Source organism: Panicum virgatum, chromosome 1N (genome assembly GCF_016808335.1).
Source record: "Panicum virgatum strain AP13 chromosome 1N, P.virgatum_v5, whole genome shotgun sequence".
In the NCBI taxonomy this organism is placed as follows: Eukaryota; Viridiplantae; Streptophyta; class Magnoliopsida; order Poales; family Poaceae; genus Panicum; species Panicum virgatum.
This window is the reverse complement of record NC_053145.1, coordinates 37,687,009-37,831,187: the sequence shown is the minus strand read 5'-3', so window position 1 is coordinate 37,831,187 and position 144,179 is coordinate 37,687,009. Positions and strand designations below refer to the sequence as shown.

Below are 144,179 nucleotides of genomic sequence, written 5' to 3'. Positions count from 1 at the left end.
GGGCGACGAAGACCGCCACCTGCGAGATGGAGTTGGGGCCAAAGTTGTACAACTCCACTCTGTAGTAGTTGCACAGCGCCCGCATGAATCTGCCGATGGGGACACTGAATCCCCGCTCGTGGAGCCGCACGAGGCTCACGACGTAGCCGTCGGGGGGATTCGGCTCGGTCTCCTCCGGCCGCGGGGGAATCCACGCCGGCCGCTCAGAGTTGTTGTTCACCAGAAGCAGCCTCTCTGCGACCAGCTGCTCCAAAACCGCCGCGGTGGCGGTGGACTTCCCCCGCGGCAACGGCTCCTGGACATCCGACATCGCTTCGAACCGCCGGGGAATGCGGGGAAGCAAGCTCTACGATGGCTAAGGTGCGCTCTCGCTCTCTCCTTCTTCTTCCTCCTCTCGCTCTCGGCTCTGGGCTCTGGATGCAGGGGAGGTGGAGAAGGCAGGGGAGCCGAAGGCAAGATGGCCAGGTGAGCCCAGACGATCCACCCTTCCCCGCTTTTATCCATCAAGATGGGCGGATTCGCCGCCGCAGCCCGAATCCACTGCATTGAATGCGGTAGATTTTACTGTCGCCGACAGTTGGGCCCCACGACCGCGGAGTCCGCCACGCGCGCACTTGGCAATAATTACAGCGCAGTGACCGACAGGCGCGGCGGGACTGTAGCACCGTCCCATCCGCCAGCCACCGCCCACGCCTCTCCGCCTACCCAAGGCAGCCGCCTGAAAAGGCGCGCCCGCACAACCCGTCCGTACTTGGCCACGTCGCCCATGACTGGCGGGAGACTCGCACGCACAACCGGTGACTCCGCGCCGTTTTAGCGAACCGTTACAGAATATTCCCCCGGGTATTCCTTACCATCTAAGGAAATCAATTTCGAGGCCTTACTGATCAGGGGTTCGAAGCCTGGCCCGTCGAGGGTTCGATAGGCACCCCAAATTGCCAGAGTCAGGGACTGCATGGATGTGCCATACAAGCTACCTTCGAACACGGAGTTCGAGACATCTTACGCAGTGTTCAAGGCCAGTCGAGGGTGCCTAGCAGGGGGATCCCATCGAGGGAGAGCATCGAGCCCTCGGACCCTATCGAATGGGTCCGAGCCCCGCCTAGCGAACCTTTGCGAGTGCTTTATGTGACGTGTCCACGAACCACAAGCCGACCCTTATCGAATGGGGCACGGATGTCCACTTGAACCACCCGATAACAGCTCACTGAAGCAGCCATAGTACGCGGCCCGGGCATGGGTAGCATGGTGCGCTTCACCCCACCTACCTATGGAAGGGCGACGAGGGTCGTAATAAGAGTCGAGGGTCCCCTGAACGCCTTCACGCAGGCCAGGGCTCGGGGGCTCCTCGCACGCCGCGGCTCAGGCCACACCCTCGAATGAATCGGCAACCGTCAACTGTGGAGTGCCACGTGTTTAGTCAAACCCCCCAATCTTAACACGCGCGCCTGCTAGATGATTCAACAGGACCACGAGTCGCTGCGCCAGCACGAAAAATGCCAAGGCCGATTGAAAGGAACGCCGAGGCCGGCTGAAAAAGACGTTGGACAGCTATTCCAGTCAATCAAATGTGTAGGGTAATGCATATAGCCCTTGGACGAGTGCAAGCACTCTTCCAAGGCCTCGGGGGCTACACCCGCGAGTGTGCTGACGCGCCCCCGTGGAGGAGGCTTCACACATTCAAGGATCAAATCATCCACAGACCAGTTCAAATGTCCTCAGCAACACGACAGCGATGTCCCCAGCGGCAGTGCCATGGTGCTCGAGGCGACTATTATCTGCATAGACAACTCGAAGTGGCCTCCCCTATTGCCTCTCCAACGAGAAACCCCTACCCTGGATCAATCTCCTTTGACAATGCTCTCCGAAGCACCGTCGCGCCCCCCGCCGAGCAGACTAAGATACCCACAGTCAGCGCCCGAGTCACGCCCTCGAAGGGCTAAGCCTCCGTAGGGCTGATGCTCATCCCTACAAAGGCTCGGAGGCTACTGTCGGGTACCATGATTAGGGGCACCCTAACTAGGGACTAAATCACCCCTAAAACGTAAAACACATGCCAGGCCATTGGGCCCACGAAGGCCTACAGGCTCCTTCCAATCCGGAAGAAAGGAAAGGACTCAAAGAAGCCCAATCCACGGCCCATGTACACAGTGTGGCCCCTCCGAGCACCCTCGAACCCGCGGGGCAATCTCCGCCTCGCTCGAGGGCCTCCCGCCGAGACCCTCGACAAACGCCTCACGTTTCCGCTTCGCTCGAGGGTAGTGAGCCTACCCTCGAGAGAGCGGACTGACTCCGCTTTGCTCGAGGGTAGGGAGCCAACCCTCAGGGGAGCGGATCGTCTCCGCCTCGCTTGAGGCCACCCCTCGACGGAAAGGACAAGTGGCCCTTCCGTTCACCCGCCAACCGTACAGAGGCATTATATGCCAACCACTCTGCCACAGCTCCTGGATCAGATGGCATCAGGCATCCACTCCGCACAGTGGTTGTGACCAGGGTCTTATCCGCCAACTCTGGTCACTACTCAGGCCATTCCCGGTGCTGTGGTGACACTGTGGGAACCTGTGATGCTGTGCGAGACATGCTCGGCACTGCTCCAGCAACTGTGCTGCCAAATCCCCATACTTCCCTTGTACTTTCCCCTCCGCGGAACCCTCGAACGGCATGGGCACGGCACTCGGAAGCGGCCCCGACCTTGACCAGGGTAGGACCCCCGCCTGCAGGACCCTCGGAGCGCCGCCATGTCGAACGCGAGGGACGGTACTCTCCACAGGGACCGCCACGCCACCCGCTCGAGCTGCCAGGACGCCGGCGCGATCTCCGCGAGGCCAAGGACGATGCCTAGGACGACTGCCACGCCAGGCGCCATACCCCATAGTGTACTTTCTACAGTGCTCGACCACTGCACCCCCGCAATTCGAGGAAAAGACGACGAATTCTGGGATCTCCTCCTGTGCATGTACACCGCCCCTCCTTGTATCTATAAAAGGGAGAGGCGGGCTCTATCTTATCCATCTGGGCTGTTTTACACACTTAGCGCTCTTCTGAGCCCCGATATTGGCACTCGCCTCAATCAACTTCTCCTCTAGCAGAGACTTGGGAGATTCCCTCCCTTTCTCGCCTCGCTTGTACCCCCTACTACAGGAACCCCCGGTGCAAGATAGTACAGTGCACTCGCACACCCCTTTGCTGGACGTACGGCCCCGCGGCTGGAACCAGGATAAATCCGTGCGTTACTGTGTTGCCTTTTGCATCAACCATCTGGGACTAGGGACATGCAGCATCATCACTAGTTGGTGCCGGACCATCGGGTCAGGACACCGACACTTTTCCTTTGAGAAAATCAATTCACTCTTAACTTTGAGTCATAACATGTGTCGAGTGTACTTTGCGAAATTGCGAAGAGGATTATGGTTGCGTGAATCCAATCACGCAATCGCGCGCTGGTTAAGTTCCCAGCAATCGAACCGACAGGTGGGGAGTGTGCATGCTCCTCCTCTTTCATTTTTGCCTAGTCCACTATGACGCGCTAGCTGGGTGATCACCGGCTGGCCCGTTTATGCGCTTGCGCTCCGTTACTGGGGCCCACGTAGTCAGCGCTGCTTTTATTTTGCACCCAGGTTTCGAGGATACTTTCTGTAGTAAATTATTTATATAAGTTAACAACAGAACTTTTATTTTTGGGATGCCCAGAACTCGTGCATCATAAGTAATACACGTTAGCAATAACTTATGTAGCACAACATAAGTTATGCATATAAGGCAGCACACGTGATAAGTTATGCATAAGTTACATGTCATACCAGTTTTTCAATACATTTTATCATACATAATTTTTCAACGCATCATAACTTTTATGCATACAATACAAAATTATGTATACAATTTTTGTTTCTTGTCATGAAAATAAAAATATTGTTATGTAACAATAAATTATGTATACAACAAAGCAATACTTTTTTATGCCACATCTTAAGTTCAATAAGTTATGTATACAAGTTAGCAGCAAAAAAATTTCGAATGCCCACAACTTGTACATCGTAAGTTATACAAGGTAGCAATAACTTATGCAGCACGACATAAGTTATGCACACAAGGCAGCAAGTTTTTCCATACATTTTATCATACATAAGTTTCAGCGCATCAAAACTTTTATGTATACAGTACAAACTCATGTATACAATTTTATTTCTTTGTCACAAAAATGAAAATAAAAACTTATGTATACACTAAAAACTTATGTATAACGTGCATGATATAATTTTTCGTCGAGCCCCTAGCGGCCCACAAAAGAAAGGGAATGATCTTGATGCTCCTAGGCCGCTAGTGGCATTCAGCGCAGTCGACCGAAAAAGAAAGGGAATGATTCCGAAGCCATAAATGGGATCTGCCCAGGTTGTCGGAAATCATTTGCTAGTTGCTGTCCTGGGGCGGGCGCGCGTGTTAGCAAGACCCTTAGGGCAGTCCCAATCCAGACTTTATCACGAAGTCTAAGCCTCCTATTTATTGTATTTTGTTGATGTGACAGTATATTTATGGAAGAGAGAGGAGAGAAATCAAGACTCCAAATCTTATTTAGACTCAAGTCTTCACGGAAATCAAGAATGAATGTGAGAGAGACAATTGGGCCATATAAACTAAAGTAACACACTTTGCATTGTGAAATATAGTTTCTTGTGATGGAGTCTTTGAGGCTTAGACTCTATAAGTGGAGTCTGCATTGAGACTGCCCTTATGGTTGCCGGCCAAGGACCAGTCCAAGAAGTCCAATGGCATATCTTGAGCCTGAAAATTGTTTTCTGAGTACTGCAGATTAGGCAGCTGTTCTGTATTTTTGGACAGTACTTGCTTCTGTCTTCATCATTTAGTCCCTGGGACTTTAGCATCTATAAATTTCCAAATTTGAAATACTCCTTTTTTTCTCTAATTTTGTAACTAAAAGACAGATATACACTGTGCAAAATACGCAGATGAAGACAGCACTCTTGGCTGAACCATTGCTTTCACCTTAGCACAAAGTAATCTACTCATATCAGACAACACCGTTTTGCGTTAGACTATATGGGTAGGGATCTGAATGATCTAGTTTGTTACAGTAGGATAGTGTTACTTTTCTATATCTCTATTTCAAGGGTAGATTCGAGATCACCATGTACTCTACATAAAACAGCCCTGATACTGAATACAGATTATTAATATATATAATCCAAAATTTGCTTTATTTTTATAGATCAAATTTGGAACAACTGTAACTCGTGCAGCTGTGCCACAGCTTAGATCCTCGTGCTACGACATAGTATAGAAACTAGATAAGGGTTCTCTTATATATACCCTTCTCTGTCTAACACATGGAGTAATTTGCCTGCAGATCAATAATTTGTAGCAATCGACAAAGGCCTTTTGCTGGCATGCAAAGGGCCCTCATAGGTCCTCCCCCGTATACATCTGTTATGTCCCTGGCTGGACGGACCTGTGTTGGACGGAGGAACGTGGCGCAGGTTGTAGCTATGGTGGGTGGAAGGGCGAGGTCCAGGACCTCTACGGGTCGGCGCCGTCTGCGACGTCGCCGGATAACTGAGAGAAGGAGACGGGGAAACAGAGAAGAGGCTGGGAAGCTAGATATTTCTTACTAACTGAATACTCCAAAACCGATACAATTCGTCCCTATATAAGTTTATCTCTAGCAAGGCAAATATAACTCAATCTCCTAAATCTACTCTGACCGAAACGGCCATATCTTTCTGTTGGACTTGCAGCCGAAGTTGTAGATCGTCTGAGACTCCTTTAGCCACGATTGTTGCCGGACTCCTGCGGCACGAGCCTCTTGTTGTGGTGCTGATAGGTCTTGCCGGTCATAACATCTCCCCCCTGGAGCAACAGCTCGTCCTCGAGCTGGTAATCAGGGTACAGTCGCTTGAAATCGTCCAATGCCACCCAAGCGGCTGAAGAAGCATCCTGATTGAGGACAGACACGCCAAGCCACTGCACTAACACCTCATAACGACCACAGGCAAGCCTACCTCGGAGAACCTTGGCTGGTTGAGGACAGACACGCCCATGCTGCACTGGTGGCAACGGAGCTGGCGCCACAGGAGGAGTTCCGTGAAAGGGCTTGAGCAATCCAACATGGAAGACATTATGCAAGCGTGCTCCCGCTGGCAAGTCCAAGCGATAAGCCACCTCGCCAATCTTTTCTGCCACTTGATACGGCCCAAAATATCGTGGACCGAGCTTGCCACGACCCTGCACACCGAGAGAGGCCGCCGGCCAATGAAGCAAACGAAGCCAAACCCATTGGCCTACTTCAAAGGATAACTCTCTATGCTTCTTGTCATACTACACTTTAGCATACTGCTGTGCCTGCTCAAGCCGATGACGAATTTCAGCAATGAATTCATCTCGCTCAAGTAACTGCTGCTCGACCGCCGGCAAGCGGGCTTCACCCTGTTCATAAGCATGCAGCGCAGGGGGATCACGGCCATAAACCACCTTAAAGGGCGAAGTCTTTAGTGATGCCTGATAAGAAGAATTATAGCAAAACTCTGCCCAAGGAAGCCAGCGAACCCACTGTCTAGGCCGGTCACCTGTCAAACAGCACAAATACATAGCTATGATTTTGTTAGTAGCCTCTGATTGTCCGTCCGACTGAGGGTGAAAAGCAGATGTGAACTGCAAATGGACACCAGTAAGACTGAATAACTCCTTCCAAAAATCACTTGTGAAAACTGGGTCCCGACCGCTCACAATAGATGCTGGCAGCCCGTGTAGGCGAACAATCTCCTGAAAAAAGCCTTTGCCATTGTTGCAGCCGTATAAGGATGTCCCAAAGGAATAAAATGTGCATACTTGGAAAAACGATCCACCACTGTCAGAATAACTGTCTTGCCATTTACCCGAGGAAGAGCTTCAATGAAATCCATGGCAATGTCAGACCAAACTGTTGATGGGATGTCTAGCGGTTGTAATAACCCACCCGGCCTTAGATGTTCTGTTTTATTTCTCTGACAAGTCTCACAGTTCCGCACATACTCCCGCACCAGACGACGATCCCCCGGAATGTGAAAATCAGAACGGAGGCGGTGGAGAGTTTTCTGGATACCCTCATGCCCCAGACCATGAGCAAATTCCAGCAAGGAAGGAACAACATCATACGAGGCCGGAACAAACACCTTGCCATTCTTGAGCAGCAGCTGATCCACCATTTTCCACCCTTCTATACTTTCCTGGGCTTTAGTCTTGTACTCCCGTAGGGACTGATCTGCCTCGAGCAATTGCCTGAGTGTATCAAAGAAAGAGAAAACTGGGACGGACAGAGCAGTGCATAACGCAGAACTTTCCTCATCGCGACGAGAAAGAGCATCGGCCACAATATTTGAAACCCCAGGTTTAAATTCCACACGGAAATCATATCCCAATAATTTAGTGGCCCAGTGATGCTGTGGAATTGTTGAAAGGCGTTGATCGAGCAAGTATTTCAGACTGTGATGATCTGTACGGACGATGAATTCTTGGCCCCACAAATAAGGTCGCCAGTGCTTGACTGCTTGTACTAACCCAATGAGTTCACGCTCGTACGTGGCCAACTTGGCATGTCGAGGCGTGATGGCGCGACTGAAGAAAGCAATAGCCCCCGTTCCTTGATGGAGCATAGCACCGAAACCCGACCCAGAGGCATCACATTCAACAATGAAAGGTGTACTAAAATCTGGGAGGTGTAGGACAGGAGCACTGGATAGTGCTTTCTGTAGGGCGCTGAAAGCTGCAGCGGCTTCCTCGGTCTAGCGAAATCCCTCTTTCTTCAATAGCTTGGTGAGAGGTGCAGCTATCAGCCCATAGTCCTTGATGATGCGGCGATAATACCCGCCCAAGCCAAGAAATCCCCGAACAGCACGCACTAACTTGGGCTGCGGCCATGACAAGATAGCTTGCACCTTGCTTGCGTCCATAGCCACTCCTTGGGCCGAAATAACATGGCCGAGGTATCCCACTGATGTTTCCCCAAAGGAACACTTAGACTTCTTTAGAAAGAGCTGGTGTTGCTGTAAAGCCTCAAATACCGCCTGAAGATGCAGCAAGTGTTCAGACCACGATTTGCTATATATCAAGATGTCGTCGAAAAATACCAGCACAAACCGTCTGAGGAACGGCTTCAAAACTAAATTCATCAAAGCTTGAAAAGTCGCTGGAGCATTTGTTAGGCCGAACGGCATCACCAAAAATTCAAAGAGGCCCTGATGAGTGCGAAAAGCCGTCTTTTCCACATCGCGAAAGCACATACGCACTTGATAGTACCCTGAGCGGAGATCCAACTTGGTGAAGAACCGTGCACCACGCAGCTCGTCAAGTAATTCTTCCACAACTGGAATGGGGAATTTGTCTTTGATGGTAGCAGCGTTGAGAGCCCAGTAATCAATACAAAGGCGCTAGGAACCATCCGGTTTCTTGACGAGTAGCGCAGGAGAAGAGAAAGCTGATGAGCTGGCTCGAATGATGCCTTGGAGGAGTTCTGCACACTGTCTCTCAAGCTCATCCTTCTGAAGATGAGTGTACCTGTAGGGCCTGACTGCAACTGCTTTTGTACCCAGTTTAAGGCGAATCCGATGCTCAATGGCTCGCTGTGGTGGCATGCCGTGGGGTTCTTTGAAAAGGCTGTCGAAAGACTGAAGCAGTTCCGGCAGTAGAGTGCCTGGTGGCGTCTCCAAGGATCGAAGGACATGGCCGGACGGCCGGTCAATGCCACACCACTGGATTCTCTTGTCTGCTACCCGGAACATAAAGGTCTGCTCCTGGAAGTTCCATTGTATGTCCCCTAATTGACTCATCCAGCTGACTCCTATCACCATATCAAGGGAGCCCATAAGCAGTGCGTGTGAATCAAACCAGAAATAATCACCACCAACCTTGCCACGCACCTCAGCTAGGCGTCCCGGGCTACGGACGTGATCACCGTTCCCCACTGTAACATTAAGAGCTTCACTTGTGTCCAGAGGGATACCCAATTCCTGGACAACTCGGGTATTGATGAAGTTCTTTGACGAGCCAGAGTCAAGAAGAGCCGTGAGCCGGCGGCCTCCAAGGAATACCCAAATCTTCATCGTCGGGGCTTCTCGGGGTTGGATGCCCGTGAACGCGTGCAAGGAGATGCTTGGTGGCTTTTTGCTCTCGGCGCGAGGGGCCGAAGGCGTGTGGAGGAAGTGTAATTCAGGTTCTCCAATGTCCTCTGTGGTCTCGTTGTCATCGGCATCGTCCGGCACGATCTCGATCACTGCTAGTTGTTTACAACGGTGTCCAACGACATACTTCTCGGGGCAATTGTAACATAGCCCCTCTGCGCGGCGCTGGGCCATCTCGGCAACCGTGAGCTGACGGCGAGGGAGCGACGCTGCACGTGGTCCTCCTGCTGGGTGGCCGGCAACTGATTGGGAGGCCGGAGCCGGCCCTGTGTACACCCCGGCCGGCTGGCCGCCGGGAGCAGCGAGTTGCCCGCCCGGTCGGAACGGCGCGCGACCGCTATGCCACTGCGACGCAGGTTCAAGGGCCAGTCATTGCTCAAAGGCACGAGCGTAACGGATGGCATCGTCCAGTGTCGCCGGAGATTGTATGGCCACGTCTGTCCGCAAGGGATTGACGAGGCCCACGATGAAGAGTTGAACTTGCTGGCGTTCCGAGAGTTCCACCTCACAACAGGCGAGCGCTACGAACTGCCTTGCATAATCCTCCACCGTGCCAGTTCTGCGCAAGAGAGAGATCTCGCCTAGAGGTGACTCTGTGATGGCCGGCCCAAATCGGTGATGTACCAGTTGACAAAAGCGACGCCAATCTGGTTCGCCCTGTGTTGTCTCAAGCCGGTAGTACCAAAGCTGTGCTGCATCAGTCATGTGCAGTGAGGCCATCCAGACCTTCCTGTGCTCGAGGTGTTGTGGCCTCTAAAGTACAGGTCACAACGATTGATCCATGGCAGCGGATCACTAGTTCCATCATAAGATGGAAACACCATCTTGGGCTTGAGGAAGGACTGTTCGTCCTCCACGAGATCCACGCGCGGAGCCCCATATTGTGCCTGCACCGGCGGTGGTCGTGGAAACGGTGGCGGCGGCGGCGGCGGGTGCCGCGGCCTCGGGCCAAGTACTCCGTCATCCTCTGCTGATTTCTGAGTGTCGCTCGAGCTGGACGAGCGATCGCCGACTTCCAAGCGCTTAACTGCGACAATGACGGACTTGAGATGATCGCCCGCTTCCTTCATGGTCTGCTGCAGCGACTCCACAGAAGTCGGCAGTGCCACCAAGGAGGCGACGCTAGGGACCAAGGGCTCCAAGGCAGACATCGTGGTGTTCATCTTCTCCATGAGAGTCTTGAGATCCTCAATCGGTTGTTGGAGAGCATCCATGGTGATCGATGGGTCTGAGCAATCTGATACCAGATTGTTATGTCCCTGGCTGGCTGGACGGAGCTGTGTTGGACGGAGGAACATGGCGCAGGTTTTAGCTATGGTGGGTGGAAGGGCGAGGTCCAGGACCTCTGCGGGTCGGCGCCGTCTGCGACATCGCTGGATAACTGAGAGGAGACGGAAATAGAGAAGAGGCTGGGAAGGTAGATATTTCTTACTAACTGAATACTCCAAAACCGATACAATTCGTCCCTATATAAGTTTATCTCTAGCAAGGCAAATATAACTCAATCTCCTAAATCTACTCTGACCGAAACGGCCATATCTTTCTGTTGGACTTGCAGCCAAAGTTGTAGATCCTCTGAGACTCCTTTAGCCACGATTGTTGCCGGACTCCTGCGGCACGACCCTCTTGTTGCGGCGCTGATAGGTCTTGCCGGTCATAACAACATCGTCATGCCCTCTCTTGGTCATTTCATTTATTTACAAAAAAGTTCCATTTCTTTTGTTGAGAGTACTTGTATTGTATGCTAAGCTCGTGCTTGCAATGGGAGGTATCTTGAATGAAATTATCAGTTTTGCTAGTCTGATAGCTACTGGTACAGCTAGAGGGGGAGGCTGCGGATTGATATATCAAACACTACTGTAGGGCAAAAAGAGTAGGGGCCAGCATAAAGTGGCGGCGGATAGATTTGCCTGATGCACCTTGCTCCGAACCTGGCAGGACACTCCACCCATGACCCATCAATGAAACGCTGGAGTCACGCCTTTAGAACCTAATGACCCTCATTCCTTGCATTGTTGTGCCATGCTAACCGCTAAGCATGCGTCAGGTGTTGAACCTAGCACCTTGCACCACGGATCACAGACTACTTGCTGTAGCTCGATGTGCGAAGAATTTTTTTATTTTTAATACGAAATTATACTACTTTAATTACGGAATAATACTCTAATCCTGTGAAATATCAAAACTAGGTCCCTTTCGTGACGAAATCCAAATTTCATCTACCCATAGGATCAAAATACAATATTTCTTCTAATGAGGTGACGAAATACAATATTTACATCCAATCATCGGATGAAATCTAATTTCGTCGGACCAGTGGACGAAAAAGGAAATGTTTGACAATTTTCATAGGACCTGCATGACTAAAACTAGATTTTGTCTACTCATTGGATGGAATTTTATGGGACGGGAAGATGAAATCTAGTTTTCATCTAACCAACGACGAAATTTAGTCTGCTTTGTATCCAGCAGCTTTAAGTTCCGATTTTTAATAGAAATTTAAACACCTTTATGATGTTTTGCGCAAAAACAATTGTCACATTTTTGTAGTACAATGTTCCCTATACTTAGTGGTAAAAAATTTTCCAAAGATTTTACCTTACATTTGGTAAAATCTTTGGAAAAAAATGGCAAAATAGGCACTTTGGTCCTTCAACTTTACTCCAATGGTCAATTTGGTCCCTCAACTTTCAAAAAGACTAATTTGGTCCCTCAACTTTTGTTTTTAGGTCAAATTTGTCCCTATACTGATGTAATGCTCCATAATACCATGTGACTAATGTTAAAAAGTCATCGTTACACTTAGCTATTTCCTCTCCTTCACAATTTGCATGTTTAGCAGTGGTGCAACAAGTTACGTGATGTTCTTATGTAATCTAGACTAAATCAAATACGAAAGGGCATTTCAACAAATACGACAGGTATTAAATCAGCCGACAGAATAATAGATCTATTGTGATCTATTATTGATTAATTACAACTATACAATAATTGAAATTGAGTATGAGAAAGAGCTAAGGGTAAAAATGACTTTTTACATCTATCTCATGGTATTATGGAGCATCACATCACTATAGGGACAAGTTTGGCCTAAAAACAAAAGTTGAGGGACCAAATTGGTCTTTTTGAAAATTGAGGGACCAACTTGACCCTTGGAGTAAAGTTGAAGGATCAAAGTGGCTATTTTGCCGAAAAACATTTGCCACTAATTACAGGGAACCTTGGACTACAAAAATGTTTCATTTGTTTTTATGCAAAGCATTATAAAGATGTTCAAATTTCTACTCAAGAATAGGAAATGGTTGTCCAAGATGAGACGTCGACCTGTGATGATGCTAATAATGACCCAAGTTACGTTGGCCTGTGATGGTTGTGATGTCCTTCAAAAAAAATTGTGCAACAAACTATATGAAAAAGTATATCATTTTCTCTTTTCAAAAGTTCATCTGAATTACAAATAATTAGCTGAGATATTTAACTACAAATTGTGCAGTAGTTCCTGTTTTGACGTGGGCATTCAAATGCATGTGTATTACTTACAAGCTAGAGGAAGTAAGAAAATGATGACAAGTATACTAGTTTTTGGCTTATCTTGTTTAGTCATCTGTGTATTACCTTCGTGCTTTAATAACTTCACCAAATGCCACCTTCATTTCAAGCAAGGTTCTAAATAGCCGGCTATAGCCTGCTATTGCCTTTAGAAGAGAAGAAAACTAGGATATCAATCTCTTAGCTCTAAAAGGCTAAATCCACTAATAGCCGGCTATATTCCGCTATAGCTGCTAAATTATGGGTTATTTAGCCAGCTAAACTATATAATTAGTCTTTATTTATTATTAGTTTAGTATTGAACTTCATCATTTACAAAACTTAGTATTTCATTAACAATCACTATGTTCGCTTGGCTGTGGCTGGTGGCTAGTGTTGATTTGTTATAAGAGAAAAGTACTGTTGTCTGGCTAGTGGCTGGTGCTGATTTGGTGTGAGGTAAAAGCACTACTGATTGATTGGCTAACAAGCCAAGAGAAAATGTAATGAGGGGATGAAGCCCAAGACGTACTTCAGTACATAAAATTTTCTTGATGCATGGTGTTAAAATTGAAATACATAACTGTGAGAAGTTTCTAGAAGATTAGAGAGTATGCATGAACGATGGTTACCATGCTTCATGATGAAATATGGAATTCTCTAGAAATTAGATATTTGTATGGTTACATAAGCATGAGAAAAATTCTAGAGTTACATATCTTATAAAGAATTGTGTAGACGATGGACAAATGACAAAACCATGTGAGCCATGGAGTCCAATAAATAGAGGTGCTCCCCTCCCATCTTACCATACCATGCATAAAAGGTCTCACGTATAAGATGACAATGTTGCCATGTAGTGTAGTAGTGTAGGGTAGCGACATAAAGAGCGAATAAAGAGTTGTGTTGTACTAAGTTATGGTGAATAAAGAGTTGAGTTTCCATATTGATTTGGTCTCTTGTATTAGTGTCTAGGTGGACGCCGGTTTCTCAACACATAGTATTTAGAGAACCACTAAATGAGTTAGCTAGGCTATAGCCCGCTATAGCCTTTCGTAGTCTCTATAAACACCAACCGCTAAATGTTTTAGCCCGTTATTTTAAACACTGATTTCAAGGTACCTCAGCCACCGACCACGCACCATGCTGCCTCGTATCTCCAGTCTCCACCATGCTAGCTAGGATTAATGGTTCTCTACACTTTTTGCTAGGACTAATATTGTACTTTCATATAACTTGTACAACAATATATTTGAATGAAAGTAGAATTTTTTTTCTTTGCAAAAGTTTATTTGAATTCATAAAGGTTAGAAACTATAAATAGTACATGTTGTCGTACCTCCTGTTTTGCTGTATGCATTCAAATCCAAGTGTATTCTAGTGCTAACTGCCGAGCATCAGGCGCTGCACCTTGCACCATGCAAGGATCAGTTTGGTAATATCAGTGCTGTCAAATAAAAATGAGAAATGGCATGAGAAAAGAAGAAATGAATTTCTGAGGTAGTTAAATAGAATGACATTGACCTATATGATGATGTTGATTATCCTGGGGTCAATATGATGATGCTAATTAGCCAACTTAAGTTGAGGACGAATTTCATCATCATACATCAATACCAGAGGAAAGGGTTGTGACATCTTTCAGACCAAATAGTGCAACAAAGATATGAAGTAAAAAAAATTTCTTTGCAAAAGATTATTTTTGAATTATAAACATGAGATCTATAACTACAAATGTGGGACATGGCTCGTAAATGCTGTTTTGCCATGTGCATTCAACTGCATGTGTATTACTTGCAGGCTACTAGAGGAAGTGAGACAATGATGACAACAAGTTTCGTGCCATGTTCAGTCATCTGTAATACATCTTTAACCGCATCAAATGTCACCTTCATTTCCACGTACCGTCCAGCACACCAACCACCGTACAATGTTGCTTCTCGTGTGTGCCTACCCTGAGTTTAACCCCTTTGTTTTTGGTTGCTTTACTTGCAGGCCCCAATATAATCCAATCCTGAAAATGACAGTTGTGATTAACGATTCCATTGAGAAAGAAACTCCTCAACCATCAAAAGATAAATATATTGTAACTACCACCCTTTTTGCTAGTCTCAAGAGGAAATTTTTGTGTGGCTATATGTACATACCTTCCACCCTTCCCCAATCCATACTACTGCCTATTCAACGAAATTTCTTATAGGTTTAGGACCGACTTGGGATTCTTCTAGCAGAGCGAGTGCCTCCCTTCTGATATATTAGAGAATAATCATAGAAATTGGAGGCATCAAGAATACTATTGTTTGACAATGCAGAGTGGATGGAAACACAATAAATGAAGCCACTGTGAATCATAATTCTTTTCCAGGTGGATGGGAGCCATGTAAGACTGTTTATTTGAAGAAAATTTGTACGTAGAAAATTTATTTGAGCATTATGTGTTCTCACATATTTATGTGAAAACGTTCTCTTGAAAACTTAGATTTGACAGAAAGGTTTCTGAAAATATAAGTTTTGGAGGAGAAATGTTGCAGGGAAAAAAGAAATTAAGTCAGAATTTTCATAATCGCACCTAAATACCTAAAAAGGGTTCCAATGTTTTACTTTATCAGTTTTTGTTTACTGGCCATTAGTTACCATAGCTCGCATCTGTGACAGTTCTAATATATGAAGGCTTTCCCGCCCATTCATCCACGTCCTACCTGGACAAATGCTATCACCACCTCTGACAGTGTTTCTCTCCCACCCAACCTGTCTCTCAGTAAGTGCATTCACCTTCCCTATTTGATGAGGTGTTCCAGTTCTTGTCCTGCAATTGTGGAAATAGCATTTAAATTGGTATTTTAACTGAGAATCTTTGGTTCCTTTGCTGGATTGATACATTCACCCAAAGTCCAATAATGATACCGAATGCAGAAGCACAAATTCCAAAACTATATATATATATATATAGACACACACACACACACACGATATGCATGGTTACTAATAAACTGAAAATATGTAATTAGATTATTTATGCTAAAATTTCTAACAGCACCGTGTGATATGTCAACTTAAAAATATCCTACAGAAAGAAAGAGAAAAAAAATCAATCCCAATAACATCACTTTCATATCGCCCTATGTATGCACCCCTTCTTATATCAAGCTTTACTTCAAGATTATAATTAATTAGGTTTTATTTTCCCTTTTATTTTTACATATGTATATTCCCGAATCAAGAGGATATTCTGGTGGGTGTATGTACATGACGTAGATGTCTCCTTGCACTCTCCAAACTGCACTAATACTATATATGTTTCAGTAATGTCAGTTCTCACAACAGGTTAGAGAGCAATTTTAGCATACAGCTAGGGGTGCAAATTGGCGACCCTTATGTACACCTCTAACTCTCATTAGTTCAAAGTTTTGTACTAATTTTCCAAAATGAGATCTGATTTTGGAGAAGTAGCACAAAATTTTGAACTAAAGATGGTTGGAGGTGCACCTAAGGGTCACTAATTAACACCCCAACATACAACATATATAGGTACCTTGGGATCGAATTCGGAGATCAAGAATGCAATTGTATGTTTCACTTGGAATTTTCGGTGGAATTGGACAAAGTGGGGACACACACAAGATAGATGTGAGTGCAGCAGCAGTGTTGGGTATAAGTCACATATATTGGAGGCATTTGGTATATATGACGCAGAGGAGAGGAGATATGCTGGGTATGGATGGCGCAGCTAGCTGGTGCTTAGCGTGACATGAGATGCAAAGGATTATGAAGTTGAGCAAAAGAAAATTTAGAGAGGAGTAGCAGGCGAAGTGAGGAACCTCATGAGTTGTGTGGCTTGTGCGGCCCTCTAGTTGCTGATTAGTTCTGTTGATCGCCCCCCACATGACCAGGTGGAAACCACGGTGATGATTAATATCAACAATCTCTCCAGTGATATCAGTGTAACAAGTATATTGATCAGAACGACAGACCGTGCAGAGATCCATGTCAAAGAAAAATATACTTGTTTCATATATAAGATCAATACAGCAATAACCCAAAAATTACCGTGCAACCAACTGGAGATGATTAGTAATAATGTAGAATTATACATGCACCTATTCAGGTGTCAAACAGTACCCACCATAAATAAAATTGTCTCGAAAGTGAATGTGGGACCTCAAATAATGAAGCATCTACAAATTTACAAGCTCTTCATCTCTCTTAGACAAAACCTGGGTACCCTGTACAGTAACTTCTTTCACCTAGTGACATGACATGCAAATTGGACACTACATGCATATGCATCGGCAAAGCATCAGAATATAAACTGATGTAAGAACTAAGAATAGAGTAAATCTTTTAGAATGTATAACAGGAGTGTTTAATGTAGCTCACCATTTGACGAAAGAAATGCTGAACATGCTCTCAAATATATAGTAGCTTGTTGAGATGAATAGCTGCTCGAATACTAATATTATTACTCCTGAAACTGGCCGATATGGCATGCCATACACGAGTCCCGTTGAGCTATCCTATACATCAGTGAAAACCACAGCATTTCTGAAACATAATAGTGAGCTCTCCATAACAACCTAGAAACCATTAAGATAATAAACTCTTGGTTGACATTGATATAACAATGATATTGAAACAGCGCAGATACAACACCTCAACATATTATCCTCCAGAAGCAGTTAGAACCAGGATAGATGCTCAAAAAATTGAAGACATGTCATAATAATGGCCCGGAGGAAAGTAGGAAACATAACAGGAAATATCTGATTATTTCATTGATATTCAATGATTACACTGATACTTAACAGATATGCAGTTAGCTAATCTGGAAATATATGTAAGTATATTATACTCTGCAAGCTACTGCAATGAACAAAAAGATTACCAGCAACTCTAGAGTTTTTCTGGTTCTACCATTATTTCCACCATGTAATCACTAAATCCTATTTGGTTTGATGCCCATCTCCATTTCCTTAAGCTCCAGCTCCAGCTCCAGGTCCATCTGGTCATTTTCCAGGTCCATAATTTCATTGTCCATCCTCATCTTCTGCAGTTCCCATTCCTGCTCCATGATGGACCTCATCCGCTCCAAACGTCTCTTCTTGATTTTGAGCATATCTATTTTTATCTCCAGTTGTTCTCTCTGGACTTGAGCTGCATCTGCTGGACCACCTGATCCCTGAGCAGCAGCTTGTGGCAGTTTCCTGGTGACATGATCTCCAGCAGTGACATCCAGATCACGATTGAACTCTCCACCCTCATCGTCTTCAGAAATCAATATCTGATTATCCTTATCATGTTCAAACTTGTATTTCTTTGAAGGACGCATACGTGCCATCAGCCGCAGCATCCTTTGAAGGGCTGGATCGTCAAGCAGGCAGGCCCGGTTACGGTTGTGGTAGGAGCACATCTGCTCGAAGTGCAGGTGCTTGGAGCTGAGGAGCTTCTTGGCCTTCTCCTTGACCTTCACAGGTAGATCCGCCTCCTCAAGGAGCGCCGGATTCTCGACGAACTTACACGCCGTTCCCAGGCCAAGGATCTCGGTAACCCTCCTGTACTTCTTGTTGAGGTCATGGAACTTGTCCTCGCACTGCTGCGGCGACGCAGGGAACCCCCTCTTGGTCATGGCCGAGGAGACCAGCCTCCACTTGCCCATCCTCCTCGCCCCGCCCGGGTCCGCGTCCATGTCCTCGTCAACGTAGGACACGGCCGACACGAGCAGCTTGACCATGTCGCTGGTCCACTTGACCCGGTGCCACTGGGGGGAAGGCGTGGCCGCCGCCTTGCCGGTGGCGTCGTCCTCCTTGAGGCCCAGCGGGGGCTCCTCCACATTCCCGAGCTCCAGCATCTGGTCCGCCGCCGCCGCCGGGGCAGCCAACGTGACCTGGTGAGCATGAACCGTCTGGTCCAGCATCTGGGGCTGGGCGGCGAGGTGGAAGTGGAACTGCTGCGCCAGATCGCAGGGGGCTCCGCCCGGGATCAGGGCATGCTGTGGCAGATCCCCCTCCATCTCTGACGAGAAAACACACGCCTCAGCCTGACCACGTGCAATCTGCAGGAACTGATGAGATTAGCATGAAACTGGATCAGCGCACGAGAAATCCTCCATCCTTGAAACCAAGGAAGGAGACGACGAACTAGGAAAGAGGGAGGGGGGGTTGGAAGATGAAGAACCATACTGAAGTGACGGCGAGAGGCTGATCCAAGGTGGAGGTTTTTACGGCGGTCCCAACAGTTGCCGCAAGAGAAAGGATGCAATCTGAGGTGGGGGAGAAAGAGCAAATCAGGTGAGGAATCGCAGCAGCAGCTAATCTTGGGAGGAGAAGATCAAATCGGGTGAAGAACCCTACCGAGGCAGCAGCATTTGATCTGAAGGCGCATCTAGTAGAAAGGGGTCAGCTTTCCAGGATTTCGTTTGCCCATCGTTCCTCCTCTCTTGGCTCGGCTGGTGGCAATTGGCAACTGGCAGTGAGCAGGCACAGGGAGTCAGCAGCAGAAGCAGACGAGACGAGAGGGGCACAGTTAGTGTTGGCCTGTTGGGGGAATGTATGTGGTGATACGAGGATGACGTATAAATAGGGGGAAGCAGGCAAGTTGGGTGCCGGGATGATTACAAGCAACTTGGCCAGATATCCAAGATTCAAAGAATGTGTAAATGTTTTTGTATCTAAGGTCATAGGTACAGCGCACAAGCAAATAAATCAAGATACATCTTTGGTGTTGGGTATAAATGCTTTAATTTTGGACCCATTAGCAAAGATATCAAACATATAAAACTTGAGCTTGATATCCAAGACTAGGAAATTATATAAATGCTCTTGCATCCATTGTTATCATAGGTAAAATATATGCAAAAATTAATGAACATCGATCTTAAGCTAGATATCTAAGACTAGGGATTGTAATTTGTAAATGCTTTAAATCCACTATCAAAGGAATAACCCATGCTATTAAAATTAAGATACGACCCGAGCTATATGAGAACTCGTCAATATATGTATGGGCACTGCACGTGCATTTGAGATCATCGAATAACCCAGCAATGGTGAAATACAAAGGGCTCTATTATTTTAGATAAAGGATAGATATTATCCGGCTTCATCTACACAAGGTAGAATCAGCCCACTTACTACAAACGAGTAAAATAAGGTTCCACACTCTCGCACAAACAAGTCCAAGCAAAGTAAACAAACTGCAGCAAGTTTCTCTCATGATTAATGTAAACCTAATCGATTACCTCTTTCTCACATCCGCCTGCTCCAGTTCCTACTCCCTACACGCTCCTCGACGGCCTCAGCCGACGAGAAGGGCGGTGGCCGGGACGGGACCCCCTAGGAGCCTCGCCGCGCTCTAGCATGCTGCCCCTTGCTGCCAGCGAGGCCACGGCTGCCACTACACGCCGCTTGGGCGCCACCAAATCCGCTACCTGCGATAAACCACTATTCAATTCCTCGCAGCTATGGCTTCCCCTCATACTCCTTGACCGATTTGAGCCCTCACCCCTCCGTTTCGCGGCCTTTGCAGGCCCTCCAAACCGATGAGGTCCGCCCGCCACTATCGTCGTCGGTGGAGCATCCTCGTCGTCGAGCCCCCCTCAGTCCCCACCGGATGAGCCTCACCGCGCGTGCGCCAATGCTGTTCCGCTGCCCCTCACTGCCGGCGAGGCCATGGGCCCATGGGCAAAGATTCTTTTTGCATGTTGCAAGAGATAATTTATGCTGTTGCAATGAGTGATCGGTTTTTATTCGATACTTTCAGTTTGTGATTTCTGATGTTGCAACATAGAATTTTGGAAAAGTTAAGCAACAATGTTGCAAACGCTACATGTTACCATTTTGAGCAGATGTTGAATGAGACATGATGTACATGTTGCGGTGGGAATTTTATATCTCAGAATCAGATGTCATAGTTAATTTTACCTATGATTTCGTATGTTGCAAGAGGTGATGTCCGATGTTACCTTAATGAATTCTCAATGTTGCGACGGGCCTACCGATGGAAAATTTTCCATTGGACGTCCGAGCGCTAGAAGCATTCACTACTACAGATCGGGCCATTTGTCCCGGTTTCAAAGGGCTATTTGTCCCGGTTTTGTAACCGGGATTTGGCCGCCGGGATAAAAATGCTGGAGGCCTTTGTCCCGGGTGGTAGAACCGGGACAAAATGTCCCTCGCGCTAAAAAATATTTGCGCCCTGCGGGATTGGAACCCAAGACCTATTGCCTAGCGCATGACTTCCTTGCCAACTCAACTAAGTAGTACATGTGACTCAGTAAAGAATAACTCCCTTTTGAACTATCACGTGGAGGGGCCTTTTGTCCGGGTTGGTAACACCAACCGGGACAAAAGGGTCCTTTTGTCCGGGTTGGTGTTACCAACCGGGATAAAAGGGGTTGGACCTTTTGTCCTGGGTGGAGCCACCAACCGGGACAAAAGGCCCCTCCACGTGATAGTTCAAAAGAGAGTTATTCACAATTTGATGGGAGAATTTTGTAATCAAAATTTTTCCAAAGCATTTCAGTTAAACATTCAGATACACAAGGTCACAAACTTTTAACTGGCCCCTCCCCCCGGGTTAATCATCAACATCAAGAGGCTGACTGCCATTATTCTTGCGAATGTCTACCTATTTCTAAAGAGCGGACCATTTCTTTCCATCTTTTGTTTTTTTTTTTGTCCTTCATGTGCCATCGATTGGTCAATCCGATACTCAAGGTGCAAGAATCAAAGGTGAGGTCTGAGTGGAATTAGCATTTGGCGAGTAAACCCGGGAAAGACTGAAGTTCTCCACGTGTATTGAGTTATTACTCTTTTAGTTACAACACACATATAGTGTGTAATATATCACATATTTTACAAAATCACTTTTAGCATTATAGTAAGCTAATCAATATATTTGTATGACTTCACCCGTAATAGGGTAAGGGTACATTTGCTAGTGAGCATCAACGTCTAGAACACACGTGTAGGTCACTACTACAAAAAAAAATTTATAGCAACGTCCTGTATTTTTTAATAGCGGGTCCAAAAGTAGCTTGTTCTACAAATAGAGCGGGTCACTGTAGCTTTTGACCCACACCTAAAAATACATTTTAGGGGCGGGTGATGACATCATCCGCCCATACAAATGAGCTCCATTTTCAGAGACGGGTGATAGCGTCACCCGCCTGTAAAAAGGGCATTTTTAGACAGATGAAGTCATGACCTGTCTCTAAAAATAGTGGCATTTGTAGGGGCGGGTCATAACCCGGGAAAGAGCAACGGGGAACTTAGGATCCGGGCTCTCATATGTTTAGCTTTGTGACACGTGCAAGTGGAGCAACTGCAGCGGGCCTCCTATTTTGAGGGCCCCAATCAGTAGTTACCAGTGTTCAACAAGGCGGCATTCCGCGCCTGCCTAGGCGCGCATAGTCGCTGGGCGGAGGGGTTCCGCCTTGCTTAGGGGGTAGGCGGTACCCTAGGCGGAACCCCCACATCGACAGCAAAGGGCGGGCGGGCTTTGGCGTCGGGCAACGGCGGCGTGGACGTCGGCCTATGGCGACGACAAAGGAGGAGGCAGTGATGGCTGCGGGAGAGAGGTAGGACGGGTGGTGGCGGAGGAGGAAGAGGAGGCTGGGGCATCGGCCCACGCCGGCGAGAGCAAGAGCGAGGGTGACGGCATGGAGGCAGCGAAGGAGGCGGGGGTGCGCGGGCGGCGGTAACCTGGGAAGCAAAGGAGGCGCGGGTGGGCGGCCGGGCGGCGGCGATCTGGGCAGAGAAAGCGTCGGGTTGGAGGAGGAAGAGGTGGGGAGTCGAATGGATAAGGTGTAGCGAGGTGGGTGAGAGTTAAGACCTGGGCTGGGCTGGGCTGGTTTGGTGGGCTTTCCATCCAGCTTTAGACCCACTGGTCTCCAGCTTTTCTTCTTTTTATGATATAATTATGAAACATATGCTACCGCCTAGCAAAACGCCTAGCAACGCCTAGGCTCGCCTAAGCTCTAGGCGATGGGTCACCGTCTAGAAACCTCCTAGCGCCTTGCCAAACATTGGTAGTTACTAATTTTTAGTTACGAAGTAGTTAATTAGCTTCTAGTAAATCGAATTAGCTGCTGCACTGGGTCATATTCTTCAAAAGTTTCAAAGACCAAATTAGGCCAACGGTGGACAGGCCACACGCGACACGCCACAGCCCATGCACAGCTGCTGGAATCAAGGAGCACGACTTGCCGCCCTTCGCGGGCCTGTATGTACGGGAGGTTGAAAAGATATAAATAAGAATGATTATTCTTTTTCTCCTTTAACATCTGCCTCCTCCATCCCAAAATACAAGTAATTAAATTTTTTGACAGATTAACAACAAAGTAAAATAACTATATTTGATAAAAATTGATTTTTGAATGCACACATACTTTCTAAGTAAGATAAGATAATTTATTTCTAGGATAAATTTGAATCCTAGAATAACTTTTTTTGGACGGAGTATGCCTATTGTACAATTTAGTATTGTAAAAAACATACTTATTGTAGTTCTTAATATTGTAAAAAAAATATGTTATTTAATAATGGTGTCGGGTACCATAATTAGTGGCACCCTAATCCAGGGACTAAACCGCCCTCAAAAATGCAAAACACGATTAGGCAATCGGGCCCACGATGCTAATCACCTTGTCAAACTCTACAGTCACACCAAACCAAGGCCAACAGTCTTCCCGTCTTCGCCCGATCCGAAGAGAAAGAAGGACTACTCGACGGCGATCCTAGAGAGAGGAAGAAGCCACCAATGATGACAACTCCGTCGTCGCTCTGCACCTGGACACCATAGAGTATCTCCAACTCTCCAACAGCACTCAGATCCTCTCCAGACTCCTGTGAGGCCCAATAAACACTTGGCCCACGGCCCAACTCCACGGTATGGCCCGTCCGGGGCCCCTCGAACCCGCGGAACAACCTCCGCTTCACTCGAGGCCTCCCTGCCGAGGCCCTCGACGGCGCGCCACATCTCTGCCTCGCTCGAGGGTAGCAGACCTACCATTGGAAGGCAGGCCACCTCCGCCTCGCTCGAGGGTAGCAGACCTACCCTCGGGAGGCAGGCCAACTCCGCCTCGCTCGAGGCCACCCCTCGACAGTTGGAACTAACAACCAATCTGCTCACCCGCCCATCTGACAGAGGCATTAAATGCCAACCGCTCCACCGCGGAGTGCAGAATCAGACGGCGTCAGGCCACCATGCCGCACAACATCTATGACCGAAGTCCCATCCGCCAACTCCGATCACTGTTCTGCCAACCCCGGCACTATTGCGACACTGTGGGAATCTGCGACATCCTGTGCAGACGTGCCCGGCACTACTCCTGCCACTGTGCTGCCAACTCCCCGTACCCTCCTCGTACTTCCTCCCCAGCAGAACCCTCGACTGGCATGGGCGCGACCCTCGAACATGGCCCGGGTCTTGACCAGAGCAAAACCCCCTCCCGCAGGACCCTCGACACGCCGCCACGCCAAGCATGGAGGACAGTACCCTCTACAGCGACCACCACGACGCCCACATGAGCCACCAGGATGCCGGCGCGATCCCCGCAGGACCAAGGAGCCGCCCAGGACAACTTCCACGCCCGACGTCTTACTCTCCAGTACCCCACAGTGTACTTCCAATAGTAACCGGCCACTGCACACCCCTTATTCGGGGGGAGACGACGACTACTGCGATCTCCCCGTACATGTACTTCGCCCCTCCTTGTGTCTATAAAAGGAGGAGGCGGGCTCCCTCCCATCTCATCTCCAACACTCAACGCAACTCGCAGAACACACACACGCTCTCCTGAGCCCCGATATTGGCACTTGCCTCAATCATCTCCTCCTCTACCAGAGAATTGGGAGCTTTCCTCCCTTTCTCGCCTCGCTTATACCCCCTACTACAGGCACTCCGGTGCAAGATAATACAGTGCACTTGCACACTCCTGCTGGACGTACGGCCCCACGGCCGGAACCAGGAAAAATCCGTGCATTCCTGTGTTACCTCTTGCATCAACTATCTAGGATTAGAGACAGTAGCATTTTCACTAGTTGGTGCCGGGCCGCCGGGTCAGGACACCGACAAATGGAGTACGTACTCTAAATTTTATTTGGCAATCTATGTTTCCTTTGTTTATATAGGGCCCCATTTAGTATTTCGCACCAGGGCCTCAAAATTCTAGGTACGGCCTGAGAGGGAGGTGGTCGGTACAGCTGCTATTAAAAAACTGGATTGCTGAGGTACAGACGTACAACTACTATTAAAAAACTCAATTGCTGATAGGAACCTAGAGTCGCTGGACGCTGGTACAACAGCCATTTTAGGTTTATGGAGCTACTGCATGCATATTTTGTTTTAATGATTAATTAGGATGCACTTATGCATAAGAAAAGGAGTTAATTTCATGATGATGATTACTTAAAAAAAATTTACAGCGATGCAAATTGTTATTCGAGGGCACAATGACAGATATATTTTGCACACTACAATAAAATCTCAACAATGTTGTTCAAGATGCACATAAATTTGCACATCCACTTAACATGAATATATTTTTGGTATATAACAAAACTACAAAAATATTCGAAAGATGAGATGCACATGTTTTTAAATTCTCAAGATGTACATAAGCAAAATAAAAATATAAATTCACAGTGATGCACATTTTCAAAGAGAACACAAAATACACTTAAAATTGCACGCAACAAAATCCTCAAAAATGTTTATTATTCAAGATGCACATATATTTGCATATCTAATTTGATACCCTATAAATAATTGTTAAATAAAAATTAAAAATAATGATAGATGAGATGCACATATTGTTGTGCAATTAAAAATTATTATAGTCTTGAACACATGACATGCACACATTTTCAAATTCTGAATATGTACATAAGAAAAATAAAAAAATAAATTTAGAGTGATGCACATTTTCTCTGTGAACACAAGATGCACTTACAAATGCACACAACAAAGTCTCAAAATTATTTATTATTCATGATGCACATATATTAGCTCATCTAATTTGATGCCCTATAAATAATAGTTAAATAAAAATTCAAAGTTTTTGTGACGGTTTTTCACTCTCACGAAAATTTTGTTTCCTGGTAGTGTTGTGTGCATAACTTGGAATGGTTCTTGATGGAAAAAAGTGACAGAAGCTGCATGAAGAATGATAGACCAATATTGGAAGAAGTGACATTCAACGCTATTACACCACCACAAATAACCATCAAATTAGTATGTTTGGCTGAACATATAATTCATATTTGGGAAAAGTCCTATTTTCAACCTTAAACTTTCACGATCATCCGATTTTAAACCCAGAACTTCTAAACCAGGCATCCTGCACCCTCAAACTAACAAAACCGTGCAAATTACTCCCGTAAACCGAATCCACCCCGGTTTTCAGCCACGTCACCCATCCATGTGGCGCCAGTGGCCATGTCAGCTTTTCTTCTTTTACCCTCTCATCTCTCTTTCTATCACAGACAGGTGGGCCATCCATCTCTCCTCTCTTTTCTCGCTGTGGGCGTCTTCCTCGTCCGCCATCACTCCGCCGCCACCGCCTGACCTGCCGCTGCCTCGCCGCCGCCGCGTCCTCCCCGGCGCTCTCGCTCACCCTCGTGCTCTGCCTCGGCTTACCCCCATCCCCAGCGTGCCTGCTCCTCCCAGCCCCATCGCCCCCCCCCCACTGCCGCATGCTGGCTCCTTCGTCACCGCCTCCTTTCCTCCAGCTCCGCCTCCCACCAACCCCACCCGCCCGCCCGCCCCGTCCCTTGCCGCGTTCGAGTGGGCCCTGTGAGAGCTGCGCTGGTGGCCTCCCTCCTTGCCCCCTCCACGCGTGGCGAGGTCGCCAAGCCGACGCCGCGGCCAACGGCGCAGTTGGCATGCATAGCCAGCTTGCGCCAGACGCGGAAGACGGCGCAGAGGGGAAGGGCACGGGACGCCTACATCGCAAGCAGGTGGTGGAGCATCCACGCCGCGTCGGTGGGGGAGATGGCCATGATGAAGAGGTCCGTGGCGGTGGGGGTCAGTGAGACGGAGAGCGGGAGCGGGGGACAGAGGTGGAACTCACGCGGGAAGAGGCGCGCGAGCTGCGGCGGTGGAGGAAGATGGAGAAGAGGGCAAGCGGCGGCGGCGGCGAGGCAGCGGAAGGCGCAAGCGGCGGCGGCAGGTGATGGCGGAGGGGGAAGACAGAGTAGGTGATGGCAGCGAGAAGAAAGAGGAGAGGTGGTGGCCCACCTATCTGTGATATAAAGAGAGATGAGAGGGTAAAAGAAGAAAAGCTGATGTGGTGCGCCACGTGGATGGGTGATGTGGCCTAAAAGCCAGGGTGGATTCAGTTTACGAGGGTAGTTTGCACGGCTTTAATTCGAGGGTGTAGGATGTTTGGTTTAGGAGTTCCGGGTTGAAAATCAAACGGTCGTGAAAGTTCAGGATTGAAAATAGGACTTTTCTCTTTATATTTTCATTACTCTTTTGTAAGGATGGATCTAGACATTCGAATTCTTAGAACAAATTTGATATTTTAAAATAGATATGCTTAAAATTTTATGCTAATCTTTTTTTATATTATCAAGCATATTACATAAGAATAAAATTTTGTATAGATTTTTTTATGTATTATTTGCTCCCTACAATTAAAAAGGTGAAAAAAGATTCGAATCCGTATCCGATCCGTATTCGAATTTTTATATCTATTATTTGAGAATATATATGATAAATTTGAGGTTTAGTTTTTATGAATCTTTACAAGATCAATGTTAAATACAAGGCTATGAATTTACATACTAAATTCTATATCTTATTTGTCCATAATCGAAGAAAAATGACCAAAAATCTGACATTCGAATAAACATCCGAATCCATCCTTACTCTTTTGCTTTGCCAAATTGTTGCTTGTTTTTATATTATTGTTTTTCTTTGCATCCTTGTAAAGATAACAAGAGGTATTGAAACTCCAGTATGAAAATCAAGTTATAATTGTTGTATCTCTTGGTAGGTTTCCATATATAGAACATGTAAAACACCTCTTCAATCTTGATTCGTCGAATGCCATGTACTTTAAGTTTATTTCAGATGACGCACTAGTGACATTAATTAACCTGATGAGAAGGGTATGGGTATTTTGAAAACAAATATTAAGTAGGATGGCAAAAATCATTGCAGGGAAGCATCCATATAATGTATTATTGGCATGTGCTCGTCCTGACCCCCCATGTATCTTGATAAAGGATTATTTTCTAAACCATATACCAACTTGGATGTTAAAGAGAATTCTCATAATTCAAATAGCATGAGCTGCCAGCCCAAGACTGACACAGAAGAAACATACACATTCATTTTGCAAACAGGCTTACGATTCCATGACATTATTAATTGAAGCCACCGCAGCTAGGAAAGAAATGAACTTACAACAATTGAGGAATACAATACAAATGGATTGGAGAAATAGGGAAATTTTGAGTTATTTTTGTAAAGGAACAAATAAACATGCATCTAATTAACCACCAGTCGCTTGTTTAGAACTGAGCTTGGATACAGTTAACCGTCTTTTTATCGACCTGGAAGGCCTTGGCAAGGATACCATCTGATATGGATGGTTCCGATCCAAATACTGTGTTGGCAATAGTGATTACCCCAGGGTTTTGGCTGCTCAAGGCTGCAAGAGCCACGGTATTTTCTGTCCCATAGTTGTACTGAAAATGGACAAGACCTTTTGGGAACACAAAAACATCACCCATGTTGAGAACCTTGGAGATCAACGTGTTGCCCGGATTTGATGTAACAAAGCCAACATATAGTGAGCCCTCAAGAACTGCTAGTATTTCAGTGGCACGAGGGTGTGTGTGAGGTGGGTTTTGGCCTTTCGGGGCATAGTCTATGCGGACCATTGAGATTCCCATCGTGTTCAAGCCTGGGATCTGCACAACATTGGCTGCTGTCACGGCCGATCCCTGCTTGTTACTGGTATTGGCAGCCACATGAAGCCCAGAGAAGAAGAAGTCTTCGGCAACAACATCTTTTGCATCTTTGCAGGTAAAACCATTGACATTCACTGCATGTTTTATATACGTTGAGACATATGTACAGTGCTTGATAAATAAGTTAAATTTGCGAGAACAACACAGAAAACAACTTTAGTTTTACCTTGAGACATCTTGTCTGCAACACAGAAGTCTTGGAGAAGGCTCGGATCTGAAGCGATGGCACAACAGCATGTCATAGCCAACAGAGAAAGGAGGAACAATCGGCTAGCCATCTAAGTCTCAGATTCTCCTCGACTAAAACTATATCTAGCGTGAGAAGAACTAAGATTGAATGGATGTCCTTGATTATTGTACTAATCGCTTTCTGTGTGGTTACCAATCAAGGAGGAAGTCGGTATTTATAGGAGTGTCTAAGCGCGTCCAAGCGCTGTCATTGGATCTGTGGACTTGATTTATGGTTGTGTGATGAATAGCAAGGCAGCTAGGAACAAGTCTTCCAATTTACTTGGCGTTTGCGTGCGTTGGATTTAGATGCATAGGCAGACAGCAGCTTCCATAATAATTTCATATATACGACGGCAAGAACCAGTCCGTTATATATCTTGTGCATGAACTAGTCACATGTAGACATGAAGTAGAGACAAATAGAAGCATCATGATCTCTCTCCAGATGGGAATCACTAACAGATAATGTTGTAATAGAATAGATGAAGTTGCATGAGGTAATAATAACAGATGACAGGGCGCTACCGCACTTAGTTCTCTCATTTGTCCCGAGGCATATGTCTGCGTGTGGTAAACTCCTTCCTAAGTACTGCTCGGGGATCTAGCTTAAGATTGCGTTCCCTTCTTTCATTGCTTGTCAGCTAATATTAATGGTTGGCTAATGCAAAAGTTACTGTGAGTTTAAGTTTTAGCCATCATCACACAAGACAACATACTACTAGCTGTTCATTATGTAAACTGACATCAATTGTTGACTGTCAACCATTCTGTGATATTAAATCATTCAGTGCTCAGCAGGCTACACCATTGCCAATTGTGGAATTAGCTTAGGTTTGTAACCCATCAGCTTTCATATTTTCATGTGCCAGCAAGTGACCAGTGCTGCTAGCAAATTTGATCATAGCTATAACTACAAATTGATTTCTGTTGTAGATTGTTTAAGACCAAATTGATGTTCATGAAATACAACCCTGATAACTCCTGTTCTTCAATATTTAGACAGTGTATGGGAAAAAACATGCATGAATTCCCTGAACAAGCATGGCCGCGGGACGCTCTCTGATTGAAATTCAAAAACTTGGAGGGAAGCAAGGTGTCGGTGTTTTGAGCACCGGCTAGTAAATTTGCGTCATGCTTCTCCGTAGCTTGATGTCTAACACTCAAAGGCAAGACATTTAGACTGGTTCAGGCAATCACCCTATGTCCCATATGGGGGTGGTGTGCTTCATATGTTCTTGCGTTCGAGTGCTAGGTGCTTACAACAGAGCGCTTGCAAGCAAATGTGTTTGTGACTGCGTGTTGAGCGTGAGAGCGTGAGCGTGAGAGACAGTCAACACATTATTTTCAAAAATATAAATCATATACATAATCTTGCATACGTATTCTGTATATTTCATTACTCACAACACTACTAAAAAAATGATTTGTAGCAACACCTCGAATTTTTTAGGGGCGGACCAAAATTTGAACCGTTGCTACAAATGGAGCGGAATTACTGTAACAACAGACCCGCCCCTAAAATTGCATTTCTAGGGGCGGGTGAGGGGTGACTCGCCACTACAGATAATTTTTAAATCTATTTTAGAAATCTATTTGATTCAAAAAAATATCAAAACACAAAAAAAGTGAAATTTGTACCATAAGCCTATTGTGATCTATAGAACTAGAAAAATACTAAAAGTATATTTCGCTATACATAGTGATTATGAGTGTGGAAACTATAAAGTTAGTCTTGAGTTGTACGAGAGAGTAGAGTGAGTCATATATTATGGTTTCATACTTTTAACCATTATATACCGTGAAATATAGTTTTGATATTTTTGTTAAATTCTACATGTCATAATAGGCTTATGACAAATTCACAATTTTTGAAGTGTTTTGATATTTTTTAATGAATTAAATGAGTTTTGGAATAATTAGAAAATTATTTATAGGGACGGGTGGGGTCAAATGATTTTTAAGGGCAGATGACGGCGTCCCCTGCCCCTATAAATCATTTCCAGAGTTTATAGAAAAGAATACCATACCCTATGGAAACACAAGTGATTGTATGGTGCGGTGGTAAGGAAGGAGCGCTCGAGCCAGGTGGTTCGAATCTCAAGTGCACTACTACAGGACATGGATTGAGTAACATCAACTTGTGTTACTATAGGTTAATAAATCTGTTACTAGGTCTCCTTGTAACACATCTTGTTAGTGTTCCAATTCTTGATGTTACTATGGTATCACCTACTGGAACACAACACATGTGTTCTTTTATATCTAAAAAAGTGTTACAATGATTTCATTGTGTAACATTTTTTTAACTCTAATAACACTTCTATATTGTGTTAGTGTAAGCATCTAGGCCCTCAAGGTATGTTTCGGTGATTAATGACAACCATTATTGTGACTAATGAGTTTGTGCAGCTTAATAGATCATTATCGCTCATTTGGTCATATGTCAAAAGAGGCCCCTCAATTTCATTAGTCAAAAAGGCGATCTCGGTATTCAACTCAAGATATCTTTCTAGTCCTAAGTGTCGTAAGGTTGAGAAGGACACTTAGGTTAGTATAGGTTTTATAGTTTTGTAGTGATCGCACTATTAAAAGGGGTTAAGGCCAAGTAACTTGAGCATGGACATGGTCAATCAAAAATGGATGCACACTATGGTCACTCAGGTTTCCAGAAGTTCAAATAAGTGGTTTTCAACTTATGTCTCAAGAATATTTGGATTTCATTCAAGACTCAAATCAGAAAAGGCAAAATCAGGAAAAAGTCTATACACCGGTTTAATCGACGCTTATATTTTTCTATACGTCGGTTAAACGAAGTCAGCAGAGTCTGGACAAGTCAATACACCGGTTAAACCGACGTGTTTGAATTTAACGTCGGTGCATTAGTCCAGAGTTGGTTTTTCCAGGGTGTTTCAAGGTTCTATACACCGGTTAAACCGATGCTGTTTGAATTAAGATGTCGGTGCAATTGACCAGTGAGATGATTTTTTCAAGGATTTCAGAAGTTGTACTCACCGGTTAAACCGACGATAGGTTTGAGTTAACATTGGTGCAATTGTCCATAGACTTGGTTTTTCAGTTGATCAATGGACAACTACACTCACCGGTTAAACCGATGATATGTCGGTTAATTTGCCCAAGTTGTAACGGCTAGTTTTCAGAATGGGCAGTTTACACTCATCGGTTAAACCGACGCTGACTATTGGAGGTACGTCGGATTAACCGGCGCTACGCAGTTTTCTGGCAGCTTTTCTCCAACGGCTCTATTCGTGTGAGCTGCCTATATATACCCCTCCAATGGATCATTTTGCACTCTCTTAACACCAGGCAACATTCATACACTTATACATTGTTGAGAGCCACCTTGAGCTTCATCTTCCACATATTTGTTCATTCAATCAATCAAGAAGCAAGACTAAGGACTTGAGTAGAGAGAAGCTTGTGTGCATCCGTTCTTGGTGATCGGTTCTTACTCAAGTGAAGGCCCTAGCTTGTTACTCTTGGTGATTGGCAGCACCTAGGCGATCTTGGTGATTGAAGGTGTTTCTTCCGGAGCTTGCCAAGGATTGTGGGAGTCCGAAGAAGGTTGTACGTGGCTTGAGCTCCACCATGCCGGGATGGTGAACGGAGACTCTTAGTGAGCGCCCAAGTCTCGGTGACATGGGAGGTGACAAGACTCTTAGTGAGTGTCACAATGTGGATTAGGGGTGTGTGCCAACACATCGACACCACGGAAAAAAAAATCCGATTGTCTCTTGCCCACTCTTTCATTTCAAGCACTTACTTTCATGCAATTATTCATGTGCTTGTCTTTAGAGATCATAACTTAGCTCTACCTTGCTCAGTTTCTTATCTTTGTTAGCTTGTGTAGTTTGCTTAGTTAGCCGGTTGGTGAATTGAGCCTTACTAGCATTGCATAGGTTAAGGTTGCTTTAATTGTTTTAGAAATTTGAAAAAGGTCCAATTCACCCCCTTTTGGTCCATCGATCCTAGAGAGAAAATGTATTTATAGCAATGGAGGGTATTTATAGCAATGGAGGGTACATGTTGCTCTGTACTATATTTTTGAAAAAGATGTCTGTACTATTAGACATGCTATGGGTGCCTTTGGCATAGCTCCAATGGGCTCCGGCTCCACCTAACAATGCTATTGTGGCATAGCTAGCTGATCACTGGAGTCGTAGGGGTTGTCCAATGATTGGAAAATGGTGCTTTAAATACTAAATAGCTCTTGGATCCAAACATATGAAATGCTATTTTATTGAAGAACTATTTGCTTGAGGTAAATAGCTCTAGCCCAAATAGCCAAGAGCTAGTTCTCTAAACATGTCCACAAATACGTGTTCCTAAAAAACTGTAAGTACTGACAATAATTGCACAGGGATAACAACAATTATATTGCCAAAAAAATACACTAAAAGGCTGATAGAATCTTCCGTGTCGTAGTAGAATCTGGTGGCTATGGAAAAGGAAACAATTATAGCGAGCATTGAAAATATTGGGGGCGCTGAGACGGATCGAAAGAGAGATACCAGGGCTATGAATGCAACAAGTAGAGATTGTCGGGGCTCGAGCTTGTCCAGGCAGGCGTCAAGCGGCCTCCTCTACGCCATTGCAACAAGCATTGGGATAAATATACAAGAAACAAGCAAAATAAGCACAATTTAAAAAAAGCACTAAACAGAAGAAAAGCATTGCAAGAACGCACTAATGGACAGAACTCGAGGCTACGGTCACAAGAGCTTAAGAAATGCTGAAAACGGAGCTACGATTGAAAAGATACAACTATCGGAAGATTTATATTATAACAGATAATAAACTATAAGCTGGATTTATTTTACTTAAAAACACATGTAAAAGGACATATCTAATTAGCTCAATTTAATTTAAATTTGTAAAAACGAGGTAAACTTAGTCAAGTTTTATTTATCAAGTGTCGATATAAATTAAACATGTTAACTATATTTAACTAGCAAGTAAAAGACAACTGTGAGAGCAACTAGCGTAGAACATTATAATTGAACTGAACAAATTATTTAAAATATATATTTAAGTTGGTAGTTAATCATATTAGCACGAGTTATAAAAACCATTGTAGAACTCTAATTAGCTTTTAATCAGGAAAACTAAATGAGAGAATATTAATCAAATTAATTTTATATTTAATTTTAAAACAGAAAATATGGCACAACGACACTACTAAACGGCAGCTTAGTAGAGAGGAAGAGAGGGCGAGGTGAGGGCATGCGCGATTCAAGGGCCGGGAGGCGGCGCAAGAGGTGAGCTGGATCTGGGCGCTCGGGAGGGTCTAACCCGACTCTGGTTCGGCAGAAGGACGGGGATGATAGGTGGGGCCCGCCTGTAAGAGAGAAGGAGGGGTGGAATTTGGCTCAAGAAGAGAAAAGAGCAGGGGGAAAATGAGAATAATTTTCAGGAAAATCTAGAAAATTCTCGAAATATTTAGAAGATGGATAATTATATTCAAAAATGATATTCACAACCCAAAATTAAAATTTTGGGGTGTGACACCGGATCTGGTGCGCGGGGTGGCGTGCGTGCCAGGGCCTGGGTCGCCGTCGTAGGGGGTTGTCCTGGCGTCACCCGGCCGCCGCTGAGCTGTGCCTCCCGATGCCGAGATGCGCCGTTGCCCATCTCGACGCCTCGATGCCGTTCCCGTGCCCATCCAGCCCAGACAGCCCTACGCTCCGTCATGCTGCTCCTCCGGGCCATCCCGATCCCCGACGCCATCTCTACCTTTCACTATCCCGCGACGTCATCTCTACCTCTCACTATCCCGCCTCGAAGAACCAGCACCAGCAGAGAGGTTCCAATTAATAAATTGTACAACACAAACATATTTTTGATCATAGTTTGCTATGTCTCACCATTATCCACCGGTAAAGTAGTAACCAATATGTAAGTGATAGATTTAACGACATAACATAATATTAATTCCGAGAATATATACTATTTTTTGCTATATTGATTAACTATTCATAATTCCCCTATATATCCATAGGACACTAGGAAACAGAATATAAGATATGGATTTTTATAGTGTAGTAAACTTTCCATTTCATATAGACATCAATCAAGTTTCAAATCCCCATAGCATAATAAAACTCCCCTCCCTCGGCGACTCAGGGCCACCTATGGTTGGTTCCGACACTTCTACAAGGAGGTAGCTAGCTGCCAGTCTAATGATTCTTGATCGGGCTGGGTTACATGCAGCACTACAGTGTGAAGACGTGATCTTGGGGTTTTCTCTATGATTGTCCTTCTTAAATGTAATATCATGTTCCACAAACCGAGTGTTTGTCATGGATGAAGTATATATTCTCATTCAATGATAATAACATATATGTTTCTTTTTAACATTTAATTTAATATTATTTGTTCTATATTACTATGGTACATGTATTTGTGACACATTTTATATGTTACAGTTATGTGTTACAATATAAAACCATTTAGTAACATTTTCACTGTAACACTAAATTTGTGTTGCTAAAATAGTAATCAGTAACACATTTTATATGTGAATGTGCAATGTGTTACAACCTTCATCTGTAACACATAACTTTGTGTTACTATAAAGCATCTTTGTAACACATTGATAGATGTGTTACAAGATTATGTTACAGAATCTTTGTTTTGTAGTAGTGGTGATGCAAGTGTGCATATTTCACCAAATAAATGGTACCTCGACACTACAAGGCTTATGGTGGTGGCTGGTTGCCTGGAATATTATTTTTCTTTTTTCTTTTGTTGTTTTCAATTTTTTGAACTTTTTTATTTTCTGAACATGGATTTGTAGGGGTCGGCCATGGCAGGACCCGCCTATAGAAATCATTTTTAGGGGTGGGTGCCTTACCCGTCTCTAAAAATAGCATTTTTAGCAGCCAAAACTAGAGGCGGGTGCGAAGTTCGCCTCTAAAAATAGTTTTTTGCCCACCCCTACAAATTGTTTTTGTAGTAGTGCAAAATAAACAATAAATGGTACCTCAACGCTACAGGGCTTATGGTGGTGGTTGGTTGCCTGGAAGATTATTTTTATTTTTTATTTTGCTGTTTTCAATTTTTTGAACCTTTTTGTTTTTTGAACATGGATTGTAGGGGTGGGCCATAGCAGGACCCGCCAATAAGAATTATTTTTAGGGGTGGGTGCGTTACCCGCCCTAAAAATAGTATTTTTAGCAGTCAAAATTAGGGAGGGATGCAAAGTCCGCCTCTAAAAATAGATTTTTACCCACCCCTACAAAAGATTTTTGTAGTAGTGCAAAATAAACAATATCTCATGTAACAGTAAAGATGGGATCAGGAGCTATTAGGATTCAAAGAGAGTCTTGATGAGCAAAAGAGTTCACCAAAAGCAAACCAAAATGTGAGGGTCTGCATCAAATTAAAGTGCACATGTTGGAGACAAAATATGTGAGAAGAAGGGCTCATGAGAGTAAGTATCACATCATCTTCACTACCATTTGCTGACCTTATATTACTGAGCTGATGATAATCTTTGATGACGTATGTAAGTAATTTGATCATACCATCATAACAATGTCTAATTTACGGAATTCAAATTGACATTTATGGGCACAGTACGTATTTCTAGTTATTGCACGCAATGTCGATCACCCAATGATATTGACTTATTGATGCCTTGGATAAGTTATGATAGCTTGATGCAAATATTTACACGCGATAGATAATGATTAAACTAGAATACCACAAGAACCATATATACTTACAGCTGAATATGTTGGAATGTGATGATAGAAAAGAAAACCCATTGATTTGAAATAACAACACAAAATGTCACTGTAAATCAACTTATACAATAATGTAAATATTCCAATGTGCTGAAGAAAATAGATAACAATGCAGTGGCTAAACAAATAGTTGTAAATCCGACCGGACTACTTCATTAGAACTGAGCTTGCATTAAGTCCACTGTTTCCTTGTCGACCTGGAAGGCCTTGGCTATTATATTGTCCGCAATGGATGGCTTGGACCCAAACACTGTGTTGGCAATAGTGATGACTCCAGGGTTCTGGCTACTCAATCCAGCAAGAGCTACAGCATTGCCTGTACCGTTGTTGAACTGGAAGTGGACAAGTCCCTTTGGGAACACAAACACGTCTCCCTTGTTCAGAACCTTTGTGATTAGTGTGTTGTTTGGATTTGAGGTAACAAAGCCAACAAAGAGCGAGCCCTCCAACACTGTCAGTATCTCTGTGGCACGAGGGTGAGTATGAGGTGGGTTCATGCCATTGGGAGCATAGTCGATGCGAACCATGGAGATCCCCATCGTGTTCAGGCCAGGGATTTGTGCGACATTGACTGGTGTCACAGCTGAGCTCTGCTTGTTGCTCGTGTTGCCAACCTTGTCAAGGCCGGAGAAGTAGAAGTCTTCTACTGCGACGTCCATTGCGTCTTTGCAAGCGAATCCATTGACTTGCACTGCATGGATATATTCATACATGCATGTAAGATTAACCTCATAATACCAATGCGTAGAAACGAAGTGAGTCCATACAAGTTTGTGTATACCTGGAGATGTCTTGTCGGCAACGCAGACATCTTGGAGAAGGCTTGGATCTGAGGCGATAGCACAAGAGCAGGCCACAGCCAACAGAACAAGGAACAACAGATGATTAGCCATCTGTGCTGCTTGTCTGTTTCTCCTGGATTGTCCAAACTGAATTCGTTAGTACTAGAGATTAAAGGTTTGTATGAAGAATTGTGTGGTCGCTATGCATGGAGGAGGCTGTATTTATAACAGGTAGTCACACCCATGATTTGTTTTCCAGGTGGTTTATTTATTAGTGTACTAGCTGACCGATGATTACTTCATCTTTGTAGGAACAAGTCTTCCAATTGGCATTTGGCAGCATTGCGTGTGCTTGATGTAGACGCATTGGCAGCATCGTTTATGTATATGCGACGACGGCAATGAATCTATTATTTATTGCGATTGAACAAGTCAAAATTTGTTGTAACCCATTGCGTTTGTTCTTTGCTTAAAGTTTACTCCTACAAATTTGTTCTGAGCTGTGTTAGAATACTGCATACAGTTCCTTATTTATGGGTTCACTAGTGGAAACCGAATTTTCCCTATGTGTACCGAGAATTGGTCAGTCCAGTACATTTGGCAAATCCAGACCATATCTCGCCAGCACCACAACAACAATGCAAGAGCAGTAGGCACCACCACCAGAGCATACTCTACTAGATCTGCCATCTCTACTGGCCCCGCTATCACCACCACCACCAGAGGCATCAGCGCAGGTCCTGCTATCAGCGCCGGTTCAAACATCACCACTACCACCACCAGAGCCATCAATGACTGCCGGCTCGAACATCACCACCACCACCAGAGCCATCACCACAGGCCCTGCTATCACCACCACTGGCTCCGGCTGCCCGATCACGAGAGCATACTCCACCAGCTCTGCCACCGGCCCAGGCTCTGAAAGCACCACAACAACAAGAGCTGCCTCGTGCGTTACGACCTTAAGTACTAGGACAGAAGGAAGGGTTAGATATTTTGGACACATGGCATGCCTCAAACAAGAAATATGCTGAAAAGGCTATGTCAAATGATAATCCAAATTCTAGTGCTAGCAAACTGTTGGGCTTTTCCCTGCCTCGCACTGACACGGAGCACAAACTAGACGTTGGGATGATCAAATTCCAGACTTCGATGATTCTCCTATAGAGTTTGTGTATGGTAAAGACATTCTACCGGACTGGGCAATTGAGGGGGTTCCAAGTTAATTACATGCATAGGATGCATATTTGGTACAAGAGGGCATGTAGACTTGAGCTCACAACCATATATGCTCCACACGATCTAGATGTATTAGGACTTAAATGAATGAGATCCATGATATCACATTCGGTTTTTGATATATCCAAAACATCTTCCGCCCTCAAAGAACTGCTGGGCATTGAAATGGTTAGACTCTAGTGCATCTAAGTGCCTCATTGTTACTACTATGTTGTATATTATGGGCTAAAGTATTATATATGTATAAATAGTTAATTGTCATGCATTACATTCTACGGGATGCAAACAAGAGAAGTCATTATTTTAAAGGAAGCGATCTAGTACCTTGATCTAGTAGCGATTTGTGAGTCCTGGCACGCCGGGACAAGATGGATGAAGGATGACGATGACATGTTAAAGCCATTTATAATACGAGTAAGGAAAACCAATAGCAACAAAATGAATTTTGTACAAAGAAACCATGAAGAGGGTTGCGGCCTACATATCGCTTATAATGCGATGATGGCAAAACATGGATTACATATTTGCGCCATACAAACATCTGGCAAGTCTAATTTCAATCATTTGATATAATAAACACTTGCTCAGATCCATGCCTAAAAATCTTATATATATTTTTTGCAAGAATCACTGGATTGCTTTCGTACTACGCCAAAGCGTGGAAGAGTCCTCGTATTGGACTCCTTGGATTGGCTAAAGAGTAGATACAATGAATTCATAGCCATCCTAAGTTTGTGAGTGAATTTTTTTATCTTCCATATGTGCATCATGCTAATTTCTCCACCGAAGCATACATATGTAAACTAACTTCCCATTTCTTTCTTATTAAAATAGGGCTTACCAGTACTACGTTGCCAAAGGAGGAGTTCATCATGCAGCTGATAGAAAAAATGAAATGACTATGTGCACAATCTTCCTGTGCCACAAGCAACCTTCTGATTTCGTGTATTGTGGGTACTACATATGCAAGCATATGAGGGAGAAAGGGAGATATACTACTGATCCCAAGCTTGTAAGCGGCTACTCTTTATTAGGGATAGATGCATATGTGTATATTGTTCGTGCCTCTAACACTTGCTTAATTTTTCTATGGATTCAATAATTGCAGATTCACCTAGAAAATGCACCAGGCGTAACTCCATGTGAAACAACTTCTAAATGTAGTCGACGGTTTGTACCATTTCATTAATTGTATATGCATGCTGTGGTCAACGTAAGGGGCACATATTTTTATGATGTATAGGAATTAGCAACGGATGGTAAATACATTGGCCTTCATCATTGGGAGAATAAAGAGCACCGTGCCACCTCTAGTAGTGTTCATAGGGAATAGGGAAAAACATGTATTCAACGTGCATTTTAATGATGTACTCTAATGATGCTATATAATGATATTTTATTTCCTTATGATTTAATTTTGTATGCATAACTATTTATATTTATCAAACATATTCCATGTCTCGGTCACAAACTACCTTGATCGGTCAAAATTGGTGGGAATCCAAACTAGGAAAACAACAGGAAATAAAATAAAAAAATTCAAATTCAAATCGGTGAATTTTTGGCAGGTTGTGAACACATTTCCAGAGTCGGATCACCTCCTCGCCCGCCCATGAAAATGCATTTACAAGGGCAGGTAACCCCCCCCCCCCCCCACCCGTCCCTACAAATCGATTTGTAGGAGCGGAAGTGGGCTAACCCTCCCCTACAAATTGGTTTCCAGGGGATCCTCCCCTAGCAATGTGTTTTCAGGGGCGTACAGGCGCGTTACCCGCCTCTGAAAAAAAAGTATTTTTAGCTGGAAGAACTAGGTGCGGGTATCACACTCGCTCCTAAAAACTCTATTCGTAGTACCTCTATGATGGCTAAATAGCCTACAGGGTTACTATCAAGGTCTCTACTGTGAGCACTGTATATGTAAAAGGACCAAAGATAAAACTAACCCCACCGAGAAAATACTCCCCACCTCTATGATGCATATCACTGAGCGAACGCTCAAGCAGGGCACAATCGGGAAGAATGATATGGAGTCAACAATCACATACACTCTGGGGCGAAGCTAGAGCGAAACCGAGGGGGTGCGCCACTTTACCACAAAATTCGAAGATCTCTATATTTTAGCAAAGTCAGTCGTCGCGGTGACTAGTAAATGGTCATATAGATATTATGGATTATTTTTTTGCCGGGAATTTTGTCTTAGAGTTTCAAATTTTAGTCAATACTTTAGCCCAATTTTAGAACAATCGATCAAATTTTTTCTTGCTTTATTTGTAATTTCACTAGAATTCCGCTAATGGAAACCATAAGCATTGTGTGGGGGTTGTATGGCATTCTAGGTGTTCTTTACTATTTTTTAATTTAATGATGTAGAAAAAATATAGTAATCTTAAAATCTAGAATGAAAAAACATTAAACATGTACTCCTTACAAATTTGAATGGTTTGTTTGAAACAAATCATACTCCTTCCGTTTCCTTTTGGTAGTCATATTTAAAAATATATAATTTATAATTGGTAGTAGAGTGTATTTCGTATGGGACTATGTTTCGCAGGCTATGTAAATTCCCCAGCACTGTGTTTCATCTATCGAAAAGAATGGGGAGTAACTAGCATTAAATATTATGATAAAGAAGTTGATGCTTTTTTGTCTAGCGTGGTTGACCGAAACAGGCACATATCTCCTACGTCTTGAAATGTAAGGCTTTGAAGGATTTAAAATTTATACTTAAATATAAGGCATTCTAGGGTTCTTTGGACAAAAAGGTATGATAACCTCTTTGAGTTTGGTACCAATTTTGTAAGAAATCATTTGCGGTGGGTGGGGGAGTAAAAAATGGCATGCTAATCTCCTTAGTTTTGGTGCAAAAATTGAATAGCCAGTCCAAAATTAAGCAATTGATTAACTGAATAGTGTATTAATCAGGATACATGTGTCTTTTCTCTACCTCTATAATCTATCTACAATGATTTAGGATGTCTTATATTTTAGGACGGAGGGAGTAAGCTGCGGAGGGTGCCAGGTGACGTTCAACTATGTAGATGCTAGATGAATGGCTGGATGCCTAACCTCGTTGTGTCATGTGTTCAAATTAATATGTGCTGATGAAACACTAGCTGATTTAATGTGCGCCAATGACAAACTAGCGATTGTGATGCTTTAATTGGATTTGCCTTGTAAGTCGTCATGATGTCTTGGTGGCACGTGTGGGTGCAGGGTATTGGCCAGGGGGGTGCATACATGGTAATTTTTTTATTGTTAGCACTGATTTTCAGTTTTGTCGTGGGTGCATCGGCACCCACTGCAGCCTTCGTAGCTTCGCCGATACACTCCATCTTAAGCTCATCTTCCTCTCCCACATCGTTTTTCAAGACATTTCTTGCCCCCAACAACGTAACAGCTATCTATTGATGATTGGTCGTTCCAAGCTTAATTCTCTATTTATATATAATTTTAGTTTTTCTCTATCATTTGTTACCGGTACGGTACGGTGATCACAGCCACCATTGCAGAAAACAAAAGGTACCAGGCATCTCTGCAGCCATAAATAAACAAATGTCCACGTTTATTCTCTCTTTGTTTCGCTTCTCAAAGTTAGTAGCATGGATGACAATATTTTTAACTAGATTAGTTTAAACTCTTAATTAGTGCCATGGCGACCGTGCATGCAGTCTTTTCTTTTCTCTTTTTTTTTATGAAACAGGAGGGGGAGCGCTCTACTGGTTATAAATATATCAAAAAGGAAAGAAAGTTTGACAGTTAGTTACAACAGCAGCCTAGGAAACAAAAAAATCTTAATGATTGCATAAATGCTTCTAGCTATTCTAACATAGCTATTTATGGCTTATTTTTGCTCGGAGAATAACTAGAGCAAATTCCTTCTTAAAAATCTGAAGACACCCAGCTATAGACCGTGGGATTCTTTTGAAGATGAAATCATTCCTCTGCATCCAAAAACTCCAACAAAACAGAATTATGATATCCATGAAGAATGGAAGATGTAGTGTCTTCTTTTCTCTCTTTTTTTCCCATGATATATAATTTGTGTCCAAGGAGTACTTGAAAGGATAAAGTAAATATTTTCTTTCTTTATTTTTGAACGAATAGGCACGAGATTATGCCTATTTTATTGATAAAGGAGAAGTTGATATTTTCTGGAGTGAAAAAATTTGCTCGTGCCTTGTCCGCAAATAACGTGGGACATATTGGGAGCTGAGATGCGGGACGAAGTGTGCTGCAAAATCACTCCAAGCCTGAATTGAATAAACTACGAGATCAAGTAACCTATAATAAGATGCTAACAAACAATTCATATATTGTTATGGACACGTTTGCTGAAAAGATGGGAGAAAATTAACCATCTGGTGTGGCATTTCATTTTCTATTCACGTGAAATGTACAAAAGGAATATATCTAGGATATTTTGCATATTACACGCAACCAACATAAATTTGTATGACATACAACTTAATCAAAGAATAAGAAAACTGTATCACTTAGATAATTATAACGAGTACATATGTTTGCATGTCCCCTAGAATTGCGCCTGGATGCGGTCAACAGTCATCTTATCCACTTGGAAAGCCTTGGCAAGGATATCATCTGGAATAGATGGCTTTGACCCGAATACAGAATTGGCCACAGTAATCACCCCTGGGTTCTGGCTGCTGAGTGCTGCAAGTGCCACTGCATTTTTTGTTCCATAGTTGAACTGGAAATGGATCAACCCTTGAGGAAACACAAATACATCTCCTTTGTTGAGAACCTTTGTGAACAGCTTGTTGTCTGGATTTGAGGTCACAAAGCCAACATAGAGTGAGCCCTCGAGCACGGTCAAGATCTCAGTACCGCGTGGGTGAGTGTGAGGGGGATTTTGACCAAAGGGCGCATAATCGATACGAGCGAGAGAGATGCCCATTGTGTTGAGCGCTGCAATCTGAGCTACGTTGACTGGTGTGACGGCGGAGCCCTGCTTGTTGGTTGTGTTGCCGGCCATGTGAAGACCCGAGAAGAAGAAATCTTCAACCATTGCATCATTTGCATCCTTGCATGGAAACCCATTGACACGCACTTTATGAGCAAAATAACCATCAGTTAGAGACACTCATCAACAGCGGTTAAAAGGTACAGAATGAAATGCTAAATAATGTAAACTGCATAAAACAGTTTAGTGGACGTGTACCTTTGGACATCTTGTCGACTACACAGAAGTCCTGGAGAAGGCTAGGATCGGAGGCAGTGGCATGAAAGCATGACACGGCTACCAGGAGCGCTGCGGCAAGGAGGGAGACACGAACTGCCATACTGGTTTTCTTCTATCCTTGACTGAGATCAAGATGAATGGTTTGATGAGCTGAGAAGTAATTGGTTTAGATGGCTAATTGCGTTGGAGCTTGTGATGCAAAACGTGTAGGGGGGAGACTGGTATTTATAGGGCGATAACCAAGGCCGGCAGCTTTGGTTTGTACGTTGCATGCGAGGTGACGTCTGCTTGAGCAGGAACAAGTCTTCGTCCAGGAATGTGTCATGCCGTGTTTCTTTTGGGCAGGTGAATTTTATTAGCAGCTAGCCGCCGACCTGCAGATATGTGGAACACGTCGCTTTACGCGTCAACAACGACTGGATAAGTAAAGGTTTAATAATCCATCTTTTTGAATAAGCCATGCGTTGACTGAGTGATATCTGAGTCATATAAGGTTGTCCGCTAAGTTATGATTACCCTATTGCATGCAAACATTAACCATTGGCTCAAAAATCTTCCTTGGCGACACAATATTTGAAGTTGTGATCTCGTGTGTCATGGAAACAATATAAAAAATAATTGATCTAGTTCATCCCGCTAGCTGGATATGCAGTTAGTTCTTGATATATATAATATTATATACTTTGGATATAAGGAATTATTCACACATTCCCGTTCATGTTTGCAAGAGAAGATGTCAAGCACTCAAACTAATATCGTATACTGGCTGGAAATGATTCTCTTTACAAGAAAATGAGATAATATTCAATTGAAAAATGCCATACCACTACTAGAAAACATATCAAAAGGTCCACCCCAAAAGTATCGGAGGCAATTATTACCGGGTCATCTTCCTCCCGGTACTTTTGAGGTGGATGGAACAGGTCCTGAACTTTTATATACCACCCGGCTGGTACCAAAGGCTAGGCATAGATACCAGGTGGTGTTACCACCTGATACTAAAGGTTCCACTCACATTAGTATTTGGTGGTAACGATGCCACCCGTTACTTATGTCTACCCTTTGGTATTAGGTGGTGTTATTACCCAATACCTATCCTCCACGGGTCACGTCGAATGGAAAATATCTCTCTTCCCATCACAAGTGTTGTGTAGGCAGTGGCGGAACGTGAACAAAATATAAGGAGGGGCCAGTTGCAAAGGCAAGGAGATATCAACGCCACGAGTAGTGCCAACATGCCCAAATACTATGCGACAGTGAGTGTCGGTTGCTCTTTGCCTCTCGGCAGAAAGTGTAGTAGATATAGAATGGATAATCTTGCCTTTAAAGCCAAGACCGCAGCTTATACAAGTTAACTACCACACTAAATTTCACAGACAAAGCAGGGGCCGGAGCCCAGCTTCGCCTCCACGAGGCTCCGCCCCTGTGTGTAGGTGAGAATGTATGCAAGGAAAAATGTCGCGTGTTCGAATCCCGGCCACCGCACATGCGCGTATTTCGCATGAAAAATCGCATGACTTGGTACCGGATAAAAACTCCACCCGGTACTAAAGAGAGACTTAGGCATGGGTTCTTTTACACGGAGCTGAAGACCGAGACTCAAGTTCGTTGCACCGGTTCTAGAACCGGTGCCTAAGGCCCTTATCACCGGTACCAAAAGAATTTTGTCTAGCAGTCAGCCAGCTAGCATGAATTGAAGAACTCCTGATGAATCATCATGTGAATTAAAGAAAAATCACTACTGGAATCTACAAGTTTCCCTACCGTTCTTTTTCTTTCCCTAGGAAAATAGAAATGCCATAGGGATAGTTTATTTCCCTATGGTTGTGTTTGATAGCCGTAGGGAAATCTAGCTTTCCCCAGGAATCTACCAGTTTCGTAGGGATGAAGCAGGAAAAGGCCTTTGTTCGTGCCATGTAAGCATCCAGATGGGGTATATATCCCTAGGAAATTTATGACACCGTAGGGAAGTGAGTGGTGTGGCCCGAAATTTTTTTTGTTGGTTGGCCGCCAAAACCTTACCGCCATTCATGTTCGAATTTTTCGTGTCTATATTATTTAAAGCAAACTCCATCCCTGCTCTCTCCCATCCTTCTTCCTCTTCTCTCTCGCTGACCCCTGTTCCTTTCTCTCGCAGACCTGTATTCCTCTCTCTCGTCGAGCTGCAGTTGCGACGCCGTCGAGGAGCGGTGGAGCCAGCTCGGGTGGAGCTGCGGCGGCGACATCGCACGGGCCGAGCTGAGGCGGCCACATCGCGCGGGCCGAGCTGCTAGGAACAACAGAGGCGGCGCGAGTCCGACCTGCAGTGGTGGCGTCGAGCGGGTGTCAAGCAACAAGGAGGCTGCCTGCGGCGGCGGCGTCATGCGAGTCGAGCGGCTGCTGCGACGCGTGCACCAAGCTCCGAGGCGCCGTCGGGCAGGCGGAACGGCGGATGCGGTGGCGAGCTCCGTTGCACCGTCAGGCACGCAGAATGGCGGACGCAGTGGCAGCTGTAGCGGAGGAGTAGCGGAGGCGGCGTGCAGTGCCATCGGCTGCTTTGTTTTTTCTTTTTTAAAAAAAAAATGGAAACTGTTCTGTTTTTCTTTTTCTTTTTCTTTTTTGACGGAAACACTCATAATCATTACTGTTTGTATCCGTGTATACATGTAAATAATGGTGTATGATATCAATTCTAAGCAGTTAATATATTATTTAGGATCGTTTTATTGTTCACACAAAATGATGAATCGATTTATCTCATAGTAAAATAAATGTACAAAATACAAATGAGGTATAAAAATAAAACTTTGGTATATCTCTTTCCCTAGGATGCCATATTGTAGGGAATGACGCTTTCCACGTAGATATGCATGCCAGGCAGCCAGGTTTCCCTAGGAACCAAAGTTTCTAGGGAAAGTTTGTTTCCCTATTATTTTTTGTAGTAGTGATGTTTTATTTGTTAACATAGCATCTGCAATGCCATAGATATCAAGAAGCAACAGTTGTAGCGAAAAGGCCTGTAGCCTAGTGGTTACAAAGCCTCGGTAGAAATTCAGGTCCTAAGTTTGACTCCCAGTCGGAGCGAATTTTCTAGAATTTAATGGCATTGTGCTTTAAATGGTAGGCGACATTTCTGTTGACAGCGAGGTGCCTGTATCAGAGATAGGGGGAGTAGAGATAGGGGGAGCAGGGGGTTTGTGGCGTGATTTGGGCTCTTCATGGCTTTTGATATATCAGACATGTCGTTTGGATATTGTGTATGCTCTTGTGTTAACATGTCTCTACATGTGCTTTAGTTTCAGTTATTGCATGCTTGTTTAGTTCCGTGTTTATCTTGTTTCTTGCATGTGTTGTAGCGCTTTCAATTTCATATTTTGCTATCTCTACTTTGTGTTGTCATCAATCACCAAAAAGGGGGAGACTGAAGTGCATCTAGGCCCATAGATGCAATTGGTAAGTTTCGGTGATTAATGATGACCATATGCGACTAACGTGTGTTTTGAAAGAAATATTATTTACAAGTTAAGTCTCATATGAAATGTGAAAGGAGACCCCTCAAAATTCATGATCAAATGTTTTCACGGACTCAATTTTCAAGGATAAGGACCTTTCTAGATTCAAATGTCACAAGGAGACGAAGGACACTTGATTTAGTTTGAGTTTTATAGATTTTAGTTTATGATCGTACTATTAAGAGGGATTCTCGGGTTAGTAGCTTGACTCGAATCGAGTTGGCCTTAGAAACGATGCACACTTGCTGAATCCAGTTCAAGACAACTCAGAAGGACTCAAGAAAACACTTGGAAGAACAAAAGATCGAAAAAAGAATCAATTCCAAATCAACTCAGCTGGAAACAGAAAGAAACAGTTGCACCGGTTACACCGGTGGTGCCGCACCGGTGCATCCGAAGGCAACCTGGTACACAGGTGCCTTGTCTCCGGTATATCTGGATAGTGTTGCAGAGTTCGGGTGAAGAAAAAGACAGTATCACCAGTTGCACCGGTGACCCATGACCGAGCACCGGTCTATTCACCATGTTATCCTTCAGAGAGCATGTAAGTTGGGTAAGAAGCTTCTCTTCAGCACTGGTTACACCGGTGCCTTGAAAAAGAAGCACCGGTGCATTCACCCTTGTATTGATCAGAGACTCTGCCTTGGAAACTGAAGAAACTCTTCTGCACCGGTTACACCGGTGCCTCACAGGAGCCAGGACTGGTGCAATATTGTCAGACTGCCACAGTGTCAGATTGTCAACGGCTACTATTTGGTCTTAGTATGACCGGTTGCACCGGTGCTACCCCTTCGGTCTATCCGGTGCCTACGACTTTCTGGACAGTTTCTTTCCAATGGCTAGGGGTGCTTCTCCACTCTATATAAGTCGACCCCCTGGCTCATTTATGATGCCTTTGACGCATTGAATACTTGAGGCCACCCTAGAGAAGAAGAGAGAAGTGTTTGGAGCCATTGAATGAAGATCTAGTGATCGCAAGTGATCCAACTTGAAGAAATCAACCATTCCTTGAGTAGCAAGTGTGCTAGTGCTTAGGGACATCTCAATGAGGGTCAAGTGAAGGCTTGACAGCTTGTTACTCTTGGTGTTTGACGCCACCTAGACGATCTTGGTGATCGGGTGACTCTTGGTGAGCTCTTGGAGATTGTGGGAGCCCCAAGAGAAGGAGATTGTACATGGTGTGAAGCTCGCCTTTTTGGAGATGGAGAAATAGCATTCTTAGTGAAGACTTGCTTCTTGGTGATGCAAGGGAGAGATACCCTTACTGGGTGCTCCAACGTGGATTAGGGGGGAGCGTCAACTCCTTGATACCACGGGAAAAAAATCCGATTGTCCCGTGTCCCTCTTATTTACTTTACTAGCATTTCATATCTCTTGTGATTGCTTAGACTCTTGCTTGGTTGCTTTTGTCTAGAATTTCATCATGCTAGTTTGTTTCTTTTGACTAGATTGCATATTTGTTAGTGTGATCAACTCTAAGGAAGATGAACATGTTAGTGTGTTATCCTACTTAGAATGATGATGCTAGTGTGTTCTAGTTGATAGGATCAATCTTTGTAGATTGGGCAACACTAGTCTAGGTTAAGGACTCGATAGAAATTTGAAAAAGTCCCAATTCAACCCCCCTTCTTGGGCCTCGATCCTTTCATAGGCAATCCCACACAAAATTTTGCCAATGAATACATATATGGCAACAATACTTGTGGTAATTATGAGTTTTTTGTTACTACTATTTTCGGACTTGCCACGCTTATTGTACCGAGAAATCCAAAAAAAGCAACCGCATTAATGTAACGCTGTATTTTTTGTGTTGGGATACATGCCAACCTCTTTCTATAGAAATCTATAACTCTTATGAAAAAAGCTCCCCACTACAACCCATTAATTGCTATTTCTCTAGCATGTGGTGCAGACACATCAGCTTGGTATTTTTTAACCACCTGATCTTTGATCCAATGGCACAAGGTATTCCAGTTCTCCAAGCACGCCCCCATCATGCCCGCCTATGCCACTCACCTCCATGCTGCCACTGTCGCGCGGCTTTGCCACTCAACCGCTATACCTCAGCCGCGCGCCTCCCGCCACGCCCGCCCGTGCCGCGCGTCTCCTGCCATGTCCAACCAGTCCGCTCACCTCCCGCTGTGCCTCGGTCGTGCGTCTACTTGGGTTGTGCCCCTCCTCCATGTCTTGCCGCGCCTCCGTGCTGCCTCTCCGATTCCCACATGCCCCCTCCAGCCATGCACCTCATGCTACGCCTCCTCGACTACCTCTACCCTCTATTGCCGTTCCACCTGTGGTGGAGCCATTCTAGCCGTGGTGGAGCCATTACTGGCATTCATATCCAGCATTCACGTCAGCTCCCATCCCATTGGCCACTCTATTGTTGCAGAAGAGTGCCTACAGCTGCCTGCATCCCCAAACCTGAATCCGGAAGCTCCAAACGTTTTTTTTGTCTTCTCCTTTTCTCAATTGGTGGTCACTTGATTGTTGTTTTGGCTTAGACCTCCCTGCTGCTTCACCAAATTCATGGAGTCCGTATAGAGGGAGGGGACGGCTTCCTGATCAAATTAAAAAAGTGAGTAAACATGCCCATGGTTTGATGCACATAATCTGTTTGACCTATTGCCTCTTATGAACTCTTGCATATTTCTGTTGCCTCCTTTAATCTATTGCCTCTTTCCAACTCTTGCATAAACTATTCTGGATTTTCTCTCTGTAGGTTCACATAAATTGATTTTGAACATTGGCCTTCTTGATAAATTCAGGTAACAAATTGTGATCCATCTTTATTAGTATTCCTATATCTGCAGTTGTTCTCATTCTGGTAGTTTTGGCAATTCCTTAATTTTGTTACTTCCATTCTCAAATGACCTTCGTGTCCCAAAATTGCAATTGTAAGAATAAGTAGAATGGATCTTGGTGGGAGTCCTTCACGTTCTCCACTTGGTCATGGACATCCACGACATCGTACATCCCATGTTCTCACTCCTCAACTTGATCGTGGTGCTGCTCGTGAGAACTGATGTAGACGCAGAGCATGAATGGATGGCAGCAGTAGCACAGGTTGCTTTGCACATTTTTGTACCCCTCCAAGTCACATTTTTCCAAGTTTTTTACTTCTCTACAAATCATCTATTCCACCATGTTTATTTTCATATATGCATGATCACTTCCTCTAGACTTTGTGCCCATACAATCTGCTCAACCATCAATATCCACACAACCAGTTGCTACCGATTCCTAAACCGTTAAATATTTCATGCTCTCATCCTCCCTGACGAATTTGGAATTTCACCAACCTCATATATTTCCTTCACTTGCAGCTACATCATCCAACCAACAAAACATCAGTCCTCTCTCTCTCTCTCTCTCTCTCTCTCTCTCTCTCTCTCTCTCTCTCTCTCTCTCTCTCTCTCCGTCCTTGGGTTGAAAGCATCTCGGGTCAGTGTGTTTTTTGGGTTGGTCAAATTGATCGGGCCCAAGAAGGATTTATAGAAAAAAGAAAAGGGAAAGGGGTTTGTCGGCTGTGCGTCAGGCCGGTCCCATCGGTGGCCAAAGTCAGCCTGGATCCAACATGGCCGGTCGGATCTGGCATAGCTTGTGTGTGTGGGGGCTGCACGGATGGTCAAACTATTTGGTTCGCGTAGTGGGCGTTCGGTGGAATGCCCCCAAAGGACTTGGATCACGGCATGCGCTGACCATGCTCATGGCACTGCGTGACGCTAGTTTCTTGGTGGACAAGGGTCAACACGCGGCCTTCTAGCATCCTAGAGTCACGTCTTGGCATGCGCGGCGTCATGGCATGGGCACGGCCGTGGCACCAGCTCCTAGGCTCATAGGGTCTGGCTACCCAGGTCCATGGCACCAAGCGGTTGTTGTGGGTTTGGCGGCCTGGCAAGGTTCATTCAAAAGATACAGCTTGCTACATAAGGGTCATCGGCCATGGCCGTGGGCAACATGAGGAAAGGGAGCTGGTGATAGAGTTCGGCTTACTAGCAGCTATAGGAAAGGGGAACATGGCATAGGGAGTTGTCAAGTTCATAGCAAGGTGGTGCCATGCAGGGGGCGTTGAGGTCATCGTGGTCGCGACGGCAGTGATAGCTCGGTTGTGGGTGCTCCCCCTCCTCGGCTTGATGGCAATGATCGTCAGCGGCATCACCTCACTGGATGCCGTCTCCTCCTCAACCCCCCCCCCCCCCTCCTCTCAGCTGGTTACAAAGGGGAAATCCCAAACGTCTAGGACTCGGGTTTGGCGGCGGGTTGAGTTGGTTAGAGGGCTAGGTTAAGTTAGGGTTAGGGCTGGTCAGGGTTAGCGGGCAAGGTTAGGGTTAGAGTCGGGTAGGGTTATGCGTCTGGGTTAGAGTAGTTACTTTTGAATCTAAATTTGAACCAATTCAAATTTAAATTCTCACACAAAGAATCAAATACGGACCTGCTTAGTTGGATATCAAAATTGGACATGCCAATCCTTTTTACCAAAATCATGGCAAGTTTAGGATAACACTTGGTTAGGTTGTCTATTTTTTGGATACCAACCAAACGAGTGCAAAATTATAGGCTTGCTTAAATTTTGGATGGGCAGATTTTGATACCCAATACACCAGGCTCTAAATCCCAAATTAAATCAACGGTTATTCATCCTTATTCCAAATTTAAATCAACGGTTGAACACAATCATAATCCCTAACTAGTTTGCAGTTGCACACAAAAATTTAAAGACATCGTCAAAAATTGCTCGCAACATTCTGTAAAAGTTACATGATATTACATCTTGAGGGCAGAGGTGGCGAGGGAGGTCCAACTGCATATCTGGCAGCGGGCTGGTGACCACAGCTTGCGCTGCCGCTACATCGGAACCCGCACTCCATCAGCGCCCAAGGCAGGGCGACGACCGCTATTGCCGTGGCCGACGTGCAGTCAGCCTGTCTCTGTGATGGACGTACTGATGCACTCTTTTGCACTACTAGCCGACCCAGGCTTAGGGGCGTATGCCGGCTTCCAAACATGCGTGGGCTTATCGTTGGAAGCCTGGCTTCCAAACACATGGGGTCCAATCACAGCTAACATACTGTATGGAAATGGTTGAAATTAAATAATTAGCTGGGTAGCATGAATAAATACTGAAAAACTCCTACAAGATGATGCCAAAACGAACGGTTTCTCCAATGAATTAGTTCAACTGAATAATGCAATTTGGGTTCACGATTAGGTTCTTCCTGGCGTCAGCGTCGTCCGATCCATAAATCAATCTGGAGGGCGTACATGCATGTACAGATGCATGGATGCCACGGGAGAGAAACAATACTGGTCGTGAGCAGTTGGGGACGTAACTAACAATTAATAATCCAGTGACAACACGTCAACATCGAGATTGGTTAGTTTGTAGCCATCACACTGTAGGCTGTCTAACCTTATGGCTCAGGTGGCGAAGGAATTTTTTACCTAGATATGTACATAGCTGGCGGTCTAGTCCACGGATTTTTTTTACCTACAGATTGACAGTAACTAGCAGCTCTGTTCATCGTTTTTCTTTGTCATTTTCTTTATAGGCTGTGTGCATCCTCGTAAAATAGAAGTTAGGAATATTCAAGAATTTTGTATCAACTTGAAGTAAAAACCTGGAATTAAATAAAGTATCCCTTATCGGAAAAAAAAATGTAGGCTGTCTGGCGCTTTATTTTAGACTGGTTCTTAATTAGTCGTGGTCGAAAGACACCATTTCGCTCATTCACAGGTGTCCATCGATGTACCCCCAAGCAAGCGATGACAAAAAAAATCTCTTCCCGTCTTATATCTGGTCTCCGCCAAACTTGTAGGCTGTGGGCACATCAAGAAGCAGATAGAAGGGATAGAACAACAAAGCAACAATATTGTCTCCAACAATGTATATCTGGCCTGTTGTGCTTGTCGCTAATTGTTGCTCCAAAAAACAAAGCGCAAGAATGATGATAGGATATATCATCCTGTCACATCATGTGCTCCAAAGCCACACTGCCGAGCCCATTCAAAGGACGGGCTCGCGTACGTGTATAGTATTCTGCTTACACTTTTATCCTCAATGTATAAAGATCAACCTCAAGATAGTATGGCTGGAGGACAAATTCTCATAAGTTGGCTCCACCTTTACCCAACTAGTACCAAGGTGGTACTAAATAATATGTGCACGTAACACTTATGGACCACTACTAGGTCACATCCAAATTGGACCGAGTGTCAGATTCATTCAATGTATATATCCTTATTGGGATATAAACCATACTGCAGGGCACTCATTGGTGTCTAAATTGTTTGATGATACTGTGGTCTAAGCAAAAGATTTCTTCAAGTGCCAGCCACATGCGAACAGCTAATTTTGATCAGTTCAACGTATCAATAATTATTTGTGCAAGCCGCTACTCTTTCTCACCAAATACGTACTTTGGTGAATACGCAAATCCCTCTTAAGATTGTAATCTCCTAAGAGTAATCTTAGTTAAATGCAATCTGCAGCCAAAAATAATATAAATGGACGCATTACTACAAAAATAGTTTGTAAGAACGGATAAAATGCATTTTCAGGGCGGATAAAAATGCATTTTCAGGGCGAACGTGGTACCCGCCCCGGTTTCCGGCAGCTACAAATGCTGTTTATAAGGCGGGTAACATGCCCGCCACTACAAACCAATTTTTTTAAAAAAATTAAAAAACCACCACATCGGTCACCGCGCTGTGCCCTGCCCCGCCACCGGAGGTGGCGCCTCGCCGGTTGCGGCACCCGCGCCCCACCAGAGGCTGCGCTATGCCATAGGAGGCCGCGCCCTACCGCCCACCGCGCGCTGTCGTGCAAGACGCGCCCTGCCGGATGCACACGGCCGCAGAGGCCAGGTCCGCCACACATCGAGCCCCGCCAAAGGCTACGTGCTATCGTGGAGACCGCACCCCGCAGGACGCGCACCGCCGCGGAGGCCGCTACCCACAGGCGGTGCACCGCCGCGGAGGTTGGGTCCATCTCATGCCGCGCCCCGCCGGAGGCCTTGCGCTGCTGCGGAGGCCACGCCCCGCCGGTCGTCACGCCCCGCCATGGAGGCCGCGCGCTGCCGCGGAGGATGCACCCCGCCGGACGCCGCGTGCTGCCGCGGAAGCCGCGCCCTACTCGTCGCTGTGGACGCTGGGCCCGCCGGGAAGAGGAGAGGGAGAGAGATGATGAGAAAGAGAGGATAAGAAGATAAGGTTTGAGTCAGGGGGAGGGAGGAGTTGAGAAAGATAGAGAAGGAAGAGCGAGGATAAGAAGATAAGGTGTCAGCCGCATGCTCGCCAGCCATGTGAATAACCCGCTCACTGTATTCAAACTTTGCAGGGTGGCTCATGGGTTAACTCGCCCCTAATAATACTATTTTAGCGGTAGGTCACTCCAACACCCGCCTCTAAAAATAGGGTTTATTTGTAAATATGGGTGATGATGTTACTCACCTAAGAGCAACTCCAACAATAGGCCCTAAATCTGACCCTCTAAATGTTAAATAAGGGTTGTCTCTATTTGTTAGAGGCTTCAAAAAAAATTTTCAACTCCAGCAATAGCCTTCAATTTCAACATATAATATAGGGCTCCCTAGAGACCCCCTAAGAATAGAGGGTGGAGGAGGGAATTTGGAGACTTCCTCAAAATAGAGGGTGAAGTAGAGGGTCTGCTAGAGTGTATTTTTTGGCTTAGCTCTCTAAATTTGAAATAGGGGACTATTTAGAGAGTTTGCTGGAGTTGCTCTTAGAAATATATTTTTAGGGATAGATCGCTTGCTACAATAACTTCGCTCTCTTCCCATAAAAATAAAATAGGGTGGTAATGACGTTTAAATACAATCTAGCTTCTGAAATTTAAGATTGAAGCATTCGATGTTCCTTTTATGGCCCGGTGCCATATCTAATTAGCTTATTGTGATGATAATCCTATCAATCATCAAACCTAGTAATATAATTATTCATACTATGAGGGATTGGTTGCTGAATGTGGGTGGTTTGTGACTAAGGGAAAATTTGATGCTGCTTTAGGATACGCTATATTACTATATACTACTACAACCACCTCCGATCCATCACCGCCGGGTCCAAAACCCATTCACTGCCGATTTTGAGTGGCGTTAGATTAGAGTCCGCGATCATAAGATGGGGCCGGTTATCACAGCCGGGTTCACCAACTGATAGTGAAACTTGTTCATCATCACCCGGTTTTAAGGCGCGACCCTGTGGTGATTACTAGGTTTCACGGCCGGATTGAGCTACAACCCGGTCAGCAGTGGTGATTAGGTTTCACGAACTGACGGTGATATACTTTTTAAGAACTTTATAAAAATTTATAATGATCCGGAGCGATGGGAACACCACCAATTGCACCCATAATATGTCAGATGTGTATCACCAATAATTCGAACCCATAACCTTATGCATAGTGATCGGATATTATTCATTTATACTAACTTTTAAATATTTTATATTAAATTTGTAGATGCAAAGACAAGCTCAAATAAAAATATTGTCAACTGCAAAGTTATAGATCTTGTCGAGTACTACAACTTTTATATTGATTTTTTTTCCAATTAAGGTTGCTAGATTTTTCTAATAATTTATATTTAATATTTACTAATATAGATAATTCTAAATGAAAAGATTGACAACGATAAAGTTTTTTTTATCTTATCAAGTTCTATAATTTTGATATATAGTTTATCTTTATCTGACTTCGTTGAAAAAGCTATAAATTTTTCGTGCGGATGGATAGGTTTTCATTTTAAAAAGAGGTAGATGCTTTTCATGTTGCATCCGTAAAAATTCATCCAATTAAATCACTCGCTAAAAATTATTTCAAAATCTTTTCGACGCTGAACTCAAATCATTCCAAATCCTTTTCTGTCTGAGATCCTGATTCCCGGAAATCTTTCCCGGCGATCCGCCGTCCCGACACTAGAATCAATCGCCGTCCCCACCTTGTTTCACATTTCTTCGTTCTGCGTGCGCGTCGCTTCCCGCCGAAGCCGCTCGGGACCATCGCTGACCGGCCAGACGCCGCAGCACACGCGTGGCCGACCACCGCCACGAATCGCCCCAACGCCTCTCTCTTCTCTTTTTCTTTTCGTTCTCCCCTTTCTCTTTTTCTCCTTTTCTTTTTCTCCTCCTTCTTTCTTCCTTCTCCTTCCTTCCTCCCTCTGCTTCCTCACGGCCACGAGCAGCACGCTATGCGCCCAAGCTCGACAACGGCGCCCCTCTCCCTACTAGGGCCCCCACCACCGCGTCCCATCCCCTACACCGCCGTACCCGCTTGCCCGCCTCGACGCCCGAGCTCCCGCGTCCGCTAGCGAGCAGAGCCACACACGCGCGCCACTGTGCGCCCACGCGCTCCACGTGCACCCAGGATGGCCGGCGCGCCGCTCGGCCTCTGCCCGACCCATCCCATCGCCTGTACCGCCGCCGCGAATCGTGTCGCCGCTTCGCGAAGCCACGCCGACTCCAAGCGCCATTAATGGCCACCGAGCTCGCCGGCCGGCCTGCACCACACCCCGCCCTCTCCACCGCCTTTCCTCGCCTATAAATAGGCCCTTCGCTGCGCCCTCGAGCTCCACAATTCGCCTGCCACCTCCAGCCCTCCACTCCTGCGCCCCAGTGCCGCTGCCGCAAACACCACCGCGCCTTCCGCAGGCCCCCGTGGCCAGCACACCTCGCTCCACCCCAGCCCTTGGGGAGTGGGGGAAATGTCGTCGCTCTCCCCCTTTTCCTCCACCTCCCGGCCGCCGCCGTGCCCTGCGCCACCGGCGCCACACCCCCCTGGCGCCCCCCCTTCCCTCTGTTTTCCCTGTGTCGAGAGGAAGAAGAAGGCAATTTTGCCTTAAGCCCCCTGTCCTTTCCCCTTTTCTATTAAGAGCCCCACCCCCCCTCTCTAGCCCTTTTACAAAAGAAACCCCTACAATTTATTTTCAAAACACTCCCTTCACCATATGAAAATAATTATGAATACACCCCTGCCCTTTCCAAAGTAGCCTCAGATATTCCCAAAAATTCCAATCAAGGACTTTTCTTTCCAGAAGTACTTACAAATAGGCCCCTGGACACCGGATTAGCCCCCAAACTTATCTTTAACTTATCATTTCATGCGCCAAAAATCCTCCGTTTGCCCCCGAAACTCGACCACGCCGTCTCTAACATGATTTCGGCGGTTCCATTAGAAAACCACCCAAAAAATTTACTCCTATCTCCATATCTTAATTTTTCCTGATTCGAGCTCAACGGTAAAACCTTTATTTTCTTTTTCCTTATTGTGTGCTTGTTTGTGTGCGATGTAGATCACGGAGTGACCGAGGAAGAACCTGTTGACGAGCAGTACCGCGAGCAAGTGTGCGAGGACCAGTACCACGACCCCAAACCCGAAGGATAGTACCTCGATCAGGACTTCCCGGAAGGCTTTCCGAACTGCAAGTTCAATCTCATCCTTTGATACATATATATTTTTCTCCCAGTTTTATAAACACAACCTATTAGCCTATTTTACAAAACTGCATATGCTTTGATTGCTGAAAACATGGTTGGATAGCCACCCTGATGGAGGTAGATCTATGTACCTCCCTACCGAGTGGGGTCCCCGAACCCGGGAGACTACCCTGCTTGGTGACTCGTCTACAACTGCTCGGTGCGCGGGACTTGGCTGTGCGCGGAAAGGATTCTCAGAGGATCAGGACGAGAGGCTCTAACTAGGGACCCGGATTTCTAGGGATCTTAACCGACCTCCTTTCTTGTAAAACAACTCGAGTATATCATTCCTTGTACCCCTACGCCTCTCGGTCTATATAAGGGAGACGTAGGCTGACCCATAGAATCTCTCCACCTTTTCGCAGCATCCTGCAAACCCTAATATAGCCCCGAACACAGGACGTAGGGTATTACGCTCATCGCGGCCTGAACCTGTCTAAGTCCCTGCGTCTTCGTGTTGCAAGCGTGGCCCCGAGGAAAGATCCCAGTTCCACTCCACCTTCAACCAACCGGACCTGGATCGACTCCTGGATGGTAAGTGTCCTTGGGACAAGGACGCAAACCACACTGCCCGGGAGTGCCAATGTAACACCCGGTTTATAAAAGAACATAAACCGAGCAATCATATACGTGCCAGGATCAAGTCACACGTATATACAACAGAATGAACAGTATATCACAGCACATATCACGAATAAGACATAATAAATCGAAATACGAATGTTATTTATTACAATAATGACAAAATGTCTGATACAGCGGAAGCGAAGTACAAAATACGAATAAAGCTCTCCGAAGCTGCAGCAGGGCGCCACAGGGACGTTGACTGGGAGACGAACACCTAGAAGTCCTCGTAGTCCTGGTAGCGCTGGACGAACTCCCTCGTGCCGGCAGGAACTGAGCAGCAGTAGCGTAGCCAAGAGGAAAAAGTAGAGAAGAGGCAAGAGTGAGTACACAACTTGTACTCAACAAGTATAACACAAACTGTGAGGCTCTAAGGTTGGCTGACTCAACTGCATTAGCTTTTAAGTCTTGGCAAAATTTTATTAAAGCTATTTACTACGTGTTGATGAGTTACCATTATCCCAGTTACATAGTAATTAATCAAATTTAATCATGTATCTACTGAAAAACCAAACCAAAACCAAGCCACCAAGGTAACCCCGAGAAGCACCTCCCTCGTCGGAAGGAGATAACTCCACTAATCAAAAGGAGGATCTGGGCCGCTCGTAACCGTGAGCACGGCTAGTATACCAGTTTTACACTCTGCAGAGGTTGCACATCTTTACCCACAAGCCGTGAGCTACGCTAGTTGTTCATCACACTTCCTTAGGTGAGATGACTAGCGACTCACTACGAGGCCTTTACAAAGAATCTCGTTGGTAGGGAGTAACCGTGAGGGTGGATCGGCGACTATGGAGCAGGTCTAGTGGGCGTCAAGACACGAAGCACAGACGAGGCCACTCAGCACGAGGGCCATAGAAGCTTACCGCCCCTGCCCCGCAGGTAAGTTACTCCAAACCAAAAAGATCTAATTATTACGCCAAGTCTATCCCATTCTAGCCTTGTGGTAGCGCTGTTGTCCCAGGTTGTCGCTCTATGAACCGGTCCTTATGGAGAGTGGCCAACCAAGCACTAAGCACCGTGCTGGCCCCCTAAACCATGTTTCTACAAAAACATCTTTTAACGAGACGTGAGCCACCCAAGCACGAAGCACAGAGGGCCACTCTCAGAATTAAGTTCAAGTAAACCATTAATCAAATTAATTAAAAAGGACCAGAGTGTGTTATAGCGCAGCAACCTAGCACAACTAACCAAAATGCAACCCAAAGGTATATATAAAGGATAAATGTGGCTAGGAAATCCTTATAGGCATACAGTATTAAATGCAGTATGAAATTGTATTTAAAATGATAGGTTGTTCATGTTATACTTGCCTTCCTCGTACTGCTCTGGCTGCTGCTCAAACTGCTCGGAAGACGGCTGCTCCTGGTACTGGTACTGGGGCTCCTCAGAAGGATCAACGTCTACTCACGAACACATGGCCAAAACAATGCACGATAATAAGCATACAAGCAAACACTAGCAAAAACTAAGAAACAGTACATCAATAAATAAAAACAGCACACTAAACTAATCTAAAACTATTCTACGCGTTACAACGATCGTGTGGACATAAAGAACGCTAAAAACGGAGCTTAAACGCATTTTCTAGGCTATAAACAAGTCCTAGGGACTTATTTGTAAGAAAAACAGGGTTCCAGGGACCTTTCTGCGAAAACCGAGGGCTAAAACATAATTAAACGTTAACTCCAGGGTCTAACAAGTGAAAAGGTCAGGTCAAGGATGGCGGGTTAAATTTTAAAGAACTCCAGGGGCTAAAACGCTAAAAACAGGACCTCTACGTAAATATTTTTGAACAGATCAGGACCGCGGGTTGAATACTAGTAAACCGAGGGTCTCTTTAACAATTTTACCAAGCCGAACTGGTATCTTTGGATTACGGCCGTTGGATCGTGATTTGGCGGTCTGGATCTAAAATGGGATGCGATCTAATCCTGGCCGTATACTTCAGATCGGACGGCGGAGGGGGGTTTTGGGCGCACGGGCGGCGGTGGGCTGCCGCCGGCGACCCTGTTTTGCGGTGGCGCGGGCTGCAGCTCGCCGGAGATGGCGATAGGGGTGTCACGGGGCCCTATTTGGGTCGTGATTTGGCCCAGGAGCACCGCTCCGACATGGGTGGTGCACTAGGGTGCCTAGGGAGGCGCTGCAAGGCTGGGAGCATGCCCCCCGACGGTGAGGCGGCTCTGGGCGTGGCGGCACGCCGCCAGCGAGCCCCGTTCTGGCCCCGGAAAGGGTTCACGGGCCTCTAAATCTAGCACATAACAACCGGGAAGGTGCAGGGGTCCTCACCAAGGGTTCAAACCGGCGGGGCGAGGCGTGGCGGTGCCGGAGACGATGGCGAGCGGCGGCGGACGGCGCTGCGCACGGGACCAAGTCGTGGCGGGGCTCCTCCGGGCGCCTGGACTCCGCGGGTCGGCTCGTGGGGCACCTGCGAGGTTGGAAGGTGGGTCAGGGCGGGCCAAGATCCTACAGCGGCGAGCAATTGCTCGGGAGTGGACTCACCGGCGGGGATGGCTTCGGGTCGAGAATCCCAGCGCGGCGTGGCGAAAACCTTGGAGCTGTGGTCCCAAGGAGGGTCGCGGGGCCTTGGCGAAGCTGCGGCGCGGCTAATGGCGGTCTGGGGTGCGGCGGGGTGGCGCGTAGCCACGGCGGCGCCGTGCTCTGCTCTCACGGAGAGAGGGGAGAGGCGGCTAGGGTTTGGAGTGGCGGCGCGGCTGGATGGGAAAGGCGCAGGGGCTCGGGGTGGTTTAAAGGGGAAGGACCGGGGATCTCGGTGTGCAGGCCTACGGGGAAATCCCGGAGATCTCGCCGGACTTCCGTTGCGCGGCGAGGGAAGCGGGATGAAGATGACGGCCCTGGCGCGTGGGGCCGGGCTGGCAGCGGGAAGGGAGCGACGCGGGTGCTGGCGGAGCGGGCGAGCGGGAGTTGCATCGCTGGCGGGTGGGCCTGGCGGAGTGGAGGGCGACGTGGACTACGGCGCGAAGCAGGCCGCGTCGCGGCGCTGGCAGGCGAGCGGGAGGGGGCGGGGTTTTGGGCCGGGAAGTGACCCGGGCTGCCTGGGCCGGTTTGGGCTGCTGGCTTCAGGGTTCGGTTGGGCTGGGTTTTGGGTTTATGTTTTCTTCCTCTTTCTATTTCTTTTCCTTTCTAAATCTAATTCAAACAAAGTTTGAATTCAAATATAAATTTGAATTCAAACCACACCCAATTAAAAGTATGCACCAGCATGAATGCACAATAAATTTTTAAACCTAAACAAGTTTAATTACTTAAGAGACAAAAATTTAGATTAAATGCAAATCTAACACATTAAACCTTAGAAAATTAAATAAAGCCAATTAAATTTATTACTAAATGCTGAAATTTAAATTAGGGTGTTACAGCCAAGCACTCTCCAACGATGTCATCAAGGATGACGACCCCAAGCGACCATGCCGCGACGACCGCGACAGGCCGGGTGGTTCCAGGACCACCTGGGCGCGCCCACGAAGGCGCAACTCGCCCAGCCGAGATGACGACGAGCAGAGGGAAGATTCCCAAGCGAACTTCCAGGAAGAAGACAGGGCCGTCAACTTCATATACGGTGGCCCTAGCAAGCCAGCATGCTAGCGCAAGCTCAAGCTGGATGATCGAGAAGTCAACCTTGTGTTCAAACTCCCGGTTGAACCCCTCCGGTGGTCAGAGACGATGATTACCTTCGACCGCCGCGACCACTGGGTCCACCTGCCCAGGCCGGGTGCCTACCCCCTTGTGGTCAGCCCGGTGGTAAGCCAGGTCCGCCTGGCCAAAGTACTCGTCGACACTGGCAGCACCCTCAATATCATCTTCGCCAGCACACTGCAGAGATTGTATAGGTTGTCGGGGAACTCCACCACCGCACTCTTCGCCCTCCGGGCAGCGACGTCATGGGGGAGCAGCACGTTCGACGCCCTCAAGCCCGCGTACGGGGCCTCGGGGGTGAGGTCGAAGATTGGCAGGTTCCTCTCCGTTAGAGGAATCACCCTCTGCCGATGAAAATTTGCGATGACGGCGGACGCCGTCAGTCCCTTCCTTGCCAGGCGCGGCAGTGCATTGGTTAGCACTTCGAGGTTAGCCTGCTTGCTCTAGGGCGACACCCCCCAGCCCCACTTCTCTGGCCTCTACCGGAGCACCTTGTTGGTGAACGCCGGGAGCCGGTTGCCGTAGTTGCGCAGATAAAACCACCCCCGGGACCACCCGGCGTTGTTCGTCGTCATCTTGTTGGGGATGTATAAATCCGGCCGAGTTGTGCGCAAGTGGAGCATTAGACTGCCGGTGCGGGCGAACCTCTTCGGCTGGCCCCGCACTTTCTCAATGTAGAGCTCGCCGCGGAACAGGTGGATCCACAGATTCCAGTTCACCTCGATCCCCAGGAAACCCTCGCAGGGGGCGACGAAGACCGCCACCTGCGAGATGGAGTTGGGGCCAAAGTTGTACAACTCCACTCTGTAGTAGTTGCACAGCGCCCGCATGAATCTGCCGATGGGGACACTGAATCCCCGCTCGTGGAGCCGCACGAGGCTCACGACGTAGCCGTCGGGGGGATTCGGCTCGGTCTCCTCCGGCCGCGGGGGAATCCACGCCGGCCGCTCAGAGTTGTTGTTCACCAGAAGCAGCCTCTCTGCGACCAGCTGCTCCAAAACCGCCGCGGTGGCGGTGGACTTCCCCCGCGGCAACGGCTCCTGGACATCCGACATCGCTTCGAACCGCCGGGGAATGCGGGGAAGCAAGCTCTACGATGGCTAAGGTGCGCTCTCGCTCTCTCCTTCTTCTTCCTCCTCTCGCTCTCGGCTCTGGGCTCTGGATGCAGGGGAGGTGGAGAAGGCAGGGGAGCCGAAGGCAAGATGGCCAGGTGAGCCCAGACGATCCACCCTTCCCCGCTTTTATCCATCAAGATGGGCGGATTCGCCGCCGCAGCCCGAATCCACTGCATTGAATGCGGTAGATTTTACTGTCGCCGACAGTTGGGCCCCACGACCGCGGAGTCCGCCACGCGCGCACTTGGCAATAATTACAGCGCAGTGACCGACAGGCGCGGCGGGACTGTAGCACCGTCCCATCCGCCAGCCACCGCCCACGCCTCTCCGCCTACCCAAGGCAGCCGCCTGAAAAGGCGCGCCCGCACAACCCGTCCGTACTTGGCCACGTCGCCCATGACTGGCGGGAGACTCGCACGCACAACCGGTGACTCCGCGCCGTTTTAGCGAACCGTTACAGAATATTCCCCCGGGTATTCCTTACCATCTAAGGAAATCAATTTCGAGGCCTTACTGATCAGGGGTTCGAAGCCTGGCCCGTCGAGGGTTCGATAGGCACCCCAAATTGCCAGAGTCAGGGACTGCATGGATGTGCAATACAAGCTACCTTCGAACACGGAGTTCGAGACATCTTACGCAGTGTTCAAGGCCAGTCGAGGGTGCCTAGCAGGGGGATCCCATCGAGGGAGAGCATCGAGCCCTCGGACCCTATCGAATGGGTCCGAGCCCCGCCTAGCGAACCTTTGCGAGTGCTTTATGTGATGTGTCCACGAACCACAAGCCGACCCTTATCGAATGGGGCACGGATGTCCACTTGAACCACCCGATAACAGCTCACTGAAGCAGCCATAGTACGCGGCCCGGGCATGGGTAGCATGGTGCGCTTCACCCCACCTACCTATGGAAGGGCGACGAGGGTCGTAATAAGAGTCGAGGGTCCCCTGAACGCCTTCACGCAGGCCAGGGCTCGGGGGCTCCTCGCACGCCGCGGCTCAGGCCACACCCTCGAATGAATCGGCAACCGTCAACTGTGGAGTGCCACGTGTTTAGTCAAACCCCCCAATCTTAACACGCGCAGCCTGCTAGATGATTCAACAGGACCACGAGTCGCTGCGCCAGCACGAAAAATGCCAAGGCCGATTGAAAGGAACGCCGAGGCCGGCTGAAAAAGACGTTGGACAGCTATTCCAGTCAATCAAATGTGTAGGGTAATGCATATAGCCCTTGGACGAGTGCAAGCACTCTTCCAAGGCCTCGGGGGCTACACCCGCGAGTGTGCTGACGCGCCCCCGTGGAGGAGGCTTCACACATTCAAGGATCAAATCATCCACAGACCAGTTCAAATGTCCTCAGCAGCACGACAGCGATGTCCCCAGCGGCAGTGCCATGGTGCTCGAGGCGACTATTATCTGCATAGACAACTCGAAGTGGCCTCCCCTATTGCCTCTCCAACGAGAAACCCCTACCCTGGATCAATCTCCTTCGACAATGCTCTCCGAAGCACCGTCGCGCCCCCCGCCGAGCAGACTAAGATACCCACAGTCAGCGCCCGAGTCACGCCCTCGAAGGGCTAAGCCTCCGTAGGGCTGATGCTCATCCCTACAAAGGCTCGGAGGCTACTGTCGGGTACCATGATTAGGGGCACCCTAACTAGGGACTAAATCACCCCTAAAACGTAAAACACATGCCAGGCCATTGGGCCCACGAAGGCCTACAGGCTCCTTCCAATCCGGAAGAAAGGAAAGGACTCAAAGAAGCCCAATCCACGGCCCATGTACATAGTGTGGCCCCTCCGAGCACCCTCGAACCCGCGGGGCAATCTCCGCCTCGCTCGAGGGCCTCCCGCCGAGACCCTCGACAAACGCCTCACGTTTCCGCTTCGCTCGAGGGTAGTGAGCCTACCCTCGAGAGAGCGGACTGACTCCGCTTTGCTCGAGGGTAGGGAGCCAACCCTCAGGGGAGCGGATCGTCTCCGCCTCGCTTGAGGCCACCCCTCGACGGAAAGGACAAGTGGCCCTTCCGTTCACCCGCCAACCGTACAGAGGCATTATATGCCAACCACTCTGCCACAGCTCCTGGATCAGATGGCATCAGGCATCCACTCCGCACAGTGGTTGTGACCAGGGTCTTATCCGCCAACTCTGGTCACTACTCAGGCCATTCCCGGTGCTGTGGTGACACTGTGGGAACCTGTGATGCTGTGCGAGACATGCTCAGCACTGCTCCAGCAACTGTGCTGCCAAATCCCCATACTTCCCTTGTACTTTCCCCTCCGCGGAACCCTCGAACGGCATGGGCACGGCACTCGGAAGCGGCCCCGACCTTGACCAGGGTAGGACCCCCCGCCTGCAGGACCCTCGGAGCGCCGCCACGTCGAACGCGAGGGACGGTACTCTCCACAGGGACCGCCACACCACCCGCTCGAGCTGCCAGGACGCCGGCGCGATCTCCGCGAGGCCAAGGACGATGCCTAGGACGACTGCCACGCCAGGCGCCATACCCCATAGTGTACTTTCTACAGTGCTCGACCACTGCACCCCCGCAATTCGAGGAAAAGACGACGAATTCTGGGATCTCCTCCTGTGCATGTACACCGCCCCTCCTTGTATCTATAAAAGGGAGAGGCGGGCTCTATCTTATCCATCTGGGCTGTTTTACACACTTAGCGCTCTTCTGAGCCCCGATATTGGCACTCGCCTCAATCAACTTCTCCTCTAGCAGAGACTTGGGAGATTCCCTCCCTTTCTCGCCTCGCTTGTACCCCCTACTACAGGAACCCCCGGTGCAAGATAGTACAGTGCACTCGCACACCCCTTTGCTGGACGTACGGCCCCGCGGCTGGAACCAGGATAAATCCGTGCGTTACTGTGTTGCCTTTTGCATCAACCATCTGGGACTAGGGACATGCAGCATCATCACTAGTTGGTGCCGGACCATCGGGTCAGGACACCGACACTTTTCCTTTGAGAAAATCAATTCACTCTTAACTTTGAGTCATAACATGTGTCGAGTGTACTTTGCGAAATTGCGAAGAGGATTATGGTTGCGTGAATCCAATCACGCAATCGCGCGCTGGTTAAGTTCCCAGCAATCGAACCGACAGGTGGGGAGTGTGCATGCTCCTCCTCTTTCATTTTTGCCTAGTCCACTATGACGCGCTAGCTGGGTGATCACCGGCTGGCCCGTTTATGCGCTTGCGCTCCGTTACTGGGGCCCACGTAGTCAGCGCTGCTTTTATTTTGCACCCAGGTTTCGAGGATACTTTCTGTAGTAAATTATTTATATAAGTTAACAACAGAACTTTTATTTTTGGGATGCCCAGAACTCGTGCATCATAAGTAATACACGTTAGCAATAACTTATGTAGCACAACATAAGTTATGCATATAAGGCAGCACACGTGATAAGTTATGCATAAGTTACATGTCATACCAGTTTTTCAATACATTTTATCATACATAATTTTTCAACGCATCATAACTTTTATGCATACAATACAAAATTATGTATACAATTTTTGTTTCTTGTCATGAAAATAAAAATATTGTTATGTAACAATAAATTATGTATACAACAAAGCAATACTTTTTTATGCCACATCTTAAGTTCAATAAGTTATGTATACAAGTTAGCAGCAAAAAAATTTCGAATGCCCACAACTTGTACATCGTAAGTTATACAAGGTAGCAATAACTTATGCAGCACGACATAAGTTATGCACACAAGGCAGCAAGTTTTTCCATACATTTTATCATACATAAGTTTCAGCGCATCAAAACTTTTATGTATACAGTACAAACTCATGTATACAATTTTATTTCTTTGTCACAAAAATGAAAATAAAAACTTATGTATACACTAAAAACTTATGTATAACGTGCATGATATAATTTTTCGTCGAGCCCCTAGCGGCCCACAAAAGAAAGGGAATGATCTTGATGCTCCTAGGCCGCTAGTGGCATTCAGCGCAGTCGACCGAAAAAGAAAGGGAATGATTCCGAAGCCATAAATGGGATCTGCCCAGGTTGTCGGAAATCATTTGCTAGTTGCTGTCCTGGGGCGGGCGCGCGTGTTAGCAAGACCCTTAGGGCAGTCCCAATCCAGACTTTATCACGAAGTCTAAGCCTCCTATTTATTGTATTTTGTTGATGTGACAGTATATTTATGGAAGAGAGAGGAGAGAAATCAAGACTCCAAATCTTATTTAGACTCAAGTCTTCACGGAAATCAAGAATGAATGTGAGAGAGACAATTGGGCCATATAAACTAAAGTAACACACTTTGCATTGTGAAATATAGTTTCTTGTGATGGAGTCTTTGAGGCCTTAGACTCTATAAGTGGAGTCTGCATTGAGACTGCTCTTATGGTTGCCGGCCAAGGACCAGTCCAAGAAGTCCAATGGCATATCTTGAGCCTGAAAATTGTTTTCTGAGTACTGCAGATTAGGCAGCTGTTCTGTATTTTTGGACAGTACTTGCTTCTGTCTTCATCATTTAGTCCCTGGGACTTTAGCATCTATAAATTTCCAAATTTGAAATACTCCTTTTTTTCTCTAATTTTGTAACTAAAAGACAGATATACACTGTGCAAAATACGCAGATGAAGACAGCACTCTTGGCTGAACCATTGCTTTCACCTTAGCACAAAGTAATCTACTCATATCAGACAACACCGTTTTGCGTTAGACTATATGGGTAGGGATCTGAATGATCTAGTTTGTTACAGTAGGATAGTGTTACTTTTCTATATCTCTATTTCAAGGGTAGATTCGAGATCACCATGTACTCTACATAAAACAGCCCTGATACTGAATACAGATTATTAATATATATAATCCAAAATTTGCTTTATTTTTATAGATCAAATTTGGAACAACTGTAACTCGTGCAGCTGTGCCACAGCTTAGATCCTCGTGCTACGACATAGTATAGAAACTAGATAAGGGTTCTCTTATATATACCCTTCTCTGTCTAACACATGGAGTAATTTGCCTGCAGATCAATAATTTGTAGCAATCGACAAAGGCCTTTTGCTGGCATACAAAGGGCCCTCATAGGTCCTCCCCCGTATACATCTGTTATGTCCCTGGCTGGACGGACCTGTGTTGGACGGAGGAACGTGGCGCAGGTTGTAGCTATGGTGGGTGGAAGGGCGAGGTCCAGGACCTCTACGGGTCGGCGCCGTCTGCGACGTCGCCGGATAACTGAGAGAAGGAGACGGGGAAACAGAGAAGAGGCTGGGAAGCTAGATATTTCTTACTAACTGAATACTCCAAAACCGATACAATTCGTCCCTATATAAGTTTATCTCTAGCAAGGCAAATATAACTCAATCTCCTAAATCTACTCTGACCGAAACGGCCATATCTTTCTGTTGGACTTGCAGCCGAAGTTGTAGATCGTCTGAGACTCCTTTAGCCACGATTGTTGCCGGACTCCTGCGGCACGAGCCTCTTGTTGTGGTGCTGATAGGTCTTGCCGGTCATAACATCTCCCCCCTGGAGCAACAGCTCGTCCTCGAGCTGGTAATCAGGGTACAGTCGCTTGAAATCGTCCAATGCCACCCAAGCGGCTGAAGAAGCATCCTGATTGAGGACAGACACGCCAAGCCACTGCACTAACACCTCATAACGACCACAGGCAAGCCTACCTCGGAGAACCTTGGCTGGTTGAGGACAGACACGCCCATGCTGCACTGGTGGCAACGGAGCTGGCGCCACAGGAGGAGTTCCGTGAAAGGGCTTGAGCAATCCAACATGGAAGACATTATGCAAGCGTGCTCCCGCTGGCAAGTCCAAGCGATAAGCCACCTCGCCAATCTTTTCTGCCACTTGATACGGCCCAAAATATCGTGGACCGAGCTTGCCACGACCCTGCACACCGAGAGAGGCCGCCGGCCAATGAAGCAAACGAAGCCAAACCCATTGGCCTACTTCAAAGGATAACTCTCTATGCTTCTTGTCATACTACACTTTAGCATACTGCTGTGCCTGCTCAAGCCGATGACGAATTTCAGCAATGAATTCATCTCGCTCAAGTAACTGCTGCTCGACCGCCGGCAAGCGGGCTTCACCCTGTTCATAAGCATGCAGCGCAGGGGGATCACGGCCATAAACCACCTTAAAGGGCGAAGTCTTTAGTGATGCCTGATAAGAAGAATTATAGCAAAACTCTGCCCAAGGAAGCCAGCGAACCCACTGTCTAGGCCGGTCACCTGTCAAACAGCACAAATACATAGCTATGATTTTGTTAGTAGCCTCTGATTGTCCGTCAGACTGAGGGTGAAAAGCAGATGTGAACTGCAAATGGACACCAGTAAGACTGAATAACTCCTTCCAAAAATCACTTGTGAAAACTGGGTCCCGACCGCTCACAATAGATGCTGGCAGCCCGTGTAGGCGAACAATCTCCTGAAAAAAGCCTTTGCCATTGATGCAGCCGTATAAGGATGTCCCAAAGGAATAAAATGTGCATACTTGGAAAAACGATCCACCACTGTCAGAATAACTGTCTTGCCATTTACCCGAGGAAGAGCTTCAATGAAATCCATGGCAATGTCAGACCAAACTGTTGATGGGATGTCTAGCGGTTGTAATAACCCACCCGGCCTTAGATGTTCTGTTTTATTTCTCTGACAAGTCTCACAGTTCCGCACATACTCCCGCACCAGACGACGATCCCCCGGAATGTGAAAATCAGAACGGAGGCGGTGGAGAGTTTTCTGGATACCCTCATGCCCCAGACCATGAGCAAATTCCAGCAAGGAAGGAACAACATCATACGAGGCCGGAACAAACACCTTGCCATTCTTGAGCAGCAGCTGATCCACCATTTTCCACCCTTCTATACTTTCCTGGGCTTTAGTCTTGTACTCCCGTAGGGACTGATCTGCCTCGAGCAATTGCCTGAGTGTATCAAAGAAAGAGAAAACTGGGACGGACAGAGCAGTGCATAACGCAGAACTTTCCTCATCGCGACGAGAAAGAGCATCGGCCACAATATTTGAAACCCCAGGTTTAAATTCCACACGGAAATCATATCCCAATAATTTAGTGGCCCAGTGATGCTGTGGAATTGTTGAAAGGCGTTGATCGAGCAAGTATTTCAGACTGTGATGATCTGTACGGACGATGAATTCTTGGCCCCACAAATAAGGTCGCCAGTGCTTGACTGCTTGTACTAACCCAATGAGTTCACGCTCGTACGTGGCCAACTTGGCATGTCGAGGCGTGATGGCGCGACTGAAGAAAGCAATAGCCCCCGTTCCTTGATGGAGCATAGCACCGAAACCCGACCCAGAGGCATCACATTCAACAATGAAAGGTGTACTAAAATCTGGGAGGTGTAGGACAGGAGCACTGGATAGTGCTTTCTGTAGGGCGCTGAAAGCTGCAGCGGCTTCCTCGGTCTAGCGAAATCCCTCTTTCTTCAATAGCTTGGTGAGAGGTGCAGCTATCAGCCCATAGTCCTTGATGATGCGGCGATAATACCCGCCCAAGCCAAGAAATCCCCGAACAGCACGCACTAACTTGGGCTGCGGCCATGACAAGATAGCTTGCACCTTGCTTGCGTCCATAGCCACTCCTTGGGCCGAAATAACATGGCCGAGGTATCCCACTGATGTTTCCCCAAAGGAACACTTAGACTTCTTTAGAAAGAGCTGGTGTTGCTGTAAAGCCTCAAATACCGCCTGAAGATGCAGCAAGTGTTCAGACCACGATTTGCTATATATCAAGATGTCGTCGAAAAATACCAGCACAAACCGTCTGAGGAACGGCTTCAAAACTAAATTCATCAAAGCTTGAAAAGTCACTGGAGCATTTGTTAGGCCGAACGGCATCACCAAAAATTCAAAGAGGCCCTGATGAGTGCGAAAAGCCGTCTTTTCCACATCGCGAAAGCACATACGCACTTGATAGTACCCTGAGCGGAGATCCAACTTGGTGAAGAACCGTGCACCACGCAGCTCGTCAAGTAATTCTTCCACAACTGGAATGGGGAATTTGTCTTTGATGGTAGCAGCGTTGAGAGCCCAGTAATCAATACAAAGGCGCTAGGAACCATCCGGTTTCTTGACGAGTAGCGCAGGAGAAGAGAAAGCTGATGAGCTGGCTCGAATGATGCCTTGGAGGAGTTCTGCACACTGTCTCTCAAGCTCATCCTTCTGAAGATGAGTGTACCTGTAGGGCCTGACTGCAACTGCTTTTGTACCCAGTTTAAGGCGAATCCGATGCTCAATGGCTCGCTGTGGTGGCATGCCGTGGGGTTCTTTGAAAAGGCTGTCGAAAGACTGAAGCAGTTCCGGCAGTAGAGTGCCTGGTGGCGTCTCCAAGGATCGAAGGACATGGCCGGACGGCCGGTCAATGCCACACCACTGGATTCTCTTGTCTGCTACCCGGAACATAAAGGTCTGCTCCTGGAAGTTCCATTGTATGTCCCCTAATTGACTCATCCAGCTGACTCCTATCACCATATCAAGGGAGCCCATAAGCAGTGCGTGTGAATCAAACCAGAAATAATCACCACCAACCTTGCCACGCACCTCAGCTAGGCGTCCCGGGCTACGGACGTGATCACCGTTCCCCACTGTAACATTAAGAGCTTCACTTGTGTCCAGAGGGATACCCAATTCCTGGACAACTCGGGTATTGATGAAGTTCTTTGACGAGCCAGAGTCAAGAAGAGCCGTGAGCCGGCGGCCTCCAAGGAATACCCAAATCTTCATCGTCGGGGCTTCTCGGGGTTGGATGCCCGTGAACGCGTGCAAGGAGATGCTTGGTGGCTTTTTGCTCTCGGCGCGAGGGGCCGAAGGCGTGTGGAGGAAGTGTAATTCAGGTTCTCCAATGTCCTCTGTGGTCTCGTTGTCATCGGCATCGTCCGGCACGATCTCGATCACTGCTAGTTGTTTACAACGGTGTCCAACGACATACTTCTCGGGGCAATTGTAACATAGCCCCTCTGCGCGGCGCTGGGCCATCTCGGCAACCGTGAGCTGACGGCGAGGGAGCGACGCTGCACGTGGTCCTCCTGCTGGGTGGCCGGCAACTGATTGGGAGGCCGGAGCCGGCCCTGTGTACACCCCGGCCGGCTGGCCGCCGGGAGCAGCGAGTTGCCCGCCCGGTCGGAACGACGCGCGACCGCTATGCCACTGTGACGCAGGTTCAAGGGCCAGTCATTGCTCGAAGGCACGAGCGTAACGGATGGCATCGTCCAGTGTCGCCGGAGATTGTATGGCCACGTCTGTCCGCAAGGGATTGACGAGGCCCACGATGAAGAGTTGAACTTGCTGGCGTTCCGAGAGTTCCACCTCACAACAGGCGAGCGCTACGAACTGCCTTGCATAATCCTCCACCGTGCCAGTTCTGCGCAAGAGAGAGATCTCGCCTAGAGGTGACTCTGTGATGGCCGGCCCAAATCGGTGATGTACCAGTTGACAAAAGCGACGCCAATCTGGTTCGCCCTGTGTTGTCTCAAGCCGGTAGTACCAAAGCTGTGCTGCATCAGTCATGTGCAGTGAGGCCATCCAGACCTTCCTGTGCTCGAGGTGTTGTGGCCTCTAAAGTACAGGTCACAATGATTGATCCATGGCAGCGGATCACTAGTTCCATCATAAGATGGAAACACCATCTTGGGCTTGAGGAAGGACTGTTCGTCCTCCACGAGATCCACGCGCGGAGCCCCATATTGTGCCTGCACCGGCGGTGGTCGTGGAAACGGTGGCGGCGGCGGCGGCGGGTGCCGCGGCCTCGGGCCAAGTACTCCGTCATCCTCTGCTGATTTCTGAGTGTCGCTCGAGCTGGACGAGCGATCGCCGACTTCCAAGCGCTTAACTGCGACAATGACGGACTTGAGATGATCGCCCGCTTCCTTCATGGTCTGCTGCAGCGACTCCACAGAAGTCGGCAGTGCCACCAAGGAGGCGACGCTAGGGACCAAGGGCTCCAAGGCAGACATCGTGGTGTTCATCTTCTCCATGAGAGTCTTGAGATCCTCAATCGGTTGTTGGAGAGCATCCATGGTGATCGATGGGTCTGAGCAATCTGATACCAGATTGTTATGTCCCTGGCTGGCTGGACGGAGCTGTGTTGGACGGAGGAACATGGCGCAGGTTTTAGCTATGGTGGGTGGAAGGGCGAGGTCCAGGACCTCTGCGGGTCGGCGCCGTCTGCGACATCGCTGGATAACTGAGAGGAGACGGAAATAGAGAAGAGGCTGGGAAGGTAGATATTTCTTACTAACTGAATACTCCAAAACCGATACAATTCGTCCCTATATAAGTTTATCTCTAGCAAGGCAAATATAACTCAATCTCCTAAATCTACTCTGACCGAAACGGCCATATCTTTCTGTTGGACTTGCAGCCAAAGTTGTAGATCCTCTGAGACTCCTTTAGCCACGATTGTTGCTGGACTCCTGCGGCACGACCCTCTTGTTGCGGCGCTGATAGGTCTTGCCGGTCATAACAACATCGTCATGCCCTCTCTTGGTCATTTCATTTATTTACAAAAAAGTTCCATTTCTTTTGTTGAGAGTACTTGTATTGTATGCTAAGCTCGTGCTTGCAATGGGAGGTATCTTGAATGAAATTATCAGTTTTGCTAGTCTGATAGCTACTGGTACAGCTAGAGGGGGAGGCTGCGGATTGATATATCAAACACTACTGTAGGGCAAAAAGAGTAGGGGCCAGCATAAAGTGGCGGCGGATAGATTTGCCTGATGCACCTTGCTCCGAACCTGGCAGGACACTCCACCCATGACCCATCAATGAAACGCTGGAGTCACGCCTTTAGAACCTAATGACCCTCATTCCTTGCATTGTTGTGCCATGCTAACCGCTAAGCATGCGTCAGGTGTTGAACCTAGCACCTTGCACCACGGATCACAGACTACTTGCTGTAGCTCGATGTGCGAAGAATTTTTTTATTTTTAATACGAAATTATACTACTTTAATTACGGAATAATACTCTAATCCTGTGAAATATCAAAACTAGGTCCCTTTCGTGACGAAATCCAAATTTCATCTACCCATAGGATCAAAATACAATATTTCTTCTAATGAGGTGACGAAATACAATATTTACATCCAATCATCGGATGAAATCTAATTTCGTCGGACCAGTGGACGAAAAAGGAAATGTTTGACAATTTTCATAGGACCTGCATGACTAAAACTAGATTTTGTCTACTCATTGGATGGAATTTTATGGGACGGGAAGATGAAATCTAGTTTTCATCTAACCAACGACGAAATTTAGTCTGCTTTGTATCCAGCAGCTTTAAGTTCCGATTTTTAATAGAAATTTAAACACCTTTATGATGTTTTGCGCAAAAACAATTGTCACATTTTTGTAGTACAATGTTCCCTATACTTAGTGGTAAAAAATTTTCCAAAGATTTTACCTTACATTTGGTAAAATCTTTGGAAAAAAATGGCAAAATAGGCACTTTGGTCCTTCAACTTTACTCCAATGGTCAATTTGGTCCCTCAACTTTCAAAAAGACTAATTTGGTCCCTCAACTTTTGTTTTTAGGTCAAATTTGTCCCTATACTGATGTAATGCTCCATAATACCATGTGACTAATGTTAAAAAGTCATCGTTACACTTAGCTATTTCCTCTCCTTCACAATTTGCATGTTTAGCAGTGGTGCAACAAGTTACGTGATGTTCTTATGTAATCTAGACTAAATCAAATACGAAAGGGCATTTCAACAAATACGACAGGTATTAAATCAGCCGACAGAATAATAGATCTATTGTGATCTATTATTGATTAATTACAACTATACAATAATTGAAATTGAGTATGAGAAAGAGCTAAGGGTAAAAATGACTTTTTACATCTATCTCATGGTATTATGGAGCATCACATCACTATAGGGACAAGTTTGGCCTAAAAACAAAAGTTGAGGGACCAAATTGGTCTTTTTGAAAATTGAGGGACCAACTTGACCCTTGGAGTAAAGTTGAAGGATCAAAGTGGCTATTTTGCCGAAAAACATTTGCCACTAATTACAGGGAACCTTGGACTACAAAAATGTTTCATTTGTTTTTATGCAAAGCATTATAAAGATGTTCAAATTTCTACTCAAGAATAGGAAATGGTTGTCCAAGATGAGACGTCGACCTGTGATGATGCTAATAATGACCCAAGTTACGTTGGCCTGTGATGGTTGTGATGTCCTTCAAAAAAAATTGTGCAACAAACTATATGAAAAAGTATATCATTTTCTCTTTTCAAAAGTTCATCTGAATTACAAATAATTAGCTGAGATATTTAACTACAAATTGTGCAGTAGTTCCTGTTTTGACGTGGGCATTCAAATGCATGTGTATTACTTACAAGCTAGAGGAAGTAAGAAAATGATGACAAGTATACTAGTTTTTGGCTTATCTTGTTTAGTCATCTGTGTATTACCTTCGTGCTTTAATAACTTCACCAAATGCCACCTTCATTTCAAGCAAGGTTCTAAATAGCCGGCTATAGCCTGCTATTGCCTTTAGAAGAGAAGAAAACTAGGATATCAATCTCTTAGCTCTAAAAGGCTAAATCCACTAATAGCCGGCTATATTCCGCTATAGCTGCTAAATTATGGGTTATTTAGCCAGCTAAACTATATAATTAGTCTTTATTTATTATTAGTTTAGTATTGAACTTCATCATTTACAAAACTTAGTATTTCATTAACAATCACTATGTTCGCTTGGCTGTGGCTGGTGGCTAGTGTTGATTTGTTATAAGAGAAAAGTACTGTTGTCTGGCTAGTGGCTGGTGCTGATTTGGTGTGAGGTAAAAGCACTACTGATTGATTGGCTAACAAGCCAAGAGAAAATGTAATGAGGGGATGAAGCCCAAGACGTACTTCAGTACATAAAATTTTCTTGATGCATGGTGTTAAAATTGAAATACATAACTGTGAGAAGTTTCTAGAAGATTAGAGAGTATGTATGAACGATGGTTACCATGCTTCATGATGAAATATGGAATTCTCTAGAAATTAGATATTTGTATGGTTACATAAGCATGAGAAAAATTCTAGAGTTACATATCTTATAAAGAATTGTGTAGACGATGGACAAATGACAAAACCATGTGAGCCATGGAGTCCAATAAATAGAGGTGCTCCCCTCCCATCTTACCATACCATGCATAAAAGGTCTCACGTATAAGATGACAATGTTGCCATGTAGTGTAGTAGTGTAGGGTAGCGACATAAAGAGCGAATAAAGAGTTGTGTTGTACTAAGTTATGGTGAATAAAGAGTTGAGTTTCCATATTGATTTGGTCTCTTGTATTAGTGTCTAGGTGGACGCCGGTTTCTCAACACATAGTATTTAGAGAACCGCTAAATGAGTTAGCTAGGCTATAGCCCGCTATAGCCTTTCGTAGTCTCTATAAACACCAACCGCTAAATGTTTTAGCCCGTTATTTTAAACACTGATTTCAAGGTACCTCAGCCACCGACCACGCACCATGCTGCCTCGTATCTCCAGTCTCCACCATGCTAGCTAGGATTAATGGTTCTCTACACTTTTTGCTAGGACTAATATTGTACTTTCATATAACTTGTACAACAATATATTTGAATGAAAGTAGAATTTTTTTTCTTTGCAAAAGTTTATTTGAATTCATAAAGGTTAGAAACTATAAATAGTACATGTTGTCGTACCTCCTGTTTTGCTGTATGCATTCAAATCCAAGTGTATTCTAGTGCTAACTGCCGAGCATCAGGCGCTGCACCTTGCACCATGCAAGGATCAGTTTGGTAATATCAGTGCTGTCAAATAAAAATGAGAAATGGCATGAGAAAAGAAGAAATGAATTTCTGAGGTAGTTAAATAGAATGACATTGACCTATATGATGATGTTGATTATCCTGGGGTCAATATGATGATGCTAATTAGCCAACTTAAGTTGAGGACGAATTTCATCATCATACATCAATACCAGAGGAAAGGGTTGTGACATCTTTCAGACCAAATAGTGCAACAAAGATATGAAGTAAAAAAAATTTCTTTGCAAAAGATTATTTTTGAATTATAAACATGAGATCTATAACTACAAATGTGGGACATGGCTCGTAAATGCTGTTTTGCCATGTGCATTCAACTGCATGTGTATTACTTGCAGGCTACTAGAGGAAGTGAGACAATGATGACAACAAGTTTCGTGCCATGTTCAGTCATCTGTAATACATCTTTAACCGCATCAAATGTCACCTTCATTTCCACGTACCGTCCAGCACACCAACCACCGTACAATGTTGCTTCTCGTGTGTGCCTACCCTGAGTTTAACCCCTTTGTTTTTGGTTGCTTTACTTGCAGGCCCCAATATAATCCAATCCTGAAAATGACAGTTGTGATTAACGATTCCATTGAGAAAGAAACTCCTCAACCATCAAAAGATAAATATATTGTAACTACCACCCTTTTTGCTAGTCTCAAGAGGAAATTTTTGTGTGGCTATATGTACATACCTTCCACCCTTCCCCAATCCATACTACTGCCTATTCAACGAAATTTCTTATAGGTTTAGGACCGACTTGGGATTCTTCTAGCAGAGCGAGTGCCTCCCTTCTGATATATTAGAGAATAATCATAGAAATTGGAGGCATCAAGAATACTATTGTTTGACAATGCAGAGTGGATGGAAACACAATAAATGAAGCCACTGTGAATCATAATTCTTTTCCAGGTGGATGGGAGCCATGTAAGACTGTTTATTTGAAGAAAATTTGTACGTAGAAAATTTATTTGAGCATTATGTGTTCTCACATATTTATGTGAAAACGTTCTCTTGAAAACTTAGATTTGACAGAAAGGTTTCTGAAAATATAAGTTTTGGAGGAGAAATGTTGCAGGGAAAAAAGAAATTAAGTCAGAATTTTCATAATCGCACCTAAATACCTAAAAAGGGTTCCAATGTTTTACTTTATCAGTTTTTGTTTACTGGCCATTAGTTACCATAGCTCGCATCTGTGACAGTTCTAATATATGAAGGCTTTCCCGCCCATTCATCCACGTCCTACCTGGACAAATGCTATCACCACCTCTGACAGTGTTTCTCTCCCACCCAACCTGTCTCTCAGTAAGTGCATTCACCTTCCCTATTTGATGAGGTGTTCCAGTTCTTGTCCTGCAATTGTGGAAATAGCATTTAAATTGGTATTTTAACTGAGAATCTTTGGTTCCTTTGCTGGATTGATACATTCACCCAAAGTCCAATAATGATACCGAATGCAGAAGCACAAATTCCAAAACTATATATATATATATAGACACACACACACACACGATATGCATGGTTACTAATAAACTGAAAATATGTAATTAGATTATTTATGCTAAAATTTCTAACAGCACCGTGTGATATGTCAACTTAAAAATATCCTACAGAAAGAAAGAGAAAAAAAATCAATCCCAATAACATCACTTTCATATCGCCCTATGTATGCACCCCTTATATCAAGCTTTACTTCAAGATTATAATTAATTAGGTTTTATTTTCCCTTTTATTTTTACATATGTATATTCCCGAATCAAGAGGATATTCTGGTGGGTGTATGTACATGACGTAGATGTCTCCTTGCACTCTCCAAACTGCACTAATACTATATATGTTTCAGTAATGTCAGTTCTCACAACAGGTTAGAGAGCAATTTTAGCATACAGCTAGGGGTGCAAATTGGCGACCCTTATGTACACCTCTAACTCTCATTAGTTCAAAGTTTTGTACTAATTTTCCAAAATGAGATCTGATTTTGGAGAAGTAGCACAAAATTTTGAACTAAAGATGGTTGGAGGTGCACCTAAGGGTCACTAATTAACACCCCAACATACAACATATATAGGTACCTTGGGATCGAATTCGGAGATCAAGAATGCAATTGTATGTTTCACTTGGAATTTTCGGTGGAATTGGACAAAGTGGGGACACACACAAGATAGATGTGAGTGCAGCAGCAGTGTTGGGTATAAGTCACATATATTGGAGGCATTTGGTATATATGACGCAGAGGAGAGGAGATATGCTGGGTATGGATGGCGCAGCTAGCTGGTGCTTAGCGTGACATGAGATGCAAAGGATTATGAAGTTGAGCAAAAGAAAATTTAGAGAGGAGTAGCAGGCGAAGTGAGGAACCTCATGAGTTGTGTGGCTTGTGCGGCCCTCTAGTTGCTGATTAGTTCTGTTGATCGCCCCCCACATGACCAGGTGGAAACCACGGTGATGATTAATATCAACAATCTCTCCAGTGATATCAGTGTAACAAGTATATTGATCAGAACGACAGACCGTGCAGAGATCCATGTCAAAGAAAAATATACTTGTTTCATATATAAGATCAATACAGCAATAACCCAAAAATTACCGTGCAACCAACTGGAGATGATTAGTAATAATGTAGAATTATACATGCACCTATTCAGGTGTCAAACAGTACCCACCATAAATAAAATTGTCTCGAAAGTGAATGTGGGACCTCAAATAATGAAGCATCTACAAATTTACAAGCTCTTCATCTCTCTTAGACAAAACCTGGGTACCCTGTACAGTAACTTCTTTCACCTAGTGACATGACATGCAAATTGGACACTACATGCATATGCATCGGCAAAGCATCAGAATATAAACTGATGTAAGAACTAAGAATAGAGTAAATCTTTTAGAATGTATAACAGGAGTGTTTAATGTAGCTCACCATTTGACGAAAGAAATGCTGAACATGCTCTCAAATATATAGTAGCTTGTTGAGATGAATAGCTGCTCGAATACTAATATTATTACTCCTGAAACTGGCCGATATGGCATGCCATACACGAGTCCCGTTGAGCTATCCTATACATCAGTGAAAACCACGGCATTTCTGAAACATAATAGTGAGCTCTCCATAACAACCTAGAAACCATTAAGATAATAAACTCTTGGTTGACATTGATATAACAATGATATTGAAACAGCGCAGACACAACACCTCAACATATTATCCTCCAGAAGCAGTTAGAACCAGGATAGATGCTCAAATAATTGAAGACATGTCATAATAATGGCCCGGAGGAAAGTAGGAAACATAACAGGAAATATCTGATTATTTCATTGATATTCAATGATTACACTGATACTTAACAGATATGCAGTTAGCTAAACTGGAAATATATGTAAGTATATTATACTCTGCAAGCTACTGCAATGAACAAAAGGATTACCAGCAACTCTAGAGTTTTTCTGGTTCTACCATTATTTCCACCATGTAATCACTAAATCCTCTTTGGTTTGATGCCCATCTCCATTTCCTTAAGCTCCAGCTCCAGCTCCAGGTCCATCTGGTCATTTTCCAGGTCCATAATTTCATTGTCCATCCTCATCTTCTGCAGTTCCCATTCCTGCTCCATGATGGACCTCATCCGCTCCAAACGTCTCTTCTTGATTTTGAGCATATCTATTTTTATCTCCAGTTGTTCTCTCTGGACTTGAGCTGCATCTGCTGGACCACCTGATCCCTGAGCAGCAGCTTGTGGCAGTTTCCTGGTGACATGATCTCCAGCAGTGACATCTAGATCACGATTGAACTCTCCACCCTCATCGTCATCAGAAATCAATATCTGATTATCCTTATCATGTTCAAACTTGTATTTCTTTGAAGGACGCATACGTGCCATCAGCCGCAGCATCCTTTGAAGGGCTGGATCGTCAAGCAGGCAGGCCCGGTTACGGTTGTGGTAGGAGCACATCTGCTCGAAGTGCAGGTGCTTGGAGCTGAGGAGCTTCTTGGCCTTCTCCTTGAGCTTCACAGGTAGATCCGCCTCCTCAAGGAGCGCCGGATTCTCGACGAACTTACACGCCGTTCCCAGGCCAAGGATCTCGGTAACCCTCCTGTACTTCTTGTTGAGGTCATGGAACTTGTCCTCGCACTGCTGCGGCGACGCAGGGAACCCCCTCTTGGTCATGGCCGAGGAGACCAGCCTCCACTTGCCCATCCTCCTCGCCCCGCCCGGGTCCGCGTCCATGTCCTCGTCAACGTAGGACACGGCCGACACGAGCAGCTTGACCATGTCGCTGGTCCACTTGACCCGGTGCCACTGGGGGGAAGGCGTGGCCGCCGCCTTGCCGGTGGCGTCGTCCTCCTTGAGGCCCAGCGGGGGCTCCTCCACATTCCCGAGCTCCAGCATCTGGTCCGCCGCCGCCGCCGGGGCAGCCAACGTGACCTGGTGAGCATGAACCGTCTGGTCCAGCATCTGGGGCTGGGCGGCGAGGTGGAAGTGGAACTGCTGCGCCAGATCGCAGGGGGCTCCGCCCGGGATCAGGGCATGCTGTGGCAGATCCCCCTCCATCTCTGACGAGAAAACACACGCCTCAGCCTGACCACGTGCAATCTGCAGGAACTGATGAGATTAGCATGAAACTGGATCAGCGCACGAGAAATCCTCCATCCTTGAAACCAAGGAAGGAGACGACGAACTAGGAAAGAGGGAGGGGGGGTTGGAAGATGAAGAACCATACTGAAATGACGGCGAGAGGCTGATCCAAGGTGGAGGTTTTTACGGCGGTCCCAACAGTTGCCGCAAGAGAAAGGATGCAAACTGAGGTGGGGGAGAAAGAGCAAATCAGGTGAGGAATCGCAGCAGCAGCTAATCTTGGGAGGAGAAGATCAAATCGGGTGAAGAACCCTACCGAGGCAGCAGCATTTGATCTGAAGGCGCATCTAGTAGAAAGGGGTCAGCTTTCCAGGATTTCGTTTGCCCATCGTTCCTCCTCTCTTGGCTCGGCTGGTGGCAATTGGCAACTGGCAGTGAGCAGGCACAGGGAGTCAGCAGCAGAAGCAGACGAGACGAGAGGGGCACAGTTAGTGTTGGCCTGTTGGGGGAATGTATGTGGTGATACGAGGATGACGTATAAATAGGGGGAAGCAGGCAAGTTGGGTGCCGGGATGATTACAAGCAACTTGGCCAGATATCCAAGATTCAAAGAATGTGTAAATGTTTTTGTATCTAAGGTCATAGGTACAGCGCACAAGCAAATAAATCAAGATACATCTTTGGTGTTGGGTATAAATGCTTTAATTTTGGACCCATTAGCAAAGATATCAAACATATACAACTTGAGCTTGATATCCAAGACTAGGAAATTATATAAATGCTCTTGCATCCATTGTTATCATAGGTAAAATATATGCAACAATTAATGAACATCGATCTTAAGCTAGATATCTAAGGCTAGGAATTGTAATTTGTAAATGCTTTAAATCCACTATCAAAGGAATAACCCATGCTATTAAAATTAAGATACAACCCGAGCTATACGAGAACTCGTCAATATATGTATGGGCACTGCACGTGCATTTCAGATCATCGAATAACCCAGCACTGGTGAAATACAAAGGGCTCTATTTTTTTAGATAAAGGATATTATCCGGCTTTATCTACACAAGGTAGAATCATTCCACTTATTACAAACGAGTAAAATAAGATTCCACACTCTCGCACAAACAAGTCCAAGCAAGGTAAACAAACTGCAGCAAATTTCTCTCATGATTAATGTAAACCTAATCGACTCGACGATAACCAACCAAAGGACGCAAAGACTCGAAGTGCCGCCTCCTCAAGCTGCTGACAAAGGGCTCTATTAGACTCTTGGTTTGAAAACATGCGCTCAATAATTTACGGTAATGCTAAGGATAGGACATCCGATCAGATGATCCATTTCATCGTTGCCTCCTTCTCGCATCCGCCTGCTCCAGTTCCTACTCCCTACACGCTCCTCGACGGCCTCAGCCGACGAGAAGGGCGGCGGCCGGGACGGGACCCCCTAGGAGCCTCGCCACGCCCTAGCATGCTGCCCCTTGCTGCCAGCGAGGCCACGGCCTCCACTACACGCCGCTTGGGCGCCACCAAATCCGCTACCTGCGATAAACCACTATTCAATTCCTCGCAGCTATTGGCAGCCACATGAAGCCCAGAGAAGAAGAAGTCTTCGGCAACAACATCTTTTGCATCTTTGCAGGTAAAACCATTGACATTCACTGCATGTTTTATATACGTTGAGACATATATACAGTGCTTGATAAATAAGTTAAATTTGCGAGAACAACACAGAAAACAACTTTAGTTTTACCTTGAGACATCTTGTCTGCAACACAGAAGTCTTGGAGAAGGCTCGGATCTGAAGCGATGGCACAACAGCATGTCATAGCCAACAGAGAAAGGAGGAACAATCGGCTAGCCATCTAAGTCTCAGATTCTCCTCGACTAAAACTATATCTAGCGTGAGAAGAACTAAGATTGAATGGATGTCCTTGATTATTGTACTAATCGCTTTCTGTGTGGTTACCAATCAAGGAGGAAGTCGGTATTTATAGGAGTGTCTAAGCGCGTCCAAGCGCTGTCATTGGATCTGTGGACTTGATTTATGGTTGTGTGATGAATAGCAAGGCAGCTAGGAACAAGTCTTCCAATTTACTTGGCGTTTGCGTGTGTTGGATTTAGATGCATAGGCAGACAGCAGCTTCCATAATAATTTCATATATACGACGGCAAGAACCAGTCCGTTATATATCTTGTGCATGAACTAGTCACATGTAGACATGAAGTAGAGACAAATAGAAGCATCATGATCTCTCTCCAGATGGGAATCACTAACAGATAATGTTGTAATAGAATAGATGAAGTTGCATGAGGTAATAATAACAGATGACAGGGCGCTACCGCACTTAGTTCTCTCATTTGTCCCGAGGCATATGTCTGCGTGTGGTAAACTCCTTCCTAAGTACTGCTATAAGATACATATATAATGTTGCTCGGGGATCTAGCTTAAGATTGCGTTCCCTTCTTTCATTGCTTGTCAGCTAATATTAATGGTTGGCTAATGCAAAAGTTACTGTGAGTTTAAGTTTTAGCCATCATCACACAAGACAACATACTACTAGCTGTTCATTATGTAAACTGACATCAATTGTTGACTGTCAACCATTCTGTGATATTAAATCATTCAGTGCTCAGCAGGCTACACCATTGCCAATTGTGGAATTAGCTTAGGTTTGTAACCCATCAGCTTTCATATTTTCATGTGCCAGCAAGTGACCAGGGCTGCTAGCAAATTTGATCATAGCTATAACTACAAATTGATTTCTGCTGTAGATTCTTTAAGACCAAATTGATGTTCATGAAATACGACCCTGATAACTCCTGTTCTTCAATATTTAGACAGTGTATGGGAAAAAAACATGCATGAATTCCCTGAACAAGCATGGCCGCGGGACGCTCTCTGATTGAAATTCAAAAACATGGAGGGAAGCAAGGTGTCGGTGTTTTGAGCACCGGCTAGTAATTTTGCGTCATGCTTCTCCGTAGCTTGATGTCTAACACTCAAAGGCAAGACATTTAGACTGGTTCAGGCAATCACCCTATGTCCCATATGGGGGTGGTGTGCTTCATATGTTCTTGCGTTCGAGTGCTAGGTGCTTACAACAGAGCGCTTGCAATCAAGTGTGTTTGTAACTGCGTGTTGAGCGTGAGAGCCAGTTTTCTCCTACCAAAGAGAGGGCCCGGCTCCACCTTATATATCTCGGTGGGCTAGGCTTCATTGCGAGAAGAAGGGGTGACTCACCCTCGGGTCGGCATCTATCCCAGTGGGGAAGGTTGGGAGTTTTACACGTGTCCTAGGCTAGGATCCACCATTCAGCTGCGCTCCATCGTATCCCGAAGCCAAGTCTCATTTGCCCACTCCACACTGACGCCTGACGTGACCTCGGTCCTATCCGTCATCCCTAGGCAGTGCATGGTGCTGTTGGACTTGCGGCAAGCCTGTCCCAATACGCTGGGGGTTGGCCTCTTGTTTCCTTAGGCTTGCTCCAACAGAGCCCTGTAAAGCGCCCCCCACCCCACGTAGGGGGAGCTTTGGGGGGAAATCCGATCCAACGGTCCCCCCCAAAGCTCCCCCTGTATACGGGGGAGTTGAAACTCCCTCCATGTATAGGGTGAGTTACAACTCCCCCTATATCTCTAATCACACCGTTTCTTCGCGATATTAATTTTGTTTGAGTCCCGTAACATGATGATAATGCGTATTATGACAGTACAAATATTGTATGATTTTTTTAAATTCAAAAACGATAAATAAATAGTTAGTTAATGAGTGATAGTATATAGAGGGAATAGATATGGGGGAATGGTTGGAGAGAAGGAGTTATAGGAGGAGGAATTTTTTGGAGGGAGATAGTAAAATATAGTAAATAGTATGTTTGGGGGGAGTTGGATGGGGGGAATGGTTGGAGACAGCCTTAGCAGGGTTGGCCTCCTTTGCGGAGGTCAGGCTGTCGAGCGCTCCTTGCCGGTCTCATCAGCATGATGCGGGGCCCTCTAGCCTAGCGAGCGCTACTTGCCCTACTCCAAGCGGTGGAGGGCGATCCGGTACTACCTGTCATGTCAGTCTGACGGAGAGGACTGCAGCTGGCGTGAGTGGCGGTCGTGCTGTCATGATGGTCCGGTTGATCGGGCATGCCGTCATGATATAGCCCGGCTGACTGTGCGTGCTCCTATCAGTCCTCCGGTCCGCATGTGGCGCCTCTACCCTACTTGCCGAGTACACTACAAGAAATGTGGTGATCTATGACGAAAATTTTATGACATTTTAATGGAGCATCACAATTGCACACAATCTATGACGAATTTGAAGGTATGGGCCCTAGGCCCAGAACCTTATGACGTTTTATTGAATTCGTCATAATTGAGCCCACAAAATATGATGTTTTATTGAATTCGTCATAACTGAGCCCACAAAACATGACGTTTTAATATTAATGTCATAAAATTTGATAGGATTTTTTTCTGTTTTTTTCTCCCTCAGAATAACTCCAAATTTGATAGGATTTTTTTCTGTTTTTTTCTAAAATTATTATATTTCATTTAGTGGCATTTTTTTAGTTATTTACTATATTCTATCGGATCTTTAAGCTCATATTTGCATCCAAGTTGCTACATAATATTTTTTTGCATGAGAATATTATTATGTGAATTGTTCTCAATTTATTCATGTTTAAATTTATTTTTTCTTAGTTTTCTGAATTCTTATTGCATAGAAAAAAATACTTTTGGGTGCGCTCAACATTTTTTTCCCTATGATTGGCCCACTACGTCCACTCCATATAACATGTGCTGAGATTAAGAAAAAAATGTCGATGCAGAACAACAAAAGTAATAGCGATCAAAAAATAATAAAAAGAAGAAGTCAAGCGCTGAAGGATGGATATCGAACGTAGTCCAGATCAAAAACAACAAAAGATAAATATTCTTACTTGTTACTTCACAATGGTTCAATAAAATGATAAAAGAAAAAGAAAATGTTAAATAAACCAGGCTCAGTTTAGCCCAAGTGACCCAATTATTTTTGACCGTCCATTCCCGATCCAACGGCTGTCATCGCTCCTCCATGCTATAAAATAAGCAGAAACCCTAGCTCCACAGCCCGCACTCCACACTCAGATCCCCTCCTGCCTCCCCTCGCCCCCTCGCGGATCTCGTCGCTCCTCCCCCGGGAGAGGCGCCGCCACCCCTCTCCGTTGAGAGGCGCCCGGGCGGGTGCCCGCGGCTCTCGCCGGGCTCGGTTCCGCGGGATGGCTCCGGTGCGGCGCGGCCTCCGCGGCCCATGCCGTGAGTGAAGGCGCTAGCTTTGCCGCCCAGGGGAGAGATCTTGCCACAGCAGCAGCAGCCGGAGGCCGGTGCTCCGGTGGCCGAGGCCAAGCGGCGCCCGCCGACCGCCATGGCTGGCAGCGACGAGGTCAACCGCAACGAGTGCAAGGTGCGCGCGCGCCACTGCTGGCGACCTCCTCCCCCTCCCTGCCTGCCTCGTTGCTTCCACTGCGCTACCGGTTACGCGTCCTTGCGTCTGCCGGCCGGTCTGATGGCCGAGCCTGCTTTTGGGAGGCACTTCTGCCCGCTGCCGCCCCATACCGCTGTACAGGTCTTTGCATCTGTCTTTTCCTCTCATCTCTTTCTCTATCTCCCATTTGTTTTCTGATTCTTTCCCCAAATTGATTTAGATCCCGATCTGTATTGACCATGTGTATGACTACTCCATCGCACAGGTTGGATGGTAGTATGACCAGTACTTGTTTCCCTTTGTATACTAGGATGTGTGATACTCCTATGATGATTGTTTTCAGTTCCGTTAGGAGTCTTTCTATTCAGGTTTAGGCTGAAACTTTAAGCTACTCGAATATAAATTTAGAGTTCAATCTAAGGATCAGACACACGGTTAATTAGAGTGAAACTGTGAACTGTTTGCTTCAAGGCAACCAATGATATGTTTATGGAAGATATTATTTGGTTTCTATCTTTGGCATGTGTGCCACTTCACAAATCACGACTTTACAGAATACTCTAAAACAACAATCTAGGAAGGATTCCACTAAACAAACAAGAGAAGACATTACATGCCTACCTCCAGTATTATGAGAGATAGCTTACTATTGTGTTGTTTTGGTGAAAAATAACTTGACTTTAGTTTTTGTTAGTCAAACCATGTTCTATAATGTCATCTTGAAGTTTAGCTTACTTCTTTCTGAAATTTACATGGTGGTAGTTTAACACAATGAGCTATAATTGCTAATTTTCAGGTCTGCTTCCAACTGTAAGGAAAAGGATGAGGGTCCATGGGTGTTGTCTGCTGCTGGGCGTGTGATCTGATCTTGTTGCCACAGCACGATGCAAAGGTGGGTTTAATTTCTCTGCTTGGCACCAGCATTCTAACAGCTAGAGAGCAAGTTATAGCATGGCTGATGGGTTCATCTATGATATTTTTATTATAATTTTTACTCTCAGATTTCAGTGTACTTCTCTGATAGCTATGAGTATCAATTTAATAAGCGGAGTGTTATTTGTGGCCTTGTTTTGCTGATACACTCACCTGGGGTTTTCTATTTTTTAGATTCCTTTGATTATTTTCTTTTTCCACAACATTGCAACGCCCGCCTAATGTTCTAGTGCAAGTTTATAGCTAATGCTTTTCTTTTGAGCTGCTATCAGTCCCTTGGTTAATTCAGTCACACTACAATAAGCTTACTTTCTTTGACTTTGTTAATGTTTCATTTTTAGACACTTTTTATATGTGAGAAATGGCTTGCTTCAAGATATTGTTAAGCACTATCTAAGTTTGCTTCAGAAATACTTTTATATTAATTCAGATTGATTCTTGGTTGAGAAAAGTAATGCATGCATCAGTTGTACTCACCATATGTGCTATATCATGTGCAGATATGCAATTAAAAGCTGAGAAGGATGCAAAACTTGAGCTCGTGCTTGAAACATGGGTTTGCTTGAAGCTACATTTTTTGCAGTATTGTGAGATTTTGTGCTAGATTAACTAGAGTAAACTTATTTCCTGCTGTATCCAAAAACTTCGATGTTGTATATATGTGGTGAGATGTTGGACCAGAGTTTATCTATATATGAGCTGGTTTATATCTTGATTTGGGTTGAAATATAATTGATTGATTAAAAAATTGATCTGTATTTTAATGGGCTGGCTATATGCAAATGGGCCCAATGCAAACTGACCCACTAGCTTGTTGCCACATAATTGTCCACGTCAGCATCCATATGGTAGCAATGTCATCACCACTTTCCACATCATTGCCATGTCAGCAAAAACATCAATTTACATGTCATCATTGCTATTCACGTCATTGCCAAGTCAACAGCCACATCATCCTACATGTCATCAATATATGATGTGGCAATTGAATTTGTGACGAAATTTATACTATTTGTGACGTTTATTTTCGTCATAAGAGAACGGGCTTGGGTTGGGCTTCGGGGGCCCGGGGAAATTCCATGACGGTTTCAAAACGTCATGGATCAAGCAATCTATGACGAAAATTTAAGAAACGTCATGAGGTGTGATCTATGACGCTCAATACATGATGTTATTTGAGATCGTCATAGATACTGTTTTATGACGGTTTTTCAGTGATCTGTGACGAAATTCAATAGTCATGGATCAACAGATTTTTTTGTAGTGGTAGGGGGGCGCACGGGGCATGCCTTGTCGGGCCAGAGCATTTAATGCCTCCTAGGGTGTCCTGATAGGGTTAGACCCCGCTTGGGGTTGGCGTGGGGCTTCCCCAACTCATCGGCTTGGCACGGTTCAGGAATGTGCCACGTGCCCGGTGCTTGCTCACTTGGGCCCTCGCGTCGTCTGCCCTGCTAGCAGGCTGACATTGGTTGCGCTTCCATCCGATGCGCCTGCCAGTGCCCGGCTAATTCCTTACTTAGGCCCATGAGGGCCTCGCTTTGGGGGTTCATGTGGTATTTGGCGCCGTCACAAGGCGGAGTACGGGAGATATGCATTGGTGGAGGTACAGGTTTGGAACCCCATCTCATGAAACCTTGATGTATATATACATATACTTAAACAATCTCGAGGGAGCAAGTTGCACAAATGCAGCGCTGAGGGTCTAAGAGTATACACGACTCTCAGTCTAGCTAACTAGGTCCTTGGCCCTGCCGGGTTAATTTTTTTTTACAACTATCTAGATTCAATTTCACCATTTGCTGCTGCAAACTGTTGTATACTTCTTAAGGTGTGCACCGTAGTACATCTGGTGCTAGCTTCGCCTTTGCCCGCAAGGATGGTTCAGTAGGCAGCCTACGATCGATGTGGTGAACGTGCCACCGGGAGGAGACCTCATAGACAGTCAACACATTATTTTCAAAAATATAAATCATATACATAATCTTGCATACGTATTCTGTATATTTCATTACTCACAAGACTACTAAAAAAATGATTTGTAGCAACACCTCAAATTTTTTAGGGGCGGACCAAAATTTGAACTGTTGCTACAAATGGAGCGGAATTACTGTAACAACAGATCCGCCCCTAAAATTGCATTTCTAGGGGCGGGTGAGGGGTGACTCGCCACTACAGATAATTTTTAAATTTATTTTAGAAATCTATTTGATTAAAAAAATAGCAGAACACATAAAAAAAAGTGAAATTTGTACCATAACCCTATTGTGATATATAGAACTAGAAAAATACTAAAAGTATATTTCGCTATACATAGTGATTATGAGTGTGGAAACCATAAAGTTAGTCTTGAGTTGTACGAGAGAGTAGAGTGAGTCATATATTATGGTTTCATACTTTTAACCATTATATACCGTGAAATATAGTTTTGATATTTTTGTTAAATTCTACATGTCATAATAGGCTTATGACAAATTCTCAAGTGCACTACTACAGGACATGGATGTAGTAACATCAACTTGTGTTACTATAGGTTAATAAATCTGTTACTAGGTCTCCTTGTAACACATCTTGTTAGTGTTCCAATTCTTGATGTTACTATGGTATACCTACTGGAACACAACACATGTGTTCTTTTATATCTAAAAAAGTGTTACAATGATTTCATTGTGTAACATTTTTTTTAACTCTAGTAACACTTCTATATTGTGTTAGTAACACTTCATGAGAACATGTTTGGAATATTAAGAACACTTGGTTTGTAACACATATTTTATCTATTGTAACACATTCATGTTTTTCAAAAAAAATATTTTATTCCTGCATATGGTATATAATGTTGATATGATTTTTTGGGGAACATGACACACAAAATCACACAAACCCCAAATTTGAATAATCATTGGAAGTTGTATTGATAGTGGGAGGAAACAATAACATTACTCATCACATGATGTGTACATAATGACACGATTCTAGAGAGAAAATGTATTTATAGCAATGGAGGGTACATGTTGCTCTGTACTATATTTTTGAAAAAGATGTCTGTACTATTAGACATGCTATGGGTGCCTTTGGCATAGCTCCAATGGGCTCCGGCTCCACCTAACAAAGCTATTGTGGCATAGCTAGCTGATCACTGGAGTCGTAGGGGGTTGTCCAATGATTGGAAAATGGTGCTTTAAATACTAAATAGCTCTTGGATCCAAACATATGAAAGGCTATTTCATTGAAGAACTATTTGCTTGAGGTAAATAGCTCTAGCCCAAATAACCAAGAGCTAGTTCTCTAAACATGTCCACAAATATGTGTTCCTAAAAAACTGTAAGTACTGACAATAATTGCACAGGGATAACAACAATTATATTGCCAAAAAATACACTAAAAGGCTGATAGAATCTTCCGTGTCGTAGTAGAATCTGGTGGCTATGGAAAAGGAAACAATTATAGCGAGCATTGAAAATATTGGGGGCGCTAAGACGGATCGAAAGAGAGATACCAGGGCTATGAATGCAACAAGTAGAGATTGTTGGGGCTTGAGCTTGTCCAGGGCAGGCGTCAAGCGGCCTCCTCTACGCCATTGCAACAAGCATCGGGGTAAATATACAAGAAACAAGCAAAACAAGCATAATTTAAAAAAACACTAAACAGAAGAAAAGCATTGCAAGAACGCACTAACGGACAGAACTCGAGGCTACGGTCATGAGAGCTTAGGAAACGCTGAAAACGGAGCTACGGTTGAAAAGATACAACTATCGGAAGATTTATATTATAACAGAAAAGAAACTATAAGCTGGATTTATTTTACTTAAAAAACACATGTAAAAGGACATATCTAATTAGCTCAATTTAATTTAAATTTGTAAAAACGAGGTAAACTTAGTCAAGTTTTATTTATCAAGTGTCAATATAAATTAAACATGTTAACTATATTTAACTAGCAAGTAAAAGACAACTGTGAGAGCAACTAGCGTAGAACATTATAATTGAACTGAACAAATTATTTAAAAGATATATTTAAGTTGGTAGTTAATCATATTAGCACGAGTTATAAAAACCATTGTAGAACTCTAATTAGCTTTTAATCAGGAAAACTAAATGAGAGAATATTAATCAAATTAATTTTATATTTAATTTTAAAACAGAAAATATGGCACAACGACACTACTAAACGGCAGCTTAGTAGAGAGGAAGAGAGGGCGAGGTGAGGGCATGCGCGATTTAAGGGCCGGGAGGCGGCGCAAGAGGTGAACTGGATCTAGGCGCTCGGGAGGGTCTAACCCGACTCTGGTTCGGCAGGAGGACGGGGATGACAGGTGGGGCCCTCCTGTAAAAGAGGAGGGGTGGAATTTGGCTCAAGAAGAGAAAAGAGCAGGCGGAAATGAGAATAATTTTCAGAAAATTCTAGAAAATTCTCGAAATATTTACAAGATGGATAATTATATTCAAAAATGATATTCACAACCCAAAATTAAAATTTTGGGGTGTGACACCGGATCTGGTGCGCGGGGTGGCGTGCGTGCGAGGGCCTGGGTCGCCGTCGTAGGGGGTTGTCCTGGCGTCACCCGGCCGCCGCTGAGCTGTGCCTCCCGACGCCGAGATGTGCCGTTGCCCATCTCGACACCTCGATGCCGTCCCCGTGCCCATCCAGCCCAGATAGCCCTACGCTCCGTCGTGCTGCTCCTCCCGGCCATCCCGATCCCCGACGCCATCTCTACCTATCACTATCCCGCCTCGAAGAACCGGCACCAGCAGAGAGGTTCCAATTAATAAATTGTACAACACAAACATATTTTTTATCATAGTTTGCTATGTCTCACCATTATCCACCGGTAAAGTAGTAACCAATATGTAAGTGATAGATTTAACGACATAACATAATATTAATTCCGAGAATATATACTATTTTTTGCTATATTGATTAACTATTCATAATTCCCCTATATATCCATAGGACACTAGGAAACAGAATATAAGATATGGATTTTTATAGTGTAGTAAACTTTCCATTTCATATAGACATCAATCAAGTTTCAAATCCCCATAGCATAATAAAACTCCCCTCCCTCGGCGACTCAGGGCCACCTATGGTTGGTTCCGACACTTCTACAAGGAGGTAGCTAGCTGGCAGTCTAATGATTCTTGATCGGGCTGGGTTACATGCAGCACTACAGTGTGAAGACGTGATCTTGGGGTTTTCTCTATGATTGTCCTTCTTAAATGTAATATCGTGTCCACAAACCGAGTGTTTGTCATGGATGAAGTATATATTCTCATTCAATGATAATAACATATGTGTTTCTTTGTAACATTTAATTTAATATTATTTGTTCTATATTACTATGGTGTTACATTTTATATGTTACAGTTAAGTGTTACAATATACTACCATTTAGTAACATTTTCACTGTAACACTAAATTTGTGTTGCTAAAATAGTAATCAGTAACACATTTTATATCCGAATGTGCAATGTGTTACAACCTTCATCTGTAACACATAACTTTGTGTTACTATAAAGCATCTTTGTAACACATTGATAGATGTGTTACAAGATTATGTTACAGAATCTATGTTTTGTAGTAGTGGTGATGCAAGTGTGCATATTTCACCAAATAAATGGTACCTCAACACTACAAGGCTTATGGTGGTGGCCGGTTGCCTGGAATATTATTTTTCTTTTTTCTTTTGTTGTTTTCAATTTTTTGAACTTTTTTATTTTCTGAACATGGATTTGTAGGGGTCGGCCATGGCAGGACCCGCCTATAGAAATCATTTTTAGGGGCGGGTGCGTTACCCGTTTCTAAAAATAGCATTTTTAGCAGCCAAAACTAGAGGCGGGTGCGAAGTTCGCCTCTAAAAATAGTTTTTTGGCTACCCCTACAAATTGTTTTTGTAGTAGTGCAAAATAAACAATAAATGGTACCTCAACGCTACAGGGCTTATGGTGGTGGTTGGTTGCCTAGAATATTATTTTTATTTTTTATTTTGCTGTTTTCAATTTTTTGAACCTTTTTGTTTTTTGAACATGGATTGTAGGGGTGGGCCATAGCAGGACCCTCCTATAAGAATTATTTTTAGGGGTGGGTGTGTTACCCGCCTCTAAAAATAGTATTTTTAGCAGCCAAAATTAGGGAGGGATGCAAAGTCCGCCTCTAAAAATAGATTTTTACCCACCCCTACAAATGATTTTTGTAGTAGTGCAAAATAAACAATATCTCATGTAGCAGTAAAGATGGGATCAGGAGCTATTAGGATTCAAAGAGTCTTGATGAGCAAAAGAGTTCACCAAAAGCAAAACAAAATGTGAGCGTCTGCATCAAATTAAAGTGCACATGTTGGAGACAAAATATGTGAGAAGAAGGGCTCATGAGAGTAAGTATCACATCATCTTCACTACCATTTGCTGACCTTATATTACTGAGCTGATGATAATCTTTGATGACGTATGTAAGTAATTTGATCATACCATCATAACAATGTCTAATTTACGGAATTCAAGTTGACATTGATGGGCACAGTACGTATTTCTAGTTATTGCACGCAATGTCGATCACCCAATGATATTGACTTATTGATGCCTTGGATAAGTTATGATAGCTTGATGTAAATATTTACATGCGATAGATAATGATTAAACTAGAATACCACAAGAACCATATATACTTACAGCTGAATATGTTGGAATGTGATGATAGAAAAGAAAACCCATTGATTTGAAATAACAACACAAAATGTCACTGTAAATCAACTTATACAATAATGTAAATATTCCAATGTGCTGAAGAAAATAGATAACAATGCAGTGGCTAAACAAATAGTTGTAAATCCGACCGGACTACTTCATTAGAACTGAGCTTGCATTAAGTCCACTGTTTCCTTGTCGACCTGGAAGGCCTTGGCTATTATATTGTCCGCAATGGATGGCTTGGACCCAAACACTGTGTTGGCAATAGTGATGACTCCAGGGTTCTGGCTACTCAATCCAGCAAGAGCTACAGCATTGCCTGTACCGTTGTTGAACTGGAAGTGGACAAGTCCCTTTGGGAACACAAACACGTCTCCCTTGTTCAGAACCTTTGTGATCAGTGTGTTGTTTGGATTTGAGGTAACAAAGCCAACAAAGAGCGAGCCCTCCAACACTGTCAGTATCTCTGTGGCACGAGGGTGAGTATGAGGTGGGAAGTGGACAAGTCCCTTTGGGAACACAAACACAGTATTTGGATCGGAACCATCCATATCAGATGGTATCTAAACCATATACCAACTTGGATGTTAAAGAGAATTCTCATAATTCAAATAGCATGAGCTGCCAGCCCAAGACTGACACAGAAGAAACATACACATTCATTTTGCAAACAGGCTTACGATTCCATGACATTATTAAGCCACCGCAGCTAGGAAAGAAATGAACTTACAACAATTGAGGAATACAATACAAATGGATTGGAGAAATAGGGAAATTTTGAGTTATTTCTGTAAAGGAACAAATAATCATGAATCTAATTAACCACCAGTCGCTTGTTTAGAACTGAGCTTGGATACAGTTAACCGTCTTTTTATCGACCCGGAAGGCCTTGGCAAGGATACCATCTGATATGGATGGTTCCGATCCAAATACTGTGTTGGCAATAGTGATTACCCCAGGGTTTTGGCTGCTCAAGGCTGCAAGAGCCACGGCATTTTCTGTCCCATAGTTGTACTGAAAATGGACAAGACCTTTTGGGAACACAAAAACATCACCCTTGTTGAGAACCTTGGAGATCAACGTGTTGCCCGGATTTGATGTAACAAAGCCAACATATAGTGAGCCCTCAAGAACTGCTAGTATTTCAGTGGCACGAGGGTGCGTGTGAGGTGGGTTTTGGCCTTTCGGGACATAGTCTATGCGGACCATTGAGATTCCCATCGTGTTCAAGCCTGGGATCTGCACAACATTGGCCGCTGTCACGGCCGATCCCTGCTTGTTACTGGTATTGGCAGCCACATGAAGCCCAGAGAAGAAGAAGTCTTCGGCAACAACATCTTTTGCATCTTTGCAGGTAAAACCATTGACATTCACTGCATGTTTTATATACGTTGAGACATATATACAGTGCTTGATAAATAAGTTAAATTTGCGAGAACAACACAGAAAACAACTTTAGTTTTACCTTGAGACATCTTGTCTGCAACACAGAAGTCTTGGAGAAGGCTCGGATCTGAAGCGATGGCACAACAGCATGTCATAGCCAACAGAGAAAGGAGGAACAATCGGCTAGCCATCTAAGTCTCAGATTCTCCTCGACTAAAACTATATCTAGCGTGAGAAGAACTAAGATTGAATGGATGTCCTTGATTATTGTACTAATCGCTTTCTGTGTGGTTACCAATCAAGGAGGAAGTCGGTATTTATAGGAGTGTCTAAGCGCGTCCAAGCGCTGTCATTGGATCTGTGGACTTGATTTATGGTTGTGTGATGAATAGCAAGGCAGCTAGGAACAAGTCTTCCAATTTACTTGGCGTTTGCGTGTGTTGGATTTAGATGCATAGGCAGACAGCAGCTTCCATAATAATTTCATATATACGACGGCAAGAACCAGTCCGTTATATATCTTGTGCATGAACTAGTCACATGTAGACATGAAGTAGAGACAAATAGAAGCATCATGATCTCTCTCCAGATGGGAATCACTAACAGATAATGTTGTAATAGAATAGATGAAGTTGCATGAGGTAATAATAACAGATGACAGGGCGCTACCGCACTTAGTTCTCTCATTTGTCCCGAGGCATATGTCTGCGTGTGGTAAACTCCTTCCTAAGTACTGCTATAAGATACATATATAATGTTGCTCGGGGATCTAGCTTAAGATTGCGTTCCCTTCTTTCATTGCTTGTCAGCTAATATTAATGGTTGGCTAATGCAAAAGTTACTGTGAGTTTAAGTTTTAGCCATCATCACACAAGACAACATACTACTAGCTGTTCATTATGTAAACTGACATCAATTGTTGACTGTCAACCATTCTGTGATATTAAATCATTCAGTGCTCAGCAGGCTACACCATTGCCAATTGTGGAATTAGCTTAGGTTTGTAACCCATCAGCTTTCATATTTTCATGTGCCAGCAAGTGACCAGGGCTGCTAGCAAATTTGATCATAGCTATAACTACAAATTGATTTCTGCTGTAGATTCTTTAAGACCAAATTGATGTTCATGAAATACAACCCTGATAACTCCTGTTCTTCAATATTTAGACAGTGTATGGGAAAAAACATGCATGAATTCCCTGAACAAGCATGGCCGCGGGACGCTCTCTGATTGAAATTCAAAAACATGGAGGGAAGCAAGGTGTCGGTGTTTTGAGCACCGGCTAGTAAATTTGCGTCATGCTTCTCCGTAGCTTGATGTCTAACACTCAAAGGCAAGACATTTAGACTGGTTCAGGCAATCACCCTATGTCCCATATGGGGGTGGTGTGCTTCATATGTTCTTGCGTTCAAGTGCTAGGTGCTTACAACAGAGCGCTTGCAAGCAAGTGTGTTTGTGACTGCGTGTTGAGCATGAGAGCCAGTTTTCTCCTACCAAAGAGAGGGCCCGGCTCCACCTTATATATCTCGGTGGGCTAGGCTTCATTGCGAGAAGAAGGGGTGACTCACCCTCGGGTCGGCATCTATCCCAGCGGGGAAGGTTGGGAGTTTTACACGTGTCCTAGGCTAGGATCCACCATTCAGCTGCGCTCCATCGTATCCCGAAGCCAAGTCTCATTTGCCCACTCCACACTGACGCCTGACGTGACCTCGGTCCTATCCGTCATCCCTATGGCAGTGCATGGTGCTGTTGGACTTGCGGCAAGCCTGTCCTAATAAGCTGGGAGTTGGCCTCTTGTTTCCTTAGCAAGGGTTGGCCTCCTTTGCGGAGGTCAGGCTGTCGAGCGCTCCTTGCCGGTCTCATCAGCATGATGCGGGGCCCTCTAGCACTACAAGAAATCCATTGATCCATGACGAATTTTTTGTGACGTGTATGAACACCGTCATAAACAGGTAGGATCTATGACGATTTATGAATTTTCGTCACAGATTTGTAAAAAGCCCATATGGGCTCTAATTTGGGCTTAGTTTCCATGACAAACCTCTGAAAACGTCATAGAATGAAAATAGAAATAGTCACGGATTTGATATGGTGCTCAAACCATAATATGTTGCTTATTTTAAAGAAAATAAGATGTGTTACTTTTTTTCTTAAAAAATGTGGGTGTTGTGCAAGGTAGGAGATAAAAAAATAAGTTGCCTTCATTTGCATGTGATGGAAGAAAAAAATTCTCCCGCAGAATTGGTGATAAGAAAAATAAAGAGCTGCTCACAAAAAAAAAGATAAAAATTGGGGTAAAAAAAGAGAGAATGGAGCGTTCGAACCCTGATCTCCAGGACCAGACCGCCGTACCTTACCACTGTTCCGCGCCTTCATTTGTGAAATAGTTTGGTATTAATCTCTTTATATCTAATATCAGTGCTTTAATTTAGAAAAATAATAAAAACCTGCGCTTGTAGGGCATCGAGCACTGCGGGGATTCGAACCCGGGGCATGGCGGTCACTACAAGAAAAAGTGACATTAGTGTCGGCTGGTAGGGGCTGTTAGTACCAGTCGTGGCAACCGGTATCGGCCAGCCGGTACTAACTAGAGGTCCATTTAGTACCGGTTGCTACGACCGGTACTAAGTACACCACCCGCGCCACCCAAAAAAGGAAAAATGAACTGGTTGTTGTTATTAGGATTCAAACCCATGACCTCTGGCCTCGCGCGTTGCTTCCTTACCATCTAACCTATGCATCACATGTGACTGTGTGAGAGATGCTTTTCTTTTGAACCAACCCGTGGAGGACCATTTAGTACTGAGCCAAGCCACCGGCCGGTACTAAATGACGCATTTTAGTACCGGTCGGTGTTACCGACCGGTACTAAATGGACGCGCCTTTACCGGCTTTTGTTTGTGATTACGCTGAATAATAAATATTTTATATAACAGTGTTGCAACGTGGCCCTACAGTGAAGAACAGATGTGTGAATCATCTTTTTCTTTTTGATCCGGAATTAAATTTTGTAATTGGTATTTCTTCCTCATGAACTCCAAATTTGATGGTTCTTTTTTCTGAAGTTTTCTAAAATCTGGATCTTTTATTTAGTGACTTTTTTTACATTAATTGCTATATCTAGATTGTTTTCGTTATACATTTTTTATTCCAATTAAATAGAGAATTGAAAAACATGTTTTTTGCATAACAATTGCTAATGTAATTTCATATTTTTCATTGTTATGGTCAACATAAAGTGGTGTCCAAATTTGAGGTGCATACAAGTTCGAACATTTTATGAGGTATTCAAATATCAAAGTTTGACTTGAGATATATGAAACTATATGAGAAATGTATCCATTTGTGAACAATGTATAGTGACATATTATTAGAACTACTTGATTTTTTTGTGGGAAGCTAAAAGACCAAAAACATGTTGTCATATCAATTTATAGAATTTTTTGACTAGATTTGGATATTACTATAATTATTATATGGTAATTTGGAAAAAAGAAGTTTGAATTATCCCTAGAAGACAATTGAATTTTTCATCCATCTCCGACACTTGGGGACACAATAGAACATATGAGCCTAAATATAATTTCTTTACAATTTTTTTGTATCTTTGTGGGGTACACATAGTTCAAATTGTAATTACTTTCAATAAATATGCAGAAATTCATTTAAACCATGGAAAATAGTAAATGAGTTTGAAAATTATTAAAACTTCTACCAGACAATTTATATGTAGTCTATTATATTCAGAAAATATATTAGTGTATAGAAGATAATTATTTTTATATGTTACTTCATTATGGTGCAATAAAATGGGAAAAATAAAGAAAAATGTTAAATGGGCCGAAACTGCAGCTACAACCATCTTCCATCAAAGCCCAACTTCTCCCGACCGTCCATCTCCGATCCAACGACTCAGATCGATCCGTAGACATATAAATAGGCCAGCAAACCCTAGGTCAGCCGCCCTCCCATCCATCTTTAGATCCTGCCGCTCCTCCGCATCCGCCGCACCCCGCCGCCGCTCCTCCGCATCCGCCGCACCCCGCCCGCCGCCGCCCCTCCTTCATAGCTACTAGTAAGGGGCCGAGGGTGCAAGGGCGCCACACGCCACGCACACGCACCACGCTCCGTCCTCATCTGCCTCCCTCTCCGCCAGTTAGCCCACGCGCGGCTCGTGTGCAGGCGGTGGTGCGACAAGCGAGTACAACATCCAGCTCTGTATCCCCGTCTTCTCCAAGCCAGGCCCAGCGCTGGAGGTCGCGCCCCTAGTGCCTCCTCCCTGGGCGAGCTCTGTGTGGAGGCTGATCCAGAGCATCTCCTCCGTCGAGCTCCGACCCCCTACCTCCTCCGCACCCCCACACACCTCGCGCCTCGCTCTCCTTCTGATCTGCGCCTCCTCCACCAGCGCGAGGAGCACCTCCGCGGCCGCCGACGATGCGGACTCGGCGGCGAACCACATGGCGGCGGTGGATCTAGATGCGCCCCTTCATTCCCTTCTCACCATCTCCTCTGCTTCCGCACGCCCACACACCCCGCGCCTCGCTCTCCTTCAGATCTGCGCCTCCTCCACCAGCGCGAGGAGCACCTCCGCGACCGCCGACGATGCGGACGCGGCGGCGAACCACATGGCAGCGGCGGATCCAGATGCGCCCCTCCATCCCCTTCTCACTAACTCCTCTGCTTTGTGTTTGATTGTATTTTGCAGGCATCCCTCCGGACCGTCAGCGGCTCATCTCTGCATCTGGTGCTCCACCTCCACGGCGGCGGGCAAGAGCGCTAGCTACCCCAAGAGGCTGGAGCCCAACCTCCTCCAGCATGCGCTCAAGCGCCATGATCTGCCGCAAGTATGTCGAATCCCCCCAGTTAGACATCTCAAATCCTCAGTTCGGTCCGTTGCTATATCATTCTCTCATCGTGTCTTCTGCTATATCCTCAGATGATGGGCAGGTGCTACGCTCGCAATCCCATCAGGTTTGAGTGTGTCTTATTTTGACAGTTTGTGTAAGCATCTGCTTCTCAGAATAAAGAATCCTTCCCCGACAAGTTGTTCAGCAAATATGTTCTTCTGAATTTCGGTTGCTGGCAGCTTATAACATTCCAGAAAATATAAGTGGAAATTTTCTCAGTGTTTGATCTTGAGTACTATATTTCCAAACATATTTCTTTTCAATTGAGAGTAAAAAAATGTTGCCTTGTTTTACCCAATAATCATAGTGCAAGGTGTGCAGTAAATCATAACTGATGGTGTTAATTCTGCTTTTCATATTAATTTTCCATTAATAGTGTAAGGGAAAATCAAGTACTCACTAGTAAATATACTATATAGAAGTAATGAGAGCGTTTGTTTCAGAAGTACCCAATGGACATATATACTGAGCTAAATATTCTATCGATTTGAACCTGATAATTGCAGTGCCTTTGGAACCCATCGTTATGGCCTTCATTTGTGCTAGTTTAAGTTAATTTACAAATAAATTCAGAACTACTATTCACATGTCCTAATCATTGGCCACAACTAGTTTATTGCTATACTACATTGCTTCATCAAATTGGTTTCCTGATTGCACACTTGTTTCATATACACCTGTGTACATGTTTCTTACTGTCATTCTATTAGCTTTGATTATACGATGAATGCTTGTCGTTTAATTTTATTTTTATCTTGAGTAGCTGCTCGTGCTTGTCATCGAGCACAGAAGATGTTAGATTGTTTATTTGTATGACTAGCACTGAAGCTGTTAAGTTGTTTATTTGCATGACAAATCAGCAATTCTTCCATATTGAGTGAATGTCAATGCATAAATATGTACAAACTATAATACCCTTTTGTTTTGCAAAAACCAATTTCTTGTATCCGAGTCACTTTGCTTGGCTTCTCTATTTTTCCTTTTCAGAAAGATTAAGTTATTTGCATGCTTGCGATTTTCAGGGAGAGAAGTACAAAGATCAAGAACAAGTGCATCGAATTTGTTTGAGTGCCTCTACAGGAAAAAGAGAAATGATGCACGTTATGTACATATTGTCATTGCATATTAGCTTTCAAATATAGGTTATAGCAATTCTGGATGAAAATTTTTTATGTGATTTAATGTTGTATGTGATTAAATACTCGATCAAAATTTATTTATGTGATGAGATGTTAATTTCTTGTTGATATATCTTGGGTTGGGCTGAAATGATCATGCAGTTTATATGGGCTGTGTAAATGAGGCCCAAATTGGCTCACGTGCCTGCTGCCACATCACTGTCCATGCCAGCATCCATGTGGTGCCATGTCATCACTACTTTTCACGTCACTACTACGTCATTGATCATGTCAAATTACATGTCATCATTGCTATCTACGTCATCGCCATGTCAGCAGCCACGTCATCTTCCATGTCATCATTGTGTGACATGGCAATTGAATATGTAACGAAAATTATACTGTTCGTGACGTTAATTTTCGTCATAGAAAACGGGTTTGGGTTGGGCTTCGGGGGCTCGAGGACATTCCATGACGGTTTTAAAACGTCATGGATCAAGCTATCTATGACGAAAATTTAAGAAACGTCACGAGGTGTGATCTATGACACTCAATACATGACGTTATGGATCAAGCTATCTATGACGAAAATTTAAGAAACGTCACGAGGTGTAATCTATGACGCTTAATACATGACGTTATTTAAGATCGTCATAGATACTGTTTTACAACGATTTTTCAATGATCTAATCAACAGATTTTTTTCAGTGTAGCCTAGCGAGCGCTGCTTGCCCTACTCCAAGCGGTGGAGGGCGATCCGATACTACCTGTCATGTCAGTATGACGGAGAGGACTGCAGCTGGCGTAAGTGCTGGTCGTGCTGTCATGGGGCGCACGGGGCATGCCTTGTCGGGCCAGAGCATTTAATGCCTCCTAGGGTGTTCCTGATAGGGTTAGACCCCGCTTGGGGTTGGCGTGGGGCTTCCCAACTCATCGGCTTGGCACGGTTTAGGAATGTGCCACGTGCCCGGTGCTTGCTCACTTGGGCCCTCGCGTCGTCTGCCCTGCTAGCAGGCTGACATTGGTTGCGCCTCCATCCGATGCGCCTGTCAGTGCCCGGCTAATTCCTTACTTAGGCCCATGAGGGTCTCGCTTTGGGGGTACATGTGGTATTTGGCGCCGTCACAAGGCGGTGCATTGGTGGAGGTACAGGTTTGGAACCCCATCTCATGAAGCCTTGATGTATATATACATAAACAATCTCGAGGGAGCAAGTTGCACAAATGCAGCGCTGAGGGTCTAAGAGTATACACGACTCTCAGTCTAGCTATCCAGGTCCTTGGCCCTGCCGGGTTAATTTTTTTTTACAACTATCTAGATTCAATTTAACCATTTGCTGCTGCAAACTGTTGTATACTTCTTAAGGTGTGCACCATAGTACATCTGGTGCTAGCTTCGCCTTTGCCCGCAAGGATGGTTCAGTAGGCAGCCTACGATCGATGTGGTGAACGTGCCACCGGGAGGAGACCTCATAGACAGTCAACACATTATTTTCAAAAATATAAATCATATGCATAATCTTGCATACGTATCCTGTATATTTCATTACTCACAACACTACTAAAAAAATGATTTGTAGCAACACCTCGAATTTTTTAGGGGCGGACCAAAATTTGAACCGTTGCTACAAATGGAGCGGAATTACTGTAACAACAGATCCGCCCCTAAAATTGCATTTCTAGGGGCGGGTGAGGGGTGACTCGCCACTACAGATAATTTTTAAATTTATTTTAGAAATCTATTTGATTAAAAAAAATAGCAGAACACATAAAAAAAGTGAAATTTGTACCATAACCCTATTGTGATATATAGAACTAGAAAAATACTAAAAGTATATTTCGCTATACATAGTGATTATGAGTGTGGAAACCATAAAGTTAGTCTTGAGTTGTACGAGAGAGTAGAGTGAGTCATATATTATGGTTTCATACTTTTAACCATTATATACCGTGAAATATAGTTTTGATATTTTTGTTAAATTCTACATGTCATAATAGGCTTATGACAAATTCTCAAGTGCACTACTACAGGACATGGATGTAGTAACATCAACTTGTGTTACTATAGGTTAATAAATCTGTTACTAAGTCTCCTTGTAACACATCTTGTTAGTGTTCCAATTCTTGATGTTACTATGGTATACCTACTGGAACACAACACATGTGTTCTTTTATATCTAAAAAAGTGTTACAATGATTTCATTGTGTAACATTTTTTTTAACTCTAGTAACACTTCTATATTGTGTTAGTAACACTTCATGAGAACATGTTTGGAATATTAAGAACACTTGGTTTGTAACACATATTTTATCTATTGTAACACATTCATGTTTTTCAAAAAAATATTTTATTCCTGCATATGGTATATAATGTTGATATGATTTTTTGGGGAACATGACACACAAAATCACACAAACCCCAAATTTGAATAATCATTGGAAGTTGTATTGATAGTGGGAGGAAACAATAACATTACTCATCACATGATGTGTACATAATGACACGATTCTAGAGAGAAAATGTATTTATAGCAATGGAGGGTACATGTTGCTCTGTACTATATTTTTGAAAAAGATGTCTGTACTATTAGACATGCTATGGGTGCCTTTGGCATAGCTCCAATGGGCTCCGGCTCCACCTAACAAAGCTATTGTGGCATAGCTAGCTGATCACTGGAGTCGTAGGGGGTTGTCCAATGATTGGAAAATGGTGCTTTAAATACTAAATAGCTCTTGGATCCAAACATATGAAAGACTATTTCATTGAAGAACTATTTGCTTGAGGTAAATAGCTCTAGCCCAAATAACCAAGAGCTAGTTCTCTAAACATGTCCACAAATATGTGTTCCTAAAAAACTGTAAGTACTGACAATAATTGCACAGGGATAACAACAATTATATTGCCAAAAAATACACTAAAAGGCTGATAGAATCTTCCGTGTCGTAGTAGAATCTGGTGGCTATGGAAAAGGAAACAATTATAGCGAGCATTGAAAATATTGGGGGCGCTAAGACGGAACGAAAGAGAGATACCAAGGCTATGAATGCAACAAGTAGAGATTGTTGGGGCTTGAGCTTGTCCAGGGCAGGCGTCAAGCGGCCTCCTCTACGCCATTGCAACAAGCATCGGGGTAAATATACAAGAAACAAGCAAAACAAGCATAATTTAAAAAAACACTAAACAGAAGAAAAGCATTGCAAGAACGCACTAACGGACAGAACTCGAGGCTACGGTCATGAGAGCTTAGGAAACGCTGAAAACAGAGCTACGGTTGAAAAGATACAACTATCGGAAGATTTATATTATAACAGAAAAGAAACTATAAGCTGGATTTATTTTACTTAAAAAACACATGTAAAAGGACATATCTAATTAGCTCAATTTAATTTAAATTTGTAAAAACGAGGTAAACTTAGTCAAGTTTTATTTATCAAGTGTCAATATAAATTAAACATGTTAACTATATTTAACTAGCAAGTAAAAGACAACTGTGAGAGCAACTAGCGTAGAACATTATAATTGAACTGAACAAATTATTTAAAAGATATATTTAAGTTGGTAGTTAATCATATTAGCACGAGTTATAAAAACCATTGTAGAACTCTAATTAGCTTTTAATCAGGAAAACTAAATGAGAGAATATTAATCAAATTAATTTTATATTTAATTTTAAAACAGAAAATATGGCACAACGACACTACTAAACGACAGCTTAGTAGAGAGGAAGAGAGGGCGAGGTGAGGGCATGCGCGATTTAAGGGCCGGGAGGCGGCGCAAGAGGTGAACTGGATCTAGGCGCTCGGGAGGGTCTAACCCGACTCTGGTTCGGCAGGAGGACGGGGATGACAGGTGGGGCCCTCCTGTAAAAGAGGAGGGGTGGAATTTGGCTCAAGAAGAGAAAAGAGCAGGGGGGAAATGAGAATAATTTTCAGAAAATTCTAGAAAATTCTCGAAATATTTACAAGATGGATAATTATATTCAAAAATGATATTCACAACCCAAAATTAAAATTTTGGGGTGTGACACCGGATCTGGTGCGCGGGGTGGCGTGCGTGCGAGGGCCTGGGTCGCCGTCGTAGGGGGTTGTCCTGGCATCACCCGGCCGCCGCTGAGCTGTGCCTCCCGACGCCGAGATGTGCCGTTGCCCATCTCGACACCTCGATGCCGTCCCCGTGCCCATCCAGCCCAGATAGCCCTACGCTCCGTCGTGCTGCTCCTCCCGGCCATCCCGATCCCCGACGCCATCTCTACCTATCACTATCCCGCCTCGAAGAACCGGCACCAGCAGAGAGGTTCCAATTAATAAATTGTACAACACAAACATATTTTTTATCATAGTTTGCTATGTCTCACCATTATCCACCGGTAAAGTAGTAACCAATATGTAAGTGATAGATTTAACGACATAACATAATATTAATTCCGAGAATATATACTATTTTTTGCTATATTGATTAACTATTCATAATTCCCCTATATATCCATAGGACACTAGGAAACAGAATATAAGATATGGATTTTTATAGTGTAGTAAACTTTCCATTTCATATAGACATCAATCAAGTTTCAAATCCCCATAGCATAATAAAACTCCCCTCCCTCGGCGACTCAGGGCCACCTATGGTTGGTTCCGACACTTCTACAAGGAGGTAGCTAGCTGGCAGTCTAATGATTCTTGATCGGGCTGGGTTACATGCAGCACTACAGTGTGAAGACGTGATCTTGGGGTTCTCTATGATTGTCCTTCTTAAATGTAATATCATGTTCCACAATCCGAGTGTTTGTCATGGATGAAGTATATATTCTCATTCAATGATAATAACATATATGTTTCTTTGTGACATTTAATTTAATATTATTTGTTCTATATTACTATGGTACATGTATTTGTGACACATTTTATATGTTACAGTTATGTGTTACAATATACTACCATTTAGTAACATTTTCACTGTAACACTAAATTTGTGTTGCTTAAATAGTAATCAGTAACACATTTTATATCCGAATGTGCAATGTGTTACAACCTTCATCTGTAACACATAACTTTGTGTTACTATAAAGCATCTTTGTAACACATTGATAGATGTGTTACAAGATTATGTTACATAATCTATGTTTTGTAGTAGTGGTGATGCAAGTGTGCATATTTCACCAAATAAATGGTACCTCAACACTACAAGGCTTATGGTGGTGGCTGGTTGCCTGGAATATTATTTTTCTTTTTTCTTTTGTTGTTTTCAATTTTTTGAACTTTTTTATTTTCTGAACATGGATTTGTAGGGGCCGGCCATGGCAGGACCCGCCTATAGAAATCATTTTTAGGGGTGGGTTCGTTACCCGTCTCTAAAAATAGCATTTTTGGCAGCCAAAACTAGAGGCGGGTGCGAAGTTCGCCTCTAAAAATAGTTTTTTGCCCACCCCTATAAATGGTTTTTGTAGTAGTGCAAAATAAACAATAAATGGTACCTCAATGCTACAGGGCTTATGGTGGTGGTTGGTTGCCTGGAATATTATTTCTATTTTTTATTTTGTTTTTTTTCAATTTTTTGAACCTTTTTGTCTTTTGAACATGGATTGTAGGGGTGGGCCATAGCAGGACCCGCCTATAAGAATTATTTTTAGGGGTGAGTGTGTTACCCGCCTCTAAAAATAATATTTTTAGCAGCCAAAATTAGGGAGGGATGCAAAGTCCGCGTCTAAAAATAGATTTTTACCCACCCCTACAAATGATTTTTGTAGTACTGCAAAATAAACAATATCTCATGTAGCAGTAAAGATGGGATCAGGAGCTATTAGGATTCAAAGAGAGTCTTGATGAGCAAAAGAGTTCACCAAAAGCAAAACAAAATGTGAGGGTCTGCATCAAATTAAAGTGCACATGTTGGAGACAAAATATGTGAGAAGAAGGGCTCATGAGAGTAAGTATCACATCATCTTCACTACCATTTGCTGACCTTATATTACTGAGCTGATGATAATCTTTGATGACGTATGTAAGTAATTTGATCATACCATCATAACAATGTCTAATTTACGGAATTCAAATTGACATTGATGGGCACAGTACGTATTTCTAGTTATTGCACGCAATGTCGATCACCCAATGATATTGACTTATTGATGCCTTGGATAAGTTATGATAGCTTGATGTAAATATTTACACGCGATAGATAATGATTAAACTAGAATACCACAAGAACCATATATACTTACAGCTGAATATGTTGGAATGTGATGATAGAAAAGAAAACCCATTGATTTGAAATAACAACACAAAATGTCACTGTAAATCAACTTATACAATAATGTAAATATTCCAATGTGCTGAAGAAAATAGATAACAATGCAGTGGCTAAACAAATAGTTGTAAATCCGACCGGACTACTTCATTAGAACTGAGCTTGCATTAAGTCCACTGTTTCCTTGTCGACCTGGAAGGCCTTGGCTATTATATTGTCCGCAATGGATGGCTTGGACCCAAACACTGTGTTGGCAATAGTGATGACTCCAGGGTTCTGGCTACTCAATCCAGCAAGAGCTACAGCATTGCCTGTACCGTTGTTGAACTGGAAGTGGACAAGTCCCTTTGGGAACACAAACACGTCTCCCTTGTTCATCGCCTTTGTGATCAGTGTGTTGTTTGGATTTGAGGTAACAAAGCCAACAAAGAGCGAGCCCTCCAACACTGTCAGTATCTCTGTGGCACGAGGGTGAGTATGAGGTGGGTTCATGCCATTGGGAGCATAGTCGATGCGAACCATGGAGATCCCCATCGTGTTCAGGCCAGGGATTTGTGCGACATTGACTGGTGTCACAGCTGAGCCCTGCTTGTTGCTCGTGTTGCCAACCTTGTCAAGGCCGGAGAAGTAGAAGTCTTCTGCTGCGACGTCCATTGCGTCTTTGCAAGCGAATCCATTGACTTGCACTGCATGGATATATTCATACATGCATGTAAGATTAACCTCATAATACCAATGCGTAGAAACGAAGTGAGTCCATACAAGTTTGTGTATACCTGGAGATGTCTTGTCGGCAACGCAGACATCTTGGAGAAGGCTTGGATCTGAGGCGATAGCACAAGAGCAGGCCACAGCCAACAGAACAAGGAACAACAGATGATTAGCCATCTGTGCTGCTTGTCTGTTTCTCCTGGATTGTCCAAACTGAATTCGTTAGTACTAGAGATTAAAGGTTTGTATGAAGAATTGTGTGGTCGCTATGCATGGAGGAGGCTGTATTTATAACAGGTAGTCACACCCATGATTTGTTTTCCAGGGGGTTTATTTATTAGTGTACTAGCTGACCGATGATTACTTCATCTTTGTAGGAACAAGTCTTCCAATTGGCATTTGGCAGCATTGCGTGTGCTTGATTTAGATGCATTGGCAGCATCGTTTATGTATATGCGACGACGGCAATGAATCTATTATTTATTGCGATTGAACAAGTCAAAATTTGTTGTAACCCATTGGGTTTGTTCTTTTCTTAAAGTTTACTCCTACAAATTTGTTCTGAGCTGTGTTAGAATACTGCATACAGTTCCTTATTTATGGGTTCACAAGTGGAAACCGAATTTTCCCTATGTGTACCGAGAATTGGTCAGTCCAGTACATTTGGCAAATCCAAACCATATCTCGCCAGCACCACAACAATAATGCAAGAGCAGTAGGCACCACCAGAGCATACTCTACTAGATCTGCCATCTCTACTGGCCCCGCTATCACCACCACCACCAGAGGCATCAGCGCAGGTCCTGCTATCACCGCCGGTTCAAACATCACCACCACCACCATCAGAGCCATCAATGACTGCCGGCTCGAACATCACCACCACCACGAGAGCCATCACCACAGGCCCTGCTATCACCACCACTGGCTCCGGCTGCCCGATCACGAGAGCATACTCCACCAGCTCTGCCACTGGCCCAGGCTCTGAAAGCACCACAACAACAAGAGCTGCCTTGAGCGTTACGACCTTAAGTACTAGGACAGAAGGAAGGGTTAGATATTTTGGACACATGGCATGCCTTAAACAAGAAATATGCTGAAAAGGCTATGTCAAATGATAATCCAAATTCTAGTGCTAGCAAACTGTTGGGCTTTTCCCTGCCTCGCACTGACACGGAGCACAAACTAGACGTTGGGGATGATCAAATTCCAGACTTCGATGATTCTCCTATAGAGTTTGTGTATGGTAAAGACATTCTACCGGACTGGGCAATTGAGGGGGTTCCAAGTTAATTACATGCACAAGATGCATATTTGGTACAAGAGAGCATGTAGACTTGAGCTCACAACCATATATGCTCCACACGATCTAGATGTATTAGGACTTAAAGGAATGAGATCCATGATATCACATTCGGTTTTTGATATATCCAAAACATCTTCTACCCTCAAAGAACTGCTGGGCATTGAAATGGCACTACAAAAAAATCTGTTGATACATGACGATTAAATATCGTCACAGATCACTAAAAAACTGTCATAAAACAATATCTATGACGATCTCAAATTGCGTTATGTACTGAGCGTCACAGATTACACCTCGTGACGTTTCTTAAAATTTCGTCACAGATTGCTTGATCCATGACATTTTAAAAGCGTCATAAAATGTGCCCGGGCCCCCGAAGCCCAACCCAAATCCGATCTCTATGACGAAAATAAACATCACAAACATCATCACGGATTCAATTGCCACGTCATACATAGATGACAAGAAGGATGACGTGTACGTTGGCATATCCGATGACATGGCTGGTAACATGGCAATGACGTGGAAAGTGGTGATGACATGGCTGCCACATGGATGCTGATGTGGATGATGAAGTGGCATCAAGCAATTGGGTCAATTTGGGCCCATTTGCATATGGCCCAAGAGTTTCTGCTCATGAAATATTGCATGACTGATTGTACATCTAGCCCATTTAAAAGCAGCCCATTTTTGCAGTAGATCAATTAGCATCTCAGCCCAAATCAATATATAAACCAGCCCACAGACATCTCATCACATGCATAAAACATCAAAGTCTTTCTATTTAGCATGAAATCAGTATAACTAATTAATCTCACAAAATCGCACAATTCTGAAAAAAAAGTAGCTTCAAGCAAATCCATGTTTCAAGCATGAGCCCATGTTTTGCATCCATTTTAGCTTTTAATTGCAGACCTGCACATGATATAGCACACATGGTCAATACAACTGCTGCATTATCAAACAGAATACAAAATTACAACTAGTATCAACATATCTGACGGTGTTTTTAACCTAAATTAATATTCAAACAATACAGTACTAAATACAAGTCAGACGTCAGTCCTAACAGACCGATTTTATATACATATTATACAGTACTTTGGACCATATTATACCCCAGCTAGAAGGTTTGATACATTTGAAGGAAGTCAGAGATTACCTGTCTTTTTTTTCAATAGGTAATACATGCACCATGAAGTCAGTCAGCGATTGAAGCGATTGTCAACCTTCTGTCCATAAATAAGAACGGAAAGAGAAAATTAAAAAGAAGAAACAAATGCAGAGTATTCGACTTTGTAAGCAAGAAATTGGCAGGAAAAGATTAAACCTTACCACTAAAATCATCCCAAGAAAATGGAAATGAACCTCTAGCTGAACAGAACAGATGCCGTGTTTGAAACCAACAAGGCACATACATCTGACTCCCCTCTGAATACCCCCTTCCCATCCCAACCAGCAAAAGGGAAATAAATTCATATCTGTTTTCGCACTCTTTCATACCTGTTTTCAAACTCTTTTGTGCCTGGTTTCGCACAATCAGCTGAGTAAGCAGCTTTTCTTTCTGCTACCGATTGCATCTCCGCACGCATCACCATGTTGCACGCCACTGGTCTGTGTGAAATTCAGAGCAAAATAGGAGAACAATTCAGTTTCATGGCAAGCAAAGCAAAGAAACATTTTTAGACTTCAATTGCTATGAGTTCATCATGAATTAAAAGATATAAGAATGCATGGAAGAACCTAAATAAACCATGGGACATCTTGTCGAGCCTAAAATTGAGAAGCTGTACGTTTTGGGGACAACAATTGAAATGCTAGATTGAATTATTGCAACAACAAAATTCACATGCTGCATAGTGCTCTTGATGTGTATTGGCAAAAATATAATCAGTCCAAGAGTTCTAGTTGCATACCAGGACTGTGTGTGTTTAATTCGGGACTCTTTACTGGTCAAGGTTAATTACCTGAATGAGTCAGAATAACGAACGACCAATTTTACCTGTGCAGCATCTGCTTCGACATGCTCTCCAATTTAGGGGCTTCAAGATGCACAATATGATAGCTTCTTCTAAAGGCTCTCCAATTTAGCCTTCTGCACGACAGCACGACCTACGTTCCATGCTAATGACAAATCCTGAGAAGCACAATAGGACTAAGGTGATTGCAAAAGACAGAAAAAAGAAGATAGATACATCAGAGCTGGGGCTATAGGCGCTGCTCTACTGGCATCATTATGAGAAAACAACGCAGATGCCCGGATCTGGTGCCTGACTGCCTGGCAGACCCCATGGCCGGGTGCCGGAGGAGCAGGGAGCGAGATGTGGAGAGCCGTAGTTGAAGAAGCAGGGCTCAACCGCAGGGCGCAAGGAGCGTGCAGTTGGGAGTCAGAGGAGCAGGACGAAGGCGGGCTGAGGCGGCGGCGGAGGAGGTGGCGGTGACGGGGATTAGGAGGAGGAGGTGGTGGCGGCGGCGGCGCAGATCCGCAGCGGCCGCGGCGGGGAGGAGCTGCAACGGTGGCGGCGGCGCGCGGCGAGGAGGAGCGGCGCGTAGAGCTCCTGCACCAGGCCGACCGCGCGTCCTTGGCTGCCGCTGGCCTGGGCGAGAACAATGACGCCCGGACTGCCGCGCAGCGGTGCGCCTTCCTCCCGGCCGCCGCCTCAACGCTGCCGCCTGTCGTGACCCGCGACGCCGCCACCACCACCGACTTGGTGAAGCCTTCCACAGGCCTGGCGGTGGTGAGGGGATGGGGGAGCGAGGTGCAGTGAGAGGTGGAGGCGGATTTGAGCAGGCTGAGGGTGTGACATGATGGACTAGGGTTTGTGTATCCTTTTATACCATGGTGCTGCAATCAGAGCCACTGATTCGATAATGGACGGTCACCAACAATTGGGCTAGTCGGGCTATTTGGGTCTTGTTTCATTCCCGGTCTGTTTAACATTTTTCTTTTTATTTTTCTATTTATTGCACCATTATGAACTAATGCATAAAAATAATCATATTATATATTCAAATAGATTTTTTATATATAGTACACTATGTACAAGCTATTTTGTAGAAGTTTCAATAATTTTCTAATTCATTTACCATTTTTAATAGATTAAATGATTTTTTGGCGAGTTTATTGAAATTATTTAGAATTTGAGCTATATGTACCTCAAATAATAATAATAAATTCTCAAAAATATTGTTTAGGTATATATGTTCTGTTATTGCTTGTATCCTAAAAACAGATGAAATTTTCAAATGTTTGCTTGGGATAATTCAAGCTTCTACTTTCCCCTTGTTACAAAATAATCCTAATAATACCTAAAACTTCTGCAAAAATTCTGTAAATTGTCGTAGAATCATTTTATGGATGTATAAACTTTCCATAAAAAACTTATATAGTTTTGGTGAAGTTGGACCATACATTGTTCACCGAAAGATACATCTCTCACATAGTTTCTTGTAATTCAAGTCCAAACTTTGAGATTTGAATACCTCATAACATGTTCAAACTCGTATGCATCTCAATTTTGGACACCACCTTATGTTGACAATAGCATTGATAAATACCAAGTTACATTAGCAATTGTTATGCAAAAACATGCTTTTCAGTGCTCTATTTTGTTGGAATAAAACATGTCATATGAAAATAATCAAGATGTAGCAATTAACATATAAACAAAAGCCACAAAATAAAATATTCTGATTTTTAGAAAAAAAATCAGAAAAAAGAACCTTCAAATTTGGAGTTGTTATGAGGGAGAAATACTGATTACAAAATTTAATTGCGGATTAAAAAGAAAAGGATGAATCACACATGTGTTCTTCAATTTAGGGCCACGTTTCAACAATAATATATAAATAATTTTATTGCCCATGGATTGTCAGCCGAAGGTTCGGCGCATCGGTATGCGCTCGGTTCTTGTCTTGGTGATCCGTGTTCGAATCCTCTATGCTCCATTGCGCCTCTATTTTTGTTGGAATTAAAACAAAGTGTACCTCTGTATAAAACATATAATACCTTACATGGAAAATCAAACAATGCTGTAGCGTAATGGAAAAGTTGCACCTCTCCTTAACCCAAGGACCACAGTACGAACCTCCTCTCCTCCTCCTTGGCTGCGCCAAATTTAGCCCTTGGCTGCGCCAATTTTTTTTTCTTTTAAAGCTAGCTCATTCGTAAGTCATATTTTTTATATTTTTGAGATTTGAGACTAGATTTCGATTCTCATATGTGGAAAAGATTTTGATCTTCTTAAATAACTAATTAAGACAACATTGTGAAGTAAATACTAATAATTTAACTAAAAAAAGTAACGCCTAGGATACATGAATGAGGGCATAGCTCATTGGTAAGTCATTTTTTATATCTTTGAGATTTGAGACTAGGTTTCGAATCTCATATGTGAAAATATTTTTTGCTCTTTTTAAATAACTAATTAAGACCACACTGTGAAGTAAAATGCAAAACTAACAATCTTATAGATCCCAATATAACTAAGTCATATTTTTATATTTTTGAGATTTGAGACTAGATTTCGATTCTCATATGTGAAAAAGGTTTTGATCTTCTTAAATAACTAATTAAGACAACATTGTGAAGTAAATACTAATAATTTAACTAAGAAAAGTAACGCCTAGCATACATGAATGAGGGCATAGCTCATTGGTAAGTCATTTTTTTTATATCTTTGAGATTTGAGACTAGGTTTCGAATCTCATATGTGAAAATATTTTTGCTCTTTTTAAATAACTAATTAAGACCATACTGTGAAGTAAAATGCAAAACTAACAATCTTATAGATCCCAATATAACTTTTACATGTAATAGACAACTTCTAATTTATTGTTTATGAAATATGTCTCAAACTAAAATATGGTAATAGAATAATACGCATATTTCCAACATGATTTGAATGTAAGTAAAATTAAATAATGAACCATGGCACAACTAAGGAGGGGGCCTGGTGGTTAGTTGTGGTCGACTCAAACCCACCGTGTATAAAAATGGTGAATGCCAAAACATACAATAGTCAGAATAACTATGACAATTTCTGTGACATTAATGCTGAAACGTCATTGTTTTGTGGGCTCGATTATGACAAATTCAATAAAACGTCACTAAGTTTTGGGCCAAGGGCCCATACCTTCGGATCTATGACGAAAATCAGGAAATCGTCATGGATTGTGTGCGATTGTGACACTTTTTTAAAACGTCATGAAATTTTCGTCACAGATCACCACATTTCTTGTAGTGTGGTTAGACTCTAGTGCATTTAAGTGCCTCATTGTTACTACTATGTTGTATATTATGGGCTAAAGTATTATATATGTATAAATAGTTAATTGTCATGCATTACATTCTACGGGATGCAAACAAGAGAGGTCATTATTTTAAAGGAAGCGGTCTAGTACCTTGATCTAGTAGCGATTTGTGAGTCCTTGCACGCCGGGACAAGATGGATGAAGGATGACGATGACATGTTAAAGCCATTTATAATACGAGTAAGGAAAACCAATAGCAACAAAATGAATTTCATACAAAGAAACCATGAAGAGGGTTGCGGCCTACATATCGCTTATAATGCGATGATGGCAAGACATGGATTACATATTTGCGCCATACAAACATCTGGCAAGTCTAATTTCAATCATTTGATATAATAAACACTTGCTCAGATCCATGCCTATAAATCTTATATATTTTTTTTTCAAGAATCACTGGATTGCTTTCGTACTACGCCAAAGCGTGGAAGAGTCCTCGTATTGGACTCCTTGGATTGGCCAAAGAGTAGATACAATGAATTCATAGCCATCCTAAGTTTGTGAGTGAATTTTTTATCTTCCATATGTGCATCATGCTAATTTCTCCACTGAAGCATACACATGTAAACTAACTTCCCATTTCTCATACATATGTAAACTAACTTTCCATTTCTTTCTTATTAAAATAGGGCTTACCAGTACTACGTTGCCAAAGGAGGAGTTCATCATGCAGCTGATAGAAAAAATGAAATGACTATGTGCACAATCTTCCTGTGCCACAAGCAACCTTCTGATTTCGTGTATTGTGGGTACTACATATGCAAGCATGTGAGGGAGAAAGGGAGATATACTACTGATCCCAAGCTTGTAAGCGGCTACTCTTTATTAGGGATAGATGCATATGTGTATATTGTTCGTTCCTCTAACACTTGCTTAATTTTTCTATGGATTCAATAATTGCAGATTCACCTGGAAAATGCACCAGGCGTAACTCCATGTGAAACAACTTTTAAATGTAGTCGACGGTTTGTACCATTTCATTAATTATATATGCATGCTGTGGTCAACGTAAGGGGCACATATTTTTATGATGTATAGGAATTAGCAACGGATGGTAAATACATTGGCCTTCATCAGTGGGAGAATAAAGAGCACCGTGCTGCCTCTAGTAGTGTTCATAGGGAATAGGGAAAAACATGTATTCAACGTGCATTTTAATGATGTACTCTAATGATGCTATATAATGATATTTTATTTTCTTATGATTTAATTTTGTATGCGTAACTATTTATATTTATCAAACATATTCCATGTCTCGGTCACAAACTACCTTGATCGGTCAAAATTGGTGGGAATCCAAACTAGGAAAACAACAGGAAATAAAATAAAAAATTCAAATTCAAATCGGTGAATTTTTGGCAGGTTGTGAACACATTTCCAGAGTCGGGTCACCTCCTCACCCGCCCATGAAAATGCATTTACAAGGGCAGGTAACCCCCCACCCGTCCCTACAAATCGATTTGTAGGAGCGGAAGTGGGCTAACCCTCCCCTAAAAATTGGTTTCCAGGGGATCCTCCCCTAGCAATGTGTTTTCAGGGGCGTACAGGCGCGTTACCCGCCTCTGAAAAAAAGTATTTTTAGCTGGAAGAACTAGGTACGGGTATCGCACTCGCTCCTAAAAACTATTCGTAGTACCTCTATGATGGCTAAATAGCCTACAGGGTTGCTATCAAGGTCTCTACTGTGAGCACTGTATATGTAAAAGGACCAAAGATAAAACTAAGCCCACCGAGAAAATACTCCCCACCTCTATGATGCATATCACTGAGCGAACGCTTAAGCAGGGCACAATCGGGAAGAATGATATGGAGTCAACAATCACATACACTCCATCTCAAGCTCATCTTCCTCTCCCACATCGTTTTTCAAGACATTTCTTGCCCCCAACAACGTAACAGCTATCTATTGATGATTGGTCGTTCCAAGCTTAATTCTCTATTTATATATAATTTTAGTTCTTCTCTATCATTTGTTACCGGTACGGTACGGTGATCACAGCCACCATTGCTGAAAACAAAAGGTACCAGGCATCTCTGCAGCCATAAATAAACAAATGTCCACGTTTATTCTCTCTTTATTTCGCTTCTCAAAGTTAGTAGCATGGATGACAATATTTTTAACTAGATTAGTTTAAACTCTTAATTAGTGCCATTGCGACCGTGCATGTAGTCTTTTCTTTTCTCTCTTTTTTTTATGAAACAGGAGGGGGAGCGCTCTACTGGTTATAAATATATCAAAAAGGAAAGAAAGTTTGACAGTTAGTTACAACAGCATCTTAGGAAACAAAAAAAATCTTAATGATTGCATAAATGCTTCTAGCTATTCTAACATAGCTATTTATGGCTTATTTTTGCTCGGAGAATAACTAGAGCAAATTCCTTCTTAAAAATCTGAAGACACCCAGCTATAGACCGTGGGATTCTTTTGAAGATGAAATCATTCCTCTGCATCCAAAAACTCTAACAAAACAGAATTATGATATCCATGAAGAATGGAAGATGTAGTGTCTTCTTTTCTCTCTTTTTTCCCATGATATATAATTTGTGTCCAAGGAGTACTTGAAAGGATAATGTAAATATTTTCTTTCTTTATTTTTGAACGAATAGGCACGAGATTATGCCTATTTTATTGATAAAGGAGAAGTTAATATTTTCTGGAGTGAAAAAATTTGCCCGTGCCTTGCCCGCAAATAACGTGGGACATATTGGGAGCTGAGATGCGGGACGAAGTGTGCTGCAAAATCACTCCAAGCCTGAATTGAATAAACTACGAGATCAAGTAACCTATAATAAGATGCTAACAAACAATTCATATATTGTTATGGACACGTTTGCTGAAAAGATGGGAGAAAATTAACCATCTGGTGTGGCATTTCATTTTCTATTCACGTGAAATGTACAAAAGGAATATATCTAGGATATTTTGCATATTACACGCAACCAACATAAATTTGTATGACATACAACTTAATCAAAGAATAAGAAAACTGTATCACTTAGATAATTATAACGAGTACATATTTTGCATGTCCCCTAGAATTGCGCCTGGATGCGGTCCACAGTCATCTTATCCACTTGGAAAGCCTTGGCAAGGATATCATCTGGAATAGATGGCTTTGACCCGAATACAGAATTGGCCACAGTAATCACCCCTGGGTTCTGGCTGCTGAGTGCTGCAAGTGCCACTGCATTTTTGTTCCATAGTTGAACTGGAAATGGATCAACCCTTGAGGAAACACAAATACATCTCCTTTGTTGAGAACTTTTGTGAACAGCTTGTTGTCTGGATTTGATGTCACAAAGCCAACGTAGAGTGAGCCCTCGAGCACGGTCAAGATCTCAGTACCGCGTGGGTGAGTGTGAGGGGGATTTTGACCAAAGGGCGCATAATCGATACGAGCGAGAGAGATGCCCATTGTGTTGAGCCCTGCAATCTGAGCTACGTTGACTGGTGTGACGGCGGAGCCCTGCTTGTTGGTTGTGTTGCCGGCCATGTGAAGGCCCGAGAAGAAGAAATCTTCAGCCGCTACATCATTTGCATCCTTGCATGGAAACCCATTGACACGCACTGCATGAGCAAAATAACCATCAGTTCGAGACACTCATCAACAGCGGTTAAAAGGTACAGAATGAAATGCTAAAGAATGTAAACTGCATAAAACAGTTTAGTGGACGTGTACCTTTGGACATCTTGTCGACTACACAGAAGTCCTGGAGAAGGCTAGGATCGGAGGCAGTGGCATGAAAGCATGACACGGCTGCCAGGAGCGCTGCGGCAAGGAGGGAGACACGAACTGCCATACTGGTTTTCTTCTATCCTTGACTGAGATCAAGATGAATGGTTTGATGAGCTGAGAAGTAATTGGTTTAGATGGCTAATTGCGTTGGAGCTTGTGATACAAAACGTGTAGGGGGGAGACTGGTATTTATAGGGCGATAACCAAGGCCGGCAGCTTTGGTTTGTACGTTGCATGCGAGGTGACGTCTGCTTGGGCAGGAACAAGTCTTCGTCCAGGAATGTGTCATGCCGTGTTTCTTTTGGGCAGGTGAATTTTATTGGCAACTAGCGGCCTGCAGATATGTGGAACACGTCGCTTTACGCAATTACGCGTCAACAACGACTGGATAAGTAAAGGTTTAATAATCCATCTTTTTGAATAAGCCATTCGTTGACTGAGTTATATCTGAGTCATATAAGGTTGTCCGCTAAGTTATGATTACCCTATTGCATGCAAACATTAACCATTGGCTCAAAAATCTTCCTTGACGACACAATATTTGAAGTTGTGATCTCGTGTGTCATGGAAACAATATAAAAAATAATTGATCTAGTTTATCCCGCTAGCTGGATATGCAGTTAGTTCTTGATATATATAATATTATATACTTTGGATATAAGGAATTATTCACACATTCCCGTTCATGTTTGCAAGAGAAGATGTCAAGCACTCAAACTAATATCGTATACTGGCTGGAAATGATTCTCTTTACAAGAAAATGAGATAATATTCCAATTGAAAAATGCCATACCACTACTAGAAAACATGGCAAAAGGTCCACCCCAAAAGTACCAGAGGCAATTATTACCGGGTCATCTTCCTCCCGGTACTTTTGAGGTGGATGGAATAGGTCATGAACCTTTATATACCACCCGGCTAGTACCAAAGGCTAGGCATAGATACCAGGTGGTGTTACCACCTGATACTAAAGGTTCCACTCACATTAGTATTTGGTGGTAACGATGCCACCCGTTACTTATGTCTACACTTTGGTATTAGGTGGTGTTATTACCCAATACCTATCCTCCACAGGTCATGTCGAATGGAAAATATCTCTCTTCCCATCACAAGTGTTGTGTAGGTGAGAATGTATGCAAGGCAAAATGTCGCGTGTTTGAATCCTGGCCACCGCACATGCGCGTATTTCGCATGAAAAATCGCATGACTTGGTACCGGATAAAACCTCCACCCGGTACTAAAGAGAGACTTAGGCATGGGTTCTTTTACACGGCGCTGAAGACCGAGACTCAGGTTCTAGGCACCGGTTCTAGAACCGGTGCCTAAGGCCCTTATCACCGGTACCAAAAGAATTTTTTCTAGCAGTCAGCCAGCTAGCATGAATTGAAGAACTCCTGATGAATCATCATGTGAATTAAAGAAAAATCACTACTGGAATTTACAAGTTTCCCTACCATTCTTTTTCTTTCCCTAGGAAAATAGAAATGCCATAGGGATAGTTTATTTCCCTATGGTTGTGTTTGATAGCCGTAGGGAAATCTAGCTTTCCCTAGGAATCTACCAGTTTCGTAGGGATGAAGCAGGAAAAGGCCTTTGTTCGTGCCATGTAAGCATCCAGGTGGGGTATATATCCCTAGGAAATTTATGACACCATAGGGAAGTGAGTGGTGTGGCCCGAAATTTTTTTTGTTGGTTGGCCGCCAAAACCTTACCGCCATTCATGTTCGAATTTTTCGTGTCTATATTATTTAAAGCAAACTCCATCCCTGCTCTCTCCCATCCTTCTTCCCCTTCTCTCTCGCTGACCCCTGTTCCTTTCTCTCGCAGACCTGTATTCCTCTCTCTCGTCGAGCTGCAGTTGCGACGCCGTCGAGGAGCGGTGGAGCCAGCTCGGGTGGAGCTGCGGCGGCGACATCGCACGGGCCGAGCTGAGGCGGCGACATCGCGCGGGCCAAGCTGTGAGGAACAACAGAGGCGGCGCGAGGCCGACCTGCAGCGGTGGCGTCGAGCGGGTGTCAAGCAACAAGGAGGCTGCCTGCGGCGGCGGCGGCGTCATGCGAGTCGAGCGGCTGCTGCGACGCGTGCACCAAGCTCCGAGGCGCCGTCGGGCAGGCGGAACGGCGGACGCGGTGGCGAGCTCCGTGGCGCCGTCAGGCACGCAGAACGGCGGACACAGTGGCAGCTGTAGCGGAGGAGTAGCGGAGGCGGCGTGCAGTGCCATCGGCTGCTTTGTTTTTCCTTTTTTTTAAATGGAAACTGTTCTGTTTTTCTTTTTCTTTTTCTTTTTTGACGGAAACACTCATAATCATTACTGTTTGTATCCGTGTATACATGTAAATAATGGTGTATGATATCAATTCTAAGCAGTTAATATATTATTTAGGATCGTTTTATTGTTCACACAAAACGATGAATCAATTTATCTCATAGTAAAATAAATGTACAAAATACAAATGAGGTATAAAAATAAAACTTTGGTATATCTCTTTCCCTAGGATGCCATATTGTAGGGAATGACGCTTTCCACGTAGATATGCATGCCAGGCAGCCAGGTTTCCCTAGGAACCAAAGTTTCTAGGGAAAGTTTGTTTCCCTAGTATTTTCACCAAAAACCGTAGGGCACAATCTATTTCCCGTCGAATTGGTCCCTAGGACACTTTCCCCACCAAAATTCCTAGGGACAATGTCTCCCTACCATTTTCCTAGTATTTCCCTAGGGTTTCGACCATAGGGAAACCTGTTGATTCTAGTAGTGAATGTGATCTCAACACGAAAGCATACATATTAGTATGTCAACTAGGCCATTTTGTAAATAGTTTAGGTTGTTATCCTCGTAGCTGGATTTGTTGTAGCTATCAGTGGAAGCAAATTAACCACATGTATCTGACTTCTTACTCATTATATGCACTACTACAATAACTATTAAACAAGGTGGGCAAAAACGCTTAACCAAGGCATTTTTGGCAACCACCTCAGATGGAAGGTCACGATTAATGACCTATTTACCGGGGCGGTTTGATGCCCGCATCGGTTAATCAAATAAAAAACAAAAAGTAGAAACCCCTGTAAGCCCAACGACCACATAAGTGGGCCCACCGAGCCCACGGCCAACACCCCACACCCAGTGCGCCACCACTGCCACCTCGAGCCACCACCATATCTAGCCTTGCCACCACCGGATACGCGCCACCAAGCCCATGTCGCCACCCTGCCACCAGATCTGTGCCGCCATGCCCTGCGGCCGCCAAGCCACCGAGCCTGTGTCACCTCCTTGCCGTCAGATCCGCACCGCCACGTCACCGCGCCGCGCGGCTGAGACGCCGAGCCCGGCTGCCAGATCCTCGCGGCAGGAGTAGAGGGAGGGAGGTGAGTGGAGGGCTGACACGCAGGAGGGGAGGGAGGGAGGAAAGGAGGAAGGAAGGGAGGGAGGGGGAGAGAGAGAGAGTAGGAGGGAGGAGAGTGGGTTATGGTTTTGGTTAATTTATATAGTCTTCCCAATAACTGGGCTCATATGGGCTTTAATTGGGTTTAGTCTATTAACCGAGGTGGGTCTTTATAAGGTGCCCACCTCCGAAAATAGGGTTATTAACCGAGGCCGGTGTTTTAATGGTGACCGCCTCGATTAATGTATTTTGCGAGGCGGTTTCTTTAACCGATTCGGTTAATAAGAAATGACCACCTCGGTTAATGCCCATCATTAACTGAGACGGTTAGAATTCCTGCCTGCCTTAGAAGTGTTTAGAAAAGGTTGCGGTAAATTATTTTTTTGTAGTAGTGATGTTTTATTTGTTAACATAGCATCTGCAATGCCATAGATATCAAGAAGCAACAGTTGCAGCGAAAGAGCCTGTAGCCTAGTGGTTACAAAGCCTCGGTAGAAATTCAGGTCCTAAGTTTGACTCCTAGTCGGAGCGAATTTTCCAGAATTTAATGGCATTGTGTTTTAAGTGGTAGGTGACATTTCTATTGACAGCGAGGTGCCTGTATCAGAGATAGGGGGAGTAGAGATAGGGGGAGCAGGGGGTTTGTGGCGTGATTTGGGCTCTTCATGGCTTTTGATGTATCAGACATGTCGTTTGGATATTGTGTATGCTCTTGTGTTGGCATGTCTCTACATGTGCTTTAGTTTCAGTTATTGCATGCTTGTTTAGTTCCATGTTTATCTTTTTTCTTGCATGTGTTGTAGCGCTTTCAATTTCATATTTTGCTATATCTACTTTGTGTTGTCATCAATCACCAAAAAGGGGGAGATTGAAGTGCATCTAGGCCCATAGATGCAATCGGTAAGTTTCGGTGATTAATGACGACCGTATGCGACTAACATGTGTTTTGAAGGAAATATTATTTACAAGTTAAGTCTCATATGAAATGTGAAAGGAGACCCCTCAAAATTCATGATCAAACGTTTTCACGGACTCAATTTTCAAGGATAAGGACCTTTCTAGATTCAAATGTCACAAGGAGATGAATGACACTTGATTTAGTTTGAGTTTTATAGATTTTAGTTTGTGATCGTACTATTAAGAGGGATTCTCGGGTTAGTAGCTTGACTCGAATCGAGTTGGCCTTAGAAACGATGCACACTTGCTGAATCCAGTTCAAGACAACTCAGAAGGACTCAAGAAAACACTTGGAAGAACAAAAGATTGAAAAAAGAATCAATTCCAAATCAACTCAGCTGGAAACAGAAAGAAACAGTTGCACCGGTTACACCGGTGGTGCCGCACCGGTGCATCCGAAGGCAACCTGTTACACAGGTGCCTTATCTCCGGTATATCCGGACAGTGTTGCAGAGTTCGGGTGAAGAAAAAGACAGTATCACCGGTTGCACCGGTGACCCATGACCGAGCACCGGTCTATTCACCATTTTATCCTTCAGAGAGCATGTAAGTTGGGTCAGAAGCTTCTCTTCAGCACTGGTTACACTGGTGCCTTGAAAAAGAAGCACCGGTGCATTCACCCTTGTATTGATTAGAGACTCTGCCTTGGAAACTGAAGAAACTCTTCAGCACCGGTTACACCGGTGCCTCACAGGAGCTAGCACCGGTGCAATATTGTCAGACTGCCACAGTGTCAGATTGTCAACAGCTACTATTTGGTTTTAGTGTGACCGGTTGCACTGGTGCTACCCCTTCGGTCTATCCGGTGCCTACGACTTTCTAGGCAGTTTCTTTCCAATGGCTAGGGGTGTTTCTCCACTCTATATAAGTCGACCCCCTGGCTCATTAATGATGCCTTTGACGCATTGAATACCTGAGGCCACCCTAGAGAAGAAGAGAGAAGTGTTTGGAGCCATTGAATGAAGATCTAGTGATCGCAAGTGATCCAACTTGAAGAAATCAACCATTCCTTGAGTAGCAAGTGTGCTAGTGCTTAGGGACATCTCAGTGAGGGTCAAGTGATGCCTTGAGAACTTGTTACTCTTGGTGTTTGACGCCACCTAGACGATCTTGGTGATCGGGTGACTCTTGGTGAGCTCTTGGAGATTGTGGGAGCCCCAAGAGAAGGAGATTGTACATGGTGTGAAGCTCGCCATTCCGAAGATGGAGAAAGAGCATTCTTGGTGATGCAAGGGAGAGATACCCTTACTGGGTGCTCCAACGTGGATTAGGGGGGAGCGTCAACTCCTCGATACCATGGGAAAAAATCCGATTGTCCCGTGTCCCTCTTATTTACTTTACTAGCATTTCATATCTCTTGTGATTGCTTAGACTCTTGCTTGGTTGTTTTTGTCTAGAATTTCATCATGCTAGTTTGTTTCTTTTGACTAGATTGCATATTTGTTAGTGTGATCAACTCTAAGGAAGATGAACATGTTAGTGTGTTATCCTACTTAGAATGATGATGCTAGTGTGTTCTAGTTGATAGGATCAATCTTTGTAGATTGGGCAACACTAGTCTAGGTTAAGGACTCGATAGAAATTTGAAAAAGTCCCAATTCAACCCCCCTTCTTGGGCCTCGATCCTTTCATAGGCAATCCCACACAAAATTTTGCCAATGAATACATATATGGCGACAATACTTGTGGTAATTATGAGTTTTTTTGTTACTACTATTTTCGGACTTGCCACGCTTATTGTACCGAGAAATCCAAAAAAAGCAACCGCATTAATGCAACGCTGTATTTTTTGTGTTGGGATACATGCCAACCTCTTTCTATAGAAATCTATAACTCTTATAAAAAAACTCCCCACTACAACCCATTAATTGATATTTCTCTAGCATGTGGTGCAGCCACATCACCTTGGTATTTTTTAACCGCCTGATCTTTGATCCAACGGCACAAGGTATTCCAGTCTCTCCAAGCACGCCCCCATCATGCCCGCCTGTGCCACGCACCTCCATGCTACCACTGTCACGTGGCCAGGCCACTCAATCGCCATACCTCAGCCGCGTGCCTCCCGCCACGCCCGCCTGTGCCGCGCGTCTCCTGCCATGTCCAACCAGTCCGCTCACCTCCCGCTGTGCCTCGGTCGTGCGTCTACTTGGGTTGTGCCCCTCCTCCATGTCTTGCCGCGCCTCCGTGCTGCCTCTCCGATTCCCACATGCCCCCTCCAGCCATGCACCTCATGCTACGCCTCCTCGACTACCTCTGCCCTCTGTTGCCGTTCCACCTATGGTGGAGCCGTTCTTGCCGTGGTGGAGCCATTACTGGCATTCATATCCAGCATTCAAGTCAGCTCCCATCCCATTGGCCACTCTATTGTTGCAGAAGAGTGCTTACAGTTGCCTGCATCCCCAAACCTGAATCCGGAAGCTCCAAAAGTTTTTTTTTGTCTTCTCCTTTTCTCAATTGGTGGTCCCTTGATTGTTGCTTTGGCTTAGACCTCCCTCCTGCTTCACCAAATTCATGGAGTCCATATAAAGGGAGGGGACGGCTTCCTGATCAAAGCAAAAAAGTGAGTAAACATGCCCATGGTTTGATGCACATAATCTGTTTGACTTATTGCCTCTTATGAACTCTTGCATATTTCTATTGCCTCCTTTAATCTATTGCCTCTTTCCAACTCTTGCATAAACTATTCTGGATTTTCTCTCTGTAGGTTCACATAAATTGATTTCGAACATTGGCCTTCTTGAGAAATTCAGGTAACAAATTGTGATCCATCTTTATTAGTATTCCTATATCTGCAATTGTTCTCATTCTGGTAGTTTTGCCAATTCCTTAATTTTGTTACTTCCATTCTCAAATGACCTTCGTGTCCCAAAATTGCAATTGTAAGAATAAGTAGAATGGATCTTGGTGGGAGTCCTTCAAGTTCTCCACTTGGTCATGGACATCCACGACATCGTACATCCCATGTTCTCACTCCTCAACTTGATCGTGGTGCTGCTCGTGAGAACTGATGTAGACGCAGAGCATGAGTGGATGGCAGCAGTAGCACAGGTTGCTTTGCACATTTTTGTACCCCTCTAAGTCACATTTTTCCAAGTTTTTTACTTCTCTACAAATCATCTATTCCACCATGTTTATTTTCATATATGCATGATCACTTCCTCTAGACTCTGTGCCCATACAATCTACTCAACCATCAATATCTACACAACCAGTTGCTACCGATTCCTAAACCGTTAAATATTTCATGCTCTCATCCTCCCTGACGAATTTGGAATTTCACCAACCTCATATATTTCCTTCACTTGCAGCTACATCATCCAACTAACAAAACATCAGTCCTCTCTCTCTCTCTCTCTCTCTCTCTCTCCATCCTTGGGTTGAAAGCATCTCGGGTCAGTGTGTTTTTTGGGTTGGTCAAATTGATCGGGCCCAAGAAGGGTTTATAGAAAAAAGAAAAGGGAAAGGGGTTTGTCGGCTGTGCGTCAGCCCGGTCCCATCGGTGGCCAAAGTCAGCCTGGATCCAACATGGCCGGTCGGATCTGGCATAGCTTGTGTGTGTGGGGGGGGGGGCATGGATGGTCAAACTATTTGGTTCGCGTAGTGGGCGTTTGGTGGAATGCCCCCAAAGGACTTGGATCACGGCATGCGCTGACCATGCTCGTGGCACTGCGTGACGCTAGTTTCTTGGTGGACAAGGGTCAAGACGCGGCCTTCTAGCATCCTAGAGTCACGTCTTGGCATGCGCGGCGTCATGGCATGGGCACGGCCGTGGCACCAGCTCCTAGGCTCATAGGGTCCGGCTACCCAGGTCCATGGCACCAAGCGGTTGTTGTGGGTTTGGCGGCCTGGCAAGGTTCATTCAAAAGATACATCTTGCCACATAAGGGTCATCGGCCATGGCCGCGGGCAACATGAGGAAAGGGAGGTGGTGATAGAGTTCGGCTTACTAGCAGCTATAGGAAAGGGGAACATGGCATAGGGAGTTGTCAAGTTCATAGCAAGGTGGTGCAATGCAGGGGGCGTTGAGGTCATCGTGGTCGCGACGGCAGTGATAGCTCGGTTGTGGGTGCTCCCCCTCCTCGGCTTGATGGCAATGATCATCAGCGGCATCACCTCACTCGATGCCGTCTCCTCCTCAACCCCCCCCCCCTCCTCTCAGCTGGTTACAAAGGGGAAATCCCAAACGTCTAGGACTCGGGTTTGGCGGCGGGTTGAGTAGGTTAGAGGGCTAGGTTAAGTTAGGGTTAGGGCTGGTCAGGGTTAGCGGGCAAGGTTAGGGTTAGAGTCGAGTAGGGTTAGGCGTCTGGGTTAGAGTAGTTACTTTTGAATCTAAATTTGAACCAATTCAAATTTAAATTCTCACACAAAGAATCAAATACGGACCTGCTTAGTTGGATACCAAAATTGGACATGCCAATCCTTTTTACCAAAATCATGGCAAGTTTAGGATAACACTTGGTTAGGTTGTCTATTTTTTGGATACCAACCAAACGAGTGCAAAATTATAGGCTTGCTTAAATTTTGGATGGGCAGATTTTGATACCCAATACACCAAGCTCGAAATCCCAAATTAAATCAACGGTTATTCATCCTTATTCCAAATTTAAATCAACGGTTGAACACAATCATAATCCCTAACTAGTTTGCAGTTGCACACAAAAATTTAAAGACATCGTCAAAAATTGCTCGCAACATTCTGTAAAAGTTACATGATATTACATCTTGAGGGCAGAGGTGGCGAGGGAGGTCCAACTGCATATCTGGCAGCGGGCTGGTGACCACAGCTTGCGCTGCCGCTACATCGGAACCCGCACTCCATCAGCGCCCAAGGCAGGGCGACGACCGCTATTGCCGTGGCCGACGTGCAGTCAGCCTGTCTCTGTGATGGACGTACTGATGCACTCTTTTGCACTACTAGCCGACCCAGGCTTAGGGGCGTATGCCGGCTTCCAAACATGCGTGGGCTTATCGTTGGAAGCCTGGCTTCCAAACACATGGGGTCCAATCACAGCTAACATACTGTATGGAAATGGTTGAAATTAAATAATTAGCTGGGTAGCATGAATAAATACTGAAAAACTCCTACAAGATGATGCCAAAACGAACGGTTTCTCCAATGAATTAGTTCAACTGAATAATGCAATTTGGGTTCACGATTAGGTTCTTCCTGGCGTCAGCGTCGTCCGATCCATAAATCAATCTGGAGGGCGTACATGCATGTACAGATGCATGGATGCCACGGGAGAGAAACAATACTGGTCGTGAGCAGTTGGGGACGTAACTAACAATTAATAATCCAGTGACAACACGTCAACATCGAGATTGGTTAGTTTGTAGCCATCACACTGTAGGCTGTCTAACCTTATGGCTCAGGTGGCGAAGGAATTTTTTACCTAGATATGTACATAGCTGGCGGTCTAGTCTCGGATTTTTTTACCTTCAGATTGACAGTAACTAGCAGCTCTGTTCATCATTTTTCTTTGTCATTTTCTTTATAGTCTGAGAAGTTAGGAATATTCAAGAATTCTGTATCAACTTGAAGTAAAAACCTGGAATTAAATAAAGTATCCCTTATCGAAAAAAAATGTAGGCTGTCTGGCGCTTTATTTTAGACTGGTTCTTAATTAGTCGTGGTCGAAAGACACCATTTCGCTCATTCACAGGTGTCCATCGATGTACCCCCAAGCAAGCGATGACAAAAAAAATCTCTTCCCGTCTTATATCTAGTCTCCGCCAAACTTGTAGGCTGTGGGCACATCAAGAAGCAGATAGAAGGGATAGAACAACAAAGCAACAATATTGTCTCCAACAATGTATATCTGGCCTGTTGTGCTTGTCGCTAATTGTTGCTCCAAAAAACAAAGCGCAAGAATGATGATAGGATATATCATCCTGTCACATCATGTGCTCCAAAGCCACACTGCCGAGCCCTTGCAAAGGACGGGCTCGCGTACATATAGTATTCTGCTTACATTTTTATCCCCGCTTAATGTATAAAGATCAACCTCAAGCTAGTATGGCTGGAGGATAAATTCTCATAAGTTGGCTCTATCTTTACCCAACTAGTACCAAGGTGGTACTAAATAATATGTACACGCAACACTTACGGACCACTACTAGGTCACATCCAAATTGGACCGAGTGTCAAATTCATTCAATGTATATCCTTATTAGGATATAAACCATACAGGGCACTCATTGGTGTCTAAATTGTTTGATGATACTGTGGTCTAAGCAAAAGATTTCTTCAAGTGCCAGCAACATGCAAACAGCTAATTTTGATCATAGTTCAACGTATCAATAATTATTTGTGCAAGCCGCTACTCTTTCTCACCAAATACGTACTTTGGTGAATACACAAATCCCTCTTAAGATTGTAATCTCCTTAGAGTAATCTTAGTTAAATGCAATCTGCAGCCAAAAATAATATAAATGGACGCATTACTATAAAAATAGTTTGTAAGAACGAATAAAAATGCATTTTCAGGGTGGATAAAAATGCATTTTCAGGATGAAACGTGGTACCCGCCCTGGTTTCCGGCAGCTACAAATGCTGTTTATAGGACGGGTAACATGCCCGCCACTACAAACCGATTTTTTTAAAAAGAATAAAAACCCACCACGTCGGTCACCGCGCTTTGCCCTGCCCCGCCACCGGAGGTGGCGCCTCGCCGGTTGCTGCACCCGCGCCCCACCAGAGGTGCGCTATGCCATAGGAGGCCGCGCCCTACCGCCCACCGCGCGCTGTCGTGCAAGACGCGCCCTGCCGGATGCACACGGCCGCGGAGGCCAGGTCCGCCACACATCGAGCCCCCGCCGAAGGCTGCGTGCTATCGTGGAGGCCGCACCCCGCAGGATGCGCACCGCCGCGGAGGCCGCTCCCCACAGGCTGTGCACCGCCGTGGAGGTTGGGTCCATCGCATGCCGTGCCCCGCCGGAGGCCTTGCGCTGCCGCGGAGGCCGCGCCCCGCCGGTCGCCACGCCCCGCCATGGAGGCCGCGCGCTGCCGCGGAGGATGCGCCCCGCCGGACGCCGCGTGCTGCCGCGCCCTACTCGTCGATGTGGACGCTGTGCCCGCCGGGAAGAGGAGAGGGAGAGAGATGATGAGAAAGAGAGGATAAGAATATAAGGTTTGAGTCAGGGGGAGGGAGGAGTTGAGAAAGAGAAGGAAGAGCGAGGATAAGAAGATAATGTGTCAGCCGCATGCTCGCCAGCCATGTGAATAACCCGCTCACTGTATTCAAACTTTGCAGGGGTGGCTCATGGGGTAACTCGCCCCTAATAATACCATTTTAGCGGTAGGTCATTCCAACACCCGTCTCTAAAAATAGGGTTTATTTGTAAAGATGGGTGATGATGTTACTCACCTAAGAGCAACTCCAGCAATAAACCCTCTAAATGTTAAATAAGGGCTGTCTCTATTTGTTAGGGGCTTCTAAAATTTTTTCAACTCCAGCCCTCAATTCCAAAATATAATAGAGGGATCCCTAAAGACCCCCTAGGAATAAAGGGTGGAGGAGGGAATTTGGAGGCTTCCCCAAAATAGAGGGTGAAGTAGAGGGTCTGCTAGAGTGTATTTTTTTGGCTTAGCTCTCTAAATTTGAAATAGGGGATTATTTAGACAGTCTGCTGGAGTTACTCTTAGAAATATATTTTTAGGGACAGATCGCTTGCTACAATAACTTCGCTCTCTTCCCCTAAAAATAAAATAGGGTGGTAATGACGTTTAAATACAATCTAGCTTCTGAAATTTAAGATTGAAGCATTCGATGTTCCTTTTATGGCCCGTTGCCATATCTAATTAGCTTATTGTGATGATAATCCTATCAATCATCAAACCTAGTAATATAATTATTCATACTATGAGGGATTGGTTGCTGAATGTGGGTGGTTTGTGACTAAGGGAAAATTTGATGCTGCTTTAGGATACGCTATATTACTATATACTACTACAACCACCTCCGATCCATCACGGCCGGGTCCAAAACCCATTCACTGCCGATTTTGAGTGGCGTTAGACCGATTTTGAGTGGCGTTAGATTAGAGCCCACGATCATAAGATGGGGCCGGTTATCACAGCCGGGGTCACCAACTGATAGTGAAACTTGTTCATCATCGCCCGGTTTTAAGGCGCGACCCGGTGGTGATGACTAGGTTTCACGGCCGGATTGAGCTACAACCCGGTCAGCAGTGGTGATTAGGTTTCACGAACCGATGGTGATATGCTTTTTAAGAACTTTATAAAAATTTATAATGATCCGGAGCGATGGGAACGCCACCAATTGCACCCATAATATGTCAGATGTGTATCACCAATAATTCGAACCCATAACCTTATGCATAGTGATTGGATATTATTCATTTATACTAACTTTTAAATATTTTATATCAAATTTGTAGATGCAAAGACAAGCTCAAATAAAAATATTGTCAACTGCAAAGTTATAGATCTTGTCGAGTACTACAACTTTTATATTGATTTTTTTCCAATTAAGGTTGCTTGATTTTTCTAATAATTTATATTTAATATTTACTAATATAGATAATTTTAAATGAAAAGATTGAAAACGATAAAGTTTTTTTATCCTATCAAGTTCTATAATTTTGATATATAGTTTATCTTTATCTGACTTCGTTGAAAAAGCTATAAATTTTTCGTGCGAATGGATAGGTTTTCATTTTAAAAAGAGGTAGATGCTTTTACTGTAGCATCTGTAAAAATACATCCAATTAAATCACTCGCTAAAAATTATTTCAAAATCTTTTCGACGCTGAACTCAAATCATTCCAAATCCTTTTCTGTCTGAGATCCTGATTCCCCGAAATCTTTCCCGGCGATCCGCCGTCCCGACACTGGAATCAATCGCCGTCACCTCCTTGTTTCACATTTCTTCGTTCTGCGTGCGCGTCGCTTCCCGCCGAAGCCGCTCGCGACCGTCGCTGATCGGCCAGACGACGCAGCATGCGCGTGGCCGACCACCGCCACGAATCGCCCCAATGCCTCTCTCTTCTCTTTTTCTTTTCGTTCTCCCCTTTCTCTTTTTCTCCTTTTCTTTTTCTCCTCCTTCTTTCTTCCTTCTCCTTCCTTCCTCCCTCTGCTTCCTCACGGCCACAAGCAGCACGCCGCATGCCCAATCTCAACACCGGCGCCCCACTCCCCACTAGGGCCCCCACCACCGCATCCCATCCCCTACACCGCGCGTACCCGCTTGCCCGCCTCGACGCCCGAGCTCCCGCGTCCGCTAGTGAGCAGAGCCACACACGCGCGCCACTGTGCGCCCACGTGCTCCACGCGCACCCAGGATGCCCGGCGCGCCGCTCGGCCTCTGCCCGACCCATCCCATCGCCTGTACCGCCGCCGCGAATCGCGTCGCCGCTTCGCGACGCCACGCCGACTCCAAGCACCATTAATGGCCGCCGAGCTCGCCGGCCGGCCTCCACCACACCCCGCCCTCTCCACCGCCTTTCCTCGCCTATAAATAGGCCCTTCGCCGCACCCTCGAGCTCCACAATTCGCCTGCCACCTCCAGCCCTCCACTCCTGCGCCCCAGCGCCGCTGCTGCAAGCTCCACCACCGCCTTCCGCAGGCCCCCGTGGCCAGCACACCTCGCTCCACCCCAGCCCTTGGGAAGTGGGGGAAATGGATCCCATCATCGCTCTCCCCCTTTTCCCCTCCTCCCGGCCGCCGCCGTGCCCTGGGCCACCGGCGCCGCACCCCCCTGGCGCCCCCCTTCCCTCTGTTTTCCCTGTGTCGAGAGGAAGAAGAAGGCAATTTTGCCTTAAGCCCCCTGTCCTTTCCCCTTTTCTGAAAGGATCTTAAGATGCCTAGAGGGGGGGTGAATAGGCAATCTGCAATTTAAAAGCACTTAACAAAAGAGTTAGACACAGACTAGCCCGGATACTCCGGGTATGTGCCCGGATACTCCGGGTTTGGTGGTCCGGAGTATCCGGAGCTATATCCGGAGTCTCCGGGTTTGAACAACCTGAAACGAAACAGCAAGTATCTCTGCAAGAAAAGTAGATCGAGCTAGATAAAGAGTACCAGGGGTTCCTTAAGGTTGATTTCCATCAAACGAAGTTCACTAGAAACTCGTGAGTGTGTAGATCGAGCTCAAACCCTAGAAAAGAAGTCTCACAAGCAAATGACAACGAAATCAAGTAAACTAAGACAAAGGAGACAAGGATTTGTTTCCCGAAGTTCACACCCGAAGGTGCTACGTCTCCGTTGAGGAAGGATTCGAGAGACGGTGCTCAAGAACCCCTATGCTCCTCCCCCAAGGGCGAGATCACCTCTCAAGCCCAAGGTTACTTACTATGGATTCCTCGGCGAGGAATGAAGATTACAAACTTCTTGTGCAGCTCACAACCTTGGTTGAGCAATCACAAGCACACCTAGCCGTCTAGGAGCACAAGGCTCCAAGAGTAGCAAACTTGAATCCGCGGGCTTGACCAAAACCAAGTGCTCAAGAGATGGGAATGAGGCTCACTAGCACTAATCCTTGCTCTTGCTTGATTCTCACTCAAATCCCTCAAGGGAATCACTCAAGAATGAAGAAGGGAGAGTGAGGGAGCTCTCTTTGGCTTAGGTTTGAGTTATGTTCGTCCAAAGTGGCATGAGAAAGGGCTGAAGGGGTATGGAGGGAGTATTTATAGTCTTCAGCCCAAAAATAGCCGTTGGGCGAAGGGGTACCCGGAGACTCCGGGTATATGCCCGGAGACTCTGGGCAGCCCTGATTTTTCAGCCCAGAAACAGCACCCGGACACTCCGAACAATGGTGTCCGGAGTATCCGGCCCTGTACCCGGAGTATCCGGGTAAGGCAGGGAAAACTTCGGTTTATGGCTCCTTTGAGTTGTTTTGTGGCTCACAAATGTTTGTATGGGTTCTCTTGAGCACAAGATCTAAATCGAAACCCTTTAACCAAGTCCGTCTTGATAGTACGGCGTTCCTATACTCAAATTTCAAATTCAAAATCTAATTTCTCGAGTAAACTTGAACTCCGCTTTTTCATTTCCTTTTTTAGGGTCATATATCGTCACTTGATTCACCTATACAAGTTCACCACCTGCACACATGCTCAATTACACGATTAAACGCACATGTGTTTTGTCATTAACCACCAAAACCCACTTAGGGTCCTAGATCGCTTTCAATCTCCCCCTTTTTGGTGATTGATGACAACCCACATGTAACTCATTTGATAATCATAATGCGATAAACATCTAGCATATAAGAGCTCCCCCTAAATGTATGCCATGAACTTTGAATTTCAATTTTGACTTGACATGTCAACAATTGGCATATTTATCGAGAGAAACACAAATGCTCTTATAAGATTTACAGTGGGGTGAACAAGTGAGTGCCAAGAGTATGTGTGATGCATATGACATGACATGTTATCCACTCAATAAAATGTGTATCTGTCAGCTGGACCCGGAGACTCCGGGTATAAGTCCGGAGACTCCGGTCAAGATATCCGGAGAATCCGGCCTGTAGCCCGAAGTATCCGGCCCTTCTGAGCCAGAACACAGACAAACAGAAAACAGCTAAACCACAGCTCAAAAATGTCGCACACTAGCAGAAATTTCTTAGAAATAACCCAAGTTCGACAGCTAATGCACAGAGTAGCACACATTACAATGGTTCTCACACCACATAGTCCTTACAAACGATCAAGAGAGTTTAAAATGGAATGGAAACGACATAAGTTCGATACAAAGGCGACACATGCCCAAATGAATACATAAATGGCATTTTCACTCCCCCTTTGTCATCAAGTGCCAAAAAGGGAATGAAAAGAAGCATGAAGTCCATCTACGCATCATCTTCATCTTGGGCGGCATCCTCGGAGGTATCCTGTAACACCCTAACTTTAAATTTCTGTATTTATTAATAAATTAATTGGCTTTATTTAATTTTCTAAGGTTTATTGTGTTTAGTTGGCATTTAATCTAATTTTTTGTTCCTTAATTAATTAAAATTTATCATAGGTTTAAATTTTTTGTTGCATTCATGCTGGTGCATAATTTTATTTGAGTGTGGTTTGAATTCAAATTCAAATTTGAATTCAAATTTTGTTTGAATTAGACTTAGAAAAGAAATAGAAAGTAGAAAGGAAAAACAAACCCAAAACCCAAACTCAACCCAAACCCAGCCCAAACCACCTCAGCAGCCCAACCCACACAAAACCGGCCCAGCAGCAGCCCAGCCCGCTCCCACCTCCCCCGCGCTAGGGCCCAGCCCACCCGCGCCCGCTCGGCCTGCCGCACGCGCACGCGCCCCGGCCCGCTCCGCGCGTGACCCTGCACGCCACGCCCAGCTCCGCGCACGGCACCCCGGCCCACCCGCCAGCGCTCGCACCTCCGGCTGACAAGCATGGCCCACCTGTCAGCGCCATCCCTTTCCTCCTTCCTCTCTCCGCGCGCGCGTAACGCCTCGCCGTGATCTCCGGCCGAGATCTCCGGCGAGCCCCGCGCCAGAACCCCGCCCGAGATCCCTGGCTTCCCCTTCTTAAACCCGCGCACCCCTGGGAGACCCATCTTCACCCCGCCGCCGAGTTTCGGTTCTGCGCCGCCGCTCGACCTCATCGCCGGCATCTATACGCTGCACCACCGGCCACTTCAAACCCACGGTGAGAACCTGCACATCACCCCGCTTCTTTTGGCGCTAGGTTTTGGGTAGTTGCAGCACCGGGAGGCCCCAAACCACTCTGCACCGGCGAGGCGCGCCGCCCAGAGCCGCCATCGCCGGCGAGCACACCGCCTCGAGCCCCGCCAAGCCCAGTAAAGGCCACGGGTGGATCACGCATAACGCGTAGATCCTCCCCGACCCAAGCCTGCTCAGTTTTGACCCCCGGAGCACCGGATTGGGTGTCTCCGGCGAGCCGCCGCCGCGGAAAACCGAACTCCGGCGTGCCCCGCCGCCGCCCGCGCGCCCAACTGCCCTGCGCCGTCCGATCAGGAACGGGCGCTCAAGATTAGATCACCCCCCCGGTTAGATCCAAACCACTCGATCCAGATCCGACGGCCGAAAATCAAGCATACCGGTTCGGCCTGTCGTTTTTCCTAAAGACCCCCCCAGCTTTCTTAGATTCAACCCGCAGTCCAGGAGCTTTCAAAAATATTTACAGATCAGCCCAAAATTTTACACGGAACCCCCTGACCTTTCCAGATTTTGAACCCGCGGTCCAGACCTGTCCTTTTTGCGAGTTAGACCCTGGAGTTAATGTTTTTTTACGTCTAGGCCCTCGGTTTTAGCAGAAAAGCCCCTGAAACTTCAGTTTTCTTACAAATAAGCCCCTGAACCTTGTTTTAGGCCTAGTTTACGCGTTTTAGCTCCGTTTTTAGCGTTCTTTATGTCCACGCGATCGTTGTAACGCGTAGAATAGTTCTAGAGTAGTTTTGTGCACTGTTTTTATGTATTGATGTACTGTTTCTTAGCTGTTTGTTAGTGTTTGTTTGTATGCTTATTTTCGTGCATTGTTTTGGCCATGTGTTCGTGAGTAGACGCTGATCCAGTTGAGGAGCCCCAGTACCAGTACCCGGAGCAGCCGTCTTCGGATCAGTTTGAGCAGCAGCAGGAGCAGTACGAGGAAGGCAAGTATAACATGAACAACCTATCACTTTAAATACAATTTCATACTGCATTTTAATACTGTATGCCTTTAAGGATTTCCTAGCCACTTTATATCCTTTATATATACCTTTGGGTTGCATTTTGGTTAGTTGTGCTAGGTTGCTGCGCTATAACCCACTCTGGTCCTTTTTAATTAATTTGATTAATGGTTTACTTAAACTTAATTCTGAGAGTGGCACTCTGTGTGGCTTGAGTGGCTCACTTCTCGTTAAAAGATGTTTTTTTTAGAAACATGGTTTAGGGGGCCAGCACGGTGCTTACTGCCTGGTTGGCCACTCTCCATAAGGACCGGTTCATAGAGCGACAACCTGGGACAACAGCGCTACCACAAGGCTAGAATGGGATAGACTTGGCGTAATAACTAGATCTTTTTGGTTTGGAGTAACTTACCTGCGGGGCAAGAGTAGTAAGCTTCAATGGTCCCTGCTCCTCCGGCTTGGTCTGTGCTTGGATTGCGCTCCTGTGCTTGTACCCCCGGAGGTGGGCCCCATCGTCGCCGACCTATCTCTCGCGGTTACGCCTTACCAACGAGATTCTTTTTAAAGGCCTCGTAGTGAGTCGCTGGCCATCTCACCTAAGGAAGTGTGATGAACAACTGGCGTAGCTCACGACTTGTGGGTAAAGATGTGCAACCTCTGCAGAGTGTAAAACTGGTATACTAGCCGTGCTCACGGTTATGAGCGGCCCAGATCCTCCTTTTGATTAGTGAAGTTATCTCCTTCCGACGAGGGAGGTGCTTCTCGGGGTTACCTTGGTGGCTTGGTTTTGGTTTGGTTTCTCAGTAGTCTTATAATTAATTCTGATTAATTACTATGTAACTGGGTTAATGGTAATTCATCAACTCGTAGTAAATAGTTTTAATAAAATTTTGCCAACACTTAAAAGCTAATGCAGTTGAGTCAGCCAGCCTAGAGCCTCATAGTTTGTGTTATACTTGTTGAGTACAAGTTGTGTACTCACTCTTGCCTCTTCTCTACTTTTTCCTCTTGGCTACGCTACTGCTGCTCAGTTCCCGCCGACACGAGGGAGTTCGTCCAGCGCTACCAGGACTACGAGGACTTCTAGGTGCTTCGTCTCCCAGTCGACGTCCCTGTGGCGCCCTGCTTCAGCCTCGGAGAGCTTTATCGTATTTTGTACTTCGCTTCCGCTGTATCAGACATTTTGTCATTATTGTAATAAATAACATTCGTATTCGCTTTATTATGTCTTTTTACGTGATATGTGCTATGATATACTGTTCATTCTGTTGTATATACGTGTGACTTGATCCTGGCACGTATATGATTGCTCGGTTTATGTTCTTTTATAAACCGGGTGTTACAGAGTGGTATCAGAGCCATATCGACTGTAGGACGAAGCCTAGATAGAACTGGTCGAGTTTTAGGAATTCTTCTCACCAATCCTTGCCTGCTGAAACTATTTTACTATTATACCCCTTGACTTCTTTGACCTTTTACCCTTCTTGCCTTGATTTCTCTCTCTGAAGAATAGTTTCGTAGATTTTGGCCTGAATCAGTCATCTGACCTCCATGAGCATAGCTAGGTGACCCTTTTAATAATAATACGATAGCACGTTCTGCGACGCGTTGTGTTAGTCGAGTCTATTGCTAAACTCGGCTAAATCGTGAAAATTGTCTGCTTGTTATTATGCTACATGGTTGATTTGGATTTTTGACTGATTGCATAGCTTAGTAGTTTAAATTTGTTTAAAGAAAATCACTCAGATGTTAAAGTTAACTAATTAATAAAATGACTTAGATCGTTGGGGGTAAAACCATCAACTCTATCCTGTCCACTTTATCATGGCTGAGTCTTTTTCCGCAAAGAGTTATCATATCCATCTGAATTTATTCCTGCAATATCCTTACTCGTGAAATCTTTTGTTCAAATCAGATGGTGAACACCAGGAGCACCGGTTCAGGTTCTGGCCAGCAGCAGGGTCAGAACAACCAGGGTACTGGGATCCCGATGCCTCCACCTTTGACTCCGGAGCAGTACTTCCAGCTCCAGATGCAGATGATGGCTACCCTGAACAACACTGTTCAGGCTCTTCAGCACGCTCACACTCAGCCTCCGCCTCCTCCACCGCCGCAGCCTCGCGACAGGCGTGCTGAGTTCCTGAGGGGTCACCCGCCGACGTTCTCTCACACGTCCGACCCTCTTCAGGCTGACGACTGGCTCCGTGCAGTGGAGCGTCAGCTGGACATCGCCCAGTGCGATGATCGTGAGCGCGTCTTGTACGCAGCAGGACAGCTGCGAGGGGCAGCTTTGGACTGGTGGGAGTCCCACCCGGTCCATGACCGCGAGGCTCTCACCTGGCTCCAGTTCAGGGAGCGTTTCCGTAGCCACAACGTCCCCGCGGGCGTTATGAAGATGAAGCAGAAGGAGTTCCTTGCACTGAAGCAGGTAATCTTAAATATAATCATTCAGCGGTTTCTTTTGAGCTAATACCCCTTGTTCCATCCTTATGAATCTTGAGTTAATTTTCCGATATCTATCTGTCTTTGTGAATTCAGGGGACTATGTCGGTCACGGAGTATCGTGATCGCTTTCTTCAGCTGGCTCGCTACGCCCCTGCCGAGGTTGCGGATGACCGCAAGAAGCAGGAGCACTTCATGGAGGGTCTTGAGGATTACCTCCAGTACGCGCTGCTCAACCTCCGCTTCGACGACTTCAACCATCTGGTTGACAGTGCGCTCAACACTGAGCGTAAGCACTTGGAGATGGAGGACAAGAAGAGGAAGGTTGTCCCCGTTGCTTCCGGCAGCAACACTCGTCCTCGACTCCAGCAGCCCCAGCAGTACCAGCCTCAGTACCGGCCTCCTCAGCAGTACCAGCAGAGGCCACCGCAGCAGTACCCGCCTCGACAGCAGCAGGCAGGTCAGGGCCCGAGGTTACCGGCACCTCCGGCTCGTGCTCCACCAGCTCCACCAGCACCGCAGGCTCCACGTCCGGCAGCTCCTACCGGACAGCAGGCTCAGGGACCTCCTCGCACCTGCTTTCACTGCGGCCAGCCGGGGCACTACGCCAACGCTTGCCCCCGGAAGGCGCAGGCGGGACAGCAGGGGCGCCCAGCTCAGCCCAGGGCGCCAGCACAGGGCAGGGTGAACCACGTGACGGCCGAGTCAGCGGCCGAGGCCCCCAACGTGGTTATTGGTACGTTCATGGTTAATTCATATCCAGCTACAGTGCTTTTTGATACTGGTGCTACGCATTCCTTCATTACTCAGTCTTTTGTCGAGCATCATGGTATTCATACTAGCACATTAAAGAGGTGCTTGTTAGTATCTTCACCGGGAGGACAGTTGAGGTCTCATACTTACTGCCCGAGAGTCAGTGTTTCTTTGAGGGGAGTAGAGTTCTGTACTGATCTGATGGTGCTAGACACCAAGGGCATTGATGTCATTCTGGGAATGGAGACTCTGGCCAAATGGGGAGTTCGTATAGATTGTGCTCAGAGGACAGTCTTGTTATCAGCTTCCAGTGGCCAAGAGGTTGTTATCAGTGCAGTAGAGCCTTCTGGATTTCTTCATCAGATGGAGGCTAGACCCACGGACGGTATTCGCGTGGTGTCTGAATTCCCGGATGTCTTTCCGGATGATCTGCCAGGTATGCCGCCTGAACGCGCCATTGAGTTTTGTATTGATCTCTTGCCTGGCACAGCTCCTATTGCAAAGCGGCCCTACCGTATGGCGCCTATAGAGCATGAAGAGGTCAAGAAAACTATTGATGAGTTGCTAGCCAAGGGCTATATCCGTCGCAGCTTCTCTCCTTGGGCTTTTCCATTGTTGCTGGTAGATAAGAAGGATGGCTCGAAGAGGATGTGTGTGGATTATCGGGAGCTGAATGCAGTCACTATCAAGAACAAGCATCCACTGCCCCGTATTGAGGATCTCTTCGATTTGCTTCGAGGTGCTCGTATATTCTCGAAGATTGATCTTCGTTCGGGTTATTTTCAGTTGAGGATCCGTCCTGGGGATATTCCGAAGACGGCATTCACCTGCAAGTACGGGCTATATGAGTATACAGTCATGTCTTTCGGCTTGACTAATGCCCCGGCTTTCTTCATGCATCTGATGAACATGGTCTTCATGGATTATCTGGATGTCTTCGTGGTGATTTTCATTGATGATATTCTAATCTTCTCCAAGACAGAAGAAGAGCATGAGGAGCATCTGAGACTCGTGTTGCAGAGATTGAGAGAGCATCAGCTGTACGCCAAGTTCAGCAAGTGCGAGTTCTGGATTGACGAGGTGCCATTCCTCGGTCATGTTATCTCTCAGGGAGGCATTGCTGTTGATCCGAGCAAGGTGAAAGATGTGCTCGAGTGGGAGACACCGCAGACAGTGAAGGAAGTCAGATCTTTCTTGGGCTTAGCTGGATATTATCGGAGGTTCATTGAGAATTTCTCCAAGATCGCGAAGCCTTTGACTTCCTTGCTAGAGAAGAATGTGGCTTTCGTATGGACTGATGAGCGTCAGATGGCCTTTGATGAGCTGAAGAAAAGGTTGACTACGGCGCCAGTCCTGACTCTGCCAGACCAGACGAAGAGGTTCACGGTATATTGTGATGCTTCGAAGGATGGTCTTGGGTGTGTTCTGATGCAGGAGGGCAGAGTGATAGCTTATGCTTCACGGCAGTTACGCCGGCATGAGCTGAATTATCCTACCCATGATCTTGAGTTAGCCGCAGTTGTGCATGCTCTGAAGATTTGGAGGCATTACTTGTATGGGCAGCGGTGTGATATCTACACTGATCACAAGAGCCTCAAGTATATTTTCACGCAGAATGAGCTGAATATGCGGCAGAGAAGATGGCTAGAGTTGGTCAAGGACTATGATCTGGAGATTCACTATCATCCGGGCAAGGCCAATGTTGTAGCAGATGCTTTGAGCAGAAGGAGTTATGTCAACATGGCCGTTGCTTTCCAGATGCCTCCAGAGTTATGCGAGGAGTTCGAGCAGTTGAGTCTGGGCTTCTTGCACCATACCTCCAGTGCAGCATTTGAGGCAGTACCGACTCTAGAGGCAGAGATCCGGCAGCATCAGAAAGATGATGAGAAGCTGCAGGAGATTCGTGAGTTGCTTAAGAAGGGCAAGGCTCCTCATTTCAGAGAGGATGATCAGGGTACCTTGTGGTACAAGGACCGGATCTGTGTTCCAGATGTGAAGGATCTCCGGAAATTGATTCTGAGTGAGGCCCATGATACAGCTTATTCTATTCATCCGGGCAGCACAAAGATGTATTATGATCTGAAGGAACGTTTCTGGTGGTATGGGATGAAGCGTTCAGTGGCAGAGTACGTGGCTATTTGTGACACCTGTCAGCGTGTCAAGGCTGAGCATCAGAGGCCAGCAGGTCTGTTACAGCCTTTGAAGATTCCAGAGTGGAAATGGGAGGAAATCACTATGGACTTCATCGTTGGATTGCCTCGTACCCAGAAAGGGTACAACTCCATTTGGGTAGTAGTGGATCGTCTGACGAAGGTTGCTCACTTCATTCCAGTGAACACCACTTACTCCGGAGCTAGACTTGCAGAGTTGTACATCTCTCGGATTGTCTGCTTGCATGGTGTGCCGAAGAAGATTATATCTGACAGAGGGTCTCAGTTCACTTCTCGTTTCTGGGAGCAGCTCCATGACTCGTTGGATACGAAGCTGCGATTCAGTACGGCTTATCACCCTCAGACAGATGGGCAGACAGAGAGAACCAACCAAGTGTTGGAAGATATGCTGAGAGCTTGTGCCATTCAGTACGGTACTAGTTGGGATAAGTGCCTGTCATTTGCTGAGTTCTCATATAACAACAGCTATCAGGCCAGTCTGAAGAAGTCTCCCTTCGAGGCATTGTATGGCAGAAAGTGCAGGACCCCTCTCTATTGGGATCAGATTGGCGAGAAGCAGCTCTTCGGTCCTGAGATCATCGATGATGCGGAGCAGATGGTTCAGGCTGTGCGAGAAAATCTGAGGATTGCACAGAGCAGACAGAAGAGCTATGCTGATGGCAAACGGAGAGACCTGACTTTCAGTGTTGGTGACTATGTATATCTGAAGGTGTCTCCGATGAGAGGAATCCGCAGATTTAATGTCAAAGGGAAGTTAGCACCTCGTTATGTGGGGCCATTCAAGGTGCTAGAGCGAAAAGGCGAAGTTGCTTATCGCCTGGAGTTACCCCTCAGCCTCTCAGGAGTTCATGATGTCTTCCATATATCTCAGCTGAAGAGGTGTCTGCGAGTACCCGAGGAGCAGGCACCCCTGGATGGAGTCGATGTCCAGGAGGATCTGACTTATACTGAGCATCCGGTGAAGATTCTGGAGACATCAGAGAGGGTTACTCGGAACAAGCGCATCAGGATGTGCAGAGTTCAGTGGAGTCATCACAGTGAAGCTGAGGCTACATGGGAGCGAGAAGATGAGTTGAAGAAGACATATCCAGATCTCTTTGCTAGCCAGCCCAGCTAAATCTCGGGACGAGATTTCTTTAAGGGGGTAGGGTATGTAACACCCTAACTTTAAATTTCTGTATTTATTAATAAATTAATTGGCTTTATTTAATTTTCTAAGGTTTATTGTGTTTAGTTGGCATTTAATCTAATTTTTTGTTCCTTAATTAATTAAAATTTATCATAGGTTTAAATTTTTTGTTGCATTCATGCTGGTGCATAATTTTATTTGAGTGTGGTTTGAATTCAAATTCAAATTTGAATTCAAATTTTGTTTGAATTAGACTTAGAAAAGAAATAGAAAGTAGAAAGGAAAAACAAACCCAAAACCCAAACTCAACCC

At 44.9% G+C, this 144,179-nt stretch overlaps 8 protein-coding genes, 1 long non-coding RNA gene and 1 pseudogene across 15 annotated transcripts; all 10 read right to left on the bottom strand.

Moving 5' to 3' along the window:
* Positions 1–17,631: 17,631 nt before the first annotated feature.
* On the bottom strand, positions 17,632–18,705 carry LOC120653494. The gene has a single exon (XM_039931227.1). It carries the CDS (start codon positions 18,703–18,705, stop codon positions 17,632–17,634), a length of 1,074 nt encoding a protein of 357 aa, XP_039787161.1.
* Positions 18,706–28,213: 9,508 nt separating this feature from the next.
* LOC120654075 (putative germin-like protein 2-2) lies at positions 28,214–28,953 on the bottom strand. Its single transcript, XM_039931663.1, has 2 exons — positions 28,842–28,953; positions 28,214–28,749 (listed from the first exon to the last, which is right to left on the bottom strand). The coding sequence occupies exons 1-2, from the start codon at positions 28,951–28,953 to the stop codon at positions 28,214–28,216; spliced, it is 648 nt and encodes a 215-aa protein (XP_039787597.1).
* A 7,874-nt stretch (positions 28,954–36,827) lies between these two features.
* On the bottom strand, positions 36,828–37,565 carry LOC120654074 (putative germin-like protein 2-2). Its single transcript, XM_039931661.1, has 2 exons — positions 37,454–37,565; positions 36,828–37,363 (listed from the first exon to the last, which is right to left on the bottom strand). The coding sequence occupies exons 1-2, from the start codon at positions 37,563–37,565 to the stop codon at positions 36,828–36,830; spliced, it is 648 nt and encodes a 215-aa protein (XP_039787595.1).
* A 5,652-nt stretch (positions 37,566–43,217) lies between these two features.
* LOC120655761 (putative germin-like protein 2-2) lies at positions 43,218–44,039 on the bottom strand. Of its 4 annotated transcripts, XM_039933724.1 has the most exons (3): positions 43,867–44,039; positions 43,539–43,793; positions 43,218–43,442 (listed from the first exon to the last, which is right to left on the bottom strand). In XM_039933724.1, exons 1-3 carry the CDS (start codon positions 43,991–43,993, stop codon positions 43,225–43,227), a joined length of 600 nt encoding a protein of 199 aa, XP_039789658.1. In that variant the 5' UTR covers positions 43,994–44,039; the 3' UTR covers positions 43,218–43,224. The 4 variants fall into 4 exon arrangements, with proteins under 4 accessions (XP_039789658.1, XP_039789655.1, XP_039789656.1 ...); XM_039933721.1 differs by having other exon boundaries at positions 43,218–43,793; XM_039933722.1 differs by having other exon boundaries at positions 43,218–43,760.
* Positions 44,040–80,528: 36,489 nt separating this feature from the next.
* LOC120653493 lies at positions 80,529–81,602 on the bottom strand. The gene has a single exon (XM_039931226.1). The coding sequence runs from the start codon at positions 81,600–81,602 to the stop codon at positions 80,529–80,531; it is 1,074 nt and encodes a 357-aa protein (XP_039787160.1).
* A 13,257-nt stretch (positions 81,603–94,859) lies between these two features.
* Positions 94,860–95,252, bottom strand: LOC120653492 (putative germin-like protein 2-2). The gene has a single exon (XM_039931225.1). The coding sequence runs from the start codon at positions 95,250–95,252 to the stop codon at positions 94,860–94,862; it is 393 nt and encodes a 130-aa protein (XP_039787159.1).
* A 286-nt stretch (positions 95,253–95,538) lies between these two features.
* LOC120654073 (putative germin-like protein 2-2) lies at positions 95,539–96,278 on the bottom strand. Its single transcript, XM_039931660.1, has 2 exons — positions 96,167–96,278; positions 95,539–96,074 (listed from the first exon to the last, which is right to left on the bottom strand). Exons 1-2 carry the CDS (start codon positions 96,276–96,278, stop codon positions 95,539–95,541), a joined length of 648 nt encoding a protein of 215 aa, XP_039787594.1.
* Positions 96,279–108,506: 12,228 nt separating this feature from the next.
* On the bottom strand, positions 108,507–109,244 carry LOC120654072 (putative germin-like protein 2-2). The gene is made up of 2 exons (XM_039931659.1): positions 109,133–109,244; positions 108,507–109,042 (listed from the first exon to the last, which is right to left on the bottom strand). The coding sequence occupies exons 1-2, from the start codon at positions 109,242–109,244 to the stop codon at positions 108,507–108,509; spliced, it is 648 nt and encodes a 215-aa protein (XP_039787593.1).
* Positions 109,245–110,959: 1,715 nt separating this feature from the next.
* On the bottom strand, positions 110,960–112,844 carry LOC120654070. Of its 4 annotated transcripts, XR_005666972.1 has the most exons (4): positions 112,373–112,844; positions 111,874–111,984; positions 111,533–111,602; positions 110,960–111,285 (listed from the first exon to the last, which is right to left on the bottom strand). It is a non-coding gene; the product is annotated as an uncharacterized LOC120654070 (long non-coding RNA). The 4 variants fall into 4 exon arrangements; XR_005666970.1 differs by lacking the exon at positions 111,533–111,602 and having other exon boundaries at positions 112,373–112,839; XR_005666971.1 differs by lacking the exon at positions 112,373–112,844 and having other exon boundaries at positions 111,874–112,280.
* Positions 112,845–118,532: 5,688 nt separating this feature from the next.
* On the bottom strand, positions 118,533–125,928 carry LOC120653490 (annotated as a pseudogene).
* Between the last annotated feature and the right edge of the window lie 18,251 nt (positions 125,929–144,179).

Coding starts and splice junctions, on each gene's coding strand:
- LOC120653494 (XM_039931227.1), bottom strand. CDS start 18,705: ATGGAGGGGGATCTGCCACAGCATGCCCTGATCCCGGGCGGAGCCCCC.
- LOC120654075 (XM_039931663.1), bottom strand. CDS start 28,953: ATGGCTAGCCGATTGTTCCTCCTTTCTCTGTTGGCTATGACATGCTGT. Junction 28,750..28,841: donor TGCAGACAAGATGTCTCAAG/GTAAAACTAAAG, acceptor TAAAACATGCAG/TGAATGTCAATGGTTTTACC.
- LOC120654074 (XM_039931661.1), bottom strand. CDS start 37,565: ATGGCTAATCATCTGTTGTTCCTTGTTCTGTTGGCTGTGGCCTGCTCT. Junction 37,364..37,453: donor TGCCGACAAGACATCTCCAG/GTATACACAAAC, acceptor ATATCCATGCAG/TGCAAGTCAATGGATTCGCT.
- LOC120655761 (XM_039933721.1), bottom strand. CDS start 43,993: ATGGCAGTTCGTGTCTCCCTCCTTGCCGCAGCGCTCCTGGTAGCCGTG. Junction 43,794..43,866: donor CAAGATGTCCAAAGGTACAC/GTCCACTAAACT, acceptor GCTGTTGATGAG/TGTCTCTAACTGATGGTTAT.
- LOC120653493 (XM_039931226.1), bottom strand. CDS start 81,602: ATGGAGGGGGATCTGCCACAGCATGCCCTGATCCCGGGCGGAGCCCCC.
- LOC120653492 (XM_039931225.1), bottom strand. CDS start 95,252: ATGGATGGTTCCGATCCAAATACTGTGTTTGTGTTCCCAAAGGGACTT.
- LOC120654073 (XM_039931660.1), bottom strand. CDS start 96,278: ATGGCTAGCCGATTGTTCCTCCTTTCTCTGTTGGCTATGACATGCTGT. Junction 96,075..96,166: donor TGCAGACAAGATGTCTCAAG/GTAAAACTAAAG, acceptor TAAAACATGCAG/TGAATGTCAATGGTTTTACC.
- LOC120654072 (XM_039931659.1), bottom strand. CDS start 109,244: ATGGCTAATCATCTGTTGTTCCTTGTTCTGTTGGCTGTGGCCTGCTCT. Junction 109,043..109,132: donor TGCCGACAAGACATCTCCAG/GTATACACAAAC, acceptor ATATCCATGCAG/TGCAAGTCAATGGATTCGCT.